The sequence below is a fragment of the Simochromis diagramma genome, unplaced genomic scaffold (assembly GCF_900408965.1).
Source record: "Simochromis diagramma unplaced genomic scaffold, fSimDia1.1 OVJJ01000205.1, whole genome shotgun sequence".
NCBI classification, from domain to species: domain Eukaryota; kingdom Metazoa; phylum Chordata; class Actinopteri; order Cichliformes; family Cichlidae; genus Simochromis; species Simochromis diagramma.
In genome coordinates, this window is record NW_024386782.1 from 7,447,177 (window position 1) to 7,565,941 (window position 118,765).

The following is a 118,765-nucleotide window of genomic DNA, read 5'->3' on the forward strand; positions in this document are numbered from 1 at the left end:
TAGTCTTCTGTCTGTACACTATCACAGTGGATTTTACATCTGACTTAAAGGTTCAAGACATTTAACAAAAATTTCATTAACTATTTACTGTATGAGTTACAGACATTTTTATACATAATGCCTCATTTTCAGAGGCTCAAGACTAGTTGGACAAACTAACAATTTTAAATATAAAGACACTGATTCTTGTAAAAACTCTTGGATTGCTTCTGCAGCATTCTTTGGATCATTGTTTGCATCGTGACGCTCACTCCACTCAGTTTACCCTGCTGAACCTGAGCAGAGTATAGCCCTGCACGCAATTCATCCTGCTAATTCTGTCAGCAATCACACTTTGTGGTGCATACCATGCCCATATTATAACATTGGCTCCATGTTATTATATGGGCACGATTATGGGCTTTTTCTTTTACTTAGCATTGTTCTGGTACAAGTTAATCTTGGTTTATGTGACTAAAGAATCTTTTGGCTCTTTAAAATGTTTTGTTGTTACACTCTGTTCTTGAATCCATGAATGTGTTTCTTGATTATAAACTTCAACAATAATACAGCATTATACATATGGGCAGGGATAGCTCAGTAGGTAGAGTGGTGGCCCCATGATCGGAAGGTCGGGGGTTCGACTCCACTGAACAGCTACCCTGAGGTGCCCCTGAGCAGGGTACTGTCCCTACACACTGCTCCCCGGGCGCTGCATTGATGGCTGCCCACTGCTTCGCTGGGTGAATGGGTTAAATGCAGAGGAACTATTTCCCTATGGGGACTAACACATATACACACACACACAGCAATTTCCTAGAGAGTGTTCTTAACTTGGTAAGATGTTGTGAAGTTGTTTTTCTTAATCATAGAAATAATTTTGTCATCATCCACATTAGTTTTGCACTCACTCAGGCCTTTTGGTGTTGCTGAGCTGGTCATCCCATTCCTTATGTTTAATAATGAACCAGGTTATTGATTTGAAACACATTTTGGCATCTCTATAAGCTGCAAACAGAGAGATGCCAAACTGTGTTTCATTGTTCTTACATCAGTGACAATAAAGATTTATTCTATTCTATTGGCCTCCCCTAAAATTGATTTATTGTCCTTTTTAGCCTTATGATAGCCTTCTTCACTTGCACTAACATCTCTGAGTCTCATATTTTAAATTACAGCGAAAAGCTTTAAAATATAATCTCAAAACGTTTAATCAAGTTTGGATATTATGTCCTGTTCACTTATCATGACAGAACACGGGAACAGGCCTCACCTGGCTATGAATCTGCTTGTCAATCCATTGTCCAATTACTTTTAAGCCTCTGAAAATGGGTGACTATAGAGAATGCCTGTAATTAAACAGTGAATGCAAAACGTTTGTAAAAACTCCTTTAATTAAAGCGGGAAATATGCAGCTTGATTTTGATTGCTTGATTTAAAATCCACTGCTGTGATGTATAGAGGAAACACCAAAAAATTGTTCTTTTGTTCAAAAAATTAGGGATTGCAGCTGTATGTGCTGACATATTCTTTTGTAATAATAAACAATAGCAATCAGTATTCCGAACAATGGGCTTGTTTGCTGATCACATCACAAAGGACATAAAATTAATATCGCCTTAAAGTTGTGTTTACATCACTACACATATATATTAGGCCATATTGGAAGTCTACTGAAGAAATTAACAGTCTCACAACTTCCTAGAATACATTTGCACTTTAAGATTATGTTAGTAATGATCGCCCCAGATAATCACATCTCTACCATGTTCATATTATCACTTTGTCTGCAGCAACACCTCTGTGAATGAGCCATCTTTAATGAGCTTTAATGGCTATTATGGATTACTTTACTTTTGTACATAAACTTGCCTTTTACACGATTTTCACAAACGATGTTTTTTAAGGACACGAAATTCTGCTTGTTAAAATGTTGTTCATTATAGCAGATTAGTTTCAAGGTTGCTGTAATTCGACTTTCAGCCTGTAGATGACAAACAAGACATGCTCGGCTGCAATCCGAAGAGCAGAAGCAATAGTAGACAGATTTAAGCTAACGCTAGCTACAATAACATTTTCTTTTCACCCCAATTTGGGGTGTTGTCATTCGTTGGTTTTTTCACGTATTCGAGGCTGGCTTCACTGGCCAAACATGCAGAAATATGAAAAGCTTGAAAAAATCGGGGAGGGTAAGTTTCAGACTTTCATTTTGGTTAATTTCGCAAGGTTGATATTAGTTAGCCTAGCATGCTAATGTAGCATTCATGCAGGTCGAAGGCTAAAGTTAGCTAATCTGTAAGCAATATGTATTCGTTGATGTATGCCCCAGTTAACCACATGGAAACATTGCGAGTTTTTACTCGCACTAGTATGTGCTAGTAACAGTGCCAGTCCGAAGAGCTCTGCCTTCCACTTTTACTATATTAACGCTAGCTAACGGTGGGCATGTAGCGAGCTAATATTAGGACCCCTTAGCTGTGCCCATTCATCGGGATATGTGGTTTAAATAAATTTTGTCTGCTCCATAGGTACGTATGGGACCGTTTTTAAGGCAAAAAACAGGGAAACCCATGAAATTGTGGCTTTGAAAAGGGTCAGGTTGGACGACGACGACGAGGTTTGTTCTTTATAAAATGATATGAGAGTCACAGTGTTTGTTAGCTAGTGGTTAGCAGGCTAGTACTAAATGGAAGCTGTTTGTTTTGTTTTATTAAATTAAAAAAAAATATATTTTAGGGGGTGCCTAGTTCTGCTCTGAGAGAAATTTGTCTTCTGAAGGAACTGAAACATAAAAACATTGTCAGGTAAGACTGACAGAAGAGCTGAATGCCTCCAGTTTGCATGTAACCCTGATGTCAACAAACACCAACAGAATATTATTTTGCCTTTTTTAGACTACATGACGTTTTGCACAGTGACAAGAAGTTAACCTTGGTTTTTGAATACTGTGATCAGGTGAGTTGGTCACCCCTAAAACGCACTATATCTTATTATGTACCTTCTGAGGCTAATATGTCTCTCTTCTCTGCTGCAGGATTTGAAGAAGTATTTCGACAGCTGCAACGGGGATCTAGATCCTGAAACTGTGAAGGTGAGACATAAACATGAAGAGCATTTAAACTATGTAAACCTGACTGCTTAAAAGCCTGTTTTATGCTTAAAATTTCAAATTAACTCCATATTGTTGATGCTGTTTGTTTTCCTGTACAGTCATTCATGTACCAGCTGTTGAAAGGCCTTGCTTTCTGTCACAGTCGAAATGTTCTTCATAGAGATCTGAAGCCGCAGAATCTCCTCATCAACAGAGTGAGTGTTTAGGTGCATTTGGACTTGATGGCTGATAAACATTCATTGCTGTGTGGACTCCATCAGTATACTATTTCTTTAAAGTGAAAACTAAGTGAGATGGACACTGGTTTTCTTTGTGAAAACAAACACCACTGAGTTTATCATTGAGATTCTGTGTAACATCTTTTGTTTTGAAGTTCATTCATTTGAGCCATTTATATTGCAGCTTACTAGTGTCTTAGTTTACCACGTGTGATACAGAGATGCATTCACGGGGCGACGATGAAATGATAATATACATAATATAATTAAAAAGCAGTGGGATTTAGAATAAATAAAAAAAAACATAGGTTTTTATATTGCCGTATTAACGTCAAAATTTTGTTAGATTGACTCAGGGAGGTGATAATGTGGATACAGACATGTATCCATTTATATGCTTTGATAATTATAGTAAGAATTTTTTATCTGTCTGTAGAACGGAGAGCTGAAGCTGGCTGACTTTGGTTTGGCTCGAGCTTTTGGAATTCCTGTGAGGTGTTACTCAGCAGAGGTAGGTTATACATCATTAATGCAGAAGGTAATAACAGCTCACAGCTTTAAACTAAAGACATATGACCAGTGTGAAAAAGCATAATTTTTGGCACCTGCTGTGTCTAAAGAGAGGACAACTTATTTTTAATGTTGTGTAAACTAATGGTGTAAGAATACTTTAAAGCTGGCTTTCCAAGAAGTATTGGTATCCAAAAGGTTAACAATCTTATGATGAAACGTACTATCTCAGTTTTTAAAACAAAACCACTCTTCCTGAGTAAAATGAAAGCTTCCAGCTTTGTTTGAGAAGTGCACTGACCTAATTACCTTAAGATCTAAATATAAAAGGGAGCCAGAATATAGCACAGTATTTACATCTAACCAGTAGATTCCCTTCAACTTTTTCAGTGTTTTATTTTGTTTTTAAAATGTGCTTTCTTTGCAGTCTCTCATGTGCACACAGTTAAAGTCGTCAAGTTGTTTCTTTTATCTTCAAATTAATTTGTTTAATTAATGATGAAATGGAGTGATGCATGTCTCAGCATGTGGGTGTTTGATTTTTGTTATTGCTAAAGCTTTGAGAGAAATGACGGGCGAGGCTTACCTAAAAACCTGGCAAACGATTCTCATGGGGATTTTGACCCAGGTTGACGCTGCTGATCTGAAAATGTAATAAACAGAAAATATAGTGGAGACCTGAGTTTGAAGCATTGAGATTTTAAAATATCATTTACATTTAAGAGGATGTATTGCTCTGTGGCTTCCACAGTTGCTTCTTGTTACATCGACATACTATATAATGTATATAGTACGAGCAGCTTAAACGTAGTATAGGGTTTGTTTTGTTTTTTTAAGTTTTTACTTTATCCACAATATTATTCAGCTAACCCTTATAAAAGCCAGTTTTATCATATTTAGAAGCAAGGACTTAACAACACTGTACTTTTTTCATTTGTCGTAGTTGAAAAACTTGAAATCCTTTTCTAGCTGGAAGCTCTACAAGTATAAGTTTTGTAAAAAGAAAAGTTAGTAGTTGTTTTGTAGCAGGTAGTCATGTTTAGTAATTTGCACAACAATTACTAAGGTGAACTTTTGCACTTTTTAAACTGAAGCATAGTCACTTGCAGTCAGCCCACACATTTGCTCTGAAAAGTGGAATTTTTCTATAATTGCATTTGATTTTCTTTTTTTTGTCCTTTTTTTTTTTTTTTTACTCCTGCGGTGCCCTCCAGACGACTCATTTTCATAAGTCCTTGGAAAAATTAGTGTGTGACACAGCAGCAGCTTTTTAAAATGCCAACAAGTTGTGGTGGAAAGCAGAGGGAGATTTAAATATGCCATTCAGTATTAGTAACAGTGTTGCCAAAGTAATTTCTTTGTGAAACACACCAAATGTAAAACCCACCTCAGAGAGCCATCATTATGCCCAACATTTATTTTAAGATTAGTCTGGTTGTGATAATATATTTTGTTTTGATTTGTTTTTAGGTGGTGACATTGTGGTATCGGCCTCCGGACGTGCTGTTTGGAGCCAAACTTTACTCTACCTCTATCGACATGTGGTCTGCTGGATGCATATTTGCAGGTCTGTGTGTGTGGTTTGTGGAATCAAATGAGGATAAAATTAAACAAGTAATCCAATAATTTGGTGCTGGGTGGTAAGACCACAAATGTATCTCTTTTTAGGATTCTGGTAGTTTCATATTATTTTACAGTATTATTAATATTTAAAGTATTACTTTTGAAGGTTCCAGTTCAGGTCACAGTGTGAGCAGGTGACCATAAGCTACAAAGTTAAATACAGCAGCCTGGATTCAACTCCAACCCAAAGGCCTTTGAAGTCTATGCAGAAATAGTGTCATTGTCCTTCGTACATATAAATAAACAGAATGTTTATATTGTACAATAAGAGGCTAATATGGGTGGCTTGTTTTTTCCTTTCATAAATAAAAATCAATATTTTAATAAGATAAAAATATCTTTACTTTACTATGTAAAGTAAAGCTCTTACTTTATCAATAAAGTAACAAAATAATTGATGTAATACTATATACAAGTAATAAATGTGCAAACAAAGATTTAAGTTAAAGAGTTGCCGCTCGTCCCTGCTCTCTCCCCCTGCTTTCTTGTCTAGTCTTCTTTAAAGTCACTCAACATTTAAGTAAACAGTTATATTGTGTAGTGGTTGAGGCCAGCATCTTTAAAGGATAGTTAGTTGTTTTTTTGTGTTCATGTTTTGAATGGTAACTTAATTTGATGCCATTTATTTATTTATTTTTCCAGAGCTGGCTAATGCTGGAAGGCCTTTATTCCCCGGGAATGATGTGGATGACCAGTTGAAAAGAATTTTCAGATATCCTTTCCATGCTAATGCAGTACCTACTGACGATATACAGTTTGGTATGTGGGTCTCTGGTTTGTTCAGGCAGAACTACTCATATTTAAATTATTTATGAACAGCAAGTCTTAAAAGTAATGTTAAAAGTTTGTCTTTAACTGCTCTGTACATTGTTGGGAACACCAACTGAAGAACAGTGGCCAACAATGACAAAACTCCCAGATTACAAGGTAGTGTTTTTGATGTCATTTCTTTTGTAAAACTTCCAGTGCATTGAGCTTTTACTGAATTGTTTTTATTCTTTACAAACTCTTTTTCTTCCTTTAGCCATATCCCATGTATCCTGCCACCACCTCACTGGTTAATGTGGTCCCTAAATTAAGTAGCACAGGACGGGATCTACTTCAGGTACTCTAAAACAAATTTGCGCAATATTTGAGTAGCTACAGTAAAATGATGGAAATCTGTTATTGTAGCTGGGTTATTCCATCTAAAATCATTGTGGGCCTTCTGCTCAGTCACCTCCGGTTTGCTGAAAAACTTTAGACGACTTTTAGTAAAGTTTTACTTGATAATTTTCAGATTGGTGTTTTGTGTGTGTGTGTGTGTGTGTGTGTGTGTGTGTGTGTGTTTTCGTTGTTGTTGTATTTTTTCCACCCCAATTTTGAAAAATGATTGGTCCAATTCTAGCATGTTTTTTTTTTTCACATGTTGAAATATGTTGCAATATTTGGACGTGAATATGTTAACAAAAAAATGCAAAATTATATATATAAATATTGCAATTCTTACAATGGTCATCATGAGGATAGCATGATCCCTGTTTGCCTGTTGCAGTCACGGCTGGGTTAGAGGGTAAGGGTCTTGTATCAGACTACCCTAACCACATTGTTCCATGTGGACACAGCAACTTGGCCTTGCAAGGCTCCTCACATGAAATGAGCTATTAATCCCTTCTTTATCACTCCTAATTATGCTGCTATATTAATTTCTATGAACAAAATCTTTTGCAATTATAGTTTATGCATTTTTTATTGCCTCTTAGTACATTTTAAACTAAATCTGACTCCTTCATGGCAATGTGCATGCCTGCAAAGTGGGTTGCGAAAATGCAAAAATAAGCCTATATTTAACAAAATTATTTTCTCAGTTATAATTAGAGTGCCCCCTGGAAACCCCAGAATTTTTTGTATTTAGATTAGACTGTCTAGTGACATTTTTGTGGTGTAACTTGTCACATTCGCTCGATGACAAAATTGGTTTATTTTTGTGACAAAAGAATTTCACGTTTATTTTCCATTACTGTGAAAAACATCTACATAACATTAAAAAATTGTCACTCGATGTCTTTTGCAATAATATATTTTTTAGTATATGCCAAATATGATACCTTTTATTTTAAGTTTGACTAGCAAAAATTCAATAATTTGTTTTTATAGTAAAGGAGGCCAGTGAAAATTTTAAACTATTTGATAGTTTTTAGATATGTTAAAATGGCCTTGGATTCCAAAGTGTTGGGGGGAAAAATGCAGGAACTGGGTAGGCAGAATATTTAAAAAGAATAAATAAATAAAAAATGAAAAAAAAAGAAGCAAAAAATGTTTAAAAAATGTGATGATTTGAGATGGATTAACCCAGCTAAAAGTTTTGCTGTAGGAAATCTGATACTGCTAATCACTAATTTAAAATCTATCCTTTGATCTCACCCAGAACCTGTTGAAATGTAATCCTGTCCAGAGGATCTCTGCAGAAGAGGCCTTACAGCATCCTTACTTTGCTGATTTCTGCCCACCATAAATGCTTAACTGCCTCTCGATAAACGTCAGCTGCCAGAATCAACCATCCCCGCTCTCTTTTGGGACTTCAGGAAAAATTCAAAACAAGGCAAATCCCTCACTGGATTTTCAAACACTCCCCCTGCTATTCATTCTGTTGTGCCTCTGTGAGGAACAAAGTCCTAGTGTCGCTGCAAGGATTTATTAGCTTCTTTTAAGTTGAAAGCCTGTTTTTAATTTGGCACATACACACTTTCCAGTTAATTGGCACAAATGTGGGACGACGTTGGACCGCATAAACCTTATACGTGTGAAAGCGGTATATCATAATTAAAAATGGCCCTTAGAATCTGTGGTAATCTCATTTGGTGAATTCACTTTGAATAACTACAATTTTAGTGCAGTACAGTAGCCCCTAAAAAGCCTTTGTAAATATATTGTTTCTATTATGTTTTTGTTTTCAAAGCAGATTTGAAGTCTTATCATTTGTAGAGGTTTTGATGCCAGTTCCAATATTTATATCTGAAAGTTTACAATATGTGATGGTATATTGACCACCTGAATCTGGTTATTAAAACATATGGCTGAGACGTGTGGACAGACTAATTTAATGGTGGCGTTCTAAATGATCTCATACTCTTATGTGGCATGTCTGTACAGCTGTTTACCTATTAGCCATCATATATACATTTACTGATTTAATATTTTTAACACATTCCAGAGGCCACTAATGCTACAGAGCTTCCGTTTACGATTAGACTGCATTAATAGATTTGTGGGCTTTAGAGTCATGCTATTCATTTGAAAATGATTAAGGCATAAGTCAATGTTTTTGTAACACAAGCTTTCAAAAAGCTTCCGTGGGGGCTTCCTGAATATTAATATGTCATTTGGTAATAATCAAAGGGAAATGGGAATTCCCCCCAGTTAAAAGCTAAATTTAATTACCTTAATCACTCTTTTTACTCATTAGGTAATGCTAGCTGTTAATCAGACTTAACTGTAAGTGTATCTGTTGAATAAATGAGCCTTTTTTCCTACAGCTAGTACCAAATTAAAAACTGACTGGCAACAATGTAGAAAACAGTGAGACAATTAGAGACCGTTTTGATTACTTGGGCTGTACTCACTTTTGTGTTTTCTGATATTTTACATACCAACGCTAAAACTCATTTTCCAATTACCTATTACAAGATTTTTGGATAGCACGAGAGGCTAACTGATCATTTCTGTTTCTCAGGCTTTTATTTTCTCATTTTGTATTTATCTTTTGTGCACTTTGTGATAGTTTTATTTCCGATTGTTTAGTTGTCGTTACCTTAAAATACGTTGAACACTGACAGCCAGGATTATACCAATTAACAGTAAATGGGCTAATATATATGTGTTAATGACTAGTGGACCATTGTTGAACATTTTTATTTGTTTTTTACATTTCTATCACCATGACACTAACACTTTTCTCAAATGCTTTTCTAACAGTTGTTAAAAATGGAAAAACAAACCCAGATAATCTTCTGATAATCTGTATTTTTGCGTAATAACTGTTTTTGCACCATTAGCTGTTTCCATTTCAGTTACTTAATAACATGGTTAACAGCTCGCAGTATTATTTTGCTTATGATTGTTACAGAGCTTCTAGTCATCCCATAGAAATCATCCATAATGAGCTGTGTTTGAAGTAGCTGTCTTAATAGGAAAGGGGTTCATTTTCTTTTCGCTGATGTAAAACAAAAAAAATTGATGCATGTATTTATTAATGATGGAATATCCACTTTTTAATTATTTTTTTAAATGTAGCACACTTTCGTTTAGTACAAAAACTCTTTGAATGATCTGAGTATGCTCCAGTCTATTGTGTTTTGCAGGCTCTTTTTAGGATTTTCAAATGTTTGAAGGTTGTGTGTGCGTGTGGATTAAGTTATAATGAAAAAAACAAAACATGTTTTCACTCATCCACTTGCATTGGCAGAACATTTGACTTTAAACGGCTTAAAATTGAATTTGAACGATGAGTGGATTTTGCACTTTGTCTAGTCTCTGCTTTTGCTGGTAGACTGTGGGGCAAATGTTTTATGTATATTTCAGCTGATAAGACTCAGTATTCAGTAAAGTCAACATAAATACAAGTTTGCTTTGATTTAAAATGAATTTCCTGCTTGATTATTCAGTAATTTGGAGGGGGAGGAGCATGTCATTTTGTGCACAGTTATTGACAGAGTGATCCTATAGCAGTGCACATCTTAGATGAGAAGACGTTACAATCATCTATAATGAAAATCACTGGACAGTAGAACTAAATACATGTTATTCAGTGCTGTATACTTCTCATGTTCTTCTGCTGCCACGCTTCTAATATATAGTCCAATAAATTTTGGAGGCAAATATGAAAGAACTCCAGCCTATATCAAAACCACACATTAATAATGCAATACTGCATTATACAATAAAATAATATTTTGCGTAATCAGTGGCACTTAAGGTAAATTTGGTTATAATGCTGATGTTCGTAAAGGTTGAAATACATTTTGCAGTTTGTTTTCTACATTTCTTTATGTCTCACCTTGTACATCACTGAGGTTTAAAAAGAGTGCAATTCCACCATCCAGACACACGAATAATTATTTTTACTCTCCAAATAATTGTGATTGATTTCACACACAATGGACAGGAGTGTGGGTATAATAATTATACAGTAAGGTCCATAATTTCTTGGACAAACATATAATTTTTGTAGTTTTGCCTCTTCACACCGTCACAGCGGCGTCTAAATCAATCAATAAAGGCTCTCAGCTTTAATTCAAGTTGTTTTTTTAAAGTTTTGCGTGAACTGTTTACGAATTACAGCTATTTTTATACACAGTCCCCATTTTTAGAGGGTGAAAATTAATTGGACAGTTGACTGACGAGCTGTTTCTTTGCCAGGTGAGGCCTGTTCACCTGTTATTTAAAGACAAAGGAAGCAAGCATGATATCAGTAGTTAATTTAAAGTTTTGTATCGTAGGTTACTGTAATTGTAAATCTGAAGCTCAAGTGAAGGACATCATCATTAGGCTGAAAAACAAACCTTTCAGAGAGACCAAATCAACAGTTAGCTATGTTCTTAAAACGAATGATTGGATTGGCCAAGAACTGGCCATGTTTTACAACAAGGGTACAAACCTTTGGTTACACTCAAGAACCAGAAGGCTAGATTAGACTTTGCCAGAAAACCACTAGAGCCTGCACAGTTCCAGAAAACAACCTTTAGTCACTTAAATCCAAGGTTAACTTGAACGTGAGATCTGATCTCAACCTAAGGGAGCATCCTTTTCAGTTATGTAATACAAAGAGAATGCAGAGAGATGCACAAACTGAAGATGGCTACGGTAAATAAATGGCACAGACTAGACTTCAGGCAGTCACCGAATCCAAATGAGTTTCATCTAAGTGCTAAAAACAATCATTAAAATGATGATAGTTTGTGCAATTACTGATATCCTATGAAAAAACTAGGGTCTAAAAATGGCTGTAATTTCTCAACAGCTAATGTAAAACTTTTGTTGCAGAGAAAGTCTGCACTTCAATCACATATTATAACAGTTAATGGGGAAACTTTCTCTAAAACCCCTTGAATTAAAACTGGAAACTTCTATTGTGTGATTTAAAATGCACTGTGATAGAGTACAGAGGCAAAACAACTACTATCATATTACCACTAGTGGTAAAAAAAAACCCTCCTTTGCAGTATTTATTCTCCTTTGTTACCTGTTTAGAATATTCTGTTGTGCTTTAGCTTCACTGTAGACTTTATCAGGTTTATTTAAGCTGGATGTTACCTTTTTTTGCTGGCACATAACATCCTCTGTAAGTACTGTTTAAAAAGCAAACAAACATCCAATACAGTTTTATTTAAAACTGACTGCGTTACACATAGTTAAGTGTGTTAACTATTTAATGTACAGCTTAGAGTTAAAATCACATATCTACAATAAAATGCACATATAGCATATAGAGCCAGATGAAACAACTTCTTGTTCTCCAGGTGTGTGTGTGTGTGTGTGTGTGTGTGTGTGTCTCTATGTGTGTGTTGGCACAGGAAAATCTTTGTTACCTGTAAGAACCTGTCTTAAAGGCACATTTTAGTTTGATTTCAAGCCACACAGTTTAATCAAGCCACAAAAACTATTCTTCTGTGTATTGCACAGTCCCAAGCCTGGTTAGAGGAGGATTCTTACATCATAATGTAATCATAATATCCAGGACATTGTAGTGCAGGATGTGGAGAACGCTGTTTTGATTCATCTGACTCCAAAGAAAATACACTTTGAACAGTACAAAGTGAATAGCATAGCTAATATTACATTAATAGATCAGAGATAATAGGAATACACATGCAAGGAAGAAAATGGGCGATGTGCTGTAAATTATTAGGATAAAATCAATCAAATTCAGGTATTTGGTGGCAGAAATATATAGTGGACTTCTTTTTTCTACTTGGCCGTAACTATGCTGTAAATATCCATGAAAGATTAGTTAATGAGAATAAATAGTTAAGGAATATTTTCTGCCAGCTCAGATACACTCTACTGCTTCTTTGACTGGTAGTAAGGCAGGGGGTGGGGCGAGAGAGAGGTAAAGCCTTCATATCTCCACAGTTTGCGGTAATGTTGGGTCACTTGTAACCCAGCAGCATCACACACACTCAAAATCATCATGGCAATACAGCATCAGAGGAGGATCATTGTGTAACATGAATTGGCATCTGCGCCTCTTATTGAGTTCATGATGGTTTATTTGTCATATCATACATCATTGTTGCAGGCGGCAGCTGCTCGGTTTACATCCATCGTAACTGTTTCATACATCACAAACTGATAATTTGGATCCTCAATCAATCTTTTTCTGGTCAGTTTGCTAACAGTGCTGTCTGATTCAGTGCATTTATTGCTCATAACACAATACCACTGACTAACCCTTTTTTTCTTAGTGTCTGCTTCCTGAAAGGCAAAAGTTCCATTTGGATTAAGTCCTTCCACAAGGTGCTCTCTGGCTCCGCTTAAATTACCAGTCTTGTTCCTGATAACGCCGGAGCTGTGAGCACACCACATAACAGTGTGTGTAGTTAAATCTAGAGCCACAAAAGGTAGTTACAACGATAGACGCCCAGTCATTGGCTTTCCAGTGATGGCTGATTTCCAAGGGTTTGTGCTTCACATCAACAGTCATCTAATACACAGACAACAGAGTAATAAAGCTACAGAGTTATGAACACCACTCACTTGACTGGCGTTATACATGAAAGTTTCACGAAAAAAAGGTTCCCAGTATTTATAGTACCTACAAATCATAACCGAAATATTTAAATAACACGCTCTGTGTTATTTAAACGAGAAAGGAAGTAGACTGACACGAAGGTTCGAAGAAAAGTTGTGTACATGAGGAGTAAGATGAGTAAATATAGAGTTTATTATACTTGATCATTTATACATCACAAACTGTTATTTGTGACTTATTACATATTCTGTAATCATAATAATAATAATAATAATCGTAATAATAATAGGTTACAATGGTAAAATTTTACAATGCATTTCTAATATAAATCAACTGAATGGGGCTGAGGTGCAGTGAGTTGTAGATGTATTGAGGCAAAGTCTCTTGTACCTAATAAAGTCTGCCATCCATGTTGTACTCAAAGACACTTGACGGTCCACCTAGATAGAAAGTCCAAATTCCTTGTGGTGTAAGAACGGATGAAGGAAGATTTTTTTTTTGTATTTTAAATTTATATATCTATATTTATATGTATATATGACATGTTTCACATGAGCAATGTAGAATTTCTTCATGGCATTTGATTGTGGGTATTTACAAATTTCTGTCAAGTTTAGGAATGTCACCAGCAAGCCTTTTAAACTCACAGCATTTTCAATAGAGAATAGATTACTATCACAGGGGATTGTGCTGATGAATCTTTAAGACATTGTGATGAAAACAACTGAACTATTAGGAAAGGCAAAAGAAATTCAGATTGTTTCTGTTGGAGCGAATTCAACTGAAAACAGGGCCAGCTTTTATGGGGACAATTTCTGCAGCAACTATATAAAGAAATGGAAATATGACTGAAAATGAAATATAACAGTACAATCACCTGCCTTTTTTTGCCTTCTGACTTCTTTTTTTTTACCCTCACTGTCTTAAAAAAAGCCTAAAGTCAACAAAACCATGTAATTCAGGAGTCTCAAAACAGCATATATACAAATCATCAAGTTCCTCTCATGTTTCAAAGGTGGGTAAGCACACATGTCTAATTAAAGACAATTTAAAGCCCCATAGTAGCAAAAGGCAACATTCAACACTAGTCTAGTGTTTTAATTCATGTCAACAATCAGCTCATTAAAAGTGGAGCAGATGTCTAAAAGGCTCTTCCGTTAAAACGTGACTGCTATAAGGTCACTCAATACAGCATTGGTTAGATGCTGGAGGCATAACACTGATAAACGCTGCTACACATACAAATCCACATGCGTTTGTTGTTGCTTTTTTTTAACTAGACTGATTGATGTACATCAATACTAGCACAGCAGTACCACATGACTCATCGCAACACAGTTCAGATTCCTCTTTTTGAACACGTTTATCCTCACGTATTGTATACTCGATAACATAAACAAATCTACTGAATGAAACATGAGTAAATTAACATGGATGCCTTGACATGGCAGTTAAACCTGAGTTGTGTTTTGGAAGTGGTCTCTTTTGTTTCTGATGATAGTATTCTATTTCTATTCAGGCATTGATAAACTGTACTACGCATTTTGTGAGCATACACTCAAGAGCCTTTCTCTGTTAAAATGATTTCACAGTTTGCTGTCAAGTACCCAGATGTTCCACCCCATCCCCAACCCCTGCTTTATGTTGTCAACAAGCAAACTCCTCAAAGTTGCCTATAGTCGGGTGACGAGGTAACATGTTCGGCGTGAATCCGAGACTGTCCGAGTGACTCCGGAGGGTGTCACAGGTGCTCTGCAAGAAACAGAGAGGAGGGGAGGAGGGGAGACGAGTTCAACCGGGTTAAGGGAGGAGCGATGCAGGGAGCGATGATGATGCCGATGATGGAGGAAATAAATGAGCCGCAGGTAAAAAGAGAGCAGCCAATACAATCGTAGAGGGATGCAGAGGGGAGAAAAAACAAACAATGTAACAAGGAGAAATTGATCAAAAACAGGAAAAAATGGGGGAATGATTGTGAATGAAAGGATAATGAATGACAGAAACATGTGCACAATGATGAGGCAAAGAATACAACAGATTCAGGGGTTTTGACATCAGCCACATTGCATATGTTTCATATGTAATGAGAAGATAAATTGAGGGGGTAAGATGATGGGGTAAGATGAATGAAAGGAGGGAGAAGAGAAAGAAAACAGCAGATTTTTAGTCCTGGTTTTACACTAGCATGTGTAATTCTGATAGTTATGCAAGTAGTAACATCCACATATGTCTGCATTTTTCATCATGTACAAAGGCCCTTATTCAGCAGATAACTGCAGATATGTGGATAACAAACACCGGTAGTCCCATCGACAAAGAACCTTCTATCTTTGTGCAAACTCACTGCATGCAGGCCTGCGATAACATCACAAAGTAATGCATCTAGTGATGTTATCTGGCTCGGACCTTCCAATGCATTGCCTCTAAATAGACCTTAGTGCTGCAGGGAAACAAATAGATCTCATGTTGTTCAGAGTTTTGTGCAATTCAATAAATATGTGATATGCTTTCACAGGAGTACACTTTATCCTACGAGGGGAAAAAAAGCATCATTATTGGGTGGAAGGAACAAGTTTTGCAGAGAATAAGATCTTTATGCACTTGGAGAATCCAACCAACTTCAGCCTTCTGTCGGCCCAGCGCCCTTCTGTCAAAGCAGACAACAACTAACCTGTTCTTACACGGCGGCAGATATTAAAAGTGCTCGCTACAGCTGGATAATCACCCCTCTCTTTTGTTGACTGTCAACCAAATCATTTGTAACCATGGAGAAAATGATGAATGTGATGATCTCAAGTATGTATGAAAGAGAGGGACAGCATGGGAGGGAGCATCTATTATCAATGGGATGTGCTACCTGGGGGCATGATTAGGCGTGACACCAGGGCTGGTTGGGTTCTCTGGAAACTCCTGGAATAGACATGATGAAAAGAAAGATGGGTGAGGGTGACTGAAATGAAAATAAAATACAATGTAAATGCTATCAGTTAAACTCCCAAGGGAACACGGTGATATCATTAAAGCACTGAAGGAAGATGATCGTTCAAAATGAAATATGAGGGGGTTTCTTAATGAGCAGGGAAGGCTAAAGTCAGTGTCACCCAGAAGGATGTCTCCTGAACAATTAAAGTGCTTCATTAACAGATTGTCTGAGTGGAGATGTGACAGTGAACTAGTTGAAAAAATATAATTAAATGTGAGAAAAAAGAAGTACAGAGGATGGTTTATTGTAACGAGGTGAACATATGGAGCAGAATGCAGAAGAGAAAACACTATAAAAGCTTGAGTGCAGCCCACTAAATGAAAGCTTTCTTTCCTGCTGTTTTAGTATTTTTCTTAATAAAAAAAGACTAAAAGAATCTCCTGATTGATATTTTTGTTTAAAATCTATAAACCTCCACTTTTGTAAAAGACATTAAACATATTTTTTGATCTTTTCCTCTACAACAGCTAACAAACTCAATACTGACCCAAGCATGCAAGAGCACAGCCCTCATGCAGAAACAAAACCACAACTTTCAAACAGATTTGAAGACAGAATTGGCCACAACTTATTTTGCATGCTGTCTTTTTACCTCTAATAATGTATGGAAGAGAGCACAGCTTTCATTTCCAGCATGAAGCCAAGGAATGCAAATTGGCAGATTGAATAAACTCAGGGACAAAAGACAATTTCTGCACTTAACAAAAATCTGCTTAAATGCTTTTCATTATGACAGCACCAGAAAAGAAGAGATGTTGCAGGTAGGTATTTATCTGATTTCATTAGCTAAAATACATAAACGACAGGTCCCTACCGTAACTAGGTAGTGTTTTTAGATGTTTTTATATAATCGTTTTTTTAAGGGGCTGTTTTAAAAATTCCATTATCTAGGAAACCTGTTGAGCTAGCTCCTTCAAATTCTTTTAGTGCAACTACCTCTGTGAAGGTCGACTCTCTGCAGTGTAGCTCAAGTTAACAGATAGATAGATCCTTTATAATATTTGGATGCCCAATCTCTGACTGCATATTTTGAGGCCTGTAAAAAACATTGTTTTGCAGGTAGGGGACAGATATTTTAGTTATGGCTTCTCTCATATACAGACAGAGCACATAAGATTATGCAGCACAGTCCAAATCAGATAAAGGGTTCCACACATATTAAAGCTTAAACATGGAAAAAATGCAATTTCACCAAAATTCATTGTAATATTTCCAAGGCATGAACCAAAATCGGCCTCACATCTGGAAAACTGTAGTTTCTACCAGTCTCCGAAACTGCTGTCACAGATCAGGCATCCAGATATTTTAGGGACTTCAAGCGCCCATCACTCAAGTTTACCTGAGCTACAGCCCTGAGATTCCATATTGAAAGTATCTGATATTTGCCTTAAAAATATCGAAGAACCTAGCTCAAGTAGCTTTATAGATAATGGAATTCTAAATATAAAGAAAAAATGATGATACTAAAAAATGTACACTATTTATACTCTTATACCAAGCTCTATTTTCAGTGAACGTTGAGTTTGAGAAAATGTGGATTTTTAAAAAATATTTTTGGCTACCATACTGCAAGCAGAAATATATCCGGTCAGTTAAAGTAGAAAGGTTGATACATTACATTTACTACTACTTTTGATTGTATATACTTTTCAGACAAGTTAATTTAACATGCAGTTCTCCTAAAGACTTAAACAATTTACTATAAGGCCTGAAGAAGCTTCCTGGCTATCAAAGAGGTAAAACTTAGACCAGCCCTGAGGTGTGCACTACAAAGTGAGATCCATGGCTTAGGGAGCTATGTCGAGCTAAAAGTCAGAGTTTTCTATGTCAAGTAGCTTTTTTTTTAACTGCCTAAATCACCGTGGTAACATGGATAACAGCAGATTCTGAGTTTTCTTGGTTTAAAATATTTAGGCTGGCTGAGGAGCGTGTTTTAAGTGAACCGTATCTGCTGGTAAAATATATTTCATATGTGCAACTTGTTTAGCTAACATCACAAATGAAAGTGTAAAGTTGCTGCAATGCAAACTGTGCATCCCTTTGTCACTTGAATTTCCATGTTGCTGAAAGAGAAATAACATTTTACAGGTGATCCTAATCTGCTGCTAAATCTCGTTTACAATGCTGGAACTGCAGCTGCAACACACCAAGAATACCTGTTCAGTCAATAAAGTTAATTTCACTTTGATCTATTGACAAACTAAAGCACTGAAGTCTCCTTTATTAGGCGATGGGACAGAAACCTTTAATGTTTAAACGTGTCTAGTTTAAAGCTTCAGAGCTCTAATGTGCTGCGGTCGCATTAGAAACAAACAGCAGCTGTTTATTTCAGTGTTAAAATGTTTATTTTATTGCTTTGTGCGTTAAATCACCAGTTTAACGATTTTCTGCAGCATTAGTCTTTTGTCTTATTTGCGACAGTGTTGCATTTTACTGTTATAGTTTTATGTTCTTTATAGATATTTACCACTATATTATCATCATCATCATCTATTAACATCTCTGACAGGAGTAGGCAGCACTCATAGGGATCATTTTGTGTGGACAAAGACTCGCTTGCCGTGTCAAACACCCCTTTTTATTTGAGGACACAGAATGGTGCAGAATGCTCAGGTTAACAGAGAAAGCTGATAATCACTGGCGTTTTAAGTTCTGTCAAGCCAGCAAACACAAAGAAAGCTGGACTTTGTTGTATTTATACCTCTACCTTTTTAAAAGTCTTTCAGAGTGGCATTACGCACAATATGATCAATAAAATCTATTTATAGCTTGACAGAAGGTATTTAGCACTTGTCTAATGCACTGATATTTTCACAGCGAGTGTTGCGAAGTAGTAAAGTGCATGCAGTTAAACTACGTTATGCAATAATTTGTTGATTCAAGAATTTTGTTTAGATAAATATGAAAACCACCCACTATTTGCATGGGTATAACTGTAGTGATTAAAATCTATCTTTCTATATGTTATAAGCCTTGATTTAACATTATGTCCTGAACAACAGCTCATTGCTAATCCTAAAACGATGTGTGTATGTTATTAATCATTTCCTAACTTGCATAACAGGAGGAGTGGAGATGCCTCTGGATGCAGCGTGCTAAACCACAGGGTTTGATGAAAATGCTGTTATTTAGGGCATGACTGAAACGCCTCGCAGTACTACAGTTTCCATTGCTTTGTTTTTACCATGTTAATGAAATCTCTTTAGAATTTTGGTGGTAAAACCCGGATAACAATAACAGCTCTGTAATAGTACAAAAGAGGGTGACGCTGAGAAGCTACTATATAGTGTGGAAATACTGAAAATTGGGTTGGTGTGTGGGATAAAATGAGATAACCTCTGACAATAAACAGAGTTTATGAGTCATGAATAAAATCCAATAGAAACCAGGTCAAACTCTTTACTTCTACTTCTCCATGCACTGAGATTTAAGCGCACTAAGTGGCAAAACACTTGGGGAAAAAGCTTAAAAAGAAAAGGGGCACAAAGTCAATCTGTTCTTTTGGAATACTTATGTGCATCCCAGATTTTTTGTCATTACAGGGAATAATTTATGCTGCTTCTCATCATGTAAAGAAAGTACTGTATGCGTCTAATACTACTCTAATTATGCATTCCCACTGTGCAGTAAAAATATGTGCGTATGATTAATGATTGTGTTTTCTAGAAAAATATTTTGTTTCTGCAGGGCTAATTGAAACTAATGATGGCATAATGCCTTTGCTTTCTCTCTGGTGCTGTTCATTAAAAGCATTTCAAGTGTGAGCAGATATTTTGATGTTGCTGTGACCATTGTTCCTGAGCTTATTTTGTACATCACATTCACTTCACTCAATCAAGCGTATTCTTAGGGACTAAAAAATTACCAGGTTGTCGCTCTGACAGCGCTGTGGCCGTTTCTTGCGAATGAAGTAACCCAAAAGCTTATCTTTAAACACCTAAAAAACATCAGAAAAGCATTATTTACAGATTCACACATCCAATAGTTTGCTTTCTTGGGGAGTGAAGAGGATCAATACTGAGGCTGACAGCATCTATAAAGATGAAGCATCGTATCTTGCACAAAAAAATTGCATAAAAGCTTGAAGTCTTATAAGATGTTTAGGTTAAGAATACTTTTGGGTATATTTTGAGTAGAATTATTTCCAATTTAACATTTTAACCCATACATACTGTTCACATCACATATGATGTGTTCCTGATAAACAAACATTTTATGTCTTTTCCTAAAGAGACCAAAATACACCAAAATGAAAATATCTTTTATACTGTTTTACATTTGTGCTCTGGGTCAAATCTGACCAGAATCTCTGCAGTTTAACTATATTTATTACATTATCCATGTTTGTAGTATCGTAACCTTACATTTGCTTGCCTTGAAGCAATTGTCGTTGTGACCTGGTGCTATATAAATAAAACTGAACTGAATTAAATCAAATCTACTGAGTTGGATCCACCAGCATGGGTCAAATATAGGAAAATGGTTGTTTTAGAAACCTGTGAAATTGTACATGACATTTCTTTGTGGGCACTGGTGACAGAGTTCAATGGGAATCTTGTCACTGTCATGAGAATTGTCTGTGTTTCTACAACATATACTGGAGAACCCAGATAGACGGGTACTTTCTGGTCTCTGAGGGAATCCTGAAGGTCTCTGAACAGTCATGGGGGAATTTCAAAGTAGTAAATAGTAAAACTGCACCGGAGTGACAATATATTGGAACAGCGGTCATACAGGGGTCAGAATGTGCCCTAACACAGACATTAAATCTGTAAAAGAGTGGATGTGGTTTGCACTGTCACCTCACAACAAGAAGATTGTTGTGAGGTGAGATTGTCTATGTGGACTGTTGGATTTTAAATAGATCTGTAGTTTGTTATAAACACTTATTATGAGACCATTCTTGACCCAGACCATACTGTGCAGGCAGCTAATATGAACAGCATGTAAAGGTTAAGTAGCAGACACTTTATGCTTTATGCTAAGCTCTCCAGACTCCACAAGAAAGCCATAAGTTCTCTACTACTGAATTAAAAAATGTAAAGGTTACTAAAAATGAATTTAATGTGATCTAAAAACAGAAGAATTCATTTAGTTATTGCTTAGAAATCTTTAACAAAGATCATGACTTTACCTCATATAGGTAGTCGAATATTTCTAGAATTGTAAGAACACTGGCTCCAATAAATAGCCCCATCTGGCCTCCAATGTCACCTACAGAGGGAGAGATTAACAGATACGGGTAATTAAACAATGGTGCGTGAAACCATTCCCCCTTGCTGTCACATTGAATTCTGTATCTCTGAGGAATCTGAGCGTAATTGTCAAAACTGTCCAACCAGCCCCAACTTCACAAACGCAGCTGCCCTTGCAAGAGCATCAGATTATGAAAACATGCTCAGCCTGTTTCACGAGTTCAAAGAGGGAACCTCAAAGCACCAGGGATGAACACAATATGCGAAATATGCGGCGGGGGGGATGCCCGCCGAGGGTGCTGATTCTGAGGTCAGATTTATTTATTTATTTTTTTCTCACAGTAAATATGAAACTGCAAGAATCTTACCGAGAAGTCCAGCAATTTCATAGGCCTTCTTCTGCTCAATCTTCTCATAATTCAGAGCTTCAAAGAAGATGTCCAACACCAGAATATTTTCTCTGGAGAGAGGACACACACGAGCACATCCATCAGATTTCCCCCCCGGCCATTTTCCCAACAGAACGAATGATAACTCACATCTCCTGCGTAACTATCATTCATTATTGTTACATTGAAGGTGAACGATGGAGACTCAGACCATGCTATACCACAGTACATCCATCCATCAACAGGAAAAGGAAAAAGAGGCCTTTATCTAAATAACTAGCTAATAATACTTACCCAATATATTGCTCAGTTTTGTTGAATTTCTTAGCCAGATATTTAGCAGATGCCTTACTGGGGATCTTAACCATGGACAGCTCCTTGCCATAGCGAGTCATGTTGCAGGGGGTCTGACAGACACAGTAATTGTTGTCTTTCTCTACCAAAAAGTCTGTGGATGATCAAAGTCATTTCAATTCATATTTCATTCATATTGCGATCACAATCAAACAAACCTGTATCCAGAGGCCCTGCTAAAAATATCCCACACAACCCACAACAGAGCTACATTCGCTGCCATCGTTCACTTTCCATGAAAGCAAATAATGACTGAAGCCATAAAACAGAGGAAGGGGGGAAAAAACTCAGCAGGATTTATTTGATATCAGCGAAGCACAGACACATCACAAATCTTCCTAATGGGATTTTTAAACAATGATTTTTACTTTATTGCTTTTGTTTCAGCACAATCTGGAATTAAAGTAATTTGAAGTTAAGGTTCACACAAGTAGTATCTACAGGATACAACAAGCTTGTGGCACCGCTGTTAATGCAAATACCTCACACTAATATTTTACACTTAATCCAATAAAAAAAAAGTGCGTGTGCGCTCACCTAAAGCTGGATCAGCACAATCTTTGTACTGCTCAGGTGTGCAAACGGCTGTGTTTCCTGTTTGAACCAACATAAAAGTGAAAATGATTACTTATTTATAAATGCAACACGAGGGCACAGAGATTTGTGGGGTTTTTTATTGGTCAAGTGACTCTCAGTTCATACCCGGCATGTGAACCATCCTGCAGTTACAGTTCTCCAGAAGGTACCGTGTTTCACAGTCGATGCGACATGCAGTGATGCTGTATGTGGAGAAGTAATCAGAGTCTATGGGAGTAGACTTGCAATCTCCCCAAGGTGGTGGGAGGTACTGAAGCTGAAAGAGTGAGCAGCACATGTTTTGCCCTCAGTGTATCAGCACACAGGATTACGTCAAATACCATAATGCAAGCCCGGTGTAGCAGAAGTTCAAAAAGGGAGACAACAAGCTGACAAAACCCAACACAAATGTCTTAAACATAAAAAAAAGAAAAGAAAATACAGAAGCACTTGAATGAAAATGTGCACTCAGACAATACTGGCATAAAACGTCCAGTTGGAACAACATCATCGCTCATGTGTAGCAGCAAGCAGACATCATGCATAACGTTACTGATGCAGGTCTAGGCCCCGGTAGAAAGCAGAGTACCATGGGGATAGAGACAAGCTTACGAGAAATCTGTAAAATATGTAGATACAGACAGGACACCACAATCAATGGACAAATTTTACAACCTTGAGAACGGAACTGAAAACAATCAACGGTTTACTGGAGGATTCATTGAATTTAAAAGACAACATACGGAGCTTTTTTTAAAGAAAAATTCTTATGGTAATAAGTAGTATATAACGGTAGGTTAACCTAAATGAATAATCCAGTCAATGAAAGCTTTCTAAAGAGGTTTTACTGTTGATTAACAACCTATATTTTCTCATTGATGCCCATGAGAGTTTATTACACAACTACCCTGAATATCCCTATGAATTTAGCAATCAGGAGGAGATGTAGTGTACACTCAGTTTGCGGTCTCATTAGTGGTAGAACTCTCATTATAAGGTGAGAGCAGGTCATTACATTTATGAATAACTCTGAGAATTCTAAATGAATCCATTAGGGAAGAATATTTAACAAGTGAATTTTAAGGACCCAATTCACACTTAACATTAGACCTCGCCATCCGTCTTGGAGCTGCAGCAGCGTGCCCCATTTTGTGTGAGATCTGCTTCGACGTTAAAGGGACTTCCTCTGTGGTGTGCTGCACAGCGTGGCCTCTAACCACCAACAAGACTTCCAGCCCCCCTTTTAAGTGTCTTGTTTTCTGCCTACTACTTATTTTCATGACAAAAATAAGCCAATTATTTATGAAGGGCGGCGATGCTTGGGTAGTTGCGCATTCAGCCGCTAACTGCAGTGGGGAGCAAGCCAACAATCTCTGCCAAAGGCTTCTTCTTGGGAAATTTCTCAGAGAAATTACACCTCCATTGTCACATTAAGGTTCACTGTAATTCCCAATCATTTCCACCAGCTCTAACCAGGTGCTAACTCTGACAATGTAACTGTCATTTAGCCAATACAAAGTGACAGAGATAGAGTGTGATTCGCAGAAGAAGTGGATTTAAACTGGCAAACATGATTAAGCCTTTATTGAACTCCATTTCTAGCCCACAGACTCTCATAAGTGGAGATACACTGGAGATAAAACCCCCAATATAATCAAGACTATAAACTCATGCCAGAGTTCTCATGGGTAATAAAACCTAATGAATCACATTGTCTGGTCCCTGCAGATGAGATTAAGCAGAGGTCCAGTGGATCACCCCGATAACACATATAAGCAAAAACAAAATGCTTACAAAAGCAGATGTGGATGTGAAAGGGTAAAGCCAAACAACAGCTCTGATAAAGACACAGATTTGGATGAATGGCTCAAAGAAATAAAACACCTTTCCAGCTCTTTGCTTGTGAGGACAGAGAGCAGAGATGGCAACAAGGACAGACTGCAGATGCTGTTACATATCGTTGCTTCAGCCACACAGAGGAGGGGGTGGGGGTGGGGGTGGGGGATGGTGGGGGCACACATGGGTCCATTCCTTGGAGAGGGCGGGACCAGGAGATGAAAGTGTGGAAGTTAATGAGTATGTACAATACAGTATTTTGTGGCATGCAGCAAGCCCAGTCAGTCATACGCTACCCTCTGCTCTTGGGTGGAAACGAATGTTTGGAAGCCTGGGGCAACCCCGAAGCCCAGCTCGTGGAGGAAAGGAGGCTCTGACTGAGTGTGAAGCTGTACCTTTATGCCGGCCTCATAGGACGTCTCATCTAGGGGTAAGGGGTGAGGGAACACAGCCCACATCATTATCGAAATATAAGAGGAGATAAAGTAAGGCAAGGGGACAGAAAATGACCCCTCCAGACAAACATCCTGTTGTCAGAGTCCCAAGCAGGACTGGTAGGTTGTCATTCAGCCATTCTCTTCTTACTTTCACTCAGTCTTGAGCTACAGATCGCTTCTAACTGTTGGTGGTGGAGTATCGATGTCTCTCTTTGCTCACAAGTCAAAGTCTCTTATTAAAAATTAAACTCCTCCGACAGAAGATTTACAAATGTAAAGCCTCGAAATCACGAGTGCTATTATTCTTATTGCACCGAGAGCAATGTCACTCGTTGGACACTGAGTGAAACGAATGCAGGCCAGAGTTTATAATGACAATCTAATTAAGTCATCACATCGTTTAAGCCATAAACACGTCTTTCAGCTGTCAGTGGTGTGGGCGCTCATGTCATGATTGTAAATGGCAAACCATGCACTTTTGCCTCCTGGAGGAAACTCTGTGATGGTGAGTAACAGAGCAGGTTTATTTTTTTTTTTGGAAATGGCTGAATGATGATACACTCTGAGCACCAACAACATTTGCAGAGAGAGGGAGAGAAAAATGAGAGAAAGATACATTTCTATGCAAGTTCCCAAAAGTTACATTTGTCATCTCTTGTGGTGTCCATGTGTCTGTTTCACGAGACCAACCGTGCCTCAACCATCCCATGTTATTCTGCTAGCACGCTGAAGCTTGTGAGGTGAACGAGCCAATTCAATTTAGGAGCAAAATCATTTAAATTAGGCTTAATTAACTGCTAAAGAAACTAAGTTAAATCGCTGCTCAGGCGTCCGTTACATCATGACTTCACAAGAACTGATTATACGGTGGAAATTTTTAACGAGCCTGCGGCACAAATACACTTGATCTCAAAGGTAATCACTGCAAAAACCTAAAATCCTCTGTGGCACTGCCGCCATTTTCTTGGGACTTACACTGAGTGCTTCTCTGTTTGTCAGAGGATATTTCCTTATTCTGTCAGTGTTTCTGTTTGAAAATCAAAGACTTTTCTTTGTCTTTGTGAGCTACGCTAGTGTGGACAAAAGCAACAGAGTCTGAATTTGTTCTCCTGGCAGATCACATAAGTGCCGTATTGTTTCATTAGATTTGGATGGAAATTCCATGTGAGCTCAGCGTTATGACTTTGCACACGGGCTTTTCAATCAATTCGGGCTTAACTATAGTTATTACTTTTCATCCTTCAGTGACGCCAGTGTCGTGGACTCGGTCAACAAACCGGCCACGGGCCATTTTGCTTCTCTTTTTACCGTGTCATCAAATCATAGCACATATTAAAATATGTCTACAAAACAGCCGCGGGTCATCTTTCTCATCCAATAATGCACGTTTTTTCCATATTACTGGTGTTGGGAGAAAAAAATAATGTAATGAGAAGTGCACCAGGCTCCTTTATATGGTCCAAACTGACATAAACAACATTATGACAGTTTTAGTAGATTTCCTTTAAGATATAGTCAGCTTTTAGCTAAATGCCGATCCCAACAGTTAGTCATAAGAAAACATTAAGTCTCTCTTTAAAAACTGTAAAGTGTGGGTTTTTAAAAAGAGTTAATCAGCGATAATGTCCGATGATTAAAGACTGCTGAAGTTGGCTGTGTGGATTAGTCCTCAACGTTTTTTGCTGGCTTCTGTTTGACTCTAGTGTCACTAGAGATGATTTTCAGAGCTGCAAATAAAAAGCTGTTGTCCTTTTTTTTTTCTCCTGAGCTCCAACTAATGAAGACTCAATATAAAAAAGTAAACTAAACACCCTCAGCTGCTATATATTTTTTGCATGCTGTGCAGTCTGAAGCTTTTTTGGCTCTGATAAGCGCAGTATGCTCATATTCCTGCATGCAATCATTACTCGGCCCTGCTCTATCAGTACTTCTTGGCGGCTATAACTAAGTTTCATTTACTCTAACCCAACTCATCGGCTGTCTATGTAACACATTAGACGCGCATCTCAACACAAAGGTAATACTAAGATCTGGATCTGATTTTGCTCCGCACTCTGTGACACAGAGGTGATGGACACTGGCTGGCAAGGGTTTTTGAGACGAACACAGGATGAAGCAGAGCAAAAGACGCTGGGGTCGGAGAGGAGGCCGAACGTTAGGTACCAGTTGCTGCTGACATGACACAAAAGTTTGAAAACCAGGTGCCACACCAAATCCCAGTTGGTCAATGAAAGGCGGCTCGTCCTGGCTGTGGATCTGAACCTTGATGCCTGCTTCGTAGGAGGTCTCATCTGTGGATACAGCACGCCAGAAAATACAACAACATGTACGGTCATCGACGGAAACCAGTGCTGTTTAGCGATCCAGCAGTCACATTAATCCAGGGTTTCTACCCTTCCGCTTTCATCATATTAATGGAAGCTAATATAAGAAATAAACTCTTGTGTCAGTGTGCCGGTTCAATATCAAACAGATTTAGAACCATATTAATTACATGCTATTTATTTTATGAATGTATGGTCCCGTTATGTTGTGGCCCACCATAAATGAGAAACAATAAGTCAGTAAATGCAGTTTTATTGGGTCTGATATAGAAACATATCAAGATGATAAGTGGTTAACCATGGTAGTGCATCACTTCTTTGTCTGCCTCAGTGTGGTGCAAAAAATATATATAGGCAAAGATTTATAGGTAAAGTGAGAGATGTACAACATTCCTCTGTGGAGCATCCATTTGTCATGGAGATGACAAAATACTGTGGCAGTTGTCAGGCCTTCAGGGATAAACCAACAAGCTGATGAGATTTCCACATGGAAATCTGCACAAATCAGATGTTACTGTAAAAATGCTTCACTGACCTGTCTCGCCCCAAACAGGCAAGTATTCATCCTGCTGAATATCCAACATGATCTCCAAGCCGTTCCCCGTGCCGCCCTTTAACGTGGTCAGCAAAGGGTTGCCATCTAATCCCGAGTTGAAAGTGTAGCATTTTCCATACCGTGTGTAAATCTGTAAGAAAAATAGGACACACACAGAGAAAAATAAGCACAAATAAAAAGTTCGATCCTTTTCACGGTGCAGCAGCACGAGCTATATTACATGCCAGTCTCACATTGTGCAGGACAGGTAATCATTCCAAAGATTTTGTGATTATCAGAGAAGGCAGTGCAGGTCTTAAACAGGCACCTGGCTCTGATGTGAGGAAGTAATGAGTGCTCCTCAGCGGCAGCTGAGTGATTTAGACTGAATTTACTATTTTGCCATCACTTAATGAGAAACATATGAGGGGGAAGCTCTCTGGACACACAAGCAGACATTTTTGTATTTTGCTTTATAAACTTCTTAATAGACCAAACCTCTGCCAGGAAAGCTTAGCAGGATTTAATGTTTGATGTGCAATCACTATAGTAGATTTTCTTCTATGTTTAAATAATTTAATTTCAGGTTCTGTGCCCCAGAGGGGATTTTTTATTTTTCAATTTTATGGCTTTTACCTATAATTGAAAAATTTCTATGTCATCTACCAAGCAAGTAAATATAAATCAGTCTCAGAAGGATCAAAATGTAGAATTAAAATCATCGACTCTTCATAGATTTAAACAAACTATAAGCATTTCAAGATGTTCATCATCATGACGTGTGCAGCAACCTGCTGTTTGTGTTCACAGCAATGGCTACACATTAAAATGCGATAAGTTATGGCTAAACAAGAAAATCATAGTACGGAAGCCAAAAGGGGACAAAAAGTCTCATAAATAAATGAAAATGAGTGTCGATGAAACTTTGGCAGTTGCAAATGTTCTTACTCTCAAAAACATTACCAATTCAGAAGTATTAATTTAAATTTATGTTATCTAAGTTTCACTCTGTAATGTATAGTTTGCAATCTGTGCTTGTAATCTTTTGAATTACAATATTATTTTATGTAATGATGAATTGAAATCAATCTCAGGTAAAAGTGAAAGCTTACAGACCTTAAAGTCCTGTTTTAATGGTCATAGCTGCCCTAATAGACTTCCTTTTCTCATTATCGTAACAAAAATGTGTGCTGCTAGCATGAGATTTTTGATGTGCAGGAAGGACTGAAGTTTGGATTAATTTCTACTGTGGTAAGGCCATAGAAAGAGGGCTGCTGGTTAAAACTCAGCCAGCATGGCAAAGCTGATCTCGAGAGATCAGATTCAGCGTTCAACATCCAGACCCAGACAGACTCACATCCATCTCACACAGATAAGACAGAGCTTTGTTTCCCCCCTCCCTGCTGGCTATATAATGAGGGAGTGCCTATACACATCATGCAATTTATGACTGTTTTAAAATATTCATATTTATGTTTAGCTCAAATGAGAGCATCAATCATCCATGCCGCAAACCCAATATGAGTTGCTTAAGAGCAACAAACAGATAGCAAAATGTAAATCCTGCATATCTCAAGCCATCAATCTGGCCAAAAACAGAGAATTTGAAGATTTTAAAGCCTCTCCGTTGCTATGAAGCCGCCATGGGTAGCTGACCTCTTGCAGCCTGTAAGACACTGTAAATGTCTCACATCAGCTGAAGCTGTCACAGTTACATGTTTGATTTTTATGACTTGGATCTAGCTGTTCAGACCCACCTCAGCAAAGGCAGGGAGCTAAATGTGACGCCTGTGACAGGTGAGGGTTTTATATCTGGATGTGTCTTGCCAGGTTTAAAATATTCTCAGTCCCTCTGCATGCAGGCTTACCACTGCAGAAACTTCCCCAGTCGCCCTTGCTAATATTTTCTAATGACGTTATAAGCTACCGGTTTGTGTGCGAATGTATTTACTCAAGATATCACCACGCGGAAGAGCGGGACTATGGTTTGCAAATGTCACCCACTTTCTCGCTTCAGTTATTCAGAGATGAATGGCTGTAATGGATCCACGTCTGGTGCGTTTAAATGGGAAACTCAGCTGCATATTTTGACGCATATCCTCCTCGTGCCCAACAGATGTTTAATTAGAGACGCTGAAATTTTAATTTGAACTGATTTATGACGTCTGAATTATTAATGCGCTCAATTTTCGCCCAAATGTTGTCATGTTATAAAGCAAAAAAGACATTAGAGGGACTCGGGAAATAGCCAGTCAACATAGCCAAATACGAAACCTTTAAATACAGCAGACACTGAAGCCACATCATTGTGTTTGTGCTGTTGAGTGAATTTTAAGGAGACATGGGTTTTAATGAGGGAACAGCTGTCATGTCTTAAAGGCAAAAAGCAGGAGAGGCTTGTTTTGCAGCTCTGAAATATCAACGACTTAAAAGACCCGGAGAGAATGCCTGCTGTAGCTTTGTCAAATGCTAACATGAATTATTAATACCCCATATAAACAACGCTCACATCCACACCTGGCAAATACCATCTCTCTTTCTGTACATACAGTGCTGAAGTTTTTGTAGGTGCAGGTTTCCCCACGAAACCTGCACTCCAGCAGCATGTCCTCAAGCTGGTGACCGAGCCGACCCATCATCTCCGTGGTGTTGGTGTGATAATTGGGGGGTGGGGTGTAGCTGCTGAAGTCCAGGAGAGTGAGCAGACCCTGCTTGTGATTGTCTTTAAGGATAGACAGGCTCCTCTTTATGACTGTGTGATTATGATACAGGAGGTCCAACCAGTAGCCGCTGTGATACAGGTCATCTTTAGTCAGAGACGATACCCGGAAAACATTTTTGTTGCAGAAGGTAACGGCTGGGAAGGACATGTTGTGAGCCCAGACCATGTAGATCTTGGTGACAGCGGGGTAGGACATCAAATAGAGGATTCGATTCCAGGACCAGGTGAAGAGGAGACTCAGACAAAGGAAGAAGGCCATGATCCAGATGACCCGCTGCGGTTTCGACTTGTCCGGAGAGAAGACAAACTTCAAACCGTGGATCTTGGTCCTCATTATGAAATCCACCGTGATCTCGTTCCATGTTGCTTTCAGCGAGCTGGACTGTGGGTTCTGAAGAGGGGGCTTCTGGGCATCACTTGATTTGTTTGGCTCCATGGAAACAGATTCGGATGTGGAGTCTTAAACCTTAATTGCGAGTCAAGGAAAGTGCTTCGTTGTCAAGTGCAGTTTTTCAGCTGCCCCCACTAGACTACAATTTACACATTTTCTCGACATGCACCTTAATATGTGTGTAACAGCGGGTGTGTGTATAAAAAAATCCAGGTAGCAGCAACTGGAGTCCTAACATGCAGCTGTCCCACTGTTCAGGCTTGAAAACACTTTGCCATGAAGATATAAACAAAGGAACTGTGCTCCTTGGGGGATGTAAAATTGATTTACATAATGATTCCTTTATGAGAAAAACAGCTGAATCACTCCATTAACAAAAACATCCAGCGTAACTATCCACACTCCTTCGTCAATAGACAAATGGACGTGATAATTGCAGATGTAAGCGACGGCTTCACTCCCAGAGGTAATCACTTTGAAAATTCGGAGAGGCTTACCCCTGTTGCTCAGATCTTTCACTCCTCCATCCCCCCTCTCCAGTGCCAGACAATACTTGCAGATTTCAGTGGTTTCTCTTTTTGTGCAGTAGCTGCCCAGAACCCAACTCCTCCCTTTTTCCACAGATTGAAGAGATGCTTTTTAGTGTGTTGACTTGAAGCCCGCAGAAAGGAATATAAAGCTTGTTGCCCCCCTATTCACTCCCTCTACAGTCGACTGGAGAATGAGGTGGAGCCACTGGATGAAATTGTTTTCCTCCGGTGATGAAGTGCACCTCCAATGGTATAGAGAGGAGGGGGTTGGTGGTGGTATTGATCAAAGTACAAATAATTGTGCTAAAGAAATTCCTCTAGAAAAAAAAAAAAAGATGAAGTCTGAAGTTCTTTAATATTGAAGCATCGCTCGCTCATGGGTCGATATGTCTATATAATTGAAGACTGAAAGGGAGGCAGCAAGTTGGAGAAAAACAGCTAAATATCCTTTAAAATGTGTTAGAAAAATATGTCACAGTACGATCTGTGATCTTCTTTTGCTCCAGTTTCAAATTTAATTTCACAAATGCAGAGTAATGAGGGCTGACATCCTGCTGCATGCAGATGTGGCTCTGGCTGATATTAAAGGTGCTTTGCTCCATTTAGTGAGACTATCAAAGGACTGTGTTTGGCAGAAAGTGATACTTTCCCCCCATTATTTTAGCTGGAATAATTTCAATCTGTAATGCGGGTATTGGCTGGGTAACCTGATCAAAGCTGAGGTGACAAATGGTTGTAAAAAATTATTGCGCAAAGTTAAAAATAGAAAGAAAAAATGTTTTATTACTGCACAGACTTAGACCAGAGGGTGTCATCTGCAGGTTTGGATGGTGGGAGCTAATAAAAAATAATTGGAATGAACTTATTTTAATATAACACAAAGGAGTGTAAATGACTCTCGGGCTTCGTAGAGTCTGGGTTTCACTGACTAAATGCCAGAGATGATCTACCAACTGATTCTGTTAACACAATAATAACATATTCATGTAAATTATTTCAGTATTTGAGGGCATAAACCTGGCTTTTTGCAAAAAGGCTGAGATATTACAAATGAAGAATTCAAGTAACCGATCGGCTATCGTTTAATAATTTAAGCTAATTCCTGAAATTACAGCTGCTGTCCCTCTGCAGTGGACTTAAAGTATCCCACAGTGCCTTGTAATAAGTTGCATGCAACCAGTGGTCACCGTCCAACTGTTGGATACAATCATTAATCTTCCTAGAGATAAATAAAGAGAAGGGCGACAAGAGCAACAGGAGCGCTCAGCAACATAAACTACCATTTATGTTCATTTATTTGGGATAATGTGCATTTCACAGGCAGATTCATGTGCATAGAGATTAGTATTTGGGTAAATGCGAAGCACAGTTGGCTAGCCCTGCCCTGGCTGCTCAAGAATCCAGGAGGTTACCGCATCTGAAGAGATGTATTTACACCAAACAGAAATTTCTCAGGCCTTTTATGTTAATAAAACAAAAACAAAGCAAACTATTACACCTGACACTAAAATGATCCCCTTGATGAGCAGTAAACTGAGATCTGATGTACATATCATGGTCATTTTACTTCATCAGCTCAGAGCATCAGCCCTGAGCTGGGCAACAGCTTGTTTTAACGTTCTGCTTTTTCAGGTTGTAATTTCTAAGGAAGTATAGACAGTCTTTGGACAGCCAACTAAAATCTATCATCCATATAAATATGAAATGATTTCATTGTGATATTAAGAGTATTTTGTCATCTTTGGGCAGAGCCAGGCTAGCCTCACCTGATCTTTTAGGCTTTATGCTAAGCTAAGCTAACTGGCTCCAGCGTCATACTCAATCGTCAAACAATCCCTGCTTTAGTCCCAGAAGAAGCTAACCCCTTGGGGTTGTGTCAGGAAGGGAATCTGATGTTACTTCAAACACAGCTCCCCACTGTGGGACCCCTTGTGAAGAAGGGAGTAGCTAGACATAGCTTCTAAAACAGCATTTATAAAAAGCACTGACGAGGGCTGCGGATCAGTTACTGTTTTGTTTTTTTTAAAGTGGTTACACTTTCCTACAAAGGAGTTCTTTACAACCTCTGTCTTTTCTGGGGAAGGGGCTAAGATAAACAATATAAACACAATTAAAAGAAACTGTTCCACATATTTTTGACACTGCCACCTGGCGGCAGTACGACGCTTCAACATATAGATGATGGTCTGCAAAACCCTGCATCACACCTAAGCAGATAAACGTCAAATTACCCCTGTAAGAGCAAAATGGGCTCAAAATAAATGCTTGCACGTAATCCACAGGAAAGTCTGATATGTCACATTGAATTAGACACATGGCACTTCAAGCAGCCCAGCAGCCATCAAATCTACTTTAAAGTGCCAAGAAACACCACTAATTTATCCGTGGTATCTCTTCTATTTTCACATGTCGTGTTATTAAATTATTGTGCTGTCTGTGGTGATCGCGTCAAGATATTCATCGGAAATTATTCTGTCTTGGTTTGTGCTGTCCTCAAAATCAGTGCTGACAGCAAAGTATACGTCAGTGTAAGTGTGATTAGAAAAAAACAAAGCTTCTGACTAGTGCAGGATAAATATAGGTCGTTTATTAATCTTCAAAGAAGCAAAATGTGATTCAAAGAAAGAATTATATAAAAAGAATTTCTACCCAGCCATTTTATTAAAGCCAAATTTACAAATGCATTACAAAAATAAAGCAACACTGTTTCCTCTGTGTTCAAAAGTCGAGATATTAATAGTCTGATAAGATTAATGAATGCCTGGATACTGAAAAACAAAGAATAGAGAAGGTTAAAGCTTCAATACAGTAATAATGGTTATTTTCCCTCTGTGTCCTTTCTAGCTTTCCAGCAGCAAAACAAGTAAATTAATTGGCTGAATTTAGCTCTAACAGCTACTATATGTCATGTCTGCACCAACCATCCTTTTTGCCCTCCAGACACAACAGATGCCCAGTATTGCTTTTCTTTTAGCCTTATATCTGAACCACTTTATTCTATAAAAACAACTGGAAAAGCATTTAATTGGAGAAATAGGGTATCTTTAATAATTTTAACTTTAATTAGAATAACTATTTGCATAGTGCTTTTCAAAACGCACAGTTATAAAGTGCTTCACAGTTTGTATAAAACTACACAACTACACAAAGTTTGTGAGCTTCAATCTCAAAATAATCACCTCTGGTTTCAAAATAAGAGCAACCCAGGGGCCAACCCCTGGAATACAAGTCTTACTGGAATTTCACTTGAAGCCAGTACTAGCTAATGGCTAATTTTTATTTGCAGTTTAGCAGAAAACAAGACTGGATGAGCTTTGCTGGTCAAGAGTAGTAGCAATGTTCTGAGCAGATATTGCTCATTGTTTGGCTTAACAGAAAACTACAGTCAAGTATCATTAACACAGCAACAGTAGCAGATTCCTTTGAAGCTATTTAGTAGATAATCCAGGGGTAGCATATGGAAAGAAAAGTGAACTGGACCAAGAACTGAGCCTTGGGAGACACCACATATCAGGGGTGCTGAGGAGGACATGTAGTTATAAATGTGAAATTTTAAAGAGAAGTGCCAGAGATACTGACCCAGAAACTCTATAATCTGTAAATAAAAATGAAGGGGGAATAAGTCAAGCAATACTCAAATGGAATACTTATCTTTATCTAAGCTCATAAGAATCTCATTAGTAATTTTAAGTATCGCTGTTCCAATGCTATAATTTTGTTGAAAACCAGACTGGAATTTATCAACATATTGTTACCCTATTTCAAGTAGCTGATGAGCAACAGCTTTCTTTTAGAAATTTTAGAAATGAACAGCAATTTGTAAATTGGCCTATAATTGTCTAAAACAGTGGGATCTAGGGAGGGGTCTTAAAACAGACAAATGCTGACTACTTTAAAGTATTCTGGCATGCAGCCAGATGATAGAGACTGACTGATAATAAAGCGAAGTGGGGGGGACCTCTAACAAATTTAGGATATGCACATATGAGAAAGTATACTCAGGGAAATCAGGAAGAAATTGAATAATAGAATTGGTTGAGAAACCTGTACAGGTTGGAAGGATCCAGGTTTAATGTGCCCTATTAATATCATAGGGCAAGCAACCCCCCCCCCCCCATACATAAATAAATAAATAAGTAAATAAATAAATAAATAAATAAATAAATAAATAAATGTCTCACATCGAGCAGACAACATGGCAGGAAAACCAGACTGACATGACGAGTTCTTTTCAGTGACAGCGATCCAGTCAAATTTTGATATTTGATTTGTACTGACACGACACTTGACAACCTCTGTTTCAGACCCAGTAAAGTCACCCAGGCAAAATAAGGAGAACAAGAATACTAATGCTGTATGTGTAGCAGCAGAGTAGGACACCCAACAATACCGTCTTATCTGCCTTGTTTCTCCATTTATTGACCAGCTGTACAGACTTCCTCTATTCTCATCGTCTTTGGAAAGATGCCAATAGATATGAAGCGCATTTAACTAGTAAGTTAATTGCTTGAGCTCATTTATTTTGGAGGCGTGTGGCAGGCTGCTCCCGTGGTCTCAGAATCATCCCTTGTCAGCAGTTTGAACCAAAACGCAATTTCATTACTCTGATCTCCAGAGGTTACGCACTAGCAATACATGACAATCATCTTTACTCTCTTAACATGTGCTCTCTGTCTTTCAGCGGCTATCCATCCTTTTTTCGATGTGGTATTTTCAAACAAAACCGTGCACTTAAAAGGGACCTATTATGCTTCTTTCCGGCTAAAACTTTTTTTTATTCTTGGTCTCTACTAGATGGCTTTGCATTACTCACAGTTTGAAAATCTTATTTCATTTTTCATTCATGCAGATTTTTTTTTTTTTAGCTTTGCCACCCTCGCTATAAGTCAACTTCCCTCTGATTGGCTGCCCCTTGCAAACAGAAGGTTTGAACAGCAGATTGGCGGAGCTGCTGTTCTCACAGTCAGAGCTCAGCCAAAAACACTACAATGCTCCATAGAGTCAGTTGATAATTCTGGGATTTTATAGTAGTAGGTATTGTAGCTTTAAAAGTAAATACTGGACAAATGTAACAATTCTTTGTTTAAATTTTTGTGTAAAATAATTATAGATTTCCTGAATTGAAGAGCAACATAATCGCATTAAAAAGGGGCTTTGTACTCCCGGGCTAACGACAAATATAAAGACAAAAGCTTTAAATCTGGTGTTAGACTGTAATCACAGCACTGCAATGATTTCAAACTTTTTTCTAATATGAAAAACTTTCATAACTCTGTTTGTTTGTCAACTCTTCCCCAAATCATTAATTTAATTAAAATATCCCCTCCAACACAGTGCTGCACACAAGAATATATAGCACTCTGGGCAAAATGTAATGATTTTTCTTACCAATAAAATTGCTATCCTCCGTACTGAAAACAAACGTCTGCTGCTCACACACTGCTATTGTTATCATCCTTTGGAGGAAAATGTATTTAAACTGTGTCTCAGTACCGAAGCATGGTGTAATAAGAAAAATTACCAAATTCAAATAAGCATCTCAAAGAAAAGTAGAACCATTTGAAATATCTATTCTTTCAGATTTTTGTATTACTAGCCCGACTTAAAGAGCAACTCGGTGATCCCTCAGGCTGTCAGGGAATGACACTAACCAGCCTCTTTTATGTCAAAGCCGAGGCAAACCCCAGCGGTCTCATTAGAGGAGGAGCAGAGGTTTGACTGAGTAAAGGGGAGAGCTCCTTCAAGGGCCAGTGAGAATGTTCAACACCAAATGAAATCCTGGCAGCAATTAGATGCACATCACAACCTCACAGAGTGCAGCCGGGGAAGAGAAGAAGCTGGACACAAGACATGCCCAGCATTAATGTCCACTCACTATTAAAGCTTAGCTAATTAGCTAATTAGTCATTTAGGGTATTTATGAGCTGTTTAGGAAAATCTTAAGCAAAAATGCCAAACACTGTTTCAGCTTTTCGTTATTTCTTAGTCTTCTATAACATATGGAGAGCGCAAACAGTTAACCAAGAAAATAACTTTCAGATTAATTAATAATGAAAATAATTAATTCATCTGTCCCAATGCCCTAATGCCTGCTTACTGAAAATGCACATAAAAAGGATGCTGCTATTATAGTACATGTACTATTAATCAGTCTGTTAAATAATCTCTCCCTCTCATGCACATTATATATAGTTTTCCTTTAATTAAAAGATGTATTGATTAGATCATATAAAGTTCCCCCGCAGAGTTTGGGATCGTCTCCTTCATAATAACGCCAGTCAAATAACATATATTAAAGTCAGACACAAATCTAAACATTTAATAAGCTGAGATCAGAGAACATTTGTCAGCCTCGGAGAATCTAAACTGATCTGAAGCTTATCAAAACAGTCGCTTATTCAGTTGACAAAAGGATTAATGCGTAAACAGAAATGACCCTGTGTTGGCTTTGAACTGCATTTTACTCCGACTGCAACATGTTTGATTTATTCCACTCAGCACATTTTCCGATGAGCAGGCCAAACCGCGCTGACAGAAAAACAGTATTCAGTGTCAGCCTTGAAAGTTTTAAGATAAAAATTTACATTATTTAGAGTTTGAATAAATAAAGCCGGAGCACACTGAGTAGCATAGCATTTTCTCTATGAGGTCAGGATTCCTCATTGCTATGCAGCATGTCAGACTCGGCGTTGCATGAAAACTTGAAAAACTCCCTGAGAATTTCCAAATTTTTGATTTAGGCCAGCTGAGAGACAGGCTGAGAGACACTGTGATTTAAAATGACCAAACAAATGCAAATCTGGACGAGACCGCCAGACAGAGCAGAAATGTTTGCAATCAGACTGTCACTCTGTTGGACGGGCAGCTTCTTTAGCAGAGGGAGACATCTTGTGGCCTGCCTCTAAATGAAACTAACCTCTCACACAGCCACTTTGTATGCTGCACCAGTCGTGCACGGAAACCCTGAGTGGATATTTTTGCTAAGAGAGGCTTATACTGTGAAATGCCTCATATAAAATTCATCAAAAGGAAGAAATATTGCCATACACTTTGTAGGAAAATTAATTTAACAAAAAATACACCAAAGCTGCTCTGAAGGAACATATTCAGTGTACATTTATTGGACATAAAAATGTTAGTCCTTGTTGTTTGTTACATTTCCCCCCCCAAAAAAGTGCTGTTTTGTTGAGCTGAGGCAGCATGTTTTTTTCTGGTTCAGTTAAAAACGTGCCCTCCCATTACTTATTTAAAATGTAGAGTAATTACAAAGGTCTCTGGCGCAGCATATGTACAGTATATCCTCCCAAGCAAACCAGGTGGAGGGCAGATGCAGTCTGTATCAATAAAACACAGATGCAGCTGGCTACACCTGCTGTCTTTCTCCCTTGTTCCATTCCAGGCAGAATCCAAGAAACGCTGTCACTCAAGCTTTCACTCTGCAGCCTGCAGTCACACTTTGATAAACTCACTCCTCGAATTTCCTCACCGGTACTTTTGCAGGGATAACGTCTTTTTTTTCCTCATCTTGTTTGCTCAGCTGGAGGCTTTTGGTACCCTGAATCCATTCAGGGATAAGCACTTGCCAGCAGTCTAAAATTGCCACAGTGTAACCCAGCATTCCATCAGGAACTTCTTTTGCCCCCCTCATGTATGTGTTAAGAATAAAAAGCATATCCTTAAACGTTCCTGAGGCTATACACCAAATCTCTCCCTCACCAGCATTTAAAGGACTTTTATTACAGAATACAAATTTTGAAAGCCAATTACACGTTCATAGTTTAAAAATCACAACTGAAAAAACAAACAATGAAGTATATTATATGGGCAAAAGTACCTGGGCACCCACACATTACTCCTACAGGAGCTGCTTGGCCATGAAAACCTATGACACTAAGCTCCCGACACAGAATTTTTGTGCAGATGCCAGAGGATGCCAGAGGAGTTTTGGAGCTGTGCACTTACTGAGTTACCACAACATTGGTGCCTCAGTACTTTATGTGGTCTGACACTTGGTGGCTGACTTGCTGCAATTCATAATCACAACATAAAATCATGACATTCTTAGTCGTATGAGTTCTAAATTGAATTTTTCTGACAACCTTACAGAGATTGAAATCTTTGTAACTGAAAACAGTATGTTAATAATACTTATTAATCACTTATTCTAACCTATAAAACTATATTCGATTAATTTTTATTTTTATAGCATCAAATCACAGCAGCAGTCACCTCAAGGCACTTTATATAGTAAGGCTAAGACCCTATGTAAGTATGCATGTGTGTGTGTGTGTGATATAAATGAGTTACATAGTGTTTTGATGCATTCATATGCAGCATGTCACACTGCGTTTATAATATCTGACTGTGACAGGCTGAGTTGTTATTAACTCAGCATGTCACATTAATCGCTGAGTTGTTATTAATAATGAAAAACCATCCTTTCTAACCTCTCTAACACTCCACTTCAGTTAATATATAAATCATTCACCGCAGTCATGGGGCAGGTTTACAGATGTATGCTGACGATATGGTGATATATGTGTCAGACAAAAATGTCTCGTCTGTTTCTTTGCATCGTTTACATTCCATAGCAGCACGACTTTAAAACTCTCAGCATTAATAAAACTGTCAGTTTGCCTCTCTTCCAGGGCTTGGTACTGAAAGAACCCCATAAGTTAAATTTAGAGGCAATTCACAGAACAGACCTCATTTAGATATTAGATTCTCTTTCATTTACCTTCAGAACCTTCAGGTGAACCCTGAAGCTACTCAGCTACTTTAAACCTTACTATACTGCAGTCTGAACAAATAAATACAAACATACAGTACATACAAAAATAAAAATCACTTACTCATCTAGGAGGAAAGAAATCTCACAGAATCCAGTGAGCTCTTTAGAACGGCATAATCTTTCAAAATGTTTGTTAAGGCAGACTGCATTACTAGGTGCTTGACTGTATACAAGTTTATACTCCAGTGAAAACACCTGTATTGAAAGAGGTGTGGCCTAATAATAAGGCATTTCCAACAATAGGTGATGTCTAAGCTCCTCTGTCTAAAGGTGCAATGGGTTGAAAAATTAAGACGATGCAAAGTAAGAAAAATAGCAGAAATGTAAACATGTTCACATGCTGGTACAAAAAAGTATTTTGGTATTTATGGGCAGTGTTGGGAAGGTTACTTTTAAAATGTATTCCATTACAGAATACAGAATACATGCCCCAAAATGTATTCTGTAACGTATTCCGTTACGTTACTCAATGACAGTAACGTATTCTGAATACTTTGGATTACTTAATATATTATCATGCTTTTTACAACAACGTGAATGTACTATTGCTGTGTGATTTATTACTATTACTGAAGGTCCGCGACTCCGAACTGTAGTAAAGGGACCTCTGACTAATACGGCGGGGTCCCTGTTGGCTGGTAGCCGAAAAATAGCTTTACTTTGTTGTGTGGGTCAACTTTTCTTGACAGAGAGAGGCGTTGAAAGGCTGCTCGAACGGAACTTATTGTTTTCGGAGGAAAACACGAACACGGTGTACAGTCGAGTCTTAATAGCTTACTTACAACTGGGCTCGTCAGGCACTCTTCTTGGCTTAAGTGGTTATTATTATATTTACATGCTTCCAGCTCCCGTTTTTCCTCGATGACAACTCGTACCTTTCCACTCCCCTTTTTCTCCCTCCTCGCGCTCACAGACCCATAACGTGTATGGCAGTCCATTCTCCCTGCAGCATGGACTACACTGCCCATGATGCTACATTCTTTAGAGCTTGTAGCATTCTGCTTGTTAGCTTAGCACAACAACAACAACAACAACGAAAAGGCGCTCTCTCACCCAGGAAACACACAGTCGCAGAGAGAGAGAGAGCGTGTCGCCCTGTAACAATGGCAACCGTACGCTGCCGCCTGGAACAACAGAGCGTAGCTGTCAAACAAAACCCAAACAGTCCTGACCCGCGACAATATGAAACAGGAAAGTACCGCAGTGTAATCCATTTATTTCAACAAAATAACTGTATTCTGAATACCACCTTTTTAAACGGTAACTGTAACGGAATACAGTTACTCATATTTTGTATTTTAAATACGTAACGGCGGTACATGTATTCCGTTACTCCCCAACACTGTTTATGGGTAATTTATTTCTTCAAGATGACTAAAAAGGGTGATAAATTATTTTATAGCTTTACTATTTAAACTGCATTAAGGCTTAAAGTTAGGCCATTTCCACTTTAACTCACTGGTAGGCTTAGTAGGCTTCACCCCTGTTAATTGACTGAACTGGATCTCTACAGCATGTTTGTGGTGTTTTCAGATATTTTAGTGGATTTATCTGAAAGAAAAAAATAGATGGCCTGCTGTGCGGATCATTCATTTGCATGTTACTTAGCAATAATACCTGGTGATGGGGTCAGTTTAATGGAGCTATGCAGTATACTCCATTTGTCCATATATGATCAATTCTGCCTTAAAAACAACAACAACAACATGACACAAACATGGCCAAATTACTAATGCTGATGTTTCACAACAAGGTATCACAAACCAGTGGGTTCATCTTTTATATACAGTCTATGATATTGACCAAATAGTCTTGAAGAGTAATCTCAGAAAGCAACTCCACACTTTGAAAGGTGCAGTGCATAACATATTGGCTAAGAGACCAGGATGTAGATCCCAGAGGCCATTAGTGGAGGAAAAAAAAAAGCTAAATATGACTTCTGAGGCAATCAAAAATCAAAAGAACTTGTGATATGAACCATTAGTCATTTGTGCTCCATCTGTGTTCAGTAGATTAGGAAAACTTGGGAGTACAATGCATGCTGTTGTTTGAATATCATGATGCCAGGAGGCTGATAATCTACAACAAAACATAATGGCTCTATTGGTTTTGGACAGAGCCATATTTGTGTCCGGTGTCTCCACCTAACAAGCCAATTAACTTAAGAGGTTCTGTCAACTGGCACCTCCGATGTCTGCCTATGGTCGTATGCCGGATGTGCAAGTCAGCATAAAGCACCCTCACACAGCATCCCCTCCATGAATTCCTTCAGTATTCCTCCTCAGTGCCATTGACTGGACTGCCAATGCTGCACTTAGAGTAACAGCGATTTTCACAGTAATCTTTTCTGATACTGAGTACTGGAATAAACACATTAAGTATTTGTAATCTGGCCTGTCATCTATGCTCGGTGCGTCAGATTTGTTTATTTCATTGTTTGCACTATACTCTATTTTATCTCTACTCTCCTTTTCATGCTCTAAGCAGCAGTGTAATTTTGTGCTCCTTCACACACCTTCTTCCTTTCATCTCTCCTAATGCTTCCAGTTGTGCATCGAGGCACTGGCTCTGCTCCAAAGCAGGCTGAATCACAGTGATGGTGTCAGTGCTCAGCTGAGTCCCAGTCCCACCTCAATCTAAGCACAGCGCAGCCTCTTTTTCTGTTTTCTCTTTCTCATTTGTTTCCATTTTGTGTCAGCGCTCCCCTTCAGATCTATTTGTCGCTTTTCACCCTTTCCACCTCTCTCTGGTATAAGCAGCTATTCTTTTGTACTTTTCTCCACGTTGCCTATTTTCTCTCTCTGTCTGCATCTCTGACACTCAATCCTGTCTTCTGCTTCTTTTACTCACCTTTTTCTTTTCTTTGACCTCCAAAGCCAACATCAGCCTCCAGACGATACTGCAGCGCATAAAGTAAAACACCAGCTCCTGGCTCTAGCTTTGGCAGGCAAGACTTAATGTAATATTAAAAAGGAAGCTTAAACCAAAGGTCTTTTGTTACACCATAAACTAATAGATCTACAGGAAGTTCAGTGACAACATAGAAGATCAAGCGTAACGAGATAAACATGTTAGGATCAGCTCTCTGCAGTGGCATGGGCCGGCTAAAGTGCTGAGCTGGTGATCGATTGAAATGATATTACACCAGCTTCGGCATGCATCCTGCATATACACAATGACAGATGATTTATTTGGTGTGAGCTAGTCTTGCAGGCTTAATCCACAGCAATGATTCAGGGTGTGTTGGGGTGCTTACGCTTTTGAGTATTAATGAGGTAATCAATCACACGCCACTTCACAGACAGTAAGGCACCAAGATGGAGGCATGAGATTAATTTGATAATGAAGTAAAGCCTCCACCAAGACACTTATTTGGCAAATCATATATATTATAATCTAAAAATGGTTTTCTTTAATGTGATGTTGTGTCATATACAGCGTCCTAGCTACCAAAAACTGTAATCTGAGCACGGCTTGTTACCACAGACTGATCCAGGGACATTCAAGGCTATGTTTCTATGTATATTTAGAGCACCGCATGGGCAGAACATTCCCAGCCTCTACCATCTGCCAGCTTTTAAATATACGAGAGTCGTTCTCCACCAGTAAATTACAGCATCTCTCCCCCCAAAAAAATATTTCATTACTTGATGCAAAGGGAGTGATTGCACTTGGGGGCGCTGATATTTCCCCTATGAGATTTCTCAATACGACTGCACCCATACCCAGCTCATTAGCTGAAACATCTGGTCTTTCCTGTCACTGTCAGGCATGCCAAGTTTCTCCAGCCACTGTTACTTTGTCTAAAATGCTACACATACGTACACGCATGCATGTACTGAAATAGATCCGAAAGGACATCTGAAAAATGTTATCAAACTAAAGTGAAGTATTAGTATGCTACAACTAATATGGTCGAATAGCCGCAAAACTTTGTACTAAGGGGTTTAAATAGGAAAATAGAGCCGTATGTTTATTCTAATGATGTCCTTTTAAAAGCCATACCAAAATGGATCAATTAAGTGCATCAGCAGAGGTATTTGAATGATTCAGTGCATATATTTTCTCAGGTTTTTCCACATACACAGAGCTAATTGTCGGATGTTGTCTAGACCTTGTGTGAGTCATTTTGTGTTGATGTTGCTGAAGTATATAATGGGTAATCTCAATTCCATCCCATCTTATCTCCTATGAGAGGACCTGCCTCTCAGCCTCCCACAGAAAGATCAGCAGGCCGAGGGAATCGAGGAAGGGGGAATTCAGGCAGCTCTATGAATCTTTAATTAGTCCCCTCTATACTTAGGCCCTCCGAGCATCTCCAGTTTCTGACATTTAGCTGAAATGTGCCCTTTGTATGCAGGGATGTGAAGAAGCCAAGGTCATCTGACTGATCACAGCGATATCAAAATGCATCTTTATTAGCTCATATGCGCTGTGTTGTTTTTGAGAATATGACTCAAACCTGATGAGTCATTTAAATGTGCAAGTCTTCATAGTAGGTGTCAGGTTTGGTTTGAGTTGAAAAGCCAAACCCTTTCTTTTAATGTGAATCACTGTCACTAACAAAAAAATAAATAAATAGCAACAGTAGTGCTACATTAGAACAGCTAGGTAATTAGTATAAATCATTTGCCTCTGTTTCACTGCTGGTTCCCAAAGAAACTGTGCAGCATGAGACACCCGTCTCAGGCTGGGTTTTCATCACTCAAATCAATGGCCCATTTCATCGAAATACAATCCTTCCCCTGTCTCTGCAGCAGGACGATTAAGTTCCGCTCAGATTCTGCTGACATAATTTTATTTCTTTCGTAAAGACCTGAAAATTGAGAAGGAAAAACTGGAGTTCACAAAAAAATAAAATAAAAAATGAAGGCACACAAGTTAAGACAAATTACCTTTTCATCTCTACAATGACATTGTTCCTGTGACATTATGTGCTTTAGATTTTTGTGATCGGAGACAAATATTTAGAACATTTGGTGCCATTACTACGATGAAGACGACAATCCTTCTGAGGTATTTACAAAGAAAAACAGTAACGTGTTAAAAACCCTACTGGTCTTGAAAACAGCATATGCTTGCTTCATAATGCATGATGCATGATGCCAGCAGAGATTTGTTGAACCATATGGCACCTCAGTAGATTAAACGTTTCGGAGGACACTTTTAAGAAAGTAACTTTCATTTCTCCTTCAAGAAAAATTACAGCTAATAGCAGTCGCAAAGTGAAGAACTGGACCCAGCATAAATATTGGCATCACTATAAAGGCGAACGAAACACATTCCTGCTTTGTAAACAGAGATAAAGTGCTGCTTTATTAGTATTCCTCAGAAACTTTTCCTCTTCCACCCACGTACCCATTGTTCTCCCTAAAGCTACTTTATCTTTTCACAAACATGTCATTTATACTAGTATTTTTAAAAATAAAATAGGGATTATGTTAAGAAAAAAAAGCTAAATTACGCAGTGACAGCATAATTTGAATCAAAGTGATGTCTCCTCTACTAACGATATCTGATTTGAATGATTATGCTCATCATGACATCATGACAGTGCTCATTTTGGAAATGTAACGTCTTTGAGCAGATCTCCTGGTGTTTAGAAACATAAACAGACTCATTTTTCACTTCACCCCCGGGCAAAATGAAGCGCTGGAATCGTAGTTTTATAATGAATATTGAACAGCTCACAGTTGTTGGTATTTCTGCCTGAGGCTTTGTTTCTGTTCAAATTTTGCTTTCAAGCTTTCTATTAATAATTTCAAATTAAAGATTTTTAACACACGATTTGACACTTCCCATTAAATATTTTGTTTAAATATTAATGAATCAGCAATTAACCTGCTGAGACATTATGAAATATTGCAGAGAGAACATGTTCAACCTCTCATTGTGATCTTGTTTGGGATTTTTTTGTTTTAGCCCTAAATGATTGAGTGGCTACACTGATCTCACTAGAGGTGAGACCTACATGAGGAGCCTTACTTACTGTGGTGAAGTTCTCTGGACCACAGTCCTTGCCTCTGTATTTGCAGTCAAGCAGCATCTCCTCTATGTTATGACTAGTCCTCTGCACAAACTCCAGCATGTTGAAGGTCTTGCTGGGGAAAAACTTGGTGTTGCTGTCTGTGGGTTGCCCTATAGCGGCCATGAAATCATCAAAGTCTCCTTGTTCCACACCCAGGAGTCCAGCCATCCAGAAGATGTCATTCCTCCGGAGCTGAGACTTTCGAAAGGTGTTGTAGTTGCAGAGGGTTATGGCTGGGAAATACATGACGGGACTGTCCATTTCATCCAGAATTGTAACATGGGGGTATTGATAATACTCGATCACACGGTCGGCCACTTGGAGCAGGAAGATGGAAAGCGAGGCGCTGAATGCAGCAGCCCAGAGCAACCGCCGGAAAGTCACTCCACCGGGCAGAAATATGTGGCTCAGGCCATGGAGCGTACAGTTGGCCCCGAAAACAGTGATGTCTGATGGGGGACGTGGCGCTTCCTCCTCTGGAGCTCCCATTTTCTCCAAATTTTTCCTCAGTCAAGTTTTGCGGTTGTCAGATGTCGTGTGCCTGCAGCGGTGCCCTAACGAAAACTGATGGTAGCAGAGAGGTTTAGCCAACCAAGGGGAGGCTGGACAAGACAGTGTCTGGTTTCCCTTTCCCACCCAAGGGAGGGGAAAGGGTTGGATATCTGGAGCTGGGAAGCAGCAATGAACTGTAATATCAACCATTCCACAGTAAGATCTTAGAGGGCACATTGAACGCAAGAGATAGAGTTTCAACTGGGAAGTAAGCCTCACTTCCCTCGCAGGTAGCAGTGGATAGAGTCCAGATTGATGCAGCAGAAAGGCAAACGTGAAAGTGAAGCACATTACTGACCTCTGGTACTCAAATACTATTCTCTTCTGTTAAAATTCTTTTTCTAGTGGAAGCTTCCAGACATTTATTTGTGTTAACTTGTGAATACTTCCCTTTAACACTTGCATTGGGGACTTTTACTGTTTTATCTCAAACTGAATGATTCACTGTCATTTAATCAGTGGCAGCCGGTCAAAACCCTCGGAGACATCATAAATATGATGTCATGCAGATAAAAACATGGCTGTTTGACAGCCAGCTGACATTTTAAAGCTACAACATGTGATGAATTCTCAATTAGCTTCACATTTAGCTTGAGATGCCACACACCTTAGAAGCTACACTGGAGTAATAATTTAGTGCTTTCTTTAATAGCACCTGCATAGGGATTGTTCTGAAAGGTCAAAGTATTGCTCCTTCATGGTTTTCAGTTAACTTTTAATTCCTCCTGACAGAATCTAAATATGACACCCGTGTTAATCATGTTATGAAGTGTGTAATTGGTAAGATTTTTTTTTTTTTTTTTACATACAAAGCATTACGTCAGAGGGTAACATACATATCTGACTTATTTCTTTTAAACCATTGAAATGGGTCAAAATAAGTACACTAAGTTCTTGTCAGTACACATGTACCTGATCCTTTAAGTTTAAAGCAAACATCTTCTTCTGTCCTGCCGCAGTCTCCTTATCGTGAGTTTTGTAACTGCATCAATTATTAATGCGCCCTCCTGCATATTTTTTAACTCATGGACAGAGGTGTATATTTGCAGAATGTGAGCCTGAGGCTACTTCAGTTCACACTGGCGAGAATCTGTCTCGACTAGAATTGATCAGCTTAGAGGAGCATTCATTTAAAGAAAAGTTAATAAGGTAACTGATGCTGGGACCTCAGCCACAGCTTTAATGGCCTGCCAGGACTACTTATAACAAGGCTGGTTAACCAGTTCAGACCAGCTTTCTTTCCCTACTAAGTAATCTCTTATATTTACTGATTTATATCTACTTCTTTGTGCTTTTTTGATGCTTCCTTCTCACTTTATCGTTCCCCTTCTTTATTCAGCTATGTGTACTTACGTCCTTTAGTTGCTGCAAGTGACAGCTGACTTCTGTGAGTCGTATTGTCTTGTATTCATGATATGTGCATCTAAAAGTTTAAGCAACCCAGCAAAAATATTAGGTGACTTTTATTTGTCTCTTTGAGCACTTCAGCACAGTGTGCCAACATTATTAGATCGATCTATTCAAATCCTGTTCTGAATACTTCCACTTGTACGTCTATAACTTCACAAAATACCTAAAACTTGTGCAGAGAGAAAATGACCTGAGTTCCATGCCAAGAATCTGCACGAGTGACGAGAGCTGGGTGGGAACCAAAACGATTGAGCTGAGGTCTGGCCCCAATCAGCCCAACAGCCTCCTCTGCAGTACATGCCATTGTGTGCCCCCCTCATAGTGTATTAAAAAGGCAAGAGATTATTGGCTACACCAACACAATCGTCACTCACCATCATATGTGGTGAAAACTGGACTTTAAGCAGCATGTGCAAAGGAGATGCAAAAGGAGACGACCTCACATGGGAGATCATCAAAATTTAAAAATTAAAATCAGATATGGTTTTTGCTTTTTGTGGGTGGAACAGCAGAATGTATTCATCACATCTAATAACAACCGTGTTACAAAGGATTTGCAACCAATTGGAAGTCCAATAGCAAGCTCCCTGTAAATTTTAAGATGTTGCTTCAACACATCTCTGACTCCAATTTTCCTTCTCACCTCTGTTTTGGTCCCCACCAACTCTCAGGAGAAATATCTGGTTCTTCACCTGAAAACAGTTTCACAATGTTCACCAGCTAGTTGCTAATTTTTGTTTCTCTGCAGTTTGGAGGCAGGCGAATCATTCTGAACCAGACTTTCATGAAAGAAAATCTGCCTCCTGATGCTTGTGAAAGCAGTGGAAATGAATGTGAAAGAAAAGGCTGTGGGCAATACGACCGAACGAATGAACTGAAGGCACTAAAACACTTTGAGGGTAAACTGCAGGGTGACTCTTGGTTACATTACGACAAACAACACAACAACATTGCTCATTACTCACCGTCATTTACTCCTCGGGTAATGTAAAAATATTGATCGGTGCAGCTTTAAGAGCTCTAACATTATTAATTAAGTTGTTACCTCCCCATATGCACTTAACACTGTCATAGCCCTAACTCTATCATTTAATGTGTGCCAGCCGGAAACGGACGGTACGTACACCATCAGTCATATGCAGTAAGTACTGATGGTACTTACTTTTGCATGCATAGTGCACATGCACTCATATTTATCATTTTGTTTTGCATTTCTTTGATTAAAAAAGGTGTCCAGCACTACGCTTTTTGTCACATTTTCTGTGATCAGTGTGACACAAACTGTAATGTCCATGAATATAAGGCTTGTCTGCAAACCCACTGGCTAGTCTGCTGACTTAACCTCTTGGGCCAACAGCTGATTTTTTTCAATTATTCCTGTGTAGCTGCACATATCCAGGGATAAACTTCCTGTTCACCCTTCGGTCATTGTTTATAGATGTACAGCATTATCTTTTGCCTTTTCTTGCCAACTATTTGTGTGTTTTAATCTTTCTCTCTCTTCTCTCCTTTCTCTCTCTTTCCCCTCACCCCTCAACTGGTTGTTGGTAGCTTTCTGTCCCTCCTTGAGCCTAGTTTTGTTTTGCTGGAGGTCTCTTCCTGTTAGAAGGGAGTTCTTCTTCACTACTGCTCCCAAGTGTTGCTCATAAGAGAGCCTCTGGTTTTCTAATATAGTGGGCTCTTCACCTTACAATATAAAGGTGGAATAATTGCTTATTATTTTTTTAACCTTTAATAAAACTCTTGAGATTAAAAGGATTTTTTACAGTGTCCAGTCCAAGAAGGACAGCAGTACTGTCATAAGTTGCATAAATTAATATAAATTAATAGCACATAGATATATAAATCCATACACCAGTTAAGTACTGGCAAAATAAATACATTAATTAATTAATTAATTAATTAATTAAATAACCACAACCCAAATGTATAAACTTCAGTGTCAATATAGAACAAATGCCTTAGTAAAAGTAATGTTCTATTGCCAGAAACAAAGATATTAATATTCAGGCAAAACATCTGCAGTCAGCACGTCAAGTCATTTAACATGGCCTTAAATTCAGTAAGTAATAAAATTTACTGAATTGAACAAAATGTTTCAAATTGACCGAATAGTTTTAGTGTTAACAAAACTAAACTGCAGTCAAAATGTGGTGTTTTTTCAGTCTCCAGATTAAGCTCAAGCCTACAAAGCAAACGACCAGCAGGAACCAAAAAGCTTTAAGTTGCGCGCATTCATATGCAAATATTTGTTTGTAGTGATTAAGGTCAAATAATGCGCTTAGTGAAAATTGCTGCAATATCCCTTTAATTTTTAAATTTATTCCTGAATTCAAAACAAACAATGTGATATTATAGGATTGTGTATGAATAGCATGCCGGTGGGGGCGCATTTCGCTCATTATTTTTACAAATAAATATTCTACAGACTAAAATAACACATAAAAGGTCAGAGTGTGGGTTCGTGACATGAAATGACGAGCAACACGCTATGTTGCAACATCAGGATGCAACAAAAACTAATCATTTGTTTGTTGTTTTCCCACCAAATGCCATTTAAAATTTGACACATGCAATAAAATAACAGACAAACAACCTCAAACCTCGATGGGAGTTCTTAAGAAATCAAGAAATTCAGAAAATATTTTAAAGGTGTAGCACACTTTAGTCGAACATTGACATGTGTGTACATAAAAACAAAAAGGGAACCAGAAAGCTCTTAAACCTTGAAGATAGCCAACCAACAGGAGAAAAAAAAAAAGCATAAAAATGTGAAACTATAAGGGTTCAGATAGAACAACTTAAAGAAGGTATCTTTAAACCATGACTTAATGTACAGGCAGTTTGCTGAGGCACTGAGACTTTCTGTATGTGAATTCATTAGAGACTTCTTCATTATGCTTTCAGGAAAATCGGCACTGATGTTGTGTAAGTACCATCTCCGCTCTTCTTTATCATCTCTCGGGAAATGGAATTATCTTTCTTCAACTACAACAAACGCTAAAGTTGTCACAGTGTATTTGTGTAATTAATAGGTGCACTCTAAGTGAAGTGCAAGCCACTGCTCAATCAATACACTGTGGAGTTTTTCCAGCTGCTTTAAGTTAAGTGTACTGGTTAATGCGCTGCCGCAAGAAATCAGCAGTTCAGTACATCATGGCTCTACAGCAAGAAGAAAACGGAGCTGAGGCTGGATTCACACGTGTCATGGTTACTGATGTCAGATATCCAAGTCCTCCTTCTCATCAGCCACTTTGTATCCCGACCGTGTCGAGACTGTCAGTGCTGAATCTGACAAAGGGAATGTTATAGGTGACTACTGGAACATCTTTTGAAAAAGTATAAGGTTCGTTTAAATACTGACTGTGGAGGTAAAGTGTCAAACCTGCCCATCCGAAATCTTCCGAAAATCCTAATTAGCTTGCTATCTTTGTGGCAGGAAGGCCAGCAGTCACAGCTGGGAGGTACAATGTCCTGCATGAGTAGAATTCAAGCCACAGTGACTTTATGTAAGTGTTGCCCAACTGTCTTCCCTCATTCCTCTCATCACATGTCGACAAGTCCTTTCATGTATTTCCAAAATCAAAATATAGAAAAGGAGCCAAGTTTGAAAGTGCTGAGCTAACACATTAATGTGACGACACTTTTCACATCAATAAGCTTTACAGAGATAATGATGAACAAATATGCAAATAGGCTCATTAAAATGCAGGGTGAGAGCTGGATGCTGGAATTCATCTCAAAATGTTTTAAACCTCAGACCCCCGAACCTTCTGGGAGTTAGGCTTTAGGGTTCGCCTAAGTGATGATGTCTTTTAGTGACCGGAGGGACTGAATGCTAAATAGCAAAAAAACAAAAACAAAACAACAAAAAACAGAAGAAAACAAATAAGAAAAGCCACTCAATGATCTAAACTCATAGTCTGCTTTCTCTTCTTTCCCAGAACTTTTAACCATTGTCAATCTCATCAAAGTGTGCAAATGCAACTGCTGTGACTGACAGACTGTTGTTGGGTTGCACATAATGTTATTTCCATTAGAACCAATGATGTAAATCATAAAACATTAAACATTAAAAATGTCCATTACAATTTCCCAAGGCGTGTTGCAGGAAATGGCTTGTTCTGTCCAACAAAAGTCCATTATTCCAAAATATTTAATTCAGTTCAACTTCGGAATTTCAACAGACATTCACAGTTCAGGCCCCGAAGCAGTGGATGTTTAATCTTTTTAAGCACTCAAATGATGACTTAATTATGTAAATAGTTTATCAGAACAGAGCAAAAATGAATGCAATTTGTGCAAATGTGCAAACAGACTGATCCTCAAAACCTTCTATTTGTTAGGGGCAGCCAGAATAAAAACAAGGAGCTGCAGTTTAACAAAAGAGCTCCCCTTTGACCAGCACTATTTTATTTTAGTTTTGCAATCAAAACACCTCATTTCTATGAGCTTCTATGGTGCAAAAACAATTTTAGATCTGCCTTTATTTCATTCTGCACTTATGCAGAAGTACTCACTGGTCATCTGAATAAGCTCACACATTTTAATGCCAGTGCAGTATCTGCGGCTACCATCCGCTGGTCCACTTTCACTTCATAAGAAGTGATCAGATTTTTAAATGGCAATAATCAGAGTCTGTGGCCTCAGTGAGTGTACAGCGCAGCTGCTTTCTCTTATGGCAAGCAGGAAATGGGCAGCGATTAATGAGGAACTTCAATATTTCAGTATTGACCCAAACACAGGAGAATCCTTGATAAAATGGCTGTCACATTAGCAAAAGGAAGGTGCTCGAATTGGCGCTTGCAAAGATGCAGTGGTGTACACTGTATCTTTGCTTCACATGCATTACGGCTTCAGAGGAGACAACGATCTTTGTATTTCGTAGTAATGACAGAAACCCTTCCCAGTTTGTTTTAATGCCTAACTCCATGCTGACAGTTATTCATCAGGCACAAGCGGCGTTCTTCATACAGCTGCCAAAGTAATCACACTGAGTATGAAAGGCTGAAAAGCTTCACTGTGGGTACTTCAAAGAGCTTTCAAAAATTCATTTCTGTCCATCTAAGACAGCAATTACTGTAGCTCTAAGCACAGTTAAGGGGAATAAAAGGTGACTTTTCCCTTATCCTTTTAAGAGAGCAGTTTGGAAACAACGCTCTCAAGAAGCAAATCTTAAAAAATAACAAAAAAAAAAAATCCATCTGATACATTTTTGTGCATGGTGCGAAGATCCGGCCTCTTCAAAGAGTGAACTTTTCAGAAATGTATAAAACTAATTTCACAGGTTTGTCTAAGGGTCAGAGAACACTGCTGTAGCATTTTATTCTCAAATAAGACAATATTCTATTTTTCTGAATAACTCCATTTTCCTCAAAGTCATACACGAGACAAGCCTGTAACCTGTGCTGTCATCACCAGACGACCTTTTAAGTCTGACGAATGAGGGACTACTTCAGCTTCAAGAGAGGATAAGAAAAGTCCAGGTCACTTTCTAGGAAGCACTTTAATTCTCTAATCTTTGAGGATGAAACTTAAAATTAAACGTCCATCTTAAAATCGAATCAATGGTTCCTTTTACCAGTATGTGAGGTGATCCTTAACCTGTGATAATAGACACTTTTCTCCAGGGCTATCTGGATAATGAAGGGGAGGATCTTAATTTGCTGACTTAGTGGAATTTGTGTTACATGGTATTGTTGGAGCTTTTATTTCTGAATCTGTTGCTCTTACCCCCCTGCCTGAACAAGGGCTCAGGTCTCCAGGAAATTACAGTGAATAGTCCATTGTTCAAAAGTTCACTGACTCCATGAACACAAGAAAAATATCCAGGAAGCTCCACTTGATGAAATCACTGATAACATGGACACTGTGTGTGTCTCTAGGTCTGAGAGATGTTTCTAAATATAGCTTTCTCTGTCCTTTTCTTGGTTTCCAGCCCAATTTAGCAAAGTGCTGGCTCTAACTGAGTCCAAGTGTTGTACCTCTTATAGAGAAGAATGTTTACTGAAAATCCCATCAGGCTGAGTCAACCCAACTAGGAAAATTCCAAAATTCCAAAAGGGAAAGCTTTCATATATTCAATATCCATTACATACAACGTGAAATATTCCAATATTTTTGCTTTAATTTTGATCAGAAATATTTCAAATTATTAGAATATTTAATTTACAGTTTGAGTAAATTGTTTTTCACACAGTATACATGGCATGTATTTCTCTGCTTTGTTCAGTAAACGTAACAGCAATCATGGGGAAGGCTGCTAACTTGACAGTTGTCCAGATGACAATCAACAACATCCTCCATGAGGAGGTTAAGCCACAGAATGTTAGTACTGAAAAGTTTGCAGACTGCTTTATTAAAGCTTATTTCGATCATTGGAGGGGAAACGTCACAGGAAAAAGGTGTACAGGCAACACAGATGATCACAGCCTTGTAAAGATTGTAAAGAAAAGATTGTCCAAGGACTTGGACGTGAACTGAGGCCGATGTCAGTGCATCAAGAGCCACAATGCTCTTGTGGCTCTTGATTCAGGATGAGAGGAACAAATATCACATTCCTAATCTGAAGCAACTTCTGAAACACAGACAGTGTCAGAAGCAGCTTATCCTGGTAAAGAGAAAAAGGAACTGGACTGTTCTGTGGTCTAAAGTCCTGGTTTCAGAAAGTAGGTTTTACATTTCACTTGTAAATCAAGGTCCTAGAATCTGCAGGACGAGTGAAGAGGCATATAATCCAAGGTGTTTAAAAGTGCAAGGTGACATTTCAAATTTTTAGTTTAATTCAATTCAGTTTTATTTATATAGTGCCAAATCACAACAGCAGTTGCCTCAGGGTGCTTCACATTCTCAGGCAAAGACCCAACAATAATACAGAGAAAACCAGAAATCTACCAGATGCTTCCATCTGCTGACAAGCTTTATGGAGATGCTGATTTCCTATTACAGCAGGACTTAGCACCTCGCCACAGTGCCAAACCTAGTACCAAAAGGTTTGTTGACCATGTTATTACTGAGCATATTTGGCCAGTCAGCTCTCCTGGCCTGAACCCACGGAGAAGACCACGAGAAACACCTGACCTCAAAATACCATCAAAGCAGCCTGGGCTTCAGTCACGCCTCAGCAGTACCACAAGCTGATCACCTCCACAACACCGATGCAGGAGCTCATGAGGAAATGTAGCCCTAACCAAGTACTGAGTACATTACATTTCTGTATTGTAAATTCTTGTTTTGTGATTGCTCTTAGGCAATATACTAATAATCTGAGTTACTGGGGTTCTGGTTTTCATGGGCTATAAAACATAATCATCACAATTAAAACACCAAATGCCTGAAATGCTTCATTTTACATGTAATGAATAGAGAATATATGAAAGTTAATCTTTTGAAATTTCAATTATGAAAAAAAGATCTTTTTTCAGATCCAGATATTCATTTTGTTTTAGACACACTAATATGAGGCATCAACATGGTATCTTACTGCAAAACAACTCACTGTAGGTTGGTCCAATAACGTAGGCAGGATCATAATTTTTAAAAATCCATTTGGCAGCAAAAGCCCAGAACTCTGAAGCCAAGGACTTACAAGCCACCGTTAAGAGAGCAGTCTTTCTCTCATTGTAGGCTGGACAGTGACCACTTCTTTTAATAATCTGAGAAATCAAAGGAACCAAGGAAAGAAAGAAAACATGACAGTCGTGCTGTTTTGCATGTTTGGTGAGTAACAGACAATATGAGAGACGTTCTTTTCGTTTGCTCTATAAGAAGGGAAAATAAGACACTTAGCATTGAAGACTGCAGCTTTTTTCATCCTTCATGTTTTTGCAACAAAATTACAATTTTAAATCTTCATATGGGTCATGACGTTTCCATGCAACTCCAGCATCTTACAGAAAAAAATATGAGCAATGTTTATTATTGCCCCATTTAGTGTTGAGAAAGGCAATAAAGCAGGGGGAATGCTTTGTAACTGACAAGTCACTACCCACGTCTGTGCACTGTCTTTCTGCTTAGTCAGATGCACTCTTTGTTTGTCTCGTCCCATTTCAAAACACAGAGGTAGCTACATGTACAGCAAAAATGCTCAGCTTGAGGCTTCATAACAAGACATCTATAATCAATGGGGAAAGGCAAGATGGCTACTTTTATATACAGTCTGTGCACCAGACAGGTAACGCATGTGTTGTGTGGTTAGGCAACGTGAAACTGTACAAACAAGAGAAACTTGCAAAAGTCAAAGACTATTACACTCTTTTGTTTTCCACCCTTCAAAATATGTGGGAGGAAAAAAAAAATCCTTTGCAGCTATGCAATGTCATGACATTGCAGTTCTCAGTATGATCAAATGGCTGTCTGTGAATATCAAATAGTATTTCTACTTCAAATGAACCTTAAAAGTAAAGTAAAAAGTTAAGAGGACAGTCTTGAGCAGTCCATTGTTACTTTGACCATGGAAAGAGTAGTTTGACAAAATAAACTGAACTGAAGGTCTGCATTCTAATTCAATTTTATTGACATAGCACCAATCACAACAACAGTTGCCTCAAGGTACTTTATATTGTAAAGCAGAGAAAACCCCAACATTAATATGAGCCCCTACGAGTCAGCACTTTGGCGACAGTGGGAAGGAAAAACTCCCTTTTAACAGAAAGAAACCTCCGATAGAACCAGGCTCAGGGAGGGGCGGCCATCTGTCGCGACCGGTTTGGGGGTGAGCGGATGATGATGGGACAAAAGACATGCTGTGGAAGAGAGCCAGAGATTAATAATAACTAATAATTAAATGTAGAGAGGTAGTGAGTGAAAAAAGTGACTGAAGAAGAAACACTCAATGCATCATGGGAATTCCGCAGCAGCGTAGACCTATTGCAGTGTAACTAAGAGGGGATTCAGGGCCACCTGATCCAACTAACTATATGCTTTATTTTTAAAAAAAAAGCGTTTTAAGCCTAATCTTAAAAGTGAGAGGGTGTCTGTCTCCCGAATCCAAACTGGAAGCTGGAAGCATCTTAGCAGATGAACTGTACTCTGTTGTTGTCACGTAAATAATTGGGGAACAGCGACAGCAGTCGATTTTACATTTTGGTAAATAGGCAGAGTTTAGACATTCTATTCAGTGGTGAAGACCGTGAGACGCTTTTGAACCCTGACTGAACAAATATTTTGGACAAGGCTCTTCTGTTCTGCCCCTACGTCAAGCAGAGAAACACGCTCATCCTGCTTCTTAATCGTAATAAATTCATGAAGTATCTGTTGTGATGTTGACTGATGGAATCCATTTATCACTCATCATTATAGCTAAGTAGTTTGCTGTATTTAGTCAGTATGATATCTTTAAAGCAATGCTGATACCAGTAAATAGACTTGAGAATTTTGGCGGCCCCACAGTCTAATGTCCTCCGTGCCTGTCTTTGCACTGCGGTATAAGTCAGCTAACTGGATTAGCACTGACAATCAAAAAGAGGAATTGGACAGTGCACGTCAATAAAGAATTACTCCCTCTTCGCATTAATGCCTAGGCGTAAAGTTTGCATGGAGAGCGCAAGCTTGCTTGTGACTCACACCCACAGCCATTAATTATAGTGGCTATAAATTGCTTCAGACCAATTAATATACTACTGGAGGGAGCTTGATTGTTTTGATAGCTGTCTAACAGTTGTCTGGAAAATGAAACAGAGGAGAAAGACAGAATTACTGGAAAGGCTGATGACCATGAAGTGCTGCGTGGTTTTTGTCTGCTCACTTCTCTCTCGGGGAGACTGGCTAGAAGTCCTTCAGAGGGACGTCTGACACCTATGCTGGCTGGATGTTCGACTTTAAAGGCTGACAGAGGCAATCAATCACTCCGTCCCCCCCCTGGTATTCATTATGTTGTTTCGGTTTAGACTTGTGTTTACTTCTTTCGCAAATTGTAACACATTCCCCGCTGTGCCATTGGTTAGAGAAAGTAAATAAGAAGACGTGATGACATTTAATTCAGGTAAAAACAGACAAGGAGGACCTTTTGAATAGGCTTGTAAGGAACAACCTTTATAAATTGTCTTTATTTAGTGGACTTTCTTGTTAATTGCAAAATAACAAAGGGAAAAAAGTCTTAATTTCACTCTAATTTTGGAGGTTTGGGCATCTAATTTAATTTTATTGCTATTTTATTTTGTTTGATGATTGATGTTTTTCACTCCACCAACAGCATTACCATTAATTTCCTTATGTATTTGTATTTTATATGATCTAATTGTAATAAATCTTAAATGCTGATTTAATATTTTTGTACGCTTCTTAAAGTAATTTTAATTCTTTGATGTTTGAAAAGTGCTACATAAACAGATCTGCTCAGTCATCCGTGCACTGGATAAACTGCAGAAGTTACTTGTTTACATATTTAAATTTGTCTCCTGGTTTTGTTAATAAACCTTCAAAGACAAATGCGTGGTCTCCTCTGGTAAGTTGAGGCGTGACAGACACATGGTGTGTAGGAACAACACACTGAAACCAATTACCTTCTTTGTGTATATCTGACAGGCACCTTTAAGCTGAGATAAAATAAATGAGGACATAAGTCCACTTGGGAATCAGGGGAATTAGAGTCAGTATTTTTACTGATTGCGAGAATCTTTCCTTATTACAGCTGATTGTTTGCTGTGGAAGAGAACTGTCAATGGGATGCAAGCTTGAGTTAACTAATCAGGCTATCTGCGACCCGTAATGGCTGTGTATAAAGCATGAGGAATTCAATTAAACTGGGCAAGTAAACATTCACTCAGCTACAACCTGTGACATTAATCCATGCGAACACCCCGCTGAACCCTTCTTCTCTTATTCCCCCGGGATTAACTAAATCAGTCTTTCTAACGGTTAACCAAGCAGGACAGAAGCAAGCACATCGAGGCTTATAAATATGAAGCATTTCACCCTCAACAGCAATTTTCCAAAGGAATTCAAGCTGTAAACGCAAACGCTCTCCTTATTTAACTTAAACGAGTTCATTTTACTCAATTTATTCTAGTTAAAGTTTATTTACTTCTTTTCGGTCGTCTGTATGTTTTGCCTTCATGGTGAAGAGTATATTTCTGCATAGTTGTTAATTTGCAAGCCAAGTCAAGAACACTTCAGCAATGACTTTGCAATTAATATTAAAAATAATTGCATTTATTTACAAATAATTTCACTAAACTGAGGTTGCATGAAGTTTATTTAAGTTAAAGTTAAGTGGATCGCCGATTTCTCAAATGTTATAGTGCACAGTGTCTGAAACATGTTTCGGAAATCAGACAACTGGAAATTGTTTTGGGCGATAAAAAAAAAAGAAGTAATAACACCAGACCTCTCCTGCTACCTCCAATTTTTTACAGCTTCACTGATATCTAGGTATCTCTGTCTCTGTCCCAATTTCGCCACTTTTGATATTACCTTGAGGGCGCAAAAAGCACCTTATTGTATTGGGTGCACGTCTACTCTCAGAGCAGTATTTCGTGCGTGTGTCTGAGCCTTTTAACAGACAGTAAAGTGACAAGCTTCCATTATCCTTTTCAGCTGCCTCCTTAACGAGCTCTCCTGAGTGCCTCAGAGCTATCTGCTGCGCATCTCCACTGTTCATCCACCAAACGCTCGCCATCGTCACAGTCCCCACAAGCTGACTGCACCCCCTGGGTAGTACCGTCTTCAAGGCCTCAGCTGCTTCTCCAACAGAGATGGAGCTTTTACATTTAAACAACTGCACTGGCTGTGTATATCTGTAAAACACAAAGTAGAAAAGCTAAATGTTTGATGATATAGCTGAAGACACTTTTCTCCCTTTCAGTTAAGCAATCTGTTGGAGTATGACAGCAAAATTAAATGTCAGGCAGTGGACTGACATAGTGAATGGGGAAAAAAGCAATTCTTAGAAAAAATCTTTTTGTGCCATGTTTCAATTATTAAGGGCTGGCAGCAGGTGGCAATGTTTATTTAACCAGGGCCAAAAGATAGTTTTTATTGTGTCTGAAATAAATGTGATAGGGAGAAGAAAAGTTTATTCTACATAATACACTCAGTGATCTCTTTATTTAGCTGCCTTGTAAAACCCAATGCAATAGCCCAGCCATAGTTTTTATCTCACAAAGACAATACTGTCCACATTTGCCTGATGCTGTCAGAGAACTATGAATTTCTGTACAATATTGAGGCTGCAGATTGCAATGATTTACACACATGAAAGGGAGGATATTACACATATTACTGAGGTTGTGATGCATTGTATTAAAACCTTAGAAATACGCACATATGTGAAGTAACATCCTGCAGAAACTAGTATTCATAAGCGTCAGTAAAGCAGAATACGGCTGTGCTTCTGTGCCAGAGTAAATTGGATTGCATTGGAAATGTGAATCTCATAAAGTTAAACACTGGGAAGCCATGGCTCAAATATTAAAGCTTGGTGGAAAGAAATTGCAGGGTTTGTGGTTTGATTCCCAGCTCCTTAATGTTCCAATGTGTCCTTGGGGAAGACACTTAGGCGGCTACCAGTGGCAGCTCAGTATCTTGCATAGTATTGGCATGTGAGTGTTTAGGTGTGAATGCATGATTGAGAAACAATAAAGCTGCTTGTAGAACTTGGCTGGCTACAAAGGTGCTACATAATCACACCGTACTCGGTGTTTTTATTTAAAAACAACACAACATTAAAGGTACAGCATGTACATATTTGGCATATCGACTGGCTGAAATGAAAACACAACAATACACAAGTGTAATTCCAAAAATGTTGGGCCGCTGGGTGAAAAGTAAAGAAAAACAGAATGCATTCAATTATGGGTTATGAAACCCATAATTTGATCTCTATTGAACATAGAAAACATGTTTAAACAATTAGACAATCTACCATTTTAGGAAATAAACAAGATTTCTTATTTTAATTTCCTGAGAGCAATGCATTAAAAATGTTGGGACAGGGCCATATTTACCACTGTGCAGCATCCACCCTTCTTTTTAACAGTCTGTAACGGGGACCTTGGGTGAGATGTTGTGTGAGTCTTCACTGTTGTCTTTGTCAGAACATACTGTTGAGTGACCTGGTCTTTGTGACTGAACAGTATGTTCCTTTGTTCCTTAGTGTCTCTTTGGCCAGGATTGGTTCAGCCTTTCTGGATCTGCATTTGGGTCCTGGCTCACCACTTGACAAACTCATTAACATTTTACACAGCATGAAAACTTCTTTAGAATTGGATTTGCATTAAACACAACATACTAAAAACATACGATCCATCCTGGGAAACGAGGCAAATGAAGTAATTAACAGTGTGCTGGGAAATCCTACTAACTATACAGAGGGGCATACACACACATGGGCTGTGTGCTTTCCATTACATAGTAACTACTGTGCCCCAAATCATTCACTTAGTCCAAGCAAACAATCTATTTATCTGTCTTGGTCCAGATCTGCAGCAGAGACGAGCCTCCAGATTAAGGCTCAGTGAACACTTGTCTGTGTTCTGCGATATTTTATTTTATTTTTGTTCCCATTGACGACATATTCAGCTGCATTTATTTCAAAATGACTAAGGCGCCCAACTATAAACACACTTTATTCATATGATTGGATAACTGAACATCAATAAATGAGAGCTGTCATTCATTCATCTTCAGGCATCTAAGAAAGCTAGAAAATCATGCCTGTGAGCTCTTAAGAGTAGCATTGCAAAGAGGGCACTTATACATTTCTGACACCTGAGAATTTCAATTTAATTTAAGTTCACTCGTGTGAGAGATTACAGCGGGTTTGGGTGCCTCTGAGAAGTGCCGGGACACGGCAGTGGAAGAGGACTTGGCTTTCCACCTATTACTCTCAAGCTGCCATGACCAATAGCATACGGCAAGCAAGCCTGTCCACCCATGATAAATGCTCTTTGGGCAAATCTGTGGGTGACAGAAAAAAAACCTTGCCATGTGGTGCCATTTGTCATTATAAACACAGCCTACAAATTAAAGACAAATATTTTCTCTGACACAGTAATCACATCTGAATGTAAAGTGTGAAGGAACAGAAAAGAGAGAAGTGGTTTTACCTATATGCGTTTCAAGCCTGCATTGATTTACCTGTGTAATCAGGGCGGCTAAGTTACTGTTATGCACCCAATTATTAAAACCTACTCCTTTGAACATAGACCAGATGCTCAGTCAGTCATAGAAAGACTGTTAATTTTAATGATCAATTGGTCTTTAGATTTCCGTCCTCTCACACTGATTATGCAGTTTGTGTGCAGCCTTGTGTCATCAGGGCGTGAGGGAAACAGTATTAGGCCTATTTAATACAGACTGGTCCAATGATAGGCACGTTCTGATGGATGGGAGGGGAGGGCTTTGGTTTCAGGGCTGCAGCTTTTTAATTCGTGAAGGATCATTAGCTGGAGAAGGCTTCTGCTTGTAGCTCTGGGGGGTGCAGAATCAAATGGATGCGGCACAAAGAGATACCTCTTCATCTATCTCTTTGCTGTTGTAGCTCTCACAGCTGGTAAGAAGAGGATATTATTTATGCACCGCGATGCAATGTGGACCATCACTGTAGACAATAAGTTGGCACGTGGTGGGCATTGACATGAAAACTACCTTTCCGTGTGATTTATGTTAGTTTTGAAATACAGGAAGGAAGGAACGCCGAGTGAGCTTGACTCAAGCACTATGTATCTTGGGCTTGTCATCCTATCCCCCTCCTACACACACAGCAATGTGTGTAGGCTGGGGTCTCACTTACCGCTGTAATGTAGATTCATATATGCAAACGGTGTAGACAACAGATTCAGATTTGCCTACAGGGTAAAAAAATGGATGCTCCAAACTTGTCTGCTTACCACCGGTAACATGACTTCAGTGGAGATTTTTTTTGCCTCATCGTCAGGTTTATTTCACAAGTAATACAATGTAACAGGGAAAATTACCCAAACTCCACAGTACCATAATATGATAACGTTTCGTATCTTTTATGTATCTTTAATTTGATTTTGCATTCCGTTCCTCTGCCTACCTCAGAGAAAAACCCACACTTAGTCACAAATACTGTAATTTTAAAATAGTTTTCACACCCCAAGGTGCTGCTTTCTGTTGTTTAGCAGGGGTTAAATGAGCCTTTTTTTCCCTTATACCTCCTGCATTTTAAACAATATCCACTCTGCAGCTGTAGATGTTGTTTATCCTTGTGCCTACTCATGTGGTACCTTTTGATATCCCATCCTCCACTTACCCCCCCACAGCCTGCCCCCCCCAAATCAATAGCAAAGAAACAATACAATCAAGTGCCTGCAGCAAAGCATTCATTCTATTGAACACATGTCTTCGTAGCGATTGCTCCAGGAGATTGAGTATAATCATAGCACACCCCACATCTTCCCTCTTTCCCTTCCTTGCTTTAAAAAAAGGAAAGAAAGAAAAAGATTTACACTGAAACAAATGAAAAGGATAAAAATTATAGCCTTAGATATGCAGAGCATCTCAGAAAATACAAGAATAGCAACAAATATAGCATTTAATCTACATGTTTTGGCCACTGTGCATGTGGCACGTTTTGTCTCAGGTATCGCTTACCTTTCTTTCAAGAAAAAACAGTTTATGCCATCAAATGTAACGGTAATATTTGCTCATGTCACATACTTTTGCCATCATCCCACCATCAGTGTATAAGTTATAACATCCTTTGGGCAATTATATGTCCATGGGCAGCTTGGTGATTTAAAGCGGTGCAGTACGTGGACCCTCAGTGAAGATTTATTACAGCTGTTACCAAATGGTTTTCTCTGCAAAGAGGAAATGGAGGGTTTTGCTGTGTCAGTCAAATTAGATGTAACAGAAAATCTGATTGCTGGGAGTAAGTAGGTAGTAAAGTTAAAAAATATATATGAATGAGGCATATGTTTTAATGGCTTTGGCCCCTGTGAATTTACAGGATGAGGAGGATTCATATGATACTAGACAATTAAGCTTTAAACAGAAGGTGTCTGAGCAGTTGTGTCACGGAGATGCTGTTTATTAATTAGTACGTCACATTACATTTCTTTGTACACTGATCAAAGGTTATTAATAAAAATATAACACATTTGTTATGATGGCACAGTCAACAATATGTCCATATGAAATATAAACAATGAGCAATTTAAAGCCTTTTCATAAATTTTAAGCTCTGCTTCTTACAGTCTGAATTAATCAAGAGGAATGCTCCTCTTGCCGATAACATTTCCATCTCTAAGTGATTATTTCATGATTCATTAAATTGACACCTCAATTTTCACTGCCCTTTGTCTTTGCTATGAACTGCCATTTCTTCCCTCTTCATCTTCTTAACTTATCAAGTTTATGCTATCTCTCACGTCCCAGGCAAGCGTATAAATGAGCATCTGATTTTGTCATCAGTAGCTTCATTTTTGTTAACCGTTTGATCATAACCACCTGGATATGGATGGATTATAAACTGTAGATAATTAGTCACAACTGTGTGACTGCATAGCTTAAACAGTCTCTGGCACTGCTGGCTGATTTTGCCTCTTTCACCTGACTGAACTTGGACTTGTGAAATGCCATGACTCAACAACACTCAACTGTTGTCAACTCAACTTATCAAAATGAAAATGGAGGAAGCACTGACTTGTTTGACATCCCACAGATCACTGCCTGAGCATGACCTGGCAAATGGAAACTCCCGCTTTAATATGAAAGCGAAGTGAATCTGATATCCCTCATGTTTTTAAATGAATACTTCATTAACCCATTACTACACACATTTTCCCCTTTTGTTGCTCCTTAAGTAGCCTTATGGTTGTTGAGAGACCTCAGGAGACACTGCTTGTTATGAGGTTGAGCGCAAATGAACTCCCAGTTTAAGCCTGAACATGCCCCGTCCTGGTCTATTGACTAAAAAAGTTAATCTTTATACTTGTACTGGGGTGTGATGAGCACACAAGCCAACAGACTGGTTTAACACTGTTAAGTGGAGCCTTATAAGCTACTCATGCAAAAAATAGTTTTCAGTTAACACAGTTGCCTGGTTGCACTTGTCCTAGGTGGCAATGCCATAGATTCTTAACACATTAAAACGATTAAGCACCAATAAGAGTCAAACTGGAAAGCATTTGTTCGTACTGAGTGTGACAAACTGCATTCTTATAATAATACTAATGCATTTTGTTTTACTTTTTTTAATTTGCTGAACTGTCCAGTAAGAAAAGTCTTGACCGATCACTCATTTATTTATATTTTACAGTTATAAGGAGGCAAAATCATTTTTTAAAGTGGTTTTGAGCAATAGTTCTTCAGTCTTCCTGAAGGTCTTTCCAGGTTTTTCTTTGGACATTGGCTGCTTTTTCACTCATTTTCAGTCCAATCCTGACCATCTTCAGAGGAATGCTTTTTTGGTTACTATCAATCATTCAAGCATCAAAACGCACCTAACTCAACATAACAGAAAACTTGGTAAAGGATTTTGCAAAGTTAAATTGTTTCCCTAGGCACTGTGTTGCTAGCAGCCCATCACAAAAAACAATCTGTTCTCATTTCTTTAGTTGAATCAATAGAAAATGCTAAAGATAACACAGTTTGACAGGCATAAAATAGTATTTTTGAACCAAAAAGATGATTCCCAAAGAGCTATTAGCTGAAGAGCTGGCATGGTGCTCAGTGTGCCCTTAAAAAGGAGGAAACTGGACAAGCAGGGAACAAAAGAAGTGACAGGCCTAAAAAAATACAGCATTTGAAGAATATCTGAACGTTATGTCCTAAGAATCACAAAAAAATTCACCAAAGACCTGACACAGAAGGTGAGAGATGCATCTGGCCTTTGATCCATCTACTGTTCACTGAAGCCTCATCAGAAATATTCTCAGTGGAAGGGTGGCTGTCAAGATGCCATTCTTCAGTAAAGGAAACAGAGACAGGTTTTACCGAATTACCCAAGAACTGGATGAAAATCATTAAAGGCATAGGTGGATAGAAAAACATGCTGCAGAAGATCATCAGTCAATGATTTGTCTTCTCTGAACCCGGACCTGTGTGGAATTATCTTGACAGTGAACAGAACAAAAAGCAGCCAGCATCTAAAAACGATCTTTGAATATCCTATAAAATTCAAGACTGTTAGAATTGAATAACTATGTTTTTGTCTCTCACTATATTTCCATGTACGCTTGCACATGTTTCAATAAATTACTACAGCTATTTCCCATTTTCCTACCAAAATACATATTTTTTAAATTAGGGGTGGCGCAAGACTTTTGCACTTAACCATAAAGTAGCTGTAATATTTGGACAAATTACTTTAAAGGCTTTTGGTATACACACTCCCCCTAACACTGTGTATATAAATAGTGAGTACTAAACATTCTGTTACTTATGGTTGTATGAGGTGTTTGTAGCTCAGGAGGTATGGCAGGTTATCTACTAATCAGAAGGTTGGTGGTTTGATCCTGCATCCCAAAGTATCCTTGGGCAAGATACTGAATCCCAAGTTGCATTCATTGGAGTGTGAATGTGTGCGAATGTTAGATACAAAGCATAAGCATAGAAAAAAGTGCTTATATGAATGAGTGGATAAAGCATGTTGTATATAAAGTGTTTTGAGTGCTTAGGTAGAGCAGAAAAGCGCTATACAGTTACAGTTTGTGACTTTCCTGCTATGTACCCCTGGATAATGACTGAAACGCTCCATCACAGAGTGCCACCTTACTCAGGGCATCTGATGGAAGGACATTTAGTATGCTTTCTTCTTTCTTTCCTCTTTTATAGAGAAGATGTTTATGTGTTTTAGAAGGTCTGTGATATTGCCACCATACCGCACAGACATCTGTAACATATTGCATTTGGCGTCATCTTGCTTTAGCAAAGTATCTCGAAACGATGCTTCACTTTCTTTTTTCCACTTGCCTGCTTTTAGTCTGTCTGGCTTTATCTGCCTGTGTGTTTCTCAGGGGGCTTGTGATAATTCTCATTACAGTCCATTCTGTCAAGAGCAAAAAGGTCATTACAAATGCCAACAAGCATTACTTTAAGGAAAACGCAAGATTGCTCACTCACTCCATACTGCACAATTTAAAGTTCCGATACCTTCTTGATACGAAAGGTTACAGTTTATGTAAATCAAACAGAATTATTTCATAATCTGGATTAAATCACCTGCAGCCTGCTGCAGCTGTCAACTCCTTTATTGTTTATTGCAAATGAGCAAAAAGACAGACTGACGAAAACCAACGAATGAGGAATAGGAAATATTAAAATCAGGTGTTACTGAGGGTGGAATAAAAATGTATATTTTCTGTCATCAGTAATACAACTCATTAGCTTTCACTTAACGATGAGGTCTGGAGGAGCTCCTGTCTATCTGGAGTTTAAGCTCAGAGCGACTGCAATAATTTGGCCTTTGCATAGCTAATAAACACACATTAATTCAATACCTATATATTAAGGAAAACTCTATGGAAGGCGTTGCTATTATTTAAACCTCATTACAGTCATTATTTCAGCACCACTAGTGAAATTGTTTTTTTGAGCCCCTCCTAATTATAAGGCTGGTCTCGTTGCGTCTTGCAGACTCTCTCGGCATTCACGATTGAAGGTTCAGCAAAGAATGGAAGCACATTTTCTGATACAACCTAATATAGTGCATCCATTTGTTCTGTTGTATTCAGGGGGAAGCAGCGGTTTAATCAGGTCTTGTGTAATTAAATGTGGCAATTTAACATGGGGGAGAAAAAAGTATTTCATTTGTCTTTCTTCTTGCTGGAACAGAATAAGTCGAGGTCTGAGGTGTGTTGACGGGAAAACAAAAGTCCTGCATCAGTGGAGCAGAAATCCTAAGCCAGGAACATCACTCTTTACTGCAGGGATACATTTCTGGAATTTTCCACTCTCTGATTTTAAATGCACAGCTCTAAACAAGTAATTTAAGATACAATGACAACTTAATAGTAATAAACTCAACTATACTACTTTAATTTGTTCCAATAAAATACTGAGAATGTGTTTGTAGATAATCACATGGCTCAAATTGTACTAACAAAAAATGTTCCAGTGCACAGAAATTAAAATGTAAGCAATAACTACATTTTAAATTTTGCAATAAGCAAAGAAAAGCCATAACATGAAGAATTTTGGTACTACAGTTAGTTTATGAACAATTTTATATATTTTTTACTATAATTTTCTTTTAACAACCACCATGTGTCTGATGGGTCTTGCAGCACTTGGCTGAATATGAGAAGATAGCCCTGGACACTTCAAGCTTCATGCTGCTGCTTCTGTCCAGTGGCCTGGTTCCTCTGGCAGCTACACATGCCCATGTTTCAGCAATTCCTCCACCATGTTTGCCAGACAATGTGCTATGCTTCACATCATGAGGTGTTTCCCTCCTTCTCCATACTTTCCATACTTTTCTTATTGTAATGCCTTATTTACCATCTCAGATAAATCATCGCTTTCACGCCTCTAAGTAATGCAAAATGTTCCAGCCATACTCCTAACACACATTAGCAAGTGAGGTCACTTTACCCCCATTTTATTCTCTTTACATTAGCTCACAGTTGTTTAAAAATTCTCATGCCTACTTACGGAGCACTTGACAGACAGGCTCCAGACTATATATATCAGCTTCTTGTTAAACACACTGCTGCACACTGTCTTTGCTCACAAGCTCAAAACCTATTAGCTGTCTTTTGTACAAGACGGAAGACTAGAGAGTTAGAGCCTTTCAGTCTGTGGCACCGAGGCTCTGGAACAGTTTACTACAGATCCGTTTAGCTGTGAAGTCTTTAAAAAAAACTGTTAAAACTTTTCTGTTTAATCAGGCCTATCATTGACATTCTTCTATTATTTATGTTTTTATTTGTTTCTTTTCTGGTTTAATATGAATATTATTGAATATGAATAGATGACCAGATGACCAAATGATGACCTCACCAGTTAACTTTGCCTGTGATTTGGTGCTGTTAGGTAATCTAATCTAACCAATTACATAATTTGCTTTCTTTGAATTTGCTCCAATTTTCACATTAAGCCCGTTATCTCTCCTGCCATAAACAAATGTATTTATTTATGTATTTCTTTTTTTTACATGCTTTGGGAAAATGTAAAATGGCAGCATTTTTGCAGGCTTCTCAAAGATTAAATACCACTTATTCTCACTTGACTAATCTCATCAATGAGATTAATAATAAAAGAAGCAGCTATAGGTACTGACAATATGTCACATGAATTTTATGGAATCACAGCAGCTGGGATAATCTCCAACACCCCTGGTGACCCTAAATTGGATAAGCAGAAGAAAAAGGATGGATGGATAAACAGAGAGAAAATAGAGAGTTTCTTTTTTCAATAGCAACTAGGGCCATGTGAAATCCGCAATGAAGTACCACAACTATAACTGATTGATTTTTCACTCTTAGCCTTTGCAGAGATGAATGGTTATGAGTTGCAGGGGTTATAAGCGTCATGTGATTGTTCTGATTGTCTCAGTGAAGTACAGTATACATGTGACAAATTTAACACAAAGCCGGAAACAATTCACAATCATCAAAAACAGCAGTCAAATAATGAAGCTTTGTTTACCCCACATATGTTACACAGTCAGTCTAATACACATGGGCAGCAATCAGCTCTAGACTGAAGATTTACAGCTGGCCAACATGAAAGAAAAAAAATCACTTGTCAGAGTGCTCCAATGTGTGACTAACCGGCTCTGTTAAGAGGCTGTCCACAGAGAGGAGATCCACAGTCGATCTACTTGTTTTCAAGGGGTGAATGCTGAATCTTGCGCTGCGTATAAGGTGAAAATGATTCAATTAAATTGCTTAGGGAAAAAATATCAGTGAGGAGGAGGATGACTCAGCGCACCTTCCTGGATAATGATGCATAAATACAGGTCTTGACATGCAAATAAGGATGATCGTGAACATTCTGTTTAACTATAGATTGGTATTTCTTTGCAGTGATGTCATGGATTCACCCCTCTGTTCAGAAGCAAACACAGTATCTTCCATTTTTACAGTCAGGCATCAATGCCTCAAACTCCATCTTCATTGCAGGCTGCACTGCTACAACAAAAACAAAATGGACAGAATTAGATTAATCAATGTCTTTTGTGATATACTGAGTTAACCTGATACCTTTCAGTTTAAGCTGGGTGGAAAATGTCCCATAATGTCAACATCCACAAGGGTTTAGGTCAACGTTTTTGATTGAAATGCTAAAAAAAAAAAAGAGCCCAAATGATTTGATATTTAGAGAAAAATACACATTCTAGGAATAATTTTTATAAGATCACATTACATTAGAAAAATCCTCATCTGCTCCTCAAACCAAGTTTCAAAAGTAGTAATCACTTATTTTCTGTGTGACTTGATCAGTCTGTCCCATGATTGTGGAGGAAATCTGGCCCACTCTGCTTTGACATCATTGCTTCAGTTTATTGAGCTTTATTGTTTTTGCACAGCTCTCTTAAGGGCCCACCACAGCATTGCAATCAGGTTAAGGACTAGATTTTGACTGGGCAAGACCCTGATTCTTTTCATTTTCAGCCATTATGTTGCACATTTGCTAATGTACTATAAATCATTGTCCTGTTATATGACCCAATTTCAGCTAAGATGCCTGAAATCAAACCAAAATCATCACTCATCCACCACCGTGCTCCATAGTTAGTATGACGTTTTTGTTCTGATATGATATGTGTGCTTTTTGCCATACATGGAACTGTGCACTATAGCCAGACTTTTCCACTTTTGACTGGTCTGTCCAAAGGACATCGTTCCAGAGGTTTAGTGGTTTGGTCACATGCACCTTTGCAAAAAATAAGCCATGCTGCTGTGTTCTTTTTAGAGACAGGTACTTTTCACCTGAAAACTTTTCCAAGCAAGCCATGCTTGATCGGTATATTAGATTATCACTTCTAGGCTGGACTATTGTAATTCATTATCAGGCTGTCCTTGAAAAGCCTTCAGCTAAACCAAACTGCCACAGCAAGAGTATTGACTGGGCCTAGAAAGAGAGACCATATTCCTCTTATAATGCTTCTCTTCAGTGGCTCCCTGTTAAGTCCAGAATCAAATTAACATGGCAAGGGAATGGGAGGCAGAGGTTTTAGGATTCAGGCCCCTCTTCTGTGGAACCGGCTCCCAGTTTGCATTCAGAAGACAGACAGCCTCTCTACTTTGAAGATTAGGCCTTAAAGTTTTCATTTTAATAAAGCTTACAGTTAGGGCTGGATCAGGTGACCCTGAACTCTCTCTTGGTTATGCTGCAATAGGCCTAGACTTCTGGGGGCTTCTCATCATGCACTCAGTGTGTCTTCATCCTCAGTCTCTGTCTCTCTTCCACTGTGTGTCTTTGTTCCCCTCCCATCACCCCGGCCTGTTTCTTCCCGCAGTTTCTTCCTGTCAAAAGTGAGTTTCTCCTTCTCACTGTTGCCAAGTGCTTGTTCACAGGTCGTCTAAATGTTTGGGGTTTTCTCTGTATAATTTTAGGGTGAATTTCTGTGAATCTCATGTATTTATATGCTACAATATAAAGCACCTTGAGGGAACTATTGCTATTTGGTGTCATATAAATACACTTGAATTGAAAATTGAATTAAATAGTATTTTTCTTATTGTACTGTCTTGAACCATAACATTTAACATGCCAACTGTGGCCTGTAGACTCTGACCTCGGGATGAATTCATTACATGACTCCGAGCTAACTGATAACTTGTGAGTCATCTTTCTCATGTTAGAACGATAGACAAAGTATTTGGCCTCAAACCTTTTACAAAAAACTAGCTGGCTTTGTATCTTTTATCTAGAAAAATCATGGATCAAAGGTCCCCAATTCAACTCAGATTCTTTGAGCCAAGCTGCTGTTTGTCACAAATGTTTTGCGCTATTATGTTAATGTAACTCCCTTCTTGTGAGAAGCAGCTGCAGCACATCGTGCACATTGACATCGATGAGTACCTATAATCAGCCATACAGCATCTGGGCATACATATGGTTCAGTATAACACCCATCCAAATGTTTTGCATTATGTTTCTTGCCTGTAAGAAAGGAAATAAAGATCCAGTTTATACAAAGCTAGAGGAGGTATCAACATCTTCTTGCTTTAACTAAATGTTGATCCAAACAGAAATCTCTCTTGCTCTTGACGAAGGCGGTCGCACTTTTCTCCTCTCCTCCTCCTCTCCCTTAGCTTCCCTGCTTAGCCTCTTATGTCCTTGTCTAGTCTTGTGTTTTTTGTATTACTTTTCCCTGGAACACTCTCTCACAGTCTGTTCTCTAAAACCTAAAAGAGGAATTATGGATTGGATCAACTGGTCCCTAAATGCAATTGACACCCCTTTCTCAACGAGAAGTTTGGGCTTGGGTGAGCCTGAGTCCTGAAGATATCTACCTATTCGGAACCATGGTAACAGGGTTCTGGCTGATCGGAGCTGGCTTGGCCCTGACTTATCGAAGAATTAAGAAAGCGGAACCGGCTGTTCAAACCCCCACAAGGCTGCTCGCTGGGATTGAAACGATGGGAAGAGGCGTGAGTTTCTCAAAATGGGCTCATTGAGTGCAGCACGGATAAGATCTTGGAGAGGCTACGGCTGCTGTGAATACTCAGAATAAGATCTCTGACTGCAGACTGGATTACATCTCGGAAGGGCTAGCCCGGAATAACATCTCTGAACGCAAATTGGATGACATCTCGGGGAGGCACACTGTCGTGAGTTCTCAGAATCGGCTCCTTGAGCACAAGAAATGACAACATCACAGAACGCAAGTATGGCGAAGCTCGCGGCTCTCCAACGGGAGATTGAGAGACCAGTGTTGGACTGTAGAACTGCTTTGAAATTCATATGAGCTGTTCGCACTAAAGTAAAACGCACCATCACTTCATGCGGATACCCTCTCGGCGCCAGCTGCAGTCGCAAGGCTGGAGCCGAACAAAAACACCCTGATAACGACTGTGTTTAGTCTGTTCCTTCCCATTCCATGCAAGGCCACCTGGGTTGGCTGGAAGACTGTTTACTTAGCCTAGCAGGGCGAAGGACACACTCATTCCCCCTCCCTTTCCAAACGCCTTCGACGCTTATTCCCTTCCGATGCTGACGGTGGATCAAGGAGACCAGCGCACAGGCTGCAGGCCCGGATGTACTGTCTAATTTGGCTGTCTCTCACCTTTAACCCACCCCTGTTGCTTGTCATGTGTTTCTTTGGTGTATTAAGAGTTTTTTCATGTGCTATGTGCAGAGGTGTTTTTTTCTGTTCTCAAACTGATCTCCCTGCTGGAGCTCAGTCTGGGGGCAGTTATTTTTTTCTCCTTATCTTTCCTCATGTGGTGCATTTTTCCATTGTTATACCTCTCTGACCTGTCTTCCCCATGTGATGTTTTGTGTATGTATGTATGGTCAGAGGGTAAGATGGCGCCACCATTGCGTGCAATAGGTCGGCAGCCTTATGAAATTTCCCCTTGTGGGACTAATAGAATAGAATAGAATAGAATAGAATAGAATTCAACTTTATTGTCATTGCACATGCACAGGTACAGGGCAACGAAATGCAGTTTGCATCCATCCAGAAGTGCTTTAGTGATATAGATATATTACAATATATATTAGCAATAATATAGATATGTGAGTATATTACAGAAATGGGTCTATTATGGTATGTTATAATGTACACGGTATGAAGTATGTTGTGAATATTCTATAACTATAAGTATGTACAGGCTATGAACAGGATATAAATATGAAAAACTATACAGAATATGAAATAAATAACTTTACAGAATCTGAGATATACAGCTATACAGAAATGGGAACTATGCAAGTTGTAAACAGTTGTAGGATTAAAGATTATCGAATGTACAGAATGATTATTTACACAGAGCTATACAGTAGTGCAGTTAAGATAAGTGAGGGTGTAGATAGTTTCTACAGAGGCTATATAAAGTGCTAGTGGTTGTGAGTGGTGGTTCAGTCCATGTTATTATTGTGTGTTTGAGGGTACAGTTGTCCATTGTGGGTGTGTGTATGTTCAGTCCATGAGTTTAACGTGGGTCAGATGTCAGGAGGCAGAGTTCAGGAGTCTGACAGCTGTGGGGAAGAAGCTGTTCCGGTACCTGGTGGTCTTAGTCCGGTGGTCTGGTGGTCTTAGTAATAAAGGTATAGGTATATCAAAGGTATATCAAATCAAAAGGTTACTAGCTAACAGGAGAGCAGCATTCTGAGCATTAGGTTAGTTAAATTCAAATTCATGAGGAGGTACTGGCTTATCATTTAGCAAACGCTGCAAACTACATTACATGTTTTTATTTGTTTGTGTTAATGTACAAAATTTTTATTTAGGGTAAGTCCTAAGGGTAATTCTTTGAATCTGTGTGCACACATTACCCTACAATCTTTAAGAGAACAATTACAGACATTATAAAACATTTAGCTATTTTTTCTGTTTTATATACATATATATATTTATTTAATGTTTAAGGTTGGCTGTCTTTATGTACATAGTTTCATTTCATATCACTCTCTCTCATATCCAAACTCCTGAGCTGTTATATAACCTTCCTCACCCTTAAAGTAACATTCACTGCTGAATGCCAGAGACCACAACAAAATGATTTTGCAGTGTCACATCCATGTGCAGCTCCTCACAGAACAAAGTGGGAAGAAACGGAGAAGCTTGTTTAACTGTACCTGGAATGATTTTCTAGTGTTCTGTTTACGTTTTCTGGTTAGGACTGATAGTCCTGCCATGACATAATGCTCATTTGGATGTAAATTTAAATAAACATTGGCCAAGTCTTCAAATTCAGGATATGTAATGCCAAAAGAGCAGTTCCACACTGCATGAAAGATTAGAGTCTTGTTTTTCCAGGATATTCACAGTTACAATACTGACTGAACTGTGACAGTGAGGTTAAGCTGAAACTTATTATAAGACACTTGAAGTTTTTTCAAGCATTAAATGAACAAAATCATTCACTCCAGTAATACCACTCCCCCATGCAAATGTTAAGTTGGATTCCTTAGTTTCCAATATAACTGTTAGAAAAATACATACTATATCCATATACTGTGCATATGTATATAATACATACACAAAAAGCCAGAATAGTACGACTACACTTTGACTTTAAAACCACGAGCCTGTCAGTCTGATTGAATCATTTTTCTTTACCGCACTGTATGCTTTTAAGCTGTATTCCTGTAAGAGATGACCCGGTAACCATAGTATTCATGCACTGAAACAGCAGCTAAGGTTATAGTCAGGAAGCAGGTACAGGGTCAGGGTGACTTTCTCTGCTCAAAATGAGCAGATGCATTTACCTCACTCAGACATCACTAAAGCATGAAATGAGCCATCCCTACGGAGGCATCTTTACAGCAGGTAGCTCTATTTCTCACTGCACAATCCTTGCGTAAAGTGACTCCAAAGAGACAGCTGGTCTGCACTACCTACACTTATACAGACAAAGCTGGTCGGATGCTATTATTGTCAAACAACAACCATGTTACTATGGTTACAGGTAACTAATCTAAATCCAGTTGTAAATCCAGTTTTGCCACACCTTCTAAAAGCTAATTTTGCAAATAAAGCAAATAAACTAAAAATCTAAATGTATTTTTAAAAAATTGTTGTCTGTTAGCCTAATTTTAATGGTAGCGCAGATTATTAGTTTCCAAATGTACAAAAACATACCAGCCACTTAACAAGTTAAACATGGCTAGTACTGGGTTGGACCTGCTTCTGCCTTCAGAACTGCCTTAATTCTTTGCGGCATAGATTCAACAAGATGCTGGAAACATTCCTCAGAGATTTTGGTCCATATTGACATGACAGCATCACACAGTTGCTGCAGATTTGACGGTGGCACAAGCATGATGCAGGATGTCCACCTCTCCACCACATCCTAAAGGTGCTCTATTGGATTGAGATCTGCCAACTGTGAAGGGAATTTGAGTGAGTACAGTGAATCAGTTTGAGATGATTTGAGCTTTGTGACCTGCATGCTGAAGCAGTCAAGAAAACATGAGTACACTGTGAGGGAGAGGGGCATAGTCAGCAACAATAGGCTCTGCTATTTAAAACTGCCAAGAAAATATCCCCTACATACAACTCTGACACCTGCACCACCCTGAACTGTTGATACAAGGCAGGATCTATTCTTTGTGTGCTTGTGCACCAAACTCTGACCTCACCAGTGGAATCTGCAGCAGAAATCGAGACTCATCAGATCAGGCACTTGTTGCCATCCTTGCTGCTCAAAGCAGTCTGACCATTCTCCTCTGACCTCTGTCATCAATAAGGCATTTTTGCTTTTGCTTTCTTTAAGAGGTTAAAAGGACATGAGATTTCTTAGTGGTGGGTCTAATTGATAACAAAGTTAAAATCAGCAGACACAACCCAATCTCTGAGCTCACCGCCTAATCTGCTGATTTAGCTCCTGAGGGCAACCACCATTTCCCTGAGAGATCTAATATGTGCTCATTTAATTTCATTTTGGCAAATGCAACCGCATATTTTTATTACCACACTGACTGTTTACTTGTGGCAACCAAAGCCTGCTCAAAGATGGCCGGTCAAAACAACTCAGACAACAAAGGAAAACCAAAAGGCTTCTGGCAGCAAAAATCTTATCCCGTGCTTTCAAAATCTGCATATTCATATGAAGAGTACATGTTACTTATTACATAGACTAGTCCATGTGCAGAACAATTTAGGCAATATAAGATTTATATGTAATAAAGTTAAATGGCGAAAATCTCTTCAGAGTAAATTGAATACCCAGTCCACTTACAGCTATAGAATAGTGATACAGAATGACATTTGTCTTCCCTCTACCTGGCTGTAGAGAAAACTCAATTTTAGTAGTTAGAGAATTAATATTCATGAGCTAAATCTGTCATAATATACCATCTGTGATGTGCTGTCATTTAAACCTTCAAAGGAATTAAAACTGAATTAAAAACTCAGCCACATATCTTAACTCATACCGACACAATACATCGCTGCATTCAGTCACCGGCACACCAGTAACAGTGGCTATAAACTACAGTGACATATTCATTCTCAGCACTCAGTCACTTCAAGTTTTTAAACGTGAATCTAAATTCTAGTGAGGTATCATCAAAAAGACTAACCTGAGGTGCAAAGCGGCTCAGTAAATCCTTCCATTTCCCTAAAGAGAAGCCACCAACACAAAACCCCCTCAAGTGATAATGAAGGGGAAAGATGTGATGGAAAAACAACTGCAAAGCCACTGTGCAAGCGAGGAACACAGGCCAGCTGCTCACTAGATCAGCTTCAGCAGGGGTATCTCACTCCATCACCACCGCATCAGTGAGCACATCGTGTAGACGGAGAAGGCCTGCATCAATCAAACACCACGCCACATGGAACCCAAGCTCTCAGCCCCTTGGGGAAAACTTGGGAGACAGAGCCAAAATGCAACAGAATATCAACAAATGAGCCTTTGGATACAGTGCATTTGGAGTGCAGAAATAAAAAAAACAAGTCTTCAGACTCCCTGCTGATACCGATGGGCACACTTCCTAGGTAAACTCTGAAGAAGGAAAAAAATACACAGAAAGGGTGTGAATTTGTGCTTTGGTTAGTATCATGATACAAGATGAACCATTAACTCCGGCAACAACTGGCAGATAAGAAAAAGTGATCCAGTGTGTAAATGTGAACCCTGAAGTAGTAAAAAAAAAAGCTGAAAGCGCACTCTAAAAAGAACTCCCTGTACCTGTAGCTTCATAAAATTGAGTCACAAAATGTGACGATGTGGCCTTCTTGGATCTGGTAATGAAGGTACTTGATACGACGCACCCTGTGAAAATAAACAGCAAATGTGACTGCTTCTCACCATATTGTGTTAAAACGCAGCTTGATAAGGAAGCAGCTCGACGCTGCAACTGTCTGTGCTCTGATGTGAGAAAAAAGACACAATAAAGAAGAGTAGAGGGCAACGTGCCAAATGTTGAGGCTACAATGGGTAAGGAGACGTGAGCTGCATGGGCTGTTTGTTCTGCAGAGAGGTGGCAAAAATAATGAAGTCCAATCAAACCAGCAGGCTACACCGGCTCTTTCCTGATGTTTATACTAATACAGAGAAAGTTTTCCCTCCCATCTGCTGCCCACTGTTCTCCTTTTTTGTTTTCTCTCAGCAGAGAGTATTGTAGCTTTCTGCTAACAAAATTCAAACTAGTTTGGAAATCTCAAACTGTCTCAGGTGGCTCAAAAAGTAGTTTTGTACCTCCCTCTGCTTTAATCTAAAAAACAGCTCCAAAGTGAAACTGGATTTTCATTTCAAATGCTTTTTTATTTTTATTTTTTAGCATATTTACTTTACTTCCTTAAAAGTTAAACTTACATTTGTGCTAACAAACCAGACACTTATGCCATCCTAGCTGCTCAAAGCAGTCTGCCCATTCAAAACTGTCTCATTGGATATTTTGTCTTTTTCAGATCGTTCTTTTTAAACCCCAGAGTTAGTTGTGGGAGAAAATCCCAGCAGATTAGCAGTTTGTGAAATACTCAAACCAGTCCATCTGGCACCAACAAACATGGTCAAAGTCACTTAAATCCTCTTTTTTCCCCAATTCTGATGCTCAGTTTGAACCTTGGCTTCTAAAATGCATGGATATTTGCACTAACTAGCAGTTCAATAGGTATTCCTAATGAAATGGCTGGTGAGCGTATGTCAGGGTCTTTGTGTCCCCTGCCAATTTTCTAAGCACTAAATAGTGAATCTTCCTTTAAAAGCCATGCCTTATTTAAGAGGTTAAAATGAAGAACATGAGAGTTTTTAGTGGTAGGTCTATGTTAAAACCAACAGACACAAACCAATCTGCTGATTTAGCCCCTGGGGGCAACAACCCAAGCACAAAAATATCTGAGGGGCTCAAAAAGCAGTTTTGTGTGCTCCAATCTAAAGACCAGCTGCAAAGTCATATTGGATTTTAATTTCATTTTTTTTATATATATATTTTTCAGCATATTTACTTTACTTTAAAACTTAAAACTTTAATCTTGAGTGGTTGTGGCTTTTATCATGGCTGCAAATGACTGACAACTGGAGCAGCTAGAAGATGGTACGTTACTATATGCAGCATTGTTTGCTAGCCTGGATTTGTTTTTTAACAGCAAGGCTGACACAGCTACAGGAATTACATGGCCAGAGAAACCCATGAAGCCATGCCACAAAGCTCTCAGTACAGTTTTTGTGCTGATGTTAATGCCAGAGGAGGTGTGGAGCTATGCAGTTACTGAGCCAGCAGAGCATTGGTGACTTTTGCGCTCTATCTGCCACAGCACTCGGCAACCCCGCTCTGTAAACACTTGTACGATCAACTGTAAGTCGATCGTAGAATATCTAGGAGGGAAGAATTGCAATGCACTGGCTTGTTACTTGAATTCAGTGAGTGATTTAGAATGATCCATTCTTTCACAAATGTTTATGGCTATGTGCTTGATTTTATAAACATGTGGTAATGGGACACCCTTTTTTAAAAAACCTGATGTGATGAGCAACAAGTGCACATGACTGAGATATCAAAGGATGCTGCAGCCTCATATGGGTATAGCAGGTAAATGACATTAAATAACACACAGCTTTTTCATCAACTTAGTTCTAATTGGGAGCATAATTTACAAAGTTAACAATATGCTTTATTCAAAATAAAGAGTAATTTAAAACCCCGAAGAAGAAGCAAAGCATCTCTGGAAGGATCCCCACACATCATCAACACCTACCTCCAGTGCACTGAAGAAGTAAAATGATAAATGAGGCCCATTCAACATAAGACGCCAGTTGTTTCACACTCAGTAAAAAGATATTCAGCTGAGACCTATTACTGTTCGTACCAAATCAAGACATATTGTGTTGTTTGTCAGCTATGTAGCCTAATAAGCTACATAAAGGCATTTAATATAGCACAATACCACTAAAGCACACTGTGAAAATATTTCGGGGTATAATGCACCTGAGCATAAAGACTTTGTCAGAGCCAGTAGAATAATATTTGACATTCACAAAATGTACTAAAATCCCCTTTCCACTCAGTGGGGACATAAAACAAATGCTCCCTGAAATGGTCCGAGTTCAAACTACTGAACTGAGCTCATATTTAACCAACTTTAAACATAAGGATTTATGGCATACATCACTATCCCACCATTATCAGGCATGTGCACACGTACTAAAATTGTCTCATAAAATAATTAAAGGAGATAATGAAAGTACAGGCCCGCCCACTAAATTTACTTCCCTCGTTTATTTTGTAATGACTGGCCAATCTTTCTTTTAACTTGCAAGGAGAAAAAAGTGAAGGATCAAAATGCTCTCTAATGCAGACTTAAAAGACAGGTTGGATTTTCATGTAAACACTTGGAACATGACGTGTATATGTGTGTGTGTGTGTGTGTGTAACAATCCCTATGCCGTGTGCATATATATGTGTGGGAGGCTGCATTGTGTATTTGTGTGCGTTTCTGCGTGTACAAACCAGTGGGTGGATACGTGCATGCATGGGAATGTGCCTCTCTGTGTCAGTGTGAGTGAGTATACACAAACATTTATTTGCTCTCCCAGGTCTTGTCTTGAATGTACACCAGCTGAATTTGACCTTTTGCTATCAACTAAAGCACCAACAAGGCTAAAGATCATAAAAACTGTGACAGAGATCAATTCTCTCATTTCCCCTCTTATGCATCCCTGGGGGTTCTTCAGTCTAAAACAGAATAAGTTGACCTCCTGCATGGAGAAACTTCTATGAAAACTTTACAGTGTCGTCAAAGGTATAATTAAGAGAGTAATAATTAATTAATTCAGCCCTTCCTGTGCTAGTGCTACAGGCCTCTGCCAAGTAGATAATGCTCATCTGTGTCTGGATGACGAGGTCATGCTTCACTGCTTGTGGCTGTGCTCAGAGAAAATACTTTGTGACACAGCACAGCTGAGGTAAATAAGCAAACCTGTCTGTATCTTCGAATATACAGAAACTGTATCCTTAATGACTTCTTGAGGGAGATTTAAAAAAGAAAAAGATAAGGGGGTAGGTGGAGTATTGGATGTCTAAAACCTTGGTTATCCTTTAAAGGTCCATAAGTCCACCAGGGTCCACTTGGGCCTGACTGGCACAAATTTCATCATCAGAAGGTGAGCACGAGGGTAGGACCTCCGAGTGCCTGTCTGTTCTTCGTGACTACAAGGGTCTTGTCTGTGGAGAATTTACATAACAATGCACCAAATGCACATACGCTGCACTTGAAGTCAGGACTTCAAAGAGGTCTAACAGGATCACTCAACTGTCCGTGTCCACGACGAGGTATAATCAAGACATAAGACTTTCATCCAAAAGTCCAAACCTTGTGCTAGTTCAACTATTTTTTTCCACACCATTTAATTCCATCCATCCGTCATTATCTGCTGCTTATCTGAGTTTGGGTCACAGGGGCAGCAGACTAAGCAGCGACACCCTGACCTCCCCGGCCATCTCCTCCAGCTTATCTGAGAGGACACGTTGGGAATTTGATCTTCCCAAGCCAGCCGAAATGCATAGTCTCTCAAGCGTGCCCTGGGTTTGCCCTGTGGCCCCTTCGTGCTAGGACATGCCTGAAACACCTCACCTAGATAGTGTCTAGGATGCATCCTAGTCAGTTATCTGAACCACCTCAACAGGAGGAGAAGGGATTCTACTCTGAGCTCTTCCTGAATGAGCCCTTCTCCTCACTCTGTCTCTAAGGGAAAGCTCAGCCACCCTTTGAAGGAGATTTATTTCTACCATTTGTAGCTACAATCTCATTTTTTCTGTATCTAACCAGAGCTCATGTCCAAAGGTGAGGGTAGGATAAGATCAACCAGTAAAAACAGAGCTTTGCTTTCACGCTCGGCTCTCTCTTTACCAAAAGAAACCAGCATAGTCTGCATCACTGCAGACACCGTCAATCCGTTACTCTCCCACTCCACTCTAACTTCACTCTAAACAAGACCCTGAGATATTTGAATTCTTCCACCTGGGGCAGCAACTCATTCCTGACCCGGAGTTGGCAATCACCCTTTTCCAGCTGAGAAACATGATCTCAGATTTGAAGGTGCTGATTCTGATTCGCACTTCACATAAACCACCCTAGTGCATGCTGGAGGTTATTTGATTTTTGTGTTGCTTTGCTTGCTGTTTTCTTTGATTTAGGGATTTGGGAAGTCTAAATTGGAAGGGACACTCATGCAATCTTAGTGTAAATATCTATCTAACTGGAATGTTGCTTCACCATTGCAAAACTCAAATAAAGTGGCCTGTGATGGAGTGTGCTTTATGGCTCTGCTGCAGGGAAGGAGCAGAGTAGTGGGTTCAGGGTGTGGTGTCAAGCGAGGCTGACCAACACAGCTGACCTCCATCATCTAATCATGCCTCCCTTATTTGAGTAGGATACCGGGACCTGAGCTGTGTGTGGTGTGGAGCTGAAGAAGGCAGCTGGAAAGCTACACAAGCAAAGAGCGAACAACCGCTGTAAATAAACATCCACTTATCTTGCAACGCTGTGTGAATCGGGTCCTTTGTCACAGTCCTACTGTAACAGTGAGTAGCCAGTAGCCATGTTCAGTTCAATTATATTCCTGAAATGTCACAAGTAAATATAATGAAGAAAGTTTGTTTTCCTTGAAAGGTAAATGATAATTAGCTGTGTGGGAACAGTTCTTTAGGTACAATACAAGTATTTCTTCAACCCTCCTCTTTGTACGACCCTGAATTTACATCAGAATGCCATCTATATATATATATATATATATATATATATATATAGTATGGTATAGCCCCATTTTTTTTAATTTTTATTTCAAAAACAATTGATTGTTAACAAATGCAGATTCTGAGTGGGTATGTTTGTCACTTTTTTTCTTTTACGAATGCAAAAATGTTAATAAGCAACTGCTCTCTGATTTAGTGAAAAAAAAAATCACAAACATGCCAGAGCCAAGCATGTTTGTGATGTTTGGCTGCAGTTTGTTTTCAGGCCTCTGAATCTCTGCCCATATCCAAGATGTGTTTCAGTGATTCGGGTACATCTGGTGCTGCGGCACTTGGATAAACAACTGAGCCAATCAGAATTTTGAAGGCGTGATTAAAAAGGGGAAAGTCTTGTTTTTGTGCCTCAGCATAAAAAAATACCAAATGGGAATGAGTTTGTATGAGACTGAATAAACAATCAAAGTTATTTAGAGTACAAAAATAACTTTAAAGTCGTATGAGAAAAGTTGAATGCTGGATGTTCACAGCCAACATTACTGCGGCTTTGTTCTGACTGACACAAACAAGACCAAAATATCACCGATGACTGATGAGAGGGCGAAAAAACAAATGAGTAAAACTCAATAATGTGGTGAAAACTAATTCAATTAAGAACTGAAACAAACAGTTGATTGGCAGAAATTTAATTAGCTGCCATTTTTATAATTAATCCTAATGTAATTGCACTTTCCTGAATGTGAATATTTTCTGCTTGTTGTCTTCTATTAAAACACCCCAAATTTATTTTGGTTTGGTGTCTGAATAAAAAAACTAAATCTGAACTAGAGAATTATGACTTTATTACAGAGAAAAAACAGATAAATAGTAGAAACAATCCTGCTTGTCTCAGTCAGCTTTAACTGTTCATCACTTTTTACACTCTGTCTTTTATTATATTGTCAGTTCACCAATTATTTAAAGGTAATCACAGCAGTAAGTCTGATAGAGCAACAGACATAAAAGACATTATTGTATAACACTTGGACAACAGCATCCAGAAACAACAAATTAACTGTTATGAGTACTCATAAAGTATGATCACAAGCTCACCGCTTGTTAGTACTTTGAATTTGGCTGCAAACCGACATAGCAATAAATATTACTTAGCAAAATGTGCTGATGCAAATATGAAACAAAAAATACTATTCCCTCCTTCCTTGGCACATCACAGCAGCACTACTGTGTGTGAGGTTGGCTACGACTGTGACAGTTAACGCCGCCTCGGTGAAACATGTATGCATCAATAATAAACTCACTGCACCTTTACCCTTCCCCATCAGGTGTTCATTGAGTTACAGAGGACGAACAAACCTCAGTCAGTCTACACACATGACCTTTTCAACTTCAACTACGGTATGTATCAGCAAAGAAGCTGCACCTCTGGTTCATTGAACAGGGTGATATTTTTAAGCACCAGAAAACCTTTGGCCAAGGACACATTAAATGATTCAGTCTAAGTCTTTTAATACCTAAGCCGTTTGCAAAGGCATCCATCAATATTCTGGCTGGCTTTATCAAAACCCCCGAACGTCACAAAATCTGGACACAGGAATCATCAGGTCACAAGCCCCTGCAACAAAACAGATTTCCTCAGTTACCTCTCTATATTCCAAGGTAAGAGCTGGAAAAAGGAGACGTAATCCCTCACACAGTTATTAAAACTAGCCAAATGGATCTCTGAGCACATGCAGACAAATCTTTTTTTCAGCTGTCAATCAGGTGCCGTGAGGAAAACAGTAATAACAAATGCATTTCTTATCAAACCTTTTCTGAATTTCCTTGCAGCAGTGCCACAAAATAACAACCAAATTTTGTGTTTTTCCATGGTCTGCTGGGCTGAAGCTGCCCCGTCAGCAGTTTTGTCTGCAAGAGCACGAGACAGCCATGTCCCAAAAACAGAGGAACCAAGAAGACACAATTGGCAATGACATTGGCTGCCACAGAAGTAATTGATTTCCTGATATGTTTCAAAACAATAGCAAAGAATAAATACAGTAACATCACAAAGCTATCTGAGCAAATGATCTAAAGAAAGGTTTCTTCTTAAGACTGGCTGGCATGTCTGTGAATGGATTGTAGTTCTTTTATCTTTAGCAAATGTTCTTTTTTGTTTTGTTTTGTTTATGAGACACAGTATGTATGCCACTTCTCTCCAGCTTAAAAGTAAAATCTATTTTAGTTATCCTTAAATATGTCACTAAATAAAAAGCACATGAAGCTTTTAAGTTACAGACATTTGCAGTGGCAAGAAAAGATCCTCTTAATTCACAAAGTTTAATAGATGGAAATGGGATGGAAACCGCTCCTCTGACATTGCATGGCCTTGTAACAGTAAAACTACTTAATATCATATAAATAAACTTCGTCTATAATTTGGTCATTTTCAGTCTAGTTCCTCACCAAATCAAATTAAGAATGGTAATGTAATCTTTGTGATACACAGCAAAACTACCCACACTGTGACTTCAGTAGAAACAAGATGCTCCGATAACAGTTGTAAATACAAATAAGAGCCTTTCACATTGTTTTATTGTTGCAGAATTTACCTTCAGTATCATCAATTCAACAAGTAAATATCACCTTACACTGAAGAGTCCTTCACCCCACATCCCATGTTTCCTCCACCCATAGAGCATCGTAAAAATATCTCTAATATAAAATAAAGTCCTCTTCCACAAGAACTACTGCATCTTTTTCTCAACAAACTGCCTTAATGCCATAAACTATTGCCGGTTAAATCTGAGAAAAGGCCTTTGCCAATAGGGCTTATACATGTGTGTCTATACAGTTTTTGAGCTTTAACTGTATATGTTTGTTATTAGAGTTTCCATTTCAAAGCAATGAATCGTCTTTTAGAGGACAGGCCGTACATGTTCATTTGTCTGTTTCTGCCTCTTTAAGTTTACCTCTCTTCCTGTGTCTGCATCAAGGCTTTGATGTGTAAACTGTATATTCATTATGTTAACAACCCATATTTTAAACAGTGGCTGTAACTTTAACTGTAGTGAGAAAAATATAAATAAATATTTTAAAATGGGCAGCTAACGGGGTAATGCTCATTCTTTCTCTTCACACAGAGAGTCTTCACACAAGCAAGTCAAGGAGGTAATAGGAAACAGACTTGACTCTTTAACTCAGTGTAATCTGTGACTGACACTGGAAATTATGGTCATACAGATACAAGGTATGTTGATAAGGGCTTACCATAACAGCTAAAGGCCTTTTTTAGATGCACTGCAGCTACACTGCCATATTTCACCTTGGGGTATACAATGCTTAAACAGGACATATTTGTATGTTTACTGTATGTTGCAGATGTACAGTTTATCATTATTAAACTCTTAAGACGAGTGTTTATGTGTACAAACGCTGCCATATTCTCATATTAATCACACCATCTGTCCACAGTAATCAAAAGGTTTGTCTAGCCCGCAACCACCCATGAAATACTCATGAAATACTACCACTTGACCATAAATGCTCCTCACTCACAGGACTGGAGGAACATCCCTGAAATCAAAACAAAAACCCTCCTGACAAACTCGAGTCACTGACTCAAATCGTGTCACTGTGTTCAGCGAACAGAGGAAACCCTCAGGTCAGGCTCAAAGAACAGTCTGGGTGTGTCACAACCTCACATAAATATTTCCACTGCACCACAGTCTGATGGGAGTGTGTATAGAAAGCATAAACTGCAGTAAAATAAGACTTGGCTTTATTTGGCTTCCTCACAATACAAGTAACCGCTCGTCCACAACGCAGATACACGCAGAGACGCACAGAATAACCACAAATGCTGGGTTTCACCTCACCTATTGTATTCACTTTTGCAGTCTATGCTATTTTAATTCAGTTTGTAAACCCACCTATTGAGGTTAAGGTAATTACATCCTGTGTTCAACACCATTTCACAATGCAATGATGCAAGAGACTGAAAAAAAAAATCTAATCTCCTGCAGCTTTGTGCACTTTGTCTGTTTGTGCTTCAGAAAAGAATGAAGGGGCAATGCAGTTGCCTCGTCATTTGTTCGCTCATGTTGCCTTCTTTCCAGCAATGTTTGGGGACAAAGGCAGCATGCAGATCCACGTGTGGTGTTAGGTTGGCTTTGGGCTTTGAGCACAGTGGATTTAGCTGCATATTGATTTCTACAATAATGCAGTTGTGCTTTGTTAATCAAGCACTCTGGCAGTAAAACTTATTTTAAGCTTGTTTTTAGGCTTGTTAACGGTGTAACAAGATCACTTGGCTGGGTTAAAAATTTTGATTATTCTACGGAACAGAGCCAGGAAAAAACACAAAACACACACAAAAAAGGAGTTTTACCCCTACAAAATGTGATTCGGTACAATTTGTTTGAAATGTAAGGTACATAAAGACTTTCATTTGACACTCAACTACTCTATTAATCAAGGTAGATGGCTTTCCTTGTACCTATTTAGCTGAGGCTGGCCAGAGCTCATCATGGTGACTCTGTGATGGATTGTGTGTATGCTTGAGTAAGAAACAGTGCTCTCTGGGTCAGGCTAGCCCCAGTGGCACACAGCCATGAGGAATTAGCTGAGTTTGCCCCACATTTCTTTGCACTGACATGAGTCTGTAGATTCACTCTGGTCAATAAAACACAGTCTGGGGTGGGAGGAAGAGGGTGACTCATCATTCCACTTTGTACGTATATTTGGCAGAGTAAAACTGTGGAGTAACATGTTTGTTATCATGCAGAAATCATAACCTATAACTAATTTTGCTTTCAGAAAAGAAAAAAAGGAATGTCCCTATGAAGTCAAGGTGACGGAGGGAACGCAAATGTGATTTTTATCTACCACATTTCTGAATCAATCCAGAGAGTCCAAAAACTGATTTTGTTAGTTGCTGATAAAATCGCAGGCGGCGTGTGGGTGTAGTCGTAAGCACTGTCTCTTCATAGCAAGAATTCTCTTTCTGAGTTTGCATGTTCCCATTGTGTCTGCAAGAATTTTCTCTTGGTGCTTCAGCTTCCTCCCACAGTCCAAAGAGATGCATGTTAGGTTAATTGATGATGTACGGTTGGCTGTCTCTTTATGTTAGTTCTGCAAAGAACTGGCAGGAGTATGCCCCGCCTCTTCCCAAATGGCAGTTAGAATCGGCTCCCCCAGCAACCCTTTACAGGATAAAGTGGGTATAACTCATGAGTGAACAATATTAATATGGTTTTTTAACGTTAAGAATTAAAAATGTAGAACAATAACTTGGAAATTGTCCCTCCACACACAGACTTAAACTTTTGTCAGCTTCTTCCTGTAACGCACCAAATATCAGTGTGATTCCTCCTACATAAACAGGAGTTGTGCAACCAAAACTGGCACACAGGTATAGATTAGGTTCTTATCTATATCCAGTATTATGATGTCGTTACATTACCTAGCAACAACCTACCAACAGGCTAAAATTATCCATTTTATAAATTTATGCCCCTATAGCACCTTATAAAATTATCATATCATTTGAACTTAATGTGAACAACATATAATTTATATCCAAGAACTTGAATATTATGATATAAATGATATATTATAGCAGCATCATATTGCCTGGCAACCACCTATTTTTTTAATAATTCAATTCAATGTGCTTGAATTACAGAGTTTCAACACAATGGCCCAAAAAAGGAAAGGTTCTTCATTATCCCACAGCACTGAAGATGCTTCACGGAAGAAGAAGAAGAAAAATAGGTACACTGAATTTCAATATGAAAGAGAATATTTTCTAATATTTATTCATATAAAGAAGATCTACCACCCATTTTTTTTTCTTTTACTTTTCTCAGCGTGATTAAATAAAAGAATATCCCAATGGCGCAACAACACCAAATAAAGTGTAACTTACTGACAAAACAGAGGTTGGCATTATATTTTATCTCATAAAATTAGCAAAGCAGAACCCTCATCTACTCCAAGTAGTCCTGGTGGTTGAGGTGGGGGAGATTAAACTAATATCAAAACAAAGAGGGTGCTGGCTAAATGTTTGTAAAACTCAGAGGAAAAAGTGCACACATCTTTAACTGAAACGAAACTAATGTATGACTTGGGCAGTGAAAATAATTTTCATGTAAGGGAAACATTCAGAATGTAACTAAAGTCTATTAATATTATCATCAAATTATACCTGAAGGACTAAAAACAAAAGCAGTCATTGTGCAAAATGATACGTCTAGGTTTTTTTTTTACCTGAAGCACCATTAATGAACTAATGGGATAGCTTCACTTTAATTGTCTAACTTTAATTCAAATTAACAAATAGCATAAGCTGTCAAATGAACATAGTAAAGTAAATGAAGTTTTCCCTCGAAAATATACTAGCATGTTAAGAAAAATAATATAGAAATGCTCATGCAAGTTTCAAGACCGCTGGTAAAACACCACACACCAGCATCTTTGTCTGCATGACACAGCTAACAGCATCGGTGGGGAATATTGTTCATTAAAGAACACTGTAATATATTACTGTAATATATTTTCAGTAAATTGCATTTAGCCTTTTTTAAACAAACAAGCTGCTTTCATTCAGGGACCTTTATCACCACCAATTAGCTTAACTGCCAGCTAAAAACATGGGTGCACAGTGTGTAAAGTGTTTACTGGAACTATGCTGTGTACAGTCAACTGGAGATCAAATTTCGAGACCGACGCTCCGAAACAAATCTAATTGTGGCATTACAAAAGGCTCTGTCCTCCATTTTATTAATTAAATTCAGTTCAATTAAATGTAAACTATATAACTCCAAATCACAACAACAGTCACCTCAAGACACTTTATATTGTAAGGTAAAGATCCTGCTGTAACATAGAGAAAACCCCAACAATCAAACAACCTTCTTTGAGTTAGCTCTTGGCTACAGTGTGAAGGAAAAACTCCCTTTTAACAGGAAGAAACCTCAAATAGAGCCAGGCTCGGGGGGGGCACCACTTCTACATTATTGCTTGACTTAAGTGTAGATCAGCTATTTCAATTAAATAATTAAATCAAGGAACATGTCAACATGCCGGTAGTACTTGTTAAAACATTAAAACTGTACAACAGTAAGTACTCATGGATCAAACCACATCCACCTTTACACTATGTCTTTTTTTTTTTTTTTTTATCTCAACAAGAAGGAGTTAGAGAGTGCAATCCTCCACCAACAGATCTCACTTTAGGCAGTATTAACTTTTAAGGGATTAGTGTATATATTAATATACATATTTCTGTATATTAATTTTGGGGGGTTTGCTCTTTTTAAACCCATTTTAAGATCTGTGTAGTGCAGTAAAAATAAAAGTAGCATGACAGGCATTTTTTTTTCATACAATCATTATGGAGGAGTACACAAAGGGTAATATGTATTGATTTGTAAATAAGAAAGACATAAATAACCGGAGCTTATTATATAATATTATACTAGAGTATATTTCAGTATAACTCTAACTAAATACCTGACTCCTGGCACCTTGAGGTGACTGATGTTATGATTTGGTGCTAAATAAATAAAATTAAATTAAATTGAACTGAATTGAATTGAATTAACTAACCACTGACAATACTTTTTTTTAATAATAATGGATTGCATTTATATAGCGCTTTTCGGGGCCCTCAAAGCGCTTTACAATTCCACTATTCATTCACTCTCACACTGGTGGAGGCAAGATACAGTTGTAGCCACAGCTGCCCTGGGGCAGACTGCCATATCGCACCATCGGCCCCTCTGGCCATCACCAGTAGGCGGTAGGTAAAGTGTCTTGCCCAAGGACACAACAACCGAGACTGTCCGAGAGACGGGGCTCGAACCGGCAACCTTCCGGTTACAAGACGAACTGCCAACTCTTTGAGCCACGATCGCCCTTTAACCTCCTAGGAGCTGGCGTCCACATATGTGGACATCACATTTTGGGTTGTTTAGACCACAATACTAAATTTTGCTCTACAAGGGCCTGATATCCACTGATGAGGACATTATACTGCCACTGTTCTATCAACATTTAAAACAAATGACCTCATATGTGAATATCAGGCCCTTGTAGAGCAAAATCAGGTAAAAAGATAATTATTAGTTTTTACATTCATCAGGTCCCAATCAGCCCAAATAGCAAAGATAAATTAAAAGTGCATGCCCTGAAAGACTTTGATTCTCAGGAGGTTAAGTATATGATGGGTGTTGGGGTGAAACTGAAAGATATGGAAATTAAAAGCAAGTTCAGAGGTCAAATTTAAAATGATATTTGGATACAAACTATAATGTGATATTTAAAAATCCCCTACACCAGCATCATTTCCTAAATGTTGCCAATACAAACAAAAGGCAGTATGACTTTAAGCATAGCTTTAAAAATAAAAGACATTTTATGAAACTATGAAACCATCCATCCATCCATCCATTCGCTTCCGCTTATCCTTTTCAGGGTCGCGGGGGGCGCTGGCGCCTATCCCAGCTGTCATAGGGCGAGAGGCAGGGTACACCCTGGACAGGTCGCCAGTCTGTCACAGGGCCAACACACAGGGACAGACAACCATTCGCACTCACATTCATTCGCACATTCACACCTAGTGACAATTTGGATTATCCAATTAACCTATCCCCACAAGCTGCATGTCTTTGGATGGTGGGAGGAAGCCGGAGTACCCGGAGGGAACCCACGCAAACACGGGGAGAACATGCAAACTCGACACAGAAAGACCCCAGCCTGATGTTGGAATTGAACTCAAGACCTTCTTGCTGTGCGGCAACAGTGCTAACCACCGTGCCACCGTGCTGTGAAACCTTTTTTGATATTTCGATATTAATCCCCATATATAATTCCCTTTATGCCTATATGTTGTCAATACTAACAATAGCAATATGAAACATAGCTTTAAATAGCTTAGGCTTTTTGTCAATTTTTTACCAATAAATATTTGGTAAATGGCCTGTATTTGTATAGCGCTTTTCTAGTCCCTAAGGACCCCAAATCAATGAGTGCCACACTGGTATTAGCTGGTAATAACAGCTCATACTGGCCTATTAAAGCAAGATCAGCACTGGTTGTCTGATGTGCACGGATGTGAAAACTTTTTTTCTTTACAGAAAATAAAGCAGATAATGATGCTTCAGATAATTTGGAAATGGTGACATTATGAGCAGAGCAGACGGTGGTGGGAAGTCAAGCAGTGTCTTCACAGTAGGTTGCTAACTAGTTTGTGAAATACATTGCTGGAAATTTAATAAAGAACGATCCCACCATTATCTCTTTTTAATATAACTGTACAATAATATGATATTGGGCTATATACTGATATATATGTATATTAATATCAGAATGTTTTTATTCGGCCCCCAAAAATCATTTTCCATGATGCCCCTCCTACACACACACACACAGCCTCACACAATGAAAACAATGCCTGCCAGTGTACCGTGGCTGGTAATTAGATTTTCTGTGAATAAATTGATTGAAACCTTTGACAGCAGCCTTGTCACCTCTAAGCGTACGGCAAACGTGCTGTATTCTCACTAAAGATAGCAGGGCAAATTACAAACACTAATCAACAGCATGCGTTTAACATGCTGCTGATGAAGGAAACCTGCTTCGGGCAATGACTGTTTGATTCAGGCAAATGTTATGGCTGTTTAAATATCAAGTACAATTTGTATTCACTATTCACAAACCCCTCAAAAAGAGGGGGAAAATGCTGGGCAGAGGGGAGGCGAGCGGGGAGCCTCCGTGAAACCCCCTGGTGCTTGACGTTTGCTGAATCAATGAGATAAACATAAGGGCTCTGAATGTCAGAGTTTACATCTACAAGATTGAAGACTTAAATTTGGTCACTGGCGACTGCTCTTAGGGAAAATTCCATTTAAAAAGGTCAGCCTCAGCTCTCCTCATACTAAATAACAAAATGTCTGGGATCTGGGTCCCTGTACGGCTCTGGCCTCCTGTATCAAAAGCATGCAAACGACTTAAATACATTTGCCTTTGTTTCTTCTTCTTTTTCCTTTTTTTTTTTAAACACCCATTCTTGGAAACAGACATTTGTTATACCAACATAAATGTCACTTCTTATAGTGTATTTCCTCCATCTGAACTACTAAATCTACAATGACACGGACCTTTGAATTTAATATGTTGTCCTACCATATGTGCAGTACTCTCCATCAGTGACTACCTTAATTGGCCGACACATTTGAGAGGACAACAATTAATTTTCTGCTTATTCAATCCTCTAATTCAATCACACCTAAACAAAGATTAGCTAAACACTTGGCACTGATGCTCGCTTATTCATACAAGTTGCTGCCAGGGTCCTTGCTGAGGTCTGATGGTGGGACTACAGCTTCATAAGAAAAACCTGGCGGCCTTATGGATGGGTCTCTGGCTGGGATTAGACTTACAACAGAAGACCAGGTGGCTGTGCAGTAGGAGGCTCTTGGCAGGAGGCACTTTTGTGAGACTGGAGGGGAGGAGAATGTTATCCTGCTGGCTGAGGGAGCTGTTTCTCACCCCCCTGGTACAAGCCGAGCACCATTCTGCCAGAACACGCCTGTGGCGTGTGGGACTTTCACCAAGTCTTGAAGGGAGAAGCTGAACGTCAGTTCACTACTAAGATTTTACAACTTCATTTTCTCTTTTATTTGGAGCTTAATTTTGTTGTCACTCTTAAAAAAGGTTATTGCTATTGTACAGATTAAACTTAAGACACAAAGCTTGGAGTGGCAAAGGTTAAAAATCTCAACATGTTATAGATGCTACATTACTAGCGCCAACTGCTTGAAGTGCATCACAGCATAGCCCTCTGTATACATAACCAACATGTGTAAATAGAGAAAAATTAAGGACATTACATTTTTGGTCATTTTAAATTATAAAACTGGAATACCAAAGTACCACAGCAGAAATAGCATAACATCAAAGATGCAAACACATCAAAGCATCCCTCTGCCAACCACTTTTAATGTGGAGCCAGAGTCAATATTGTTATACTGTTATCACAATTATATGCAGTGTTCACCTCACCAAACATGTCAGCAACCTAACATGAATAAAAGACAAGAGCATGGCATTTTTTACATTGGCTCTGGTTTGCAGGCAAGAGAGGAAATTGGTCTGGTAAATGAGATTGGGGTGGGTGCTGAAGGCGAAGGAGGCAGGAGGCACAAGTTTCAATGAAATCCTCTTTACAAGGATAGCCTGTGAAAGCCTGAATGAGTACAAACCTCAACCTGGAAAATGAGGAGTAACAGCAGCCTAAGTGAGTTTTCCCCCGGCTCTCTCATCCCTCTGATGATAGGTTAAAAAAAAAAAAGCAACAAATCACTTCTTAAATATAAAATGCATAGCAACTGAGTGGTGCTGTGGGAAAATCTGCAGCAAGCTTTATTTATAAAACTGTTTTTTCTTTCTTTTTGTTTAGTTTTCCTCGTTGAAACAACCACAGGAAGTCATTTGTCTTTGAGAATTTATTCAGCAGTGAGAATCTGTCTAAACCAGTGTGAAGCACTCTTAACCCTTCCATGTGTGATTTCTCCTAAAAATCCCCCTTTTGAATCACTATCACAACTGTTGTTCCCAAACTCGATGTGGGCACAATTCACATGGATCTAGCTAATCTTGTCACATGTTCTGTTCTTCTGGTTCTGCTAATTCCATCGCTTTTTACATTTATTTTTTTTTTGTAAATGGATATGTAAGAGAAGGAGACTGAGCAGACGAAGGCAACACTTGTGAAAATGCAATCACAACCACATCGACAATGACCAAAAATAGAAATTAAAAGTGCAGTGCCAATAAGTATGGCTGTCTCGTTACAGAATGTTACACAGATTCTTGTATCAACACATACTGAAAACAAACTCAGAGAAATATCACTTGCCAACAGCTTCCAATCAGTTGCTCCAACTGAGGAGAATTATCAGACCCATAATGAGTTCATTAGGATAATGAAACAGCCTAGGCTGATTTTCTATTCTGCATCTTAAACTGTTGTATTAGCTTCTCCACTAGCAATTTAGATTAGCAAAGCAAAACAGACTCAAAAAAATGTATTGAGCAGATAAGATGTTGCACAATGGTTATGAAATATTTTGCATCTCAAATGACTGCCGCTGAGAAAGTATAAGTATGATCTAAATGAACACAGCTGTGTCTGCTTGTAAACTGATGTTTTGCACTCAAACATGCGGCTTTACAAAAATATCCTTGACCTATGTGGGATTTTTGAAGCCAGTAATAATATATGATATTGGATATTTGTGGTAACAACATAGATTAGTTTTGCAATATTAATACTTATACTTATATGTGCAATAAATGCATGCCCTAAAGCAATCATTCAAACACACCACAGACAGAATACAGATACTATGTTAACAGTAGCTGTCAAAACAAACAGCAACTGTTTATCTGAAGTTCTTTTAAAGTTTTCTTTATTAACCCACTTAAAATTGACCTATGAAACATTCAAGCATAAAGAAATCACCTAACTTGAGGGATGAACGAGTGTCATGTTTACACATAACAAACAACTTAGAAAAGGAACAATTTTAAATTGTATCTTTAGGCACTTCTTTACTTGCAGCCTGTCATAAAATTCACATAATTGGTTCCCAATTCTTGAGTTGAATCTATGAAAAATGCCAAAGATAATGTAGTTTGACAGCCATAAAAATAGTATTTCTGCACCAACAAGGTAATTCCCAAAGAGCTATTAGCCGAAAACCTGGCACATCTCAGCAATGTGTGCAGTGTATCCTTAAAAATTTTTAAGGAAACTGGAAAAGTGGAAGACAAAGAAGAAGTGGCAGGTTTAAAAACCCATCTGCACCAGTTGAAGCATATCTGAAAGTCATGTCCTTAAGAAACTGGAAAAAGAAAAAATCTAAGGACCCGAGAGATGTATCTGGCCCTTCAGTTGATCCATCTGCTGCTCCCTGAAGCCTCATTAGAATTGGTCTCAGTTGCTTAGAAAGGTGGCTGTCAAGAAGCCATCCTTAAAGGAAATAGGCAAGAAAGGCTGAGAATGAAAAATTACACAAAAACTGGACTGAACTGGACCAAATTTTAAAATTTCGTCATCAGAATGTACACAGGAGGTCAGGATAGTGTATATCTATAGGTGTATGTAAAAAATTGTGGAGGCTTTGCCACCATTTGGGGCTACATTTCAGGTAAAGGTGTTGGAGATTTTGTCAAAATTGATGAAACTGCAAAGAAAAGAACAATCAAATTTGGATTTAGCATGGAACAGTATGTGGCTTCATTTTTCACCATGATAATGATCCCACACTCCCAATGCAATGAAAACATACCTGCAGCCAACATACAAGGAAGAGCTTTGAATGTCCTTCAAGAAGCCTGGAGAACTGTTCCTGCAGACTACTTAAAGAAATGACGTGAAACCTGAAAGAGAGTTCAGGCTGTGTTTAAGAATAAAGGCGGTCACACAAAACATCGACCTTTAAGCTTGTTAGAACTATACAAACTCTGTTTTTGCTTTATATACTTTATTTCCATGTATGTTTCCCCACAAAATCTCTGCACCTATTCTCATCTTGGTCCCATTTTCTAGCAAATTACAAAGACCAGACAGTAATCCTAAATTGACACTGTCTCAGTTTTGGTTGTAAAACCATTATAAACATCAACTCTAAACCTCTTCAGCATCAAAGTCAGAGCTATTGCCACAATTTATTTAGTCATCTTTCATTTGTCACCTCCCCCAAAACATACATCAAACATTGTGATTAGTATGCTCCCTGTCTATCCACATTTCCTCTATGTAGTTTCACTGTCAAGCTCAATAAAAGGACAAACGAAACAAATGATATTGGAAAAGAAATCCTGGATATTTGGTCATAAAACTCACTACTGCTGTATTTTCTGCAAACTGAGGGACTAAATACAATAAGGGATCCTAATCCTACATTTTTCAAATGTATGGATCTGAACACCTTAATAATAACTTATTCTATTTACACGTATTTTATTATCTTGTAGAGTGCCAGTGTACAGTCACTAATCCCTACATGAGGGAAACATGCTACATACAAGTTTCTTTGTAACTATCTTTTTTTTGTTAAAATAAAACTCAGGTATCAAAGTATTTGGACATTTAATCATCGGTTTTTGGCTTCCTCAATAGGTCCCTACAACAGGTGCATACCTGGATTTGTGCAGTTTTGCTATTCATCCCAGTAGATCCTCTTAAGCTCTGTCATATTGGATTGAAAGTGTCTTTGAACTGCCATCTTTAGATCTCTGCAAAGATGTTCTCTAGGATTTAAGTCTCGACTTTAGCTGGACCACTCAAGGACAGTTTGAGATTTGTCCTAAAACCACTTCTGCACTGCTGTAGCTGTATGCTTTGGGTCATTGTTGAAAGAAAAGAAAAGAATAACTGACACTGGAAACACATAACACCAGTTCTGGCTTCACTCCAGCGGCTTCCCGTACATTACATGATTGATTTTAAAATGTTGCTACTGGTTTTTAAGGGTCTTACTGGTCTTGCCCTGTCATATTGAAAGGACCTTGTGAAACACCATACATCCACAAGAACACTAAGGTCAAACAATCAATTGCTCTCAGGCCAAATCAGAAAAGTAGAGGTGACCGTCCATCTCAGCCCCGTCCATCTCAGGCTTTTGAATTAAATAGAGCTTGATATCTTAAAAATTTCTATTCTTTTCATTATTTTTGTATTTCTTTTTAAATGAATGAATTATTTTATTCATTATTTTATTCATGTCTTCTGTGTTTTTCTTCTTTTTTTCCTATCAATTTTTTGGGTGTTTTTGCTGTGCAGCACTTTGGTGCAACTATTAAGTGATATATAAATAAAGTTGACATTGACACTGTCCTCAGTCCCGGGTTAAAACTGCACCCCTATAACATGAACAATCCACCTATTGTTCACCTGATTATCCCTTCACTAGTGGGCTTTTCTTCCTCATGATTTCAGAGTCATGTAAAAGCTCCATGCAAGCTATCAAGCTGCGTTTTTCTTAAGAGTGGCTCCATCGAACCACTCTACTCAAAAGGGCTGATGGAGGTTGTACTGCTAAGATAGCCATCCTTTTGGCAGGTTGTTGTTTTTCTGCTGAGAACATCTGAAGTTCAGCTTTGCCAATCCATCAACTTTAGGAAAAGTAGAACTGCCTCCAAATGTCTTTCACTTCACAGTTGATGTCAGAACCACAGGTGGACACCAGTAACATCTCACAGAAAATAAAAGTAATCTGGGAGAACTAAATGCAGCATTTTCGATTTTTTGTAAAATTGAACATTTAAAAATACACTGATGCACAGACATCATCCATCTATCCATTTTCCTTCTCTTATTCAACCTAAGGGCCCATCCCAGCTGCCACATGTCAAACGGCAAGGCATTTAAAAAGGTCGGTAGTCTGTCACAAGTGCAAAGATGTTACTTATCTTTTATTAGCTAAGTTCAGAATCCTATATATCTACTGACAATAATGAAAAACAAATACAAATGTGTCATCATTAGAGTATGTGAGCTAATTACTATATGACTAAGCCCTTGAACACATCCTTATTGAACACAAACCCCCCCAAAAAATTATTGGTTGAAAAATATAGCCTTTGGTAAGATCCGTGAATCAGTGTGAGTCAGAATTTGTCTTTTCAAAATGAAGCACACACATGTAGTCCCTCATGTACGGACTGTAAACAAATAAACTGTAATAAAAGCCTGACAAAAACAGAATGGCGATGAATCACTGATCATTTATTTGCAGCACTTCCCATAAATTATGACGATGGTCGTTACTCGTCCTCAGCTTGAGGCATGAGAAAAGGGTCGACGCTCCAGTCATTAGCCTCTGTGAAACGAGCACCACCCCTCAGTGAGAAGTTTGATACAGCACTCGGCAGCACAGCACATAATAAAGCATGGACAAGGCTATCTGCTTTAATTTATATGCAGGCAGAGAGTGATCTGCCCCGGGTGTGTTTGGCCTGACTAAGCAGAGCGAGTGAGACACTGACTTGTCTGCAAAGAGCCTTCCCACGATCCACTCAAGAGAAACTGGCCTCCATCGGCTCACTGCAACAGCATTACATCGATGCATGGATACTCCGGTGTCTACGCAACAGCTGCTTAACATGATGTTGACCAGACCTCACAGTTTCCATATGGCATCAGCGTGTAAACAGCAAAACAGGGACGAAAGAACCTTGACGACTCCAGCATTTTCAGGGGAGTACGACTGAGGAGTGCGTAGCCTTAAACCAGCCATCAGGGAGAGAGCTAGTTCAGCTACCAAAGCAGCAGTTTCCTAATAGCAATTACTGTTTTAAGTGTTCAGAGTAAAGTGTCTTCTAAAAGGAATGTCCCCCTGTGGCTGTCACACAGAGACACCTAATAGACTTTATCAGCTGATATGACAGAGATGCTGAGACAGAGAGGAAGCGTGAGAAAAACTAAAGAAGAGATGAGGAAATAATAAGGAGACAGAAGCAAAGATTCACTTGCTTTCCATGGTACACAATTTAGTTTTTGTTAAATGAAAACTGGATACTGTAATAAGTGCAGTGCTACATTATTTTAGTAATTACCACATTCAAAGGCTCCCAGTAATGACTGAAACAATGGCTCTTTTGGGAGTGGGATTTTCAACACAAAGCTACTCAAACCATAGGTATTACAGTCAAAGGAGTCGAGAAGGGTCTGTTTGAGCTCATACTGATGCAACAGCTAAAAACAAGCACATGGAACACCCACAGGTTTTTAACAAACTCTAACACGGGCGTTACGTATACACCTCACATGTTCAAATGAACCATTTTATGCTCAAAACACTGTGAGCTGTGGATTGTGTCGTAATGGGCAAAGTGTGAATCAGCAGCAGCAAAGGTTCACTAATCCACAGATACAGAGGCAGGGACGGGAGACAGGAAGGTACAAACTGTGCTGCAGAATAGAGACACTTTGAGATAAGCACAGTTACAGAAAATGCAAACTAGATGAGTCACCACTCCTCCTTGCACGTATCAGAACAACATATTTCAGGTAAGGTCATTACAATTACAGATAACAATACAGTACCAGAATTCAGTGCCGCGCCAACTGCGTGATTTTGTTTCACTATCTCTTGCAGGTTTGCAGCCCTGTCAACGTCCTCCCAATAACCCTTCCAGCTCACTCGGTGGGAGGTTTGGACCTCATTTATAGAGCTATTGTTGAAACCACTGCAAATCTAAAGACAGGCATTGTGGTGATACAGACACTGTCTGATTCATAGAGCTCTCTCATTATTAGCAGGAGTGCAAACTGTGAGAATACATTCTCAACACCTCCAGTGCATTTCTGGCTGTGCTCTTTCAACAACACAATGTCCACTTTTTGACTGACCTCCATTAAAATCTACAGGTGGCATGACAGCTCCCAATCAAACCCATTAATAAATGAACACCACTGTAATTCTAAATTACCCCAAACTATGAGCTCAGCCTGAGTCACATTTGGATATCCATGACAACAGTCACTTTAGCACTTTTGAAGGGTGTGACCACGAGTACACACAATTGGCATTTCAGTGTCTGAACTGCAACAGTCCAGCATCTTAACGAAACTAAACAAGGAAACACACAAGCTGGAAACTTCCCATTCCAAAAACAGGTTTCTGGTGACACTCGCATCCCCAGTGAAACCATTATTTTATATCCTCGAGATCCAGAGTCATAATGAGTCTCAGGGGAGTACATTGTCATAACAAGCATCTCTCCAAAATACAAACAAGGACAGGAGAGGCCAACATACTGAAACTTGTTACAGTTGTCACACTGTGGATTTATCACATTAGAAGGAAACTTTATCTAGCAATATACTCTGGCTGTGAGTTTTTCCCAAATCAAGTTTGAGCAACTGAAAATTAACACATATCTCATTCACATATCTACAAACACAACCCACATAGCAACTGCAGTTTTACAGAAAGCAAGGTAATGCAAATAATGAAAAGCAGCACTGATTCTTACCAAGCAGCAAGCTAGATCTTTAGAACTGCATCCAAACATAAAGAGCAGAGAGAGTAAAGTGGCATGAATTCATAAAACTAAAGGGCTAAGCCAGATGAGTGATGCCAGGATAAATATCTCTACATTAATTCAAATTTTGTGTCCCAAACCCTGTCACTGGTTCTTTTTCTTTCTTTTCTTTTTAAGTCTTGATGTCGTTTAGTACAGATAGAAATTGGATTGCTTTTTAACTGTTACTCCTCCTGCCCATTTGAAAGACGTGGGTACGCTGCCAATGATCTGGCCAGAACTAACTTCCCTGCCATTAGACTACATCTTTCTATTAGTTTTAGATATCTTAACACACGTTAGCAGGTACCCTTTCCACTGGCATGTTAACAAATTGCCCTCAACTTGAGTAGTGCTATCATTTCATTAACCTGTCCCTCCTCTTTACTCCATGCTAGGCTGGAATCCTCCTATCACAGGAGGGGAGGTGGAGAGGAGATGAATTACAGATCTAGCTCTAACTGGTGCCATCCAGTTTCAAAAGACCAAGGTGGCCACAGCCAAAATGGTCAACTTGAGGCTTTAAACGGGACTTCAGTGACAAATGGTTTGTGTTCGAGTGGGTACAATTATCTTTTATACAAAAAAGATCAAAACAGAGATTTCTTTTTTATATAAAGAACTTCAACCCATTACACACATGCATCGGGAGCAATTTGCAGTTCAGTATCTTACCCTAAGTTGCTATCCTAAAACAAGGATAGAAGAGCCACAGAGCAAACCTCTGAATTTCAGACTGGTGGATGACCTTCCATGTTTTCAGTATGGAAGGTGAGTAGTTTGAGCCCCAGCTCCAGTTCACATGTAAAACTAAGCATCCTGCAATGAATCTTTGACTCATGTAAAATATACTATAGCCATCAATTTTCTTAACTGCTTATTCAATTCAAGGACACAGGGGCCTGGAGCTACCTTCTTATGAGGCATGAGGTGGAGTAGACCCTAAACAGCTTACCAGTCTATTGCAGAGAGACAGACGATTGTTCACGCTCATCTTCACACCTATGGCCAATTCAGTTTTACCAGATAGCCTAAGAAGCATGTCTTTGGACTGAAGGAGGAAGCCCAAGTACTCAGAGCGAACCCATGCAGTCTTAGCTGGAGAGCAAGCTCAAACCAGGTACCTTCTCTCTGTGAGATGAAAGTGCCACCTGTAAAATATTATTTAATGTTATATGACTCAAACTCGCACACTGAGTCTGTTGTGCCTCCATAGTGTCAGGAAGTCTGTCTGGTGTAAAAGCAAAACAAAAAAAAACAACTGCCATGTGGAGCTACCCACTGTGGCTACCACCTAAACAAAGGAGTTGAAAGTACCATTTTCTTTACATATTGATTCATTTGAGTGAAATCTACACTTACTTTAAGGCTCCCTTATGTAATAAATTGATCAGCACTCAATTCTGATGTAATTTTACTGCCTGCAGGGTCACATGTTGATCACCCATGGGACGTTCCACTCAGAGGTACAACTACAGAGCAAATACAGCAGGCAAAGGAAACATGATATTTGGTTCAACTCTGCATCACGCCCCATGTTAACCATCAGAAGAGTTCCAGCTGCACCTTAAAAGCTGGTTAGATAAGTCGGGTAATTGTGCAGAATGTTGAGTAATGCAATTCCTGATACCAGCATAGGAGCATGCCTCACAGATGACTGCCATGGCAACAGACTGCCCCAAGGTAACATAGGGCTCGAATGAATTTCACTTCACCCTGAAAAGGAAAAAAACACATTTATCATCAACCAAAATATCGAGCTCTGGTCTAATGGATCCAGACTGAAGGTTTAATAAAAGTAGGTTATCAACACTGATTAGACACAGATAGAATGAATTGGTATTCAACTGCTAATGGTGTTTTAGTCATTACAGATAGAACCTAGAACACATACTAAATTTAGTTTTGTTTTTCATCCATTACTGGCAGGCATGTGGAATAAAAATCCAGACAATTGGTCACAAAAAGCATCTGTTCATCAGCAGCCTCGTGTAATGTAATTAACAACTATTCAATAACAACAACTTTAAATTCAAGATATTCATTAGCTTGTTATACTGCAGCAGATACAATGGTATATATGATGGCCTGGAAACTGTTTAAATTGTTTCTGATAAGACCTTGGCTGGACCCAGTAAAGGAGACAAAGATAATTATGATTAAACAAGCTTTCAAAAGGCACACACTGTGCTCCCTTGTCAATGCAACAACTTTCCCTTTGGCCACGTCTTTTGAAATCTTGGAGTTAACCACCACAGAGAGACATTTGGAAAAAAAAATGTGCAGGGAAGGACTGCTGAATCGCAAGAGACTATATTTAAAACACTGCTGAAAGCTGGAATAATAATTCACACTTAAGATGCTTAAACTTCTATTCTAGAGCTCGTTAGAGCCAAAATTATTAGGTAATTTATCTGTTATGTGAAAAAAATGTGGAAACCAATCAATTCATCACTTCATACATTTTTAAAGAAAAATTTGCAAAAAAAACTATTCTGACATGGATTTTGAAATGTTAAGTGAATAAAAAGCAATTTCACTTTATGTCTTAATCTAAGATACACATTTTTCTTAGATTTCATAAATCTATCTATCTATCTATCTATCTATCTATCTATCTATCTATCGATCGATACAGCATGCAAATTAAATGTTCAGACGTTCAGCTCAGATAGTTTCCCACATGGGAAAGGCGTAATAAATGCTGGACTCGTCTGTTACTCCCAAAGCAGAGGTGTGACCTTCTGTCTAGCCATTGACCGTGTGAGCTATCACTTCATCTAACAGCTTCGTTTCCATAACTGCACCATGTACTGTGAGTGCAGACTCTAGCAGCGTATAGAAATAAACCCACTGCAAAGCCTATTTGTGATAGTGTCTTCATTTCTGGCTAAAACACTTGCAGAGTGGATTTTTTTATCTTTGCTAAAGTGTTTGAGAACCACTGATCTACTACAGCATGCATTACTCAACATATTGCCACTGCAGCAGCAGTGATACTACACAATATGTACCACATGAGCTGTAGAAATAAGAATAAATCGCACAATGCATTGCCACCCATGGAAAGCCCTCATGTGAAGTGAAGAGATACTCTGGATTTGGTATTATCCACACAAATATAATAGTATTGGCCTTGGTTGTTACAGGACAAATAAAAGGGACAAGTCATGACAGAGCACATTATATACCGAAAGCAAAATAAGTGGATTTAATGAGAGAAAAAAGAAGAAGAAAAAATCGACAACAAAAAACAAAACAAAACACAAGAGCCAGTGTAGAGCTTAGAGGCACATAGCAACCTAAGATTAATTTCATTAAACAGCAATTCAAAACTCCAAGCTATCTCATATCAAAGTAAAGCAGAGAAGAAACTCCAACTTTTTTATTACTAGGACAAAATATTCTCTTTTTGTGGGGGGGAAGTGAAGATGTTCTGTTATTTGTATGCATTTATTATACTCTGTCATAAACCAGGCTTGTACAAAACAGACAAGACATGTTGACATCTTGGCCCTTATAAACAGTAATCCGGTTTAGGAAAAGATAAACAAACCACAACAGCCCATGAATGTAAATGAGCAAGGAAATGCAGCCCTGCTTATAATGGTGCAGCACAGGTCACAATCACGGTAATGACAGCTGTAATGACTTCTAGCACAATTCTGGTTCACTGATGGACTGTAATGTAATGTAATGTAAGGGACTAAAGGAGTAGCCTATTTTCAACCTCTGGGCCAAATGTGGTGGAAATTAATAAAGATTCTGAACTTGTAGGAGGCAAAAATCAATTTACGCAGAGACATACTCATTTGTCCTTTCTCATTGTGTTGCTGCATGTTAATGGAAAATAAAGCACTCATGCAAAAAGAAGGTGCAAAATGCTCATTGTGTTTATGCAATGCCAAAAGTATAGAAGTTCTCATTTTTAAAAAGAAACATCCTCCTCTGTGTATCTGTTGTTCAGTACAGCCAAGTTATATTGTAAACTAAACTAGATTACCCTTTGCTTTTTGTATAAATGATTGTACTCTCTGCAGTAATAACACACGGTCCCACAAATAATTTAATTAAGTGATAATACTTTACCTAGGGTCACATGGATCAAAAATTCATGACAATAACAGCCTCAAGCAAACTGAATGAGTCGTGCTCTTTTCCATTTGCAGATATAATGGCACAACACATAGCTTCAAGGTGTAAGCTGTTGTTCTGGTGGTGTCATCTTTCTCAGGGGGAGTGATACTCGAACAAATACCCATTTTCACATTTCAGAGCACAGATATAAATTTCCTGTTGAGAAATCTCTTTAATGTAAATGTTAATTCACGACGCTGGTCAATTTTATAGAAAGAAGTAGGGCCTGGGATGCCACTTCAAGACTTTTATAAAATAGAAGTTTCATGTTCTACTGCATAACAAACCTAAATACAAAAAGTAGCAGATATCAAACAAACGCTATTTATTTAGCACATTTAAAAATGACAATGTGGCAAAATGCTGTGCACAGCATTCATAAATATGTGCTGAAATATAAGGATAAAAGAATGAAATTTGTAAAAGAAACAAATATAAGATACTAAAAAACTAATCAAACTGAATGAATGTATCACTGGAGGGGAAATGTTCGATTGAAAGCTGAAGGCTATTCCAAAGCTGCCACTGTCATGGTTACCCTTATCCACTAACCTCAACTGTGGTTAAATGAAAGCAAATGATTAGAGCATCTAGGAAGCCTGGATTATTTCCTAACAAAGTACATTGGTGTCGTGTACAGGTTTGAAAATAAATATAAGAATCAGGTGCCAGTTCAGGGCCACTCACATCGCTGTAATGCAGTCTGTTTTTCTGTTAGGAGTGTTGCTGCAGCATTTTGGACCAGCTCTGATTAGACCAGACAACTGGGACTGGCCAATACTCTGATACAGTTGCAAAGCCTTGACGAGATGCGACCATAAAAATTTTCATATCGCTGACAGAGATTACTTCATCTTAGCAACACGCCTCAGTAGCAGAATCACAGAGGTCATTTGTTTGTGAGATTACAGTGTCGATCAACAATGACAGCAAGTTTAAAAAGAAAAAAAGAAAATGTACCGCTACGCAGCCACCCCAGGTTGGATTCAAGAGTAACAATTTTGGGGGAAAACAAAAACACCAAGTCAATTTATTTTCGTCTTGCTGTCATTCAGCTTTCTTGCATTTTTTGTGATTCTGATGGCAGAAGACAGAGCCTAAAGGTATATATTTATAAAGGCAATATCATGGGGCCTAAACTAAAGCCATGAGGTACTCCATAAGTGACTGGGACAGTGGACACAAAGGAAAGGACATGTGATGGCCAGAGACAACTCTTCCTGATCGGATGCTGCAAAATTATCCAGAAGACGAGATTTATGAAGCTGTCAGCCATTTAAATTGCTTTGGAGTGTGTATACCTGTCTCCTAACATTTGTTCTAACAAGCCATGGCATTATTTAGCCTTGGCTATGACAAAGAAAAGCTTTTATGCTTGCATTGCTTTTATTATTTTATTTGCTTCTTTATTAAAGAAGCAAATATCTTTCAGTTCACTTCTGAGAAGTTCTCATTGTTAAAGTCTCCAAGAAGAATGCCAGCCTTTCTCGTATCAACATCAGCATTTTATATATGATAACTGCAACTTACCAGAAGTTCTCGGCTTGGTATTTCAGCTTCTGTTTATCTCAATTTATCTAAACTAGTGCTGAAGTACTGCCTCTAGATGAAGTGAACATTTCTATCAACAAAACTAGAAATACTCCTATTCCTTTTGTGTGTTTCAACATTATACTGAGGACTGAATAGAACAAATCATTTTCAGATGATCCAAGTCTAATTTAGCATCATCTTAGTCTAAATAACCAAAACTGTTTCATTATAATCATCTGGTAAAAATGCAGCAATCATGACTGTAAATACAACAGTTTCTATCAGAGATCACCTTTCGTGTAATCTAAAGTCACTAAGAAGAAACTTTTGATTAATAAGAGCATTACACAGAATATTACAGCACACGTGCCATTTGGTTGCAGAAGCTGTAGGCTGTCATAACTAACGTTATCTGCTGATGCCAAATGCGAGCTTTGACACGAGGCAATCTCGGCAGACATTAAGCTCAGCGAACGGACCGACTGGAATGCAGACGAGAATAGCCATCGTCGGTGGGAGAAGTGACAAAAACTGCATCCAGGCTAGACAGTTTCAGCCTTCCTGAGACAACACTGCCAAACGTTTGTCATATTGAAAAATGTCACTGCTGATGTTTCAAAAGAAAATAATGTGTTTATCTCATATGAATAAAGCCTATTTATATTGGGACAGTATAATGTTTAAAAAAAAAACTAACAAAAACTGGTAATTATGAGAAAACCAAAGCCAGGGTCAAAGATGTCCCAGGATGGATTCGCCTGCAGTCAGAGCTGTGCCGGTGTCTTTGTAGCTGGACGTGCTATCTGCTTCATTTCTGTCATTGTGCATTTGCACAATTAGCCTGATGTCAGTGTTTCATCTAGTTCTATAGTATTCCATGAAGCTTACAGGTTAGGGGAGACAGAAGATAACTTTACTTGTGCTTGTACACTGAGCTTATCCTCAGGACAGTGCTTCTGTACAGAATAGCACACTGCACTGCTTTAAAGGACAAAATTAGGGAATCATTGTCTCCAATGAGCAGTTAACTCCCTATATTAAATGTGCAATTGTGCTACTACTGGCTACATCTTTTCTCTCCAAGATACACACCGATGATAAATATGTCTATTTTTAGGGCGGTAGACAGTAAGCCCCTCTGCCTGGAGGCAGGTAAAGCCTTTGTAACACCTCTGCCTGTTGTGAATTTCAGGAGATGCTTCAAACTGCTGAACATTAATGAACTCTAAAGTAAATGCCTCACATGTAATGATATTTCTTTTTCTTATGGCCTGTCAATTTTTTTCTTTTCTTTTTTTTCAAGGTATCGTGGATTTATTCTTAGATCTGGGTTGTTACTTTTAAATAATTGAGGGGTAAAAAAGGCCTCTACTTCTTTCTGTAACTGCTTCCTTCCTGAAATACTGTTGTTCATCAAACACAAAGTAGAAGCCAATGTTAAAGTGACGTTAAATTGCACACTAGTTGAAACTTTACTGCTTTGACCACTAGTCCCAGCAACTCATCTTTACTTTCATGAAGCCGAGCATGTGCACAGACTTTTGACTTGACTTTATCCCCACATAAGCTTCCAATTAGGCTTGCTGTAGAAAATATGCCCATGTGCCATTCTGCGTATTTCTTGGTGACCGCGGCGTATTTGAAAAAGGACGCGTGGCTGATATTTGACCCTAAAAATAATAACTCTTAGCACATTTCCTTGTGTGTATCCACATGAGGAACCGGCACATCACAGTGACATGAGGATCTCTTTAACGTGGAAATGTGTTAAATCCCACAAACTTCTGTCTAAAAAGGGGAAGAATATATTCTATTTTGTCAGCTCTGAGAATCACAGTGGCACTCACAGATTTTTCTTTGAAAAAATGCACGGCACCTTAGCCATATTTGAACATCAATTTATCTTACTTTTCAGACATGCCCATGTTCTGATTTTTCCCATCTCCATCTTCTCCTGAGTTTATACAGAGTGTGTCTGCTACACTCTGATAAGTTTTCATAACTCAACACCTCTTATAAAACTCATGAAACATTACTCAGTGGAGCGTCTTGTTTTCTTCTTTCCTGACACTGCCGCTTCGCCTTCACATATCAGCTGCTGTTGCCGAGCAGCTAGTGGCACAGCGTGGAGAACCACATTTAGTTTTTTTCCCCCTTCTAAAACCAATTGGCTTAATGATGCAGATTTAAAGACTGCTCGTTCTGTCCAGCTGAAGAGTGAGGATAGCTTTGTTCCACACAGTCAGCCCACATACCCACTTAACAAAAAGACTACAGGAGGTCTACTCGGTGGCTGCTGGAGCAGCTTGATATTTTACTGCTAAAATTTGTACTTTACGGGAAGCAGTTCTGTGAAGCGTTGTTGCTTGCTCTCTGTGTGTGTACGTAAGGCTTCCTGTGGCAGTGTCAGCTGCCATGTTTCTGACTGCAGACAAGCCCCTGTGTTTATGTGCATGTACATACGGTAAGAAGATAAGCAAATAAAATTCTGAGCATGCACACTGATTTAAGCCTGTCTGGTGCTGGATTTTAGCAATCAATACAAATATTTTGGAGCCCAAAAGTCACATCGACAGCAGGCACAGCAGGAAAAGCAGTGATGTAATGTTCAGTTACAAAGCTATACTAATGAAAAATCTTATAATGGATTCAAGGACTCTGTGTAATAATTAAGCAAAATGCATAGTAATGAATCACATAATTATCACCCTTCACCGTTATGTTTGTGTACTCATACTGCTGTCATCAGCACCGTGTCTAGCTACACTGGCAGTTGTTTTTAATGAAAAAGCTCCAATAAATAGATTGTAAGAGCATTTAACAATAGACAGAAACAAATATAAATGAGAGAATCATACACAGATTTAAAAGCTGGGACATTTTTCTTAAATACAGTAAGGTCCAAAATGTGTTGGACAAAGACACATTTTTTGTGGTTTTGCCTCTGTGCACCACAGTGGATTTTAAATGGAAAAAAATCATCATCTAACTGAAGTGCAGATTTTCAGCTTTAACTCAAGGGGTCTCAAAAATTATTGCAGTAGCTATTTAGGAATTATAGCCATTTTTATACATGGCACCCCCTTTTCAAAGGCTCCAAATTAATTGGGCAATTGACTGACAAGGAGTTTCACGTCCAGATGAGGCAGATTCCCCTGTTATTTCATGACAAGTGAAGCAGACATAAAATCAGATTCAAAGTGCTGAATTAGTTTTTTTTTTTTACTTTTTTAGCTTTTTACTCTTATTTTAAATATGAAATCTAAAGTGGTGTCAGTGCAAGTGAGCGGGGCCATCATTAGGCTGAAAAACTACAATAAAGATAGCAAAATCAACAATCTAATTCTTTTTTTAATGAGTGCGATGGCAAACTCAGCAACACCAAAGAGCTCAGGAAGTCCACAGAAGACAAAAATGGATGATGACAGAATTACCTTAAAAAAACGACTTCACAACATCTAATGATGCCAGTCTTGTGGAGCTAGTGTATCACTGCCAAAGTCTACAATCAAGAAATGCCTTCATGGAAATAAAGACTGTTTACAACAAGGTAAAACCTCTGGCTACACTCAAGAACAGGAAGGCCAGATTAAGGCTAAAAGAGCCTGGCTCTTTAAAGAAACCTCTATGGGCCAATGAAACCAAAATGTTCTTGTACCAGAGCGATGGGAGGTGAAAAGCATACCGAATTATCTGTCAAACATGGTATTGGACATGCGTGGACATGTATGACTGCCAGTGGAACTGTGTCACTAGTGTTTATTGATAAGAGAGCTGGCTGTATAAATTGTGAAGTGTGCAGGGCTACACTCAGATGAAGTTCAGCCAAATGCTGAATGCAAAGAGCTTCACAGAGCAAATGGATAATGACCCAAAGCAAAATCAAAACCAATCCAAGAGTTTCTCATTCTTCAGTACAAGATTAACTAGTCACTTAATCTAAACCCAATAAAGCACACATTTCGTGTTAAATACAAATAAATACAGTCCTGGTTACATAAATACATATGTTAGGATGTTCAATTAATTTTTAGCCTCTGAAAATGGGAGACCATGTATAAAAAAAATGACTGTAATTGTTGAACAGCTAATGGATTGTTTTTTTTTTTGTTTTGTTTTCTTGGTTAAACCTCTTGAAATAAAGCTGAAAGTCTGCACTTCAATAATAACTTGATTGTTTAATTTAAAATCCACTTTGGTAGTGAACAGAGGTGTAAAATAAATTCAATTTTGGACCTAATTGTAACAGGAACATTTGTTAGACAAGAAGACACAGCTAGTCAATGTTAGATAATCATGTATGAAAGTCAGAAACAACATTTATTAGGAGAAAACATGTCGGTGTTATGTTTTCAGTTTGATTCCTTTTCATGATATATAAAAAAATGAAATATTGATATTTTTTAGGTTGTTAAGCAGTTGGGACAAAGACACACATTGCCGCGTTTTTATAGCTAATCATTAGTTATTAGTAACAGAATCTGCATCACCATCTGCTGAACTGTGATATTTTACTCCGCCAACTCAGCTGTCGCAGAGTACTGTAAACAAAAGAACCTGCTCAACAAACAGGGAAATAATGACTGTTTTAAAATGACTTCAAGTTGGTTTTATGACACTTGAACCCATCAGCCAATATAAACACAAAAGCTGACATACAGCGCACATATATTCCAACAATGCAACAGCCTGAAAATACTGTCTGTCTCCAGCATCAGGCTGTTCATAGGCAGAAAATTAGACTCTCTCTTCCAAATTTTTAGACCCACAAGTCATATAGTGTCAGCCTGGCCGTGTTTTATACCCTTGGCACCCCCTGTCATCGGGATTATAAGATGAAAGACAACTCACATCTTAAAGACTGAGCTTCAGCAGAATGTGATGATGAATACAGATTTCACACACTCTGTAAGAAATTGACAGAAATGTAGCCCATGGGGACTTGTCATAACCTGTCAGGACTTAAGAATGGAGCACTACATCCACACCATCAGATTATGATAATCAACTTCTTGCTCACTAGCTGCAGTGTATCATCGACCAAGGTGCCATTTACATAGTGTTAGTCATAGGTCTTACAGAGTCGCAGCAACTCAATAAATGCATTTCGAAAAAGGTCACTTTCTTGAACACACCTTTTTAAACTCAATTAGAAATATAACTCTGTTATACAAATAAATATAGACATAAATAAGTCCCAGTTTGTTAAATTAAACTTTAAAAGGGAATTTCTCTTTAGATATGATTGCATATTAAATCACTTTAGGAGGTGGGATTTATAATGAGAATGTTTTTACTTCACTTTACAATGAATTTAAGCACGAGACTCAAGGTTGCAGATACTCAAAGTGCACAATACTTCCAAAGAAACTGAAACTTCCCTGAATTTCAAACTAAAAAAGCTTGTCAGTGTTGCAGCAGCTATTTTAAATTTTAAATGCAGGAAACAATGAGATAAGAAGAATCCAAATTCTTTGCAAAACTGTTAATATATGCCTCGTAAAATCATTACAAGGGATTAAAGTTTTTAATAGTATTCAAAATACAAATTACCATTCTCCTCTTGCCCATCAATCCATTACAATGCAAAACATCTTGAATGCTTTGCTTCCCAACTGCATCATCACCGGGACTTAATGGGATTCTTCCTTCATTTATTCAAGGTCAAAGCTCATCACTCCCACTGTCCTTTGCATTGTAAATCTGCTTCTCAACATGTCTGTGGGGGGAATTTGAATATAAGCTACAGCCACCACAATACTGATTTTTAAAAAGAAAAAAACAAATAAATTCAATGATGATATATTATGATATCAAGCCAGCCTAATCCAACCTGCTTTATGAGTTTGATGATTAATTTGGGTCTTTTTGCAGCATCCAGTGCACTGAAGCAGGTTATGAACTTAGTCACTCTATTAGTCAACAGGAAGCAGTTTCTGCACTTACTTGTGAGAGATGATTCTAAGATACAGCAACAAACACTCTGCTAGATGGGTATGGCATACTGTCACCCATCCAAGTCCTGACAGACCACTCAGAGCACAGCCGAGGGCTGTTGCACTGCTTTGACCGGTCCATCCAAACAACATACAAAAGTGATTAATGGATACAAATAAGACTGCTTAAATATGGCATGCCTATCCTCAGCCAAGTGGAAGTTTACTGTTGGATCTGCCGTACTTACCTGGCAACGAAAAACCAACGTGCAGCATAACCAAAGTTATTAAATTTTTCTAACAGCTCATTTGATGCCGCAAGCATTTTCAATCAACCCGTACAACAGCAATTAGCTTCCCATGAACGATTTGCTTCTCAAGACACTCTTGAGTGCTGCTCAGAAACAAACATGTAAATGGAGACATTCCCAGTTCGCAATATTTGCGACATAAATTGAAAAGAAGCAAGCCTGAAAGGCAATATTACATTTGGGTTTTATCTCCTCCTTCAGCAGAGAAGAAGTATGATTGACTCTGAAGATAGTGCCATCACTCACTTAAAAACTGGACATCTTGAAGGGAGGGGGTTATTTCAGGGTTGATTAAAGATACAACATAGATAAGCAATCATATTTTCCGAGTGGATAGATTCAACTGAAAGATTAGCAAGTTCAGTGTAAGTTAAGTGTTACTCTATCAAACTTGCACTGCAAGAGATGGAATAAAGGACACGGGCACTCTGAGAATAGTAAAATACCTTAAAATAAGGAAATGGGAGTGAAACAGAGACAGCTAATATTGCAGCTTATCCCTAGGCTGCACCTATTTGTTTATTTATTCACTGGCCCATGTACAGAAGTCTACTTTATATCAAATAATGGCTACACCAGACCAAGCCAAGGTTTCCCTGCTGCTTTTTGGGTCTGTTTTTCACTCAGACAAAATGAGCTAATAACAATTAAACAGGCTGATTAAGCTTGAAATTGCATCAACGCACTAGACAACAGCAAACAGGGAGATCACAGGTTGCCTTATATGGAAAATGCTTAGAGCATAATATTAATCACAATAATAAACTGGGATTCCAGTAAACCACAATGAAAAACAGAAGTGAAATGAAGAACACATTGCCTGTGCAGGAGTCACTCTTTAAGAACATGCAGACACATTTCACAGTGTAACGCAGCTGCAGTCCTTGGGTGTGTTCAGATCTTTGAGGAGACATCATTGCATCAGCTGATGCCAGACAGAACTGCCTACTTGTTCCACTCTTACAATTTATTTCCAGTCAACTCGATTCACCTGGCAGATTTAAACATCTGGACAAGGCAATTATTTCATATTACCTGGATCCAGGTCTCTGCTTTAAATAATTAAGTCTGTCACTCTAAATGGCTGAACCACGCATATGTACTGTAAATGACTTTCCAATTGTTCCCTTTCCTACCAACTATACACAATGTTTTAAATGAATGAGGGTCTCCTATTACCACACAAGCAGAAGGGCACTTTACAGTTTAGTGAATTTCATTCATACCGAATAGTAAATGAAGAGTTTGTGTGTGACTGCCAAATGGAGTGTGGAATGAATCAAAGCACAGAGTATGGATGCTTGGTGATAGCTCGGCATCAGAACACCTCTCCTCAACAACTTCTCAAATTAAACAAAAATAAATCTGTTACATTGCATTGTTTTAAGTGACAATTGAGAAATTACTTGTTGAAAACAGATCACTCAGAGCAACAACAGAGAACATTTGAATACAAAACAGCTGCAAAATAATAATCAGTTAGGAGGCTTAATTTCAACACTGTGACTAAAGTGTCTGATTTGCACAAACAAAGGTTTACGTGCACTTAAACTGTGTATCTGACCTCAATGAACCCCATCATGGAAAATATAGGTTCCTTCAAGATGAACACACACACACTACATATGTTTTCTGTATTCTTGGAAATCAAACTGTCTTCTGAGATCACTGAGCAAGTAATAGCGGTATCTCACCTCAGGACCTTATCCTTATTAAAGATATAATTCATAACATTATAGAGCAGTAAAAACACAAACTAAAGCAAGACATCTGTTCCAAGTAAACTGCAAAGTCACATTGAAACTGGGTCTAAACTTATCCAGATGCAAAATAAAGCGACAGACTATCAAAACGAGCAGGAAACGAGACAGGATTACAGCAGCTTAAAGGACAAGCACAAGAACCCCTGGCTACTTACTGTGGTGAAGTTCCCCGGGTGGCAGTCCTCTCCTCGAAAGGTGCACTGCAGCAGCATGTCACTGATGTCATGACCAGTTCGGTTATAGAAATCAGTCATGTTGAACAGTTTTGGCTTAAAGTTCAGGAAGTTTGCCTTATCCTTTAAGGCGGCCAGAACTTCAGGCTCAGCTAGGTGTGGGTTGGCTATTTGGTAGTTATTATTAAGGAGGGCCAGGAGCTCTCCCACATGATAGAGGTCATTCCTGGTGATTTTGGAGAAGCGGAACTCATTGAGGTTGCAGAAGGTAACTGCTGGGAAGGTGAGGTTTGTTGCCGCCACCTCGTCCAGCTTAGTGACGTGAGGATACTCCAGATAATATGACACCCGATCCATGCAGACCAGCATCAATAAGCCCAGTGAACCCAAGAAAGAAAGCGTCCAAAGAAATCGGCGGAATGTCATGTGCCCATAAGCGAATATGTGACTCATGCCATGTAGGGTGGACATGTTAGCAAAAGCTTGCAGGTTGGAGGGCCTGACGCTCTCTATGCTTTCCTCTGAGCTTCCCTTCATGGCTGTAGAGTGATGCTCAGCACTGTCACCCCAAGAACTTCAGGTTAGAGACTTTGCTTAGCAACAAGAATAGCAGAAACCAACCAGCAGTGTTGGTTTGCCACACTGCTTCTTTATTCCCTCAAGAAGTGGTAACGGTCTCAATAAATAGCCACCTTTAAAAGGGTTGCCAGTCTCTGTAACAGTTTTCTTTTCATGACAGTTCGCATTCCACTGAGCTGTTCTTGTAGTCCCAGGTCTCCCCTGTTCTTTCAGGCTTCTGTTTTATTATCTCCAAAGCTGTCTCTCACACTCCCTGCTCAGCTGTCCTTTGTAACGCCACCAAACACAATGACAGAAACAGCCACTTCTACCCAAACGCAATGCCTCCTGATTCCTGAGTCGTGTGAAAAGGAAGAATACGAGGGACAAGAAAAGAAAGAACAGAGAATATAGCAGGCGTAAGGATAGAGGCGAGAGATGAGGGGGGGGGGCACTGCAATGAAAAGGGCTAGCGTTTGGAGAGAGGTGCTAAGCCTGAGCAGTCAATGGGACCCTTCCTCCTCCAATCGGAGAGAATGCCTCTACATCGCTATGATAATGGGATGCAATGGTTTTGTGAATGAAGGCAATAAAGAGAGAAATGGCTCACTGGTCCCTCGCTGCCACCTTGCTTTTTCTCTCGTGTCTCTTTTGCGCTTCTCTTTTCTTCCAGAAATGAAAATGAGGGGGTCAGAGACCTCCCACCAGCCCACCAGTGTGCTTGACAACCGGCGTTCACAGATTCCACGGGTTCCACTTCCTTATTTGCACAGATCTTCAGTTAATAGGGATGACCACCTCTTGACGCTTTACGATCACCCCCCACCAGCATAACCGCTAAAGCCGCTCCAAGACCCCAAGCTTTAGTCCTGTTAACATACAGATTTATATTCTGCCGTGTGGAGCCTTTCACTCTCTTTCTCGCATCCTCTCTCTCCCTCTCTCTCTCCCACCACTCCCCCATTTCTTGCTCGCTCTCTCTCGCTCTCTCTCCTCCTCTTTAGTAGTCAGGATCCATTCCACTGCTGAATGGCTGCTTTGTTTGTGTCTCTGTGCTCACAGGGGGAGTCTCTCAATCTGGACATCACCATCACTGTGTTATTATTTCTTAATCTGCTCCTACCTACTGTCCAGTCACTGTGTCATCAACCATTTTCTCAAACAATGCCACAGGTTGTTTACTGCATCGATGCACATATTAAGAGTTCAATGGTGTTCCAGAAGTTTCCACATGTTAACCTTTTTATAACGATGTCAACAAGTAAAGTGTGAAAAAATGGCTTCCAAGCCACCTAATATAATTATAACTGAGTATTAATCCAGTCATAGATGAGATTTCCATTTTGTCTTTTATATATAAAAAATAAAACAAAAATTTTAAAAAGTTATTTTAAAAATGAACAAAAAGACACATATATATATATATATATATGCATTTATAGCACATATATACATTTTCTTTTTGCTTCAAGCAATACAAAAATCCCAAAGCATTTCAGAGTCTTTCTGCAGCAGTCCTGGAACATTTATTTGTTGTGTGTATAATTACAGTTTAGGCTTGACCAGTAATGAAATTGGTGATTTTTCTTGTGGGGTCAAAAGTTCACCTCACCATTCTGACAAGCCCTTCAATTTCTCCTGGGACCAAACAAGACGATCACTCATTGGCTACTCAGGGATCACTTATTATCTTAACAATAGGTGGACTGCCAGGGATGAGACCACAGCCCTTTAGGCATCAATATTCTGTCCTAGCAACCGTGGAGCCCATAGGAACCTATAGCCAGAGTACTACAGAGGTATACATTTCACATAAACCCACAAAAAAAGACATTTGTCAAAGCTGAGATGGAATTTTAAAAATGCTCGCAGAAGGAAATGGAACATGATGCCTGAAGTGACAGGCTGTTGCACTTTTAAAATCTACCCATCACAACACAGGCTTTGAACATGTCTACCAAAACAAAATCTACAATATAACAATTTCCAAACTACAAGACAGTTGCATTTTTTTTCCACCACAATATAAGAGCAAGATTAAGCCACTTTAATAACTCATAACATCATGACACGTCTGTATTTGTCTCATTTTATCCCTTGTCAAAATGTCATTAGCTTGATTAAGATGTTTGGATAAAGAAGCGGTTTGTGCTTGTCTCAATATTTGAAAATGAATACGATTCAGCTGCGCCCCTTTGCATTCACAGTGAGAACTGATAATGATTAATGTGCTAAAAAACACATTGATGGATGGTGCTTTAGCATTAGAGACCTTCACTGAGTTTAAATATGGCTTCACTCACAGAGCAGGGTTAGGCAACTCAATGACTGCGAGGTGAGAGTCACTGACAAACTAAAAAATCCTTCACCGAGGCGTCAAATTACTGCCTGAAACAGAAATCAAGTAGGAATTTGGCTAAATGCTTCTGGTACTTTATACATATTTGTGTAAAGTGACAGGAAAGCATTAAATCATAATGGATGCAGGGAGCATTAGATGTGGCAGTCCCTGCACTAAAAACAGCCAATTCTGCTGTTTGCTGATAAGACAATATGTAGAAAAACACATGTTCAGCAACAACACCCAACCTCCTCTGCAAGGGCTGGGCTTTTGTTAATGTGATGAAATGTTACTTTTTTTAATAATGGCTAGAAAAAATGCAATACATTAGAACTGTGATTCTTATTTTCTGTGATTGTGAGTTAATTCCCAAACACCAAAAAAACAACAAAAACAAAGAAAAAAACCCCCAGTGATGGTTCAAATAAACAAGGTGGAAAAGCAATATTTTAAAATGAATTTGGGACTGTTTCACATTTAATGACTTCATAATTAACTGTGCAAATAGTTACATTTCATAAACATTTCACAACAATGACAGATTAGTGGAGAAGGGCACTGAACTTGAGCACTACCTAATGAAACAATCTGTCGAACACAAACTGATGCACTTAAAAAAAAAAAAAAACTCCCACAAACTGTGACAAGCAAAAAAAAAACCCAAAACAAAAACTGTCTATATATTGTGTTTTGCTTCAAAAGCCCTGCATCTGCACGCCTTTTGGATAATGATGGCTTTCCCTAAGTACCTATGCAGAAGAAGAGAAGCTGTTGTCCACTAGCAGAGAAAGAACATTAACAGAACAGCATCCGCTTTTTCCCCCTGATTCTTCATGTACCCAAACCCAGGACAAGTTTCAGCTGTCAGAGAGACGGCTTCATGTTTGACTCTAGAATACTTTGGTATACAGAGAAGTCAGTGACTGCAAGGTGCCCAGGTCCTGTGGCAGCAAATCAAATCATCACAAAATCATCACCCCTCCATCATTGTG

The 118,765-nt window shown here is 38.7% G+C and overlaps 2 protein-coding genes and 1 long non-coding RNA gene across 8 annotated transcripts; 1 reads left to right on the forward strand and 2 right to left on the reverse strand.

Annotated features, from left to right (window-relative positions):
• The first annotated feature begins 1,860 nt into the window (after nt 1-1,860).
• cdk5 (cyclin-dependent kinase 5) lies at nt 1,861-10,065 on the forward strand. The gene is made up of 12 exons (XM_040020150.1): nt 1,861-2,168; nt 2,508-2,596; nt 2,716-2,783; nt 2,874-2,934; nt 3,014-3,070; nt 3,190-3,285; nt 3,746-3,820; nt 5,290-5,386; nt 6,085-6,154; nt 6,309-6,369; nt 6,467-6,547; nt 7,850-10,065. The coding sequence occupies exons 1-12, from the start codon at nt 1,970-1,972 to the stop codon at nt 7,934-7,936; spliced, it is 1,041 nt and encodes a 346-aa protein (XP_039876084.1). The 5' UTR covers nt 1,861-1,969; the 3' UTR covers nt 7,937-10,065.
• A 1,766-nt stretch (nt 10,066-11,831) lies between these two features.
• Nucleotides 11,832-116,709, reverse strand: asic1c (acid-sensing (proton-gated) ion channel 1c). 6 transcript variants are annotated; one of them, XM_040020135.1, is made up of 11 exons: nt 114,857-116,709; nt 27,801-27,951; nt 24,801-24,928; nt 22,795-22,945; nt 22,630-22,686; nt 22,033-22,186; nt 21,718-21,809; nt 21,289-21,368; nt 20,020-20,091; nt 16,029-16,081; nt 11,832-14,923 (listed from the first exon to the last, which is right to left on the reverse strand). In XM_040020135.1, exons 1-11 carry the CDS (start codon nt 115,409-115,411, stop codon nt 14,845-14,847), a joined length of 1,572 nt encoding a protein of 523 aa, XP_039876069.1. In that variant the 5' UTR covers nt 115,412-116,709; the 3' UTR covers nt 11,832-14,844. The 6 variants fall into 6 exon arrangements, with proteins under 6 accessions (XP_039876069.1, XP_039876063.1, XP_039876075.1 ...); XM_040020129.1 differs by lacking the exon at nt 24,801-24,928 and adding an exon at nt 27,105-27,232 and having other exon boundaries at nt 114,857-116,705; XM_040020141.1 differs by lacking the exons at nt 24,801-24,928; nt 114,857-116,709 and adding exons at nt 27,105-27,232; nt 46,224-50,513.
• LOC120726524 lies at nt 64,845-72,429 on the reverse strand. Its single transcript, XR_005694334.1, has 2 exons — nt 69,908-72,429; nt 64,845-69,478 (listed from the first exon to the last, which is right to left on the reverse strand). It is a non-coding gene; the product is annotated as an uncharacterized LOC120726524 (long non-coding RNA).
• Nucleotides 116,710-118,765: the final 2,056 nt, after the last annotated feature.

Excerpts from the sequence above, each read along its gene's own strand:
- asic1c (XM_040020109.1), bottom strand. The coding sequence starts at position 30,958 with ATGGAGCCAAACAAATCAAGTGATGCCCAGAAGCCCCCTCTTCAGAAC. Across the intron at positions 22,946-24,800 it reads TTTCCACCCAAGAGCAGAGG|CTTCAGTACCTCCCACCACC; the intron begins GTAGCGTATGAC and ends TCACTCTTTCAG. Across the intron at positions 21,810-22,032 it reads AAAACTGAGCAATATATTGG|AGAAAATATTCTGGTGTTGG; the intron begins GTAAGTATTATT and ends TCCTCTCTCCAG.
- cdk5 (XM_040020150.1), top strand. The coding sequence starts at position 1,970 with ATGACAAACAAGACATGCTCGGCTGCAATCCGAAGAGCAGAAGCAATA. Across the intron at positions 3,821-5,289 it reads TGAGGTGTTACTCAGCAGAG|GTGGTGACATTGTGGTATCG; the intron begins GTAGGTTATACA and ends ATTTGTTTTTAG. Across the intron at positions 6,370-6,466 it reads CAAAACTCCCAGATTACAAG|CCATATCCCATGTATCCTGC; the intron begins GTAGTGTTTTTG and ends TTCTTCCTTTAG.